Source organism: Perissodus microlepis, chromosome 16 (genome assembly GCF_051167445.1).
Source record: "Perissodus microlepis isolate ML-2025 ecotype Zambia chromosome 16, ASM5116744v1, whole genome shotgun sequence".
Lineage (NCBI taxonomy): Eukaryota > Metazoa > Chordata > Actinopteri > Cichliformes > Cichlidae > Perissodus > Perissodus microlepis.
Genome location: NC_140476.1, coordinates 30,938,279 through 31,082,457, shown reverse-complemented (window position 1 = coordinate 31,082,457; position 144,179 = coordinate 30,938,279). Strand labels below are relative to the sequence as shown.

At 41.1% G+C, this 144,179-nt stretch overlaps 6 protein-coding genes across 18 annotated transcripts; 2 read left to right on the top strand and 4 right to left on the bottom strand.

Moving 5' to 3' along the window:
* Positions 1-26,237: 26,237 nt before the first annotated feature.
* On the bottom strand, positions 26,238-28,786 carry gdf3 (growth differentiation factor 3). The gene is made up of 2 exons (XM_084908406.1): positions 28,272-28,786; positions 26,238-27,425 (listed from the first exon to the last, which is right to left on the bottom strand). The coding sequence occupies exons 1-2, from the start codon at positions 28,546-28,548 to the stop codon at positions 26,572-26,574; spliced, it is 1,131 nt and encodes a 376-aa protein (XP_084764532.1). The 5' UTR covers positions 28,549-28,786; the 3' UTR covers positions 26,238-26,571.
* Positions 28,787-31,228: 2,442 nt separating this feature from the next.
* Positions 31,229-57,356, bottom strand: trappc10 (trafficking protein particle complex subunit 10). The gene is made up of 23 exons (XM_084908000.1): positions 57,172-57,356; positions 52,220-52,301; positions 51,039-51,174; positions 47,346-47,545; positions 46,389-46,584; positions 46,156-46,267; positions 45,768-46,015; positions 45,513-45,659; positions 40,106-40,220; positions 39,720-39,796; positions 39,428-39,519; positions 38,764-38,904; positions 38,243-38,352; positions 37,604-38,136; positions 37,371-37,512; positions 36,876-37,034; positions 36,332-36,561; positions 35,776-35,880; positions 35,523-35,642; positions 35,021-35,185; positions 34,610-34,790; positions 33,964-34,158; positions 31,229-33,212 (listed from the first exon to the last, which is right to left on the bottom strand). Exons 1-23 carry the CDS (start codon positions 57,230-57,232, stop codon positions 32,965-32,967), a joined length of 3,795 nt encoding a protein of 1,264 aa, XP_084764126.1. The 5' UTR covers positions 57,233-57,356; the 3' UTR covers positions 31,229-32,964.
* Positions 57,357-57,722: 366 nt separating this feature from the next.
* cnga4 (cyclic nucleotide gated channel subunit alpha 4) lies at positions 57,723-64,145 on the bottom strand. Its single transcript, XM_084954853.1, has 7 exons — positions 63,106-64,145; positions 62,639-62,740; positions 62,428-62,534; positions 61,573-62,156; positions 61,213-61,458; positions 60,814-60,979; positions 57,723-58,875 (listed from the first exon to the last, which is right to left on the bottom strand). Exons 1-7 carry the CDS (start codon positions 63,255-63,257, stop codon positions 58,052-58,054), a joined length of 2,181 nt encoding a protein of 726 aa, XP_084810979.1. The 5' UTR covers positions 63,258-64,145; the 3' UTR covers positions 57,723-58,051.
* Positions 64,146-64,350: 205 nt separating this feature from the next.
* Positions 64,351-92,880, top strand: fhip1b (FHF complex subunit HOOK interacting protein 1B). Its single transcript, XM_084954851.1, has 12 exons — positions 64,351-64,466; positions 75,333-75,803; positions 77,759-78,163; positions 79,029-79,259; positions 82,443-82,688; positions 82,861-83,028; positions 83,890-83,969; positions 84,409-84,578; positions 84,896-86,284; positions 86,694-86,872; positions 87,458-87,620; positions 88,112-92,880. The coding sequence occupies exons 2-12, from the start codon at positions 75,675-75,677 to the stop codon at positions 88,414-88,416; spliced, it is 3,465 nt and encodes a 1,154-aa protein (XP_084810977.1). The 5' UTR covers positions 64,351-64,466; positions 75,333-75,674; the 3' UTR covers positions 88,417-92,880.
* Positions 92,881-98,801: 5,921 nt separating this feature from the next.
* Positions 98,802-104,516, top strand: LOC146371215 (uncharacterized). Its single transcript, XM_084908846.1, has 2 exons — positions 98,802-100,747; positions 100,846-104,516. The coding sequence occupies exons 1-2, from the start codon at positions 98,822-98,824 to the stop codon at positions 101,587-101,589; spliced, it is 2,670 nt and encodes an 889-aa protein (XP_084764972.1). The 5' UTR covers positions 98,802-98,821; the 3' UTR covers positions 101,590-104,516.
* A 3,041-nt stretch (positions 104,517-107,557) lies between these two features.
* Positions 107,558-138,644, bottom strand: ankrd50l (ankyrin repeat domain 50-like). 13 transcript variants are annotated; one of them, XR_014797178.1, is made up of 7 exons: positions 125,962-126,317; positions 123,322-123,394; positions 121,539-122,346; positions 113,458-113,675; positions 109,001-112,565; positions 108,585-108,742; positions 107,558-108,489 (listed from the first exon to the last, which is right to left on the bottom strand). XR_014797178.1 is itself a non-coding variant. In XM_084908205.1 (7 exons), exons 4-6 carry the CDS (start codon positions 121,985-121,987, stop codon positions 109,012-109,014), a joined length of 4,221 nt encoding a protein of 1,406 aa, XP_084764331.1. In that variant the 5' UTR covers positions 121,988-122,346; positions 123,322-123,394; positions 125,962-126,214; positions 126,324-126,396; the 3' UTR covers positions 107,558-108,489; positions 109,001-109,011. The 13 variants fall into 13 exon arrangements, 11 of the variants coding, with proteins under 11 accessions (XP_084764331.1, XP_084764337.1, XP_084764333.1 ...); XR_014797179.1 differs by having other exon boundaries at positions 109,009-112,565; XM_084908205.1 differs by lacking the exon at positions 108,585-108,742 and adding an exon at positions 126,324-126,396 and having other exon boundaries at positions 125,962-126,214.
* Positions 138,645-144,179: the final 5,535 nt, after the last annotated feature.

Sequence of the window (144,179 nt, the reverse complement as noted above, 5' to 3'; positions counted from 1 at the left end):
TTTTCACTTTTTTTGTTCAACCTGTGTCATTTTTAAATGTGCTTATAAATAAATTGATTGATTGATTAACAGTTTTTAATTTACATCAACACTTAGGTGGTTCAATTGATGGGCCGGATGCATTTTTGAGGTCCTGTGTCAGGTCTTTGCAGGACTTTTCCTATTTCCTAAGATCATACACAGAACACAAGATTTTCTGGCATTTCATTCACTGTAGATAGTTGCAGGGATGTGCCAGGTGTTCGGATAATAACTTGTTTTGTTAGTGCAAAAATACTATTTTATGACTGTGAAACTGTATTATCTTTGGTATTTTTGCAGATTCAGCTGGAGAAATTATGCATGATGACGCATGATGTACTTTTGTTTTCTGTTATGTACACACACAACACTGGTTCTGTCATGTTTCGGCTGTGTACAGGCAGGAGAAGGACCCAAACGCAAAACTCACGACAACGAAATTAAACTCAAAAAGCTGCTTTATTGCAGAATGGCATGGAAAACTAAACTGGGACATGGATGACTAACACACAGGGAAACACAGCCATGAGGGAGACTACGACACTGACAAAGAGAAACACAGGGCTCAAATACACAGAGGGATAACGAGGGAACAAGACACAGAAGGAGAGCACAGCTGGGAGTAATCAGGCTGGACGAGACAAGGGAAGCAAAACTAGAAACACTGACATGAGACACGGACCTTCAAAGTAAAACAGGAAACACACTGACTGAACTCTAGACATGTAAACTTAACAGCAACTGGGGAGACAGAACATAGGAACCTGAAACATGGTAGAAAAACGTCACAGTAGACACAACATGGAACACAGGGAAGCCATATTACAAAGCCAAAGAACTAAACCTATGATAACCATAACTGAGACCTAGGGAAACAAGAAACAGTACAACAAAGGACTCAAAACATAATCCATAATATAAAAACACAAGATCTCTTCAAAATAAAATAGGAAACATAATGAGACGCAGACATGACAACCAGAACTTGACAACGTAAGACACAGACATGAAACACATGAAGAGCAGGGGAGACTTAACATGGGTTGGAAACACAAGGGGGAACTAATAAGCAAATGAACATAGGAGACCTAATGAGCTTAAACATACTATAAACATCAAAATGAACTAAAACTCAAAACACTGGGTCATAAGACCCAGGATCGTGACAGGTTCATCACTTGAGTTTGGTGCCTTTTTAATGCCTATATGATTTGTATGTCAATGCAAGCTGGCAAAACTACATCTCAAAGCCATTCGAGTCTGTTTTGTAGCAGTGTTGTTGTACAAAAACCTTTTGTAATTTTAAAAAAATGGTGTAAAACTGGTATTACTTACGGAGTAATCCAGCATCCACCCAAAATTTAAAATTGTCAAGACAATTAAATTTGTATAAATTTGGATCAAGGTAAATAGCAAACAACAAAAACAATCCCATCTCATATTTGATGGAGCAGAAATGCAAAGAAACCTCTGGAAACGCAACACAGGGAGGGTCCTGTCCTAGCAAACGCAATGCAACAGATGATTTCAAATTTATAATAAAAAAATACTTCTGACTATATCCATGCGATATGGTCATACCTTTGACTGTAAAACCAAATGATAACACACCTATCACCTAATTTTTTCCAACATTTCTTACTTCTGGATCTCTCGTATCCTGAAATAACTTCTACCATCCCAGCCTACGTTGCATAATCTCCAATGCCTTCCTGTTCTCTGTGTCCTCGCTGGCTGTTTTCTGCCCCACGAAACTCCAACACCCTGATCTTTCTTCCAGCCTCTTTGCTTCCTCCATAATTATTATTTTCCCTCTCCATGTCCCAGTTCCTTCTCCATTGCTCTGCTTTCCTTTCCCTCCATCGCTCTCCCTCCCTCTCTCTCTACCCCCCTCTCTGTCGCCTCAGGAAGAATTCAGCACCAACTGACAGTCTGATTTAGTTCCAATACCAACCTCCCATCTCTCTTTCTCTCTCTGTCTCTCCCTCTCTATTTCTCTCTAGAGAGAGGGTGCTGCACATAAATCTCTGCTGTATCCATCTATTACCTTCTACAGTCGAGCCCTGACCTAATTCCTCCCCATCTCCAATGTGTCAGTAGGTCCACAATATAGTGGCCGTACGATAGTCTCTCGCTCTCCCTGCCTAATCCAGGCTAGGTCTCTTCTGTGTTTTATGGTTAATAATTTTACTAACACTATCTCATATTACCTCATACCACTAATGTAATAAGACAAATTGCCCATATATATTTCACTTTATTCCCTAATCACCATTTCTTTCTCTGGTGGTATTCAAAAGCACTGTGTGTGTGTGTGTGTGTGTGTGTGTGTGTGTGTGTGTGTGTGTGTGTGTGTCTGTGTAAGATGATGGCTCTTTCAAGAATCTATCTCTGTCATCCTTACTGAAAATTATTGCATCAGTGCTATAGTCTAGCAGCATGATAAAAGGGACAACTTCAGTCATTTTTAAAAGGCTATTATCATTTCTAGCAAGATCGAGATTTATTAAACTTGCCTGCCGTCCTTCGGGTCTAAAGCCAAATTTACCTCCAGCGTTAGCTGGAGGTAAATTTACAAATCTATTTCCACCACAGAATCACCAGCACAGTCATATATTATTATATCGAGACGGGGCATTGTTGGAACCTTGAGTCCCCCCAAAACAGCTCACTCTCTGCCCCAGCATAGTAAATATTGTCTGCCCTGGAGGTCCAGTGCTGGAGTCAGGCCTTTTACTTGCCTATTTTCCCCTTCTGTATAAAGGTGCTGATGAAGTGCAACTGATGATAGCTGTGCTCTCTTGTGAGGACTTTTATTGTACTTTTGAGACCTGCAGATTCATGTCTAGTTAATTGGACTACTTAGTTAATTAACAAGTAGCCAACAATTAATGAAAGGAGCCTGGTGGCTTGGAAGTTAGCAATGTTTCAATAACAGGATAAACACATGCAGGTCAGGTGAAGATTGTTCAGTTGTCTGCAGGATATCACTGACAAAAGGGCTGAAAGGGGCCATGAGAGGCAACACTTACAAGGCCATGCAACCTTAAAATCACAGCTTCCTATTTTTATGCACAGAAGATCTAACATGTTCACTATTGAGCTTTATTGCTGCTGTTATTTGTGTACAGAGCTGTTTCGTGTCTTGTGTTACAATTCACGCTAAGCTAACTGGCTACTGCGTCTAATGGACAGATATGACATTGGATACAATATGCTCAGCTAGCACAGCAAGACTATGAAGAAATTTGTTTCTCTGAATTTTGACTGTCTTTTCATTTTGATTCCTAGAAAACTGTCTGCATGCTGCATGTCATCAAAAAAAGGAAACGAAAAAGCTACTCCACACTGAGATACAATTTGACAGCTAAAATGTCAGACTTACATTTACACACTTTTGTCTTCAGGCTTTTGTGTGTGCTTCTAGGTGGAGGAAGCAGGCGTGGTGAAAATGGAAGCGGAGGCAAGCTCAGCATCATGCTTTAGCATATGACAGCAATCTCTTATATTTTATAATGTTAATATATAGTCATGGTTATAGATGTTGACTAAGTAAAGACAAATGGAGGAAGAAGATCTAAAGTATCTAACTGTCTTGGTTTGCTGATACAGTCTGTAACATTCAGTCCTTCCAGTGTGTCCATCGTCTGTATATAAAGTTTGGTTAAACCCACGTTTATCCAGCCAGTCTGATCTTCAGAGGTGGGCAGGACTCCATTTATCGTCTCCTTTCAGATGGGTTCATACTTCCAAAGTGCCCCTTAAAAAATACTCAATCAGAAGCAAAAGCCAGAAGGGAATAGAAAGAAATGAAACGATCTGTCTCGAGCTGGAGTCACACTATGGATGTGGCAAATGGCAGATTGGGCTTTCAGTCCGGTCAGTAATAAAAGGTTGCCCACCAGGTGATTTGAAACATGTAGGCCAATAAAGTTGACTGAAGAGATCGCGCCACTGCCGTGAAAGGTTTTTCTTGAATTCCAACGACGCCTGAGAATGAAAGTTTAGAAACGCTCGTCTTGAAATTTAAACACAAACCTTTTCTGGTGCTACTCTAAGGTAGTAAGGGGAGTCTCAGCGGTGAGAGGTGATATTTCAGGGTATTTTTGGACTTTGGAGGAAGGTGTAGAGGTGGCTTCAAGGTTGGCTGGATTAGAGGAGAAGGAAAAAGGTTGATGGGGACAGAAAGACAGCTGGATGGGAAAAGAGGAAGGGCAAAGAAGAAAAATGTAGTTTAGGGTGAGAATCGCAGATGGAACCGTGAGTAGTGGAGGATTTGAGATGAAATGGGGAGGAGAATCAGCTCAGCATGGAGCGTAATGAAGAGAAGGGCAAAAAGCGGATATGTACCTTTTGTCTCCTTATTTTTAAATTCCTGTGTGAGTGCATGCGTGTCTGCATGTGACCACTTCTAGCCCTCAGCTGGAAGAATGGTGATGATGACTTTATAACTTCTTTATAAAAAGCCTCTGATTGCTTTTTGTTTAAAAAAAATCATAAAGTGCTGGGTTTATTATTAATGTGAAGCTTGTTTATCATTCAAACAAACTGTGTAACCTGTCAGTGCACCAGGAGGTGCTGCAGAAAGGCGTTATGGTAATATGGGACTATTTTCAGTTGGAGTTACCTCCAGTGGCCCTTTCTCCACTCCTCTCTTTCCTCTTTGCTTCCCCTCTCCTATTAGTTCTTCCTCCCCCGTTCCCCTTTCTTCTCGCTTTCCTATTTCCACTTGATATTTCCCCGTTTCCTCTCTCCTCTCCTCTCAGCAGGATTATTGATGACCTCGTATTCTCGGTGGCCAGGCGGACACGAAACAGAGACCCCTGCAAAGAGTGAAACAGCATCACAACCCCTCGGGCAGGTGACCAGGTGAGTGACTCGTTGTGTGTGTGCATGTGTGTGTGTGTGTGTGTGCATATGTGTGTGCGTGCATGTTTGTGTGTGAGAGATGGGATTTGTGTTCAGGTTGAAGTTATGGTAGTTGCGCTGACAGAGGCAAAAAGGTAAAGGGGGGGGAAAGAGGAAAAAGAGGAAGAGAATTCGTTTTCTCCAGAGGGATGAGAGGTTTTGTGTGTATGTGCGTGTGCGTGTGTGCGCGTTGTGCAGTAACAGTGGACTCCTGCTACCTCCAGCCCTGCAGGCCTCTCAGAATAAATGGATTTTCTTTTTCTATTCTAGGACACACTGGACCTTATTTCCTTCTCATTCCCTTCTCTCTTTCAATCTCTGTCTCCATCTCTGTTCTCCCCGAGCAACAAGAACATGCTCACAGATGTTTCAGCCCACACTCCCAGCTCTATTATCTCATAGAGTGCCATTAATAGATTATAATTTAATTTAATAGTACTTTATTACAGTAGACTCGAATAAGGCGCTGAACCAGTAAAAAAAAAAATCTAAGCAAATATCACCACTCGTGTGATCTAAAAAAAGAAGAATATGAAGGATAGTCAAAATGATTGTAATGACAGTGATGCACTGTTGCTAGGGTTACCGGGCGTTTGATATCATGTGCACTGATTCTGAAGAGTAGTGAAGAGTAAGTGTTAACTGCATATCCTGTAACTTAAGAGGTGTTAAGACATACATAGGAACTAATGAGAAACAAGTTAGCGCTGTGACCTCACAGCAAGGTGGTCTCGGGTTCAAATCCACCAGCTGGTTGAGGTCTTTCTCTCCACAGAGACTAATGTTCTCCTGGTGCTTGTGTAGGTTCTCTCCAGGTACTCCAGCTTCCCCACATAATTCAAAGACATGTGCGTTAGCTTAACTGGTGTTTCTAAATTGCCCAGAGACGTGAGTGTGAGCTTGGATGCTTGTCTCTCTCTCTCTCTGTAGCCCTGTGGGGCAACCTTTCTAGGGTGCACTCAGCTGGGATAGGCAATAGTCAATAAATATTCTGATCTATAAGCAGAACCAAAACTGGCACTGTTATTAAATCTCATCCATCTATTACCAAATATATAATATTGTGCTGTCGGTGCAGTAAATGCATTCCGATGCTAAGAGCCCAATCCACAGACTGCACTGTCTACTTTTCTTTCTACAACAGTAAACAAACATTTTACATTGGTAACACCACCGGACATGGAAATTATACCAGTTTCCTGTTTGAAGTAAGGTATTCATATCCATAAAGACCCCAAGTGGCCTTCTGCATGATGATGTGTATTTTTGACTATTATCTTTTAACTGCTTTGAATTTACTGTCATTATCACTTAAACACAATTTTAAATAGTTTCAATAATGTTCCTTTACATGGGCGCCCTTACCACCTGACACATTTGGGGTTTTGATACCAAAATATGGAAAAATTTATATAATCTGAACGCACCTAAAAATTAATTAAACTCGTTGCTTTATAGGTTAAATCCCCAGATGTCATGTTTTAAAGACTAACAAAAGGATGCATATCGATGACCAGTCTGCCAGGTACCATGTCCATCCTGTCAGCCATTATTACTCATGTGATCCACGACAGGCTAGCATAGAGACCACATGGTAAAGAGGGGTTAATAGTGTTAAGTACAAACTACACTCGTCTCTGTAACGGGGACTCAAATGGCCCTGAAAACTAGGACTGACACAACTGTCTCATGAATTTGTCTTGATACACTGTAGGTTAGAACAACTGAAACAGGATGATGCTAGCTAGCTACATGTCTGCCACTTTTTTCAGATATCAACTTGATTTTAATGGTAATTGTTTGTTATTTAATGTTGAAAAAAAGTCTTAAATAGTCTGAATTAACCCACTAAATGGCAGGTCCAGTTTGTCCAAAGACATCGCAAAGGGACTGAAAAGATAAATATGCTGTATCTTGCAAATATCTCTGAAGCTCACGATTTCATCATGTATGCATTTGTGGCAGTCAAAGTTCAGGGGAACTCATCACAAAATGTGGGGAACAGTGTAAAGTTCAACATATCTGATGCTTTTGAAATGAAATAAAACACTCGTGTAGTCGCAACACTGGTGTAATATTATAAGGCTAGTGACATTTTTAATCTGTGTAACACAAAGTACCAAACAAAGATGTTAAAAACCAAAAAACCCTGTTTCAGCTGTGTCAACTGTTGCCATGGGTTTGATAATGTTAGCTGTCCTGCAGGTGCATATTTTGTCCTTCTAGAAGCAAGGCTTGCAACTCAGCAGCAATTTTGGCAACACAACACAATGCATCAAAATTCAATGAAATATAGGCAGTGGAGTTAGAGACAGAGCAGCAGGGACCTCTTCAGCCAGCCCCAGATCTCAGCTTAGCTCAACAATTTGTCATCTCATAAAAGTGCCACTGCTGAATATGACAGCTTAGTATCAAGCAATGCTCCTTTTTATTTAAGTCACCAAAGCAGAATAAAAAGCTGCCCTTGATTTTTTGATTTTCTTTTTCAATTCTAGTGTAGGTGTTTAAGACATGTCCTTGTTTTTTATTCTAAGCACCCCTCAAGCTTCGATTGCACTCCACAGTGAGAGCATCTCAGATTCTTGACATTGTCCAGAGAGGGTCAATCTCTAAGCAGTCTCCATGGTGATAACTGCATTATTTTAAATTTTACAACAGCAAATGGAGGAGGCAGGGCGTAGGAAGGCAGAGGGAGAGATTCAAGTTTCATCACAGTCTGCGCATTAAGCGATGCAACTACTCCCACTGGTGAAAAGCTCTAATAAATGTTCCATGCAAATAAAACCATTATAGACACAGTGACAAGTCCATTCTGCAACCTTTAGAGCTGTTTGTGTTTGGCTGGCAGGTGCTGTTAAAGTATCATGCATCTTAAACCGGTTCTGGTCCATAGTTCATTTGAAGTGCTGAATAAGTCAGAGATATTACTCAACAATACCCGATATACATCCATAAAACAGAAGCGCTGCCTACAGTGATACATACATAGATTTGCCAACACTGACTTCTTATTCCCAAAAAAGAAATTTACTTTAACAAAGTAAAGGCAAAAATACCTTTACTTTGTCTCGGGTGATTCTTATCCCCCCATGCCATCAATTATGGTAAAAGTCTATAAGTGCAAAAGACCTAAAGTCATTACATCAGCTCTCTGATGGCCTTTTTCCAGAAGTCTTTAACACAGTGCAGTAGCTCATTGACCAGGATCTGAAAAATCAAGCATTACCTTTAATAATCAGCTCATAGTCCAATACTTATTGTTACCTTTGCTCTCATGGGGGAGGTTCATGATATTATGTTTGTGTATGTTTGTGCACAGTCATTTCCCAAAAAGTGTGGCTCATTATGGATGGTGCTATGTGTAGGTCAAATGCTGAGTGTTGGAAAATTGGGTCTAAACAGCAACAAAAAGTGGCAGGGAAGTTCAGCACCTAGATGGAAAAATGCAAAAAGACATCAAAGACAATATTTTTAAAAAGTATCAGGAAAAAATGGTCTGGTTTTTTGTTTTTTATATACTTTGTTTCACTTCACCTGTTTGGTTGTTGTAACTTGAGTCTTCTCCACAGCTCCAGCAGAAGCAAGGGGAGCCCACAGCCCTGTTGTTCCACATATTTTTGACAGTATCCCCTACTGACAGTAAACAGCTACAACATGTAGACAAAGGTCTGCAAAGCAGCTCTGCATTGCACCAATGCACCGCTATGTTGGTCCCTAGATGGGCTAAATTTAGCCTGAGGGTACAGCGCTGGTGTTTTTGTGACTTTGTTTGCATTAGACTCATTTATAAGGAAACATATGACTGCTCTATCCCTGCAGACAACTTTACTGACTCCTGAAGTTGACTTAATTTTTTCAGCCCTCAAAATTGCCACTTGGATTTTCATTTAACTAAGATTTTTAAAAAATGTAAGGATGTCAGTATATTAGACATTTAAGCACCTAGCCTTGTACTAACCTTTGTATCACATTTAGAAATGATGCAAAAAAGTGTTTAGCGGAATGAATATTTTTTCATTTGTTCCCTGTACTCAGGAAAAAATTTGATATAAACCAAAATTAGAAATCTGATTAAATATCTAATTGTGCAGGGTTGGTTTTAGGGTTGCTGTCATGACCAATGATGACTCAAATCATGTTAAACTTGCCATTTGACCTGTTAAATGTAGCATACCATAAGTCAGCGGTCCCCAACCCCTCGGCCGGTCCGTGAGTCGTTTGGTGCCAGGCCGCGAGAGTTGAGGATCAGGTGTGAAATTTATGGTTTTCAGGGTTTTTATCGTTAACTTGGTTTCCCTGGGTCTTTTCACGTGTTGTAGTTATTATTTATTTATGCGTTACCATAGCGACCAGAGAGCATTAAGGGGCAGAGAGAAGGATGTTACTCTCAATGCTGTTGGCGCATTTCAGGAGGACGCTGCTAATAAAGTTGCATAATTACACAGTGAATTCAGGTTTTTGTTATTATTTTAAAGCCTAATACATATTTTATTATTATATTTACAAAATACCACAGTTTTTGTCTTGGTTGTATCATTTTACTTTGTTGTATTTATCCGCGACACTTTAAAGGCCGGTCCATGAAAATATTGTCTGACATTAAAGCGGTCTGGGGGGCAAAAAAGGTTGGGGACCGTTGCTATAAGTATCATGCTCGTTATATAGAATCCATTGACATGACACTGACTGACACTCGTGACAATTTAGGAGCACAAAAACATCAACGTGATATCTTACAATTTTCTATATATCAAAAATCACTTCAAAAGCATTTTTGTTGACATGTCATCAAAAAAACTTTTCCGTGTGCCATTTTAAGGCTTTACAAATGGTCAGCGTTGTAGTTAAGATGCTCATAACAGGAAAAGCAGAAAAGGGGTAGCATGTAGCTCTCCATGGCTCGTGATTTCCAAGGATTCACAAACAATCAGTGTGTTTATTTTAAGCCAGACAGGTGTATCAGAGGAGCGGGGTTTTTTCATAAAGTGATTGAACTTTCATGTAGTCTCGGAAATTATAAGAAAAGCAGTCTAGAAAATGAGCAACTGAATGAAACACTCCAATGCATGACATCATCCTTTTTTAAGAAACAGACACACGCAGACAATGTCAGAAATGAGACAGACGGAAGCCACATATGCTGGAAGAAAGATCCTGCAGAACACTGACGTTACACTTGCTTTAGGTGATTGATCAGATGTTTTAGTCATGCTTTTGTCAGGGTTAGTGAAAAAGAGCTCGAGTAAGGGCCCATATGTGCACATGACAAGACAAGTAGAAACAGTTGAGGTGGTTAAATTTCAAGACAGAAAATCAGCATCAGCCGTAAATACACGGGGGACACGTGAGGCAGGTGAGGTCGACCTTCTGGTCAATTGACTCAGACCAGAGGGACAGCTGAGTGTATCTGTTGTGTGGATTGGGTGGGGCAGAAGTGAAACAATCGAAGCAAAACAGGGCAGGGATTAGGCCTGCACAATAAATCGAAAATTTATTGTCATCGCGATATCAGCCTGCGCGATGGGCCCATCGCAAAAGACGACGGAAACTGCGATAATTGGGTACCTTAAAATGTTTACACATGTGCTTTAAAGAATTTACCAATCAAAGAAACCCCTTTATACATTTGACCAGTCGAATAGAGCCCTTCACGGCATTAACCAATCAAATGGATTACAGGCCCGCTTCCTACGCATCTTCAATACAACCACAGAGAACTGTTTGAAGAGTTCCAGAAAGACAGGGCTAGCCAAACAAAGGATGCTAATGCTAAGACAAAGAGCACAGCAGTCCGACAGCCGTCTCTGTATCAGAGTTTTTCAAGTGGAACTCCTTATGAGAAAACATCGAAGCGCTACAAAGAAATAACAGAGGCCATTACACATTTTTTGACAAAGACATGATGCCTATAAATACAGTTAGCAGAGAGGGCTTCACCAGTCTGATACATAAAGTGGACCGGAGATACCGCATCCACTCACGAAACTACTTTTCCCACGTCGCCATTCGACAAATGTACGAAACATGTTTGAACTGAGCCAAGCTGAAAACTACGCAAGCACTACAGTAAAGTTTCCTCTCCAGTTTTGACTTACATCATAACTACTTGGTGAGTGGTAAAATGATGAACAGCTGCACTGAGATAATTTGCAGTATAATTTAAGTTATGTATTTAAAACTAATTCTAGAGACCAGGAAGGATGTCTTTCAGAATTCAAGCCTCAGAAATTTTTTTTATGGGGGCAATGTTTCAATGTTAAAGTGCCCTTTGTTGTTACACTGCTAATACAGCAGCTTTCTTTAAATAAAACTGTTGCAGTAAAATGGAAATTATGTATTTGTTTGGGGGTTTTTTTGCTATTTATTTTATCGCAAGTCATATCGTTATCGCAGTATTGATCACAGTTATCGCACATCGTAGGTTTTCCTAATATCGTGCAGCCCTAGCAGGGATCGGTAATGCAACAGTCTCACAATAACGCTGTTTCTGAAATAATGTCATCATTCAGCCACTTACTAACCATGAACCCACTGCAGAGTCGCATTACACTGTGGGACTGAGATCATGAACACTACTTTTCTGTTAGTAGTGTAAGGTCTGTGTGTAGATAATTCCAGGCAGTCAGAATTGAGATACTCAAATACAACGATGAGTAATAAACACAGTGCACTGTGTATATGTATATCTTTGTAGCTCAACCACTTAAAGAGTTCGGAATATATACATTAGCTAAACTACTTATGATCAGATATACAGGCTTATTTGACTCCTCAAACATGCATGCAGCTGTAACGATACATTAAACCAAAATGGTAACTTATTGTCAGCCTTTCTCTCACAGGAGAACTTACTGAATAAATTAAAGAGGACAAAGGACATCAACAGTACTAACAGGCTGGGGAGCTCTTTGTTTTTCTGCTTAATTACGCATCTTTCCACAAATCAGTCAAGTGGAAAGTTTTCTAATTGCTGGCAAAAGGAAAGTCAGGTCATCTCTCAGTGTGAACACTAAACTGTTTTTGTATTTGTGAGTGCAGTTATGTATTTGTTGTGTTTAGGCATCCTAGTATTAGCAGAAGCCCAGCCAGCCTTCTGCATAAATATGCTGCAGGTTCCTTCTGTGTCAGCTTTGTCAATATTTCCTGGGCAAATTACAAAGAAAGAAAACATTTTCTTCCCCGGGGAGTGGAAGGGTGATCATCGCCTGCTGCCATGTTTTAGCAACCAACAAACAAGATGGATCTTATGGTCTTAAACACTTTAATTATTATTGAGTTCACTGTATTTCTCTAAGAAAAAATATCTTCTTACTTTTTCAGCACTTCTTGGCATAAACACCTTCTGTATGCTTGTGTGTAGAAAGTCATCATAATGTATTTGTCTGCATTCTGGATGAGTTGTGCGATAAATGCTAATTAAATTAATGCGCAGCAGTTAACTGTATACTGCTAAGTTGTGCCCATCTGAGAGTGCTTTGTGTTCACTAGCGTGCACACACACAGACACACACACACAGAAATGTCATGTTAACAGAAACATAAGGAACCAAAATATTAACTATAAAAAGTATCGTTAAATTGATTTTGAATGTACAATTGAGTATAAATGATTATAAATATGCACATAAGGACAGTATTATTTAAAATCTAGGAGTGGAGAACTAAGTTCATCAGCTAATGCTAGCTGTCCAGCTAGCCAACCTGCTAATTAGCGCTAAGTAGCATACAAGTAAAATAATTTCACATAATTAAAATTTCTCTAAAATGACATTTTCCTCAAGGAACTTACCTTTGATCAGAGACGACTATTTCCCATCTTGCTTACCCTGTCAAAATGAGACTTTCTCATTCAACTATGAATCTTTAATTCATAGTACAAACTTTACTTTCTATATATTGTGCTGGGGTCAATTTCTCAAAAGTCAGCCTTCCTTGCAGAAAATGTAGCGCTATTTGCCACATAATCAGCTAACGCTAGCAAGGTTTGCTGGTGAGTATTTGCTAACACAGAAAAAAATGCCCATGCATGCGCTTCTTGCATGGTCTGTCAGTGCAATTAACAACTCAACGGCTCATATTATTTCTCAGACAGTACCGTTGACAAAAATTTACAAAAGCAGTTAAAAGATCAACCGAGTAAGCCACAATTGCTAATATGAAGCCTAGCATACAGTTAATGGCTGTAGCTACCTGTGTCAGCATGCCTGCAATTTAAGCTGCCATACTCATAATAATATCCCTGTGCAAATTTCCTCACTGCTTCTCAGTTACCCGCTGTGGTGACCCCTAGTGAATAAGTGAGCAGCCAAAAAGAGTTACATGAAGGGGAAACCAAAATGGTTTCTTCTTTTTTTCTTTGGCTCTAAAGTTAAGCATTTAAAATTGGAGTCTATTGGGACAGGCTTTATTTTGGAGCCCACTTAGACTTACATGAGCTTATGTGACTAATTTGTGTCTATGACAGCTTCTTCTCCCAGAGAAGCAGGAAACATTTGACAATTTTCCCCCCAGACATACATTTAAAATAAAAGTAACAACAACAGGTTTTCTACTTTCTACTAAGGCTTCACCTTACTACAGTAAAAAGTGGATGGCTATAAGAAATGCATATATTACAGTAAGATTAAAGGCAAATGACCTCAGATCATTTCCTTCACTGATTTACAAACCTAATTCATTGGAACCAAGTCGATTCATCCTCTGGCAATTAAGCAAATAGATGACGTGGCGCTGTCTCGATAAAAGCAAAAAATGTTCTTCATTAATACGGGACCTTAACCTGCCAAGGGTCAGTGACCACAAGATGCGAGTGTGTCTGAATATCTGATAGAGTTTAGTTGCTCATTAAAATACCATTTAGGTAAGACTTAATTTTGAATGCGCTGAACTGTATCAGTGTGAGGAGGAGCTCAGCCGTATGGTTTTAATTAAATACCATCACCACCACACATACATACACACCTGGACACACGCATAGCTGTAAGCTGAAGGGTCAAGGGTAATGCTGCCACTGCTGTCTGCTGTGTGTGTGTCAGTGGAACCTGCTGTCACCTCATTACAGGACACCGCCAGCCACAACTCACGCTGACATCCAGGGGCTGAATTCACCAAGTATTTTATTTGACCACCAGGAGTTTTTCTAAATGGCACCAAAAAGTTCTGAGCCAAGACTTTTTACTCTTTAAGAGCCTTTCACAAAGCTGCTGGGAGCAACTTTTACTGAGGAATGGAGAGAACTGTGAGGACAGCGTAATAAAAGAATACCTTTCCTTCTGTAAGTCCTCATCCTGTCAACTCTTGTGCTACCGTACTCTTTCGCACATTCAAGGTGAACTATATGTTTCTCTCTCTCATGGGGTGGCTGTGGCTCAGGGGGTAGAGCACATCATCTGCCAATCAGAAGCTTGGTGGTTTGATCCCTGGCTGCTAAAGTCCGCATGCCACAACAATGGGTTGCTCCTGGTGGGTTACATCAGAGTGTGAATGTGTGTTGGAATATTAGATAGAGAGTTGTTAGATGTGGAAAAGCGTGCTTGGATGAATGTGCAAGGGCTGAAGCAGAGTAGACAAGCGCTACATAAGAACCGGTCCTGTCTTATCCTGACAGCTTTAGTTGCATTACAGTTACTACAAAGGATGTGTAGCGATTACAAAGTAAAGGCAAGCATTTTATGTATAATCCCAATGCACGATTTCTACTTTCTGAATGTTTAACTTCTGAAATAGTATTTGGACTTAAACAGTTTGAGTTAAAAAAAAATTGGATAAGATGTCAACTCAAATCCAGAATTGTGGAGAACTTTTGTATGTGTTTGTGTCATTGTTTGTCTTTTTGGAAATAAGGTATCTGAATTTCAAGACCACGCCTCCAAACACGCTCCTTCCGGTTCCCATCTATATATGTTCCCCCAGTTCTACAAGCTGTTCGTTCTCGTTTACGTGCCCCACCCTCCTTCTCCTTTTTAATTCTTTAACTTCTTCACTTCTGTTTAGTACATGGGGATCTGCCAGGCCCAGGAGCCGCCGCCAGTCCCCTTCAAAGCTTTCCCCAAAACCCTGCTCAATTCATGTCCAAGCCGTTCACTTTTATCTACTAAAACACTGTCAAACCTCACATGAGGACCCCAGCAAGTGAATAAACATACAAAATGGAATGAAACTGTGGCTACGTTCACACTGCAGGTGTTAATGCTCAATTCCGGTTTTTTGATCAAATCCGATTTTTTTGTCTGCTTGTTCACACTACAAATAAAATGCGACAGCAAACGCGCTCTAGTGTGAACGCTCAAAGCGGCCCGCATGCGCAAAAGAAGATGTCACACACAACGCGCTCTGTTTAGACCCAGAGCAAACAATATTGTTTGACTGATGGCCCTTGTGACCCCTACCCCTTGGCAGCAATGGCGCCTGTGTTTGGCTTTGCCGCTGCTGCTACAGCTCATTGGAGGCGACAGTGTAGTTTTTCACTGTCGTCACTTGTCGTTTGCAATATACTTTTTGCTCTTTTGTATTCTGACGTTTCTTCTGCTGCTTTAATTTATGATCGGGATACACTGTTAAACATCAAAGACTCAATGGAGATCTACTGTGACAGCTGGGACAGCTACAGAAAAACTTTTCCTCCTCCTCTGGAGTGTTCCGCACCTGACTGCGTGCTACTGTGCACAACCGGCGGCATTTCCACCCTCAAGAGACGAAAAAGGGGAACGAGGGCCGGCGTCCAGGTGAAACGGAGAAGGTACCGGAGGCTAGCTGCTTGGCTGTGGGGTGACTCTCGGTGCCTGCGACCAGTTCCTCTCCTGTCGTTTGCTGGGGATGTTACGCCGCCGCCTGGGACCCGAGCCCCATGGCTCGAAAGCAGTTTGCTCACTCTGTGTCCGTCATCCATTTTCCGTTTTGCTGGTGACAGCTACGTCTGCTCATCGATCAAGGTTTTTCCCAACTCTGGAGTCGCCGCCCTGCCCGGCAGGTCCACAGGTTTGCACAGGTGTTTAATTCAAGTACCGCTGCAGTCAGCTGTAGTTTCCGCAGATAAACCGTCATCAATTCGGTTCGCCCTGCTTAACGTTCGCTCTATAACGAACAAATCATTTATTCTAAATGATCTTTTTATTAAAGAGTCTCTAGATTTTATGTGTCTGACTGAGACGTGGCAGCAAAATAAGGATTATGTCCACTTGAATGAAATCTGCCCGTCTGGCTGTTCTGTCATTGGAACTCCGCGTCTTTTAGGACGTGGTGGAGGACTTGCTGCTGTTTACCAGGACAGACTCATATGCAAACTGGTGACCTCGGACTTCTTTTCTTCATTTGAGTCACAGATGATGAAGGTCGGTTCTCTGAAAACCTTTTACTGTATTTTAATCTATCGACCTCCTGGACCTGCTGGGGTCTTTCTAACTGAATTTAACGACCTTCTGACATCGATCATTAAACTGGAGAAGGTTGTAATATTGGGAGACTTAAACCTTCATATTGATGACGCTTCCTGTAACACTGCTGCTGAGCTCATCACTATCACTGAGTCTTTTAACTTTAAGCAGCATGTTTCTGGCCCCACACATACAAAGGGCCACACTCTTGATCTTGTTTTCTCCCTGGGTTTAAATATACATGATGTATGTGTGGAAGATGTCCATGTGAGTGACCATAGTTGTATATTCTTTCATTTGTCATTTTACGTGGATCCTTCACCTCCTAAATTGATGATCCAAAGGCGGATTATAAACCAGGATGCTGCTAGAAGGTTTTCTGCCATGTTTGTCCCTCGCATGGCTCAAAATGATATGGATTCACTTATTTTGTCTTTTAACAATCAATGTAAAGGCTTCCAAGCTTGAGGTCCATAGGGTACATCTCAAGGAATCAATTTTCTCACTTAACGACATGATAAAAAATGCCAGAACGGAATATTTTGCTAATCTAATAGCTTCAAAAAAGAAAAATCCCAGAGTATTGTTTGATACAATTAAAAACATTGTCTCTCCTGATATTCCTCATGTACCAGTCTATACTAAATCTGATTGTAATGACTTTTTAAACTATTTTGTTAATAAGGTCGCTGCTGTCAGGTCTAATATTTCTCCATCATCCTCTCAGTATCACACTGACACGTTGCTTACCTCTGATACCTGGTCCTCTTTTACTCCTGTTACCTTACAGGACATCACTGCTCTGCTTGGTCGAATGAAACTGACTTCAAGCCACCTTGATGTACTTCCTCCATCATTTTTCATTAGTGTGTTTGATTCTATTGGCCCCTGTATTCTGGAAATAATTAATACTTCTCTTTATACTGGCTCAGTTCCCAGCTATTTTAAACAAGCTATTGTTGAACCAATATTAAAGAAACCACATTTGGACCCATCTCTTCCAAGCAGTTACAGGCCAATATCAAAATTACCATTGGTGTCAAAGATCTTGGAAAAAACAGTTGCAGAACAACTTAACAACTTTTTGGAAAAGAACAATGTTCTGGACATTTTCCAGTCTGGTTTCCGCAAATTGCACTCCACTGAAACCGCTTTGCTTAAAGTGGCTAGTGACATTCTGATGGCAGCAGACTCTGGAGAGTACACTGTTCTGGTTATGTTGGATCTCAGCTCTGCTTTTGATACTGTTGATCACAGCATCATGATAAATAGGCTGAAGGACTTGTTTGGGATTACTGGTGTTGTTTTAAAATGGTTTATGTCGTATCTATCTGAGAGATCCTTTACTGTCTGTATAAATCATGTGCTGTCGGAAACATCAGTTCTGCCTTCTGGGGTACCTCAAGGATCTGTTTTAGGTCCTATTCTCTTTTTGCTGTATATACTCCCTCTAGGCCACATTATCAGACGTTACAATAATATTTCTTATCATCTCTATGCTGATGACATTCAGTTGTACTGTTCTTTCAAAGCTTCTGAGTTGTATAAATTGTCTTGTTTAAATAATTGTCTGTCAGAAATCAAACAATGGTTAAGTGACAATTTCCTTCAGTTAAATGCAGATAAAACAGAAACTTTGATTATTGCACCTGATCACATGCTCTCAGAAATTAGGCAGCATATCAGTTTTTTAGACCCTTCATTTCAGTTGAGTCTCAGAAACTTAGGTGTTATATTTGACAGTTCAATGTCTCTTGAGAAACACTCTAAACAACTTGTCCGGAACTGTTTTTATCATCTAAGAAACATTTCAAAACTCAGACTACTGGTGTCAAAGGCAGAACTTGAGATGATTATTCATGCTTTTATCTCTTCTCGTTTGGATTATTGTTACGGTCTTTTTACGTGTCTCAACAAATCAGCTCTGGATCGCCTTCAGTCTGTACAGAATGCAGCGGCAAGACTTTTAACTGGTACAAACAAGAGGTCACACATTACTCCAGTTTTGGCTTCTCTTCATTGGTTGCCTGTAAATTTTAGGGTTCATTTTAAAATTTTAGTTGTAACTTTTAGAGCTCTGCACGGTGAAGCTCCCCAGTATATCTCTGACCTGCTGAAACCTCATGCTTCATCCCGAGCACTTAGGTCTTCAAGTCAGAGGCTACTGGTGGTCCCACGTACTAGGTTTAAAACACGTGGGGATCGGGCTTTTCAGGCACTGGCACCTAGGCTGTGGAACTCTCTGCCGTTGTCTTTACGCTGTCTAGACTCTACTGACTCCTTTAAAAAGCAGCTGAAGACATTTTTATACAAACGGGCTTTTAATTAATTTTAACTTGTATGTCTGATCTTATTGTAAAGCACTTTGTGATTTTTATCTGTGAAATGTGCTATATAAATAAATTTTACTTACTTACTTACTTTTTTACTTAATGTAAAGACTTCGGACTTTATGTTTCCCAATTTTTGCTTTAAGTTATTTTGTTATTTACATAATAATGTAAATAACCTAATAATGATCCTTATTGCTGTTTTAGAGGAGCGGTGCTTCAAAGGATAGTTGCAGATTTATGTCAGAATCTGCAGATTATACAGTACAATTAAAATGTTCACGTTTCTCCAACGTTGTCTTCCCAACAGTTTCACTGACATCTACACGGGATGGCCAGGAAGCGTTCGCGATGTCTTCTCGGGCGCTTCTCTGGCGCTGATAATTGGCGTCTGTCTTGTGTCAGTGACGTAAAAGACAGATTTAATGCAACATGACCGTTCAAACAGCAGTTGCTTTCTAAAACATCGGATATGTATCGGATTCAGGACCACATACGAAAGTGACCCAGATCGGATTTGAAAATATCGGATTTGTGCCGTTCACACTGTCACACCATGATCGGATATGGGTCGCATAGGGTCAAAAAAATCGGATTTGATGCGCTTTCGCCTGCAGTGTGAACGTAGCCCATGTTTCTTCCCTTCACACTAAACTCTATTGTAGTCGTTAACCCTTTTCTTTGTTAGACCAAACCTTTTAAGTAATTTCACCAGTGCAGAGCTTGTTGTTTCCCAGAAGTAACAAACTGTTGACTCATAAAGCAACAACAGAGAAGGACATTTCTGCAGATTCCATTTGGAGTGAATTAACCATGATCTGTGGTCCTGCATAGACGGACAGCAGTCCATACCAACATCTATGCCACACCATCTATGAACTTTATACGACAGTCACACTAAAGTGGTTGGAGACCGTGGCACAACTGAAATCGTTGTGGTTCTCTGCAATAACTTGCAATCTTGTTGCTTTTAAACGGTTACTTCAAAAGTAGACACCGTGTCTGCGACCACTGAGTACATCAAGACAGCTAAGGAATGGCAATATAAGGAGTCTGTCTGCTGTCAGGTAGGAATTGAACGGGATCTAACTGACAATGCAATCTGTTTGTGATAATACGTCAATTAACTGAGATAAATCAGCAAAAACTGCAAATCTGTGGGAGTCTACATACGCAGAAATTCAAAATAAGTACTTTCAGTCGGAGTCCAGTCAGAATCTCAGAGATCTGAAAGATAAATTCAGAAACTCCTAAACAAATAGTGACGTAGTTGCTGCAAGACCATCATTTGTGAGGGATTCCTCCCTCGGGGTGACCTGTGGCCTTGAATCAACGGACAACAAACGATTTTTCCTGGTTGCAAGTAGGTTTTCATCTTATTTCACTCTGCTGTGACTGAACCATTCATGGGATCCACGTCATATTATGCAGTCCTCGTCATGTGCATATGTACACCCCACCTGTAGTATGTATATAAGCTGATGCAAGTCTAAAGTTGGGAGAAAGCCATTATCCTATGAATCTGGATGTGGACACTGACTGGTCCAGTAGCTGATGAAAATATCTGTGGCTGCTGAGATGTAACTAGACAAGGAACATGGCATAAAGTCAAAACTATGAAAAAGGCTAAAAAAATATCTCTGCCCTCATCATTGTTATTGACTCCCTCAAATTACAGTCATTTGATGAATTAGTTTTGATTTTTTTTTTTTTTAAAAAAGAAGCTTAATTAGCATAACTTTAAACATTATAATTTATCTCCCAGTCCCCTGGGTTTGTTTGCAGCACAGTGGCTTTGGGTGGCTGATCTGCTCCCTAACATCAGGTTTATTGTTCTGATGACTGCACGTGCACGTTACAACATGCAGACGTGTACGTGTGCGACCCAAGTGTAGGTTAGCATCTTAATGATGCAGAGGCCTGTGTTACTAGGCAGGATACACCGTCATTCCATTATCACTGATTAGGTGACAGAGCGTGTGTGCCAAATGTATGTTAGTATGACACACGCTGTAAAAGGATTAAAAATATTGGAGCCAAGAGTCGTGTGTGTGTGTGTGTGTGTGGCTGCAGAACGTTACTCAGTGTGCTTGTCGCATCAGACTGCACTCACCGTGGGGGTCAGTGGAACGATGAGTCTGTCTGTGGTCGAGACAGAATAAGTGCCTCGTTGTCATCTTTGCAATTCACAGAGGCATTTACTCACATTAAAGAGCGAGCACTAATATGTCTCACTCGAGTAAGATCTACTGACAGCTGGAACGAGTTAAAACAACACTGACATTTCTCTCTTTTCCACATTTCTCTTTTTTGATAGTGCTCATTACTTAAAGTCATTATTTTAAAAAACATGAGTGTATCATGATGATTTGAGCTGTTGCCAACAGCAAATCAGCCCAAAAAGAAAAATGGATATATTCTCTGAGAGCATGCCAGAGTGTATTAGAGTATTTATGAGCCTTTTTCCTCATGTAGTCAGATTCACTCAACAGTGTTTCGCCTAATGCAGAGTAACGTGTGTAATATCAATAGACATAAAAGATGAGTGTAGCCCCTGGGTCTGAGAAGTAAAACCAATTTAGAAGTGCTTATATCTGCACTGTTTCCAAAGAACAACAGGGGGCGACGTGGATTGTACATAAACCTTAAAATAGCTATCACCTGAGTAACTGCTGTTCCAATGAGTTTATCTGTCAGTCATTAGTTTTGTGTCTTCTTCAACATGGTGTGATATTCATTTTGTAAATTATGACCCCAGTTTTACGTAAAATAGACGGCAGTGCTTTCATGTAGTTTATTGAGCTTAGATAGAGTATGGCAGATAAGCACATATACTGGCCGTACAATGGAAAATAGAGCAAGGAAGTGAAAAAACCGAAGGCCGGGATGCTTGGCTGAACAACCAATGACAATCTGGCAAAATGTGGCCTTTGTTGGCCTATTTTTGTTCTCTCTTTCTCCCACATCGTTTCTCTTCTCCTCCCCTTTATCATTGTACAATGACTTCACTAATGTGTCACTTTGATATTTTCTATTATTCAACAAAAACTTGCATTGCATAATTTCATCAGTTATTACAATAAATATGATGATTGAATGTGTTTTTATTGTTTTATTGACCCATTCCACAAAAATTATGAAATCCTAAAATGTCTGTGCGCACACACACCTACCTACAGATATCCAGTGCTCACTGAGATTCACTGCTATGGTCGGCTCAGCACCTACCCACTGCTAACCAGCTACCTCATGCTGAGAGCATTCATACACAGAGAGAGAGAGAGAGAGCTTGCAGCTCTGGATCTTCAGCTGAAGCCACATTGCCCCCTGCAGGTCGGTCGAGGTTTCATATAAAAGAGAAGGGAAATGTTTTTCTTTTGAGATACAGCAATCACTGGAGTGATAAGGCTCAGCATACTATTGTCAAAATGTATCCAGTAGCATTAAATGGTTATAGGATACAGATGGACGGAAGAGTCGGGATGGCTGAATCATATTAGCTCCACAGGCTCCATCTTGACTGGCATTGATTCATTTCTCAGGGACTGTGCATGTGTGGAAGACTGAAACCAAAGAAGGAAGAAAGGAGCCAGAAAGTCTCTTCATAGAGTTTTCTCCTGGCCTAGATGCAGTAACATATTACATGATGACATTAAGCAATGAAAGAGACATTTAACAAAATGTGGTGTTTGTAGCATTTTGTGCCATTTGGTATGAACAGTGAAATTGAACACCCTCGACCAGTCGGGGCAGATGGCTGCGCTTCCTTGAGCCTGGTTCTGCTGGAGATTTCTTCCTATTAAAAGAGAGTTTTTCCTTCCCACTGTCACCAAGTACTGCTCATAAGGGGTTGTGTAATTTGGGGGTTTTCTCTGTATTATTTTAGTGTCTTTACCTTACAATCTAGAACACTTTGAGGTGACTGCTGTAATTAGTTAGTGGTTCATAAATATAATTGAATTGAACTGAAAATTGAAAATGTATTTTAGCAAGCTAAAATACTAATTTCTGTTGGTTGTGAAGGCCTGGTTAACCAATTCCTTGATCAACCAGGTCTTAATTTTGGTAGCTAGGTAAAACTGATTAATAGAGTTAAAGAATGTGCTGAAGTAATGAATTCTGCAGAGTTGCTGTTGGGTTTTGGTTCCTGGGAATGTAGTTTTCTATCCTAAACGATCTGATAGACCAAAATCAAACAATCTGGATGGAGACATTTCCAAAACAACCTCCAAAAACAGGCATTGATAGGTTGGAGATGTGCAACAGATGTCAAAGTATCCCTTAGTTTTGCATTAGCCTTCTTTACATGCAAACATGTGACCAGTAGAGCCTGTAGTTCAGGTGTCCCTTGAGCTTATATTAGCATGCTAATATATTTGGCAGGAACAGCGCTTCACCATTTGCCTTCTATCCAATAGCATGCTAACATTTGCTAATTCAGCTAATGGGCATGCGGATGATTTTACTGGTGTTTGGTTACTGAAAGCAAAACCATGTAAAGAAGCTAGATGTGAAAAAATATCACATCTATAGTTACCATAATTTATCCTGAAGGGAATGTGAGAGATTTCATGGCAATCGTTTCAACACTTGTTGAGATATTCTGCTCAAAACCAAAAAAGATCAACTTCATGATGGCACGAGAGGAAAAGCTGGCGGGGGCTTCATAAAAATCACTAACATGTGATCAGTTAGTCATACCTATCTGTGACAGATCTGATAGCATACAGTTTAACTTTGTCTCTCATTTTCCAACAGTGCTTTCCAACCAAGCTCCAGTAAGAGAATCGCAGATGCAAAGCTTAATAAAGATAATTCTGCTCTGTGGCTCATTTATCACTGAGGGGAGATTTATGGGAAAGGGGAGAGCGCGTGCTTCAGTTTTCGACACAGGAAGCAAAACACTTCTGTGAGTCTGACTGTAGAGTGTGTATTGCTGGTCCCAGAGGGTGAAGTAGAAATGGCTTTGTCTTTGACAGAAAAGAGCTGTTGAAGCGCCCGAGGCTCCTTCCTTTTCCTGTCTCCCTCTGCTGCTCTGCTCTCACTTTCATTCATCTTCTGTCTGTTCAGTGATGTTTCAAGGAAGGAAACAATACTGCTGCAATATGATTATGGAAATTATCATAACAATAAATGCTTTTCCCCCCACTCCTCCTTTTTTAAAAGTTTTAATCACAATGAAAAGCCTATTGTGTGTCTTTAACTGCACAAATGGTAGAGTGAAAACTAAGAACAAAGTACGTTTGTTGTTTAGGGATGTAGTTTTAGTTTTAAGGAGTTTTTCTGTTGAGATATTGCAAACTAAACAATTCAAAGCAATATCAGAAAAATACAACAGTTTCGGTGTGTGTCTGTGTGTGTTTATTCTACTTGTTTGACTTCAGGTCTCTGAAGACAGACTCATGAAAGACGTGGGTTTAAGTGGCTTCTTCTTCTTCCTCTGCTCACAATAACTCTTTCCTTTCATCAAACTCCATTTCCTGTCCTTTCTTGGGCTGTGGGCTTTCTCTATGACAATGGTGGCAGTAGATTAAAGTGGACAGACTGTATTACACTGAAACTGGTTTACTGATGCAAAGTAGTTCGGAAAAGGGAATAAAAACAACAGGTTGTGATTTGGGACACACAGCCAGCCAAGGGACAGAGGAATGGAGTTAGTTCAGGTGGGTTTAATGTGGAGGGATGGTACAGATCTGATCAAGAGAATAATTTGACTATGAATGGTTTGACATACTTGGCAAACAGCAATGGATTTTACTGGGAAGTGTCACTGGTTATGAGGGCTATTTTCCAGCAGGAAGGACCAACTCAACTGGAACAGGTGAGCAAATGTTGAAATGTTGCCTTTCAACTCTGGGAGACAACAGATCCTAAACTTAAGCACAAGGGAGAACACAATAAGCATGAGGATGTTGGGAAGTGGTTGCAGTGGCTGAAGAGCAAGGAAACCAAAGACTCTTGTCTAAAGTGGAGACACGGCCTGCCCAACCCAAGCTGGGCCTAGTCACTGAGTTCAGTAACTATAGGTTAGACACAGTATGCTCTATATAAAGTAGCAACTGTTAGCTCATCGTGAAATTCCAGGCACAGCATAGTCACAAAGTCAAACCACAATGTCACAATGTCAATGCACCTGCACAGATTTTGCAAAAGATTGCAAAAGAACTTAAATGGTAAAGATATTTCATACACTCAAGCATATAACCCTGACCAACAGTACAGGGACATACTACTCAGCCATGTGGACTGAAGCTGAATAACATTTTACATGCTATGTTAGTAAATTTGAAGACAGCAGATCATTTCTACTACTGTCTGCAATCTCATCTTCAGATGTTCAGAGGTGCATTGTGGGGGCACTGCATGCACCTTGTGATTGAAAAACTCAGTTACGTCGCACATAAAGCAACTGCTGAGTGTAATATTTGCAGATGTTTGTGTCATATTTGAGAACAGGTGTGGGCTCCAACATGTTGGAGAAGTTGCCATTAAGAAAGTTTATAGTTTCCTTTCCACACTAGCAAGAAGATGAGGTGGCGTTCTTCTTCTATTACCCTGGAATGCTTATGTGGCATTTTTGGCAATGCTTTTTCATTCATTTGCGTTAGCTTTCGGCTACACAAGCAGTGATTAATGGTATGCAACCTAGACTGACATGGTTGCATGCAGTTTTCTGTAGCCTGTGTGTAAGCCAAGTGCTATCTGGTTGGTCTGAACAGGAAACAGAGTAACAAAAGGTCTCGCCACAGTGCACAAAAAATGTACCGAAGAAAAAAACATTCCAGATAAAACAGGGAAAAGCTGAAGAAGTGGCTGCTGTGGATGCTTTAATGCATAGTTTAGGATGGCATGGGGATTCAGTGGTTTTCACCATCACCTCATAGCAAGAAAGTCCAGAGTTTTAATCCACCTGCAGACTGAGTTTGCATGGTCTCTCTCTGGGTACTGCAACATCCTCCAGTCCAAGATGTCCATGTTAGATTAACTCGCAACTCTAAATTGGCATGAATGTGAGAGTGATTTGTCTTCTCTCTCTCCTACGACAGATATCCAAATTTCTGATGGAGGTAATGTTCACCCACATAAGTACCTCCCTCTCGTTTTTAGATTTGGACATTTAAGTACTTGAGTCATACAGTGAGTACTTACACATAATCAGGTGAATTTTATTGTATTTTTTCCTGTTGTTTTGGAGGGTTTCTCATTTGGTAACATGAAAACTAAATATTTTCTTCTTACAACAGAACTGCATTAGTCACGTATGTGTAGCCTCTTTTATGTCATCCTTTAATGTATTGTTGTTGGTATAATATTCTAGTGCTTTCATTGATTCGTTACACGGGAACACTGGAAGAAGGGGGGGGAGTCTTCAAGCCTTTTAAAGATTAAAGAAAACCTGCTGTATAAAAGAAACATTACCAAAACCCAGTGAGAGCATCAGAAGAACATTCTGAGCCAGGCTTCTTCTTCACACCACAAACTCTCTGTATCTCTCACTAATTACTCCAACCCGTCAGCCTCTCCTGGCGCTGTCGTCATGGCAACCCCAGCGGTTTGGCTCGCCGATTGAGGGAAGGGGGGGGGGGGTGCTGTTATCAGGCAAGAAGGTGAGATAAGAGAGTTTATTTCCATTGAAGCAGATAAAGGAGTGGATGATCTTTGCAAACATTTAAACCACAGGGAAGCTCTAAAGATGTGTAAGGGCTGAGCTGCTCTTTGACAAACAAACAAAAGACAAACAAAAGCTTTCAATAAGAGCAAATAGGTTAAATTCTTTAAAAATTACTGTCTGCAAACATATTCCATTACATATTGAAAAACAATCGTTTTAACAAATTGCAGTAACAACAATTCTAGACTCGCATCACTGGACAAAGCAGCTGAATGAATCAGAGGATAATATCTGGTGACCGGAGGCCAATCAGAAGCGTCCAGCATCTTCAGCGACACCCGCATTCATCCACCACCATGTCCTGGTAATGCTGAAGCACCACATTGTCATTGTTGTCGTAGTAGAGCATGGAGATCGAGGAGAGACGGATGGGGACGCAGCAGGGCTGTGGCGTGTTCTCTGGATCCAAGGAATGCACCAGGGTCTGCAGGATGGCATGGTTGGTGCCGTTCAGGCTCTCACTGAGCGGGAACGGACACTCCCCGTGGCAGTAGTTGGCCATGAAGCCCTGCGGGGCGATGACCCAGTCCTGCCAGCCGACATCTTTAAAACTGATGTAGAGGCGGCGAGCTTTACACACATTGCTGGGTGTCACGGGGATGTGGATGGCACTTCTCCTCTGTCTGGACCGACACCGATTTGGGTTGAGGGACACAGCCACTAGTGAGGCCTGAACCAACGGGAAGGTGAAGTCTTGTTCCAGCGGGAGAGAGTTACCGGGGTAAAACGGAAAGAACTGTTCCGGGTCTGGTCCGAGAGGGAGCAACTCTAAAATTAAGCCGTAGTTAGACCCCGGTTTGCGCCAGCTCTCTGCCACCGCTGTGAGATCCATGGTGATGGAGGTGGACTCGGGCTGCAGCTGGACCGACTGGGACAGCAGGAGTCTGCGGTTCGCCTTAGGATTAGTTCCCTTCAAAGTTGATCGGATCACTTTATAAAGAGAGGCACTAATGGCCTGGGACCCTTGCAGCAGCTGCACGGGACTGAGGGGCTTCCAGTGGAGCTTGATTTCCAGCTGAGCCAGAGATAGCATATCCACAGGCTGCAGGATGGACATGTTGAAGAAAAGATGCTTCTCCAGGCAAGCCTGACAGCTGCTGCTCCAGCCAGACACCATCCTGCCTGCAAAACATCCGCCAAGACAGCAAGATTAACAAGGAACTTACAGTTTTTCCAGGAGTCAAGAGCAGAGTATAAGTCAGAGCAAAGAATGTGCATTTTGTTTATGCAACGGAGCTCAGTCTTCGCATCAATAAATTACAGCTTCTGTCTCTTACCAGCATGAAATGCTTGTAATTATTTCACCTTTTGTATCTGAATCAGCTTTAATGAATAAATATGTGCCTAGCTTTGCAGAGACATGGAATATAGCTTGGCTATTGGCTATTAAAAGGCCAGATATGCTTTTTTTAAGGCTTAAATGGGGGGGGGGGGAGGAGGAGACTAAGTTCTAACATTAGAAAAATCTGCCATTTTCCCCCCTAGACGCCAGAAAGTTCTGAAAGCTATTGGCAAACCTGGAAGGAATGTTAGTAAATTATATCAGAGCTAATCAATATTTCCATCTGTTTTTTCATCATTTTTCTTTTAAAATGTAAATCTAAATAACGAGTTCGTGCCACCACATAACTGTCCCTGATACTCACACAAACACTCACTGTTGTGATCTCAGCCATCAGCAGCACTGCATCCTCCTCTGGCAGCATACTGCACACTAACAGGCTGACAGCCATGGACGATGTTCAATATTAAATCTCTTAATAGGCTTTAAATCAATTACACGTGGCAGTCAACACAAAGGTTTCAGACATTTTCCATAGTGTCAGTGGGCTACATAGTAAACTTAAAGGATAGAAACAAAGTATCGATCAACCAATACCAGCGTTCGCATCGATACTATCGATAGTTCTAGTGCTTTAGCTCCAGCATCCTATGTTTTGACTAACATCAGCTTCTCCAAGTAGCTACCTTGGTCTTGGACGTATCTGACGATGTTGCCGCGGACGCCATACTCGGACACCGTGCAGGGCTGGCTCTCCGGAGCCTGGAGCTTCTCGGCCCTCCGGAACATCCTCCAGAGAGCGGAGGGGACATGGCGCCGGGGCTGGAGGCTCCCTGCAGGCCTCGGCCTCTCGGAGAGCCCCAGGGACCTCAGGAGGAGCTGCTCCTGCCTGTTTGTGTCCCCCACGGGTGAAAGGGCACACGCGCCGAGAAAACATACCGCCAGCAGCAACACAGCAGTCATGCCCGGACTTTCGGTTGATTTTGGACTCGGCAGCTCCAGAGCGTCTTCACCTGTAACTTTTAGTTTAACCTCACAGAGATCCCGGCGCGAAGCTGCGTAATCATGTTAATGAGAAGCGGGCGAAGATAAGCGGGGGAGGAGGGCTGAGCTCAGGACAGGTCCCCTAAAATAACAATGACATTCCTGAATGAAGTCACCAAGCAGTCTGGAAACATCGCACTGTTTACACTGTAAAATCAGCTTTTATTATATCCTCCATCCTGTTTATAGGCTCAGACTCACATGCTCTCTGAGTCAAATTCACCAGGTAATTTGACTTACAGGTGATTGTTTTTTTAAACACCAATACATGTTGAATGTAGAAGCTTCCAGAAACATGATCATCTCAATCCTCAAGTCCCCTCTTCTGTCATTGTTGGTCTCTGTTGGTCTTTTAAAAACCGAGTTTTAAAAGTCCTGATGTGTGTGTCTTGTTTTATATGATCTGTGAGTCGAACCTCACTGTAAACGGAGGTCAATATAAGCTCAACAATTAATTCTGGGCCCCCAGGGGACTCTCTTGGAGGATGACCCGGCCACCCTGTGAAAGGTCTTTTACTGCGCCAGTGCGGTGATGTCAAACAGAGGCTTTATCTCAGTGAAAACACTGGTAACACCTGGATGTGTCTGCCAGATAAGAAGGGACAGCAGTAACAGGCCGGTTTATTCAACAGCGTTTAAGCTGAATTGTGCTCAAAGGGTGAGACTATAGCGCCATCTAGCGCCCGTTGAGGGTATGAACTTCTCATGATCTCTCATAATGCGACTGACTTCTCGAACTGCTTCATATAAAGACTTCTTACAGAACTGAAGTGATAAAATTGTTCATGAGAAGAAAACATTCCAACATATTCTCATTTTAAATATATTATGTTCCCTCTGTGAACCCTCAGAGTGGTTCTTCTTATTAATCTGCTATGAAAATAGGAAACAGATGCAGTGATTTTATTGAAATGTACACATACATGAATGGAAATACAGAAATGGAGTTTGAACATCAATATTTGGTATGATCACCTTTATTCTTAGACTTCCTGAGGTCTCGTACGCCAGTGTTTTTATAAGCATCTTCAGGAATAGTTCTCCAGGCTTCTTGATGTTGGCTGCCTTTTGTCCTGTTCTCTGTCAAGATGATTCCACACTGCTTCAGTAATGTTGCAGCTCAGGGATCAGTGACATGCTGAAAACTGAAGGCAGTCCCAGTCAGATGGTATTGCATGGTGGATCCAAACCTAATGGTACTTTGTATTTCTGCATTTGTAATTTCATAAATTTTGACAAGATTTCAACACCACTGGTGGAAATGCAGCCCCAAACCATGACTGAGCCACCACCATGTTTTACATATGGCTGCAGACACTCACAGTTGCACCTCTCTCCTGAACTCCTCTGTACCTATTGTCACGGATTTTCACCCCAGTTCTTGTGTAATTTGGGATACCCCAGCTTTTTCTCCCGTTTCCTTTGCTGGATTGTTTCCTAATTCCTAAGGATGTGGCTTTCAGGTCCTATTAATCTGCTGTGGATATTTATTTAGGTCTGCCACTCTTTTTGTCCTCCACTTGTCCATGTCCTCATTGACATCAGCTTGTAATAAAAGGAGAAAATCACTTTGGTATTCAAGTGATCAGTGTATTCTCTGTAAACCTTTGGCTCACAATCAGTACTTTTAATATATTTATATTATTAATTGAAACTTTGGCCATGTTTAAAGTATCCAGCTCAGTGTTTGCAGGCCAGTGTTGCCCTTAAATGGTTCTCAAACTGCAGAGCAGGACTCAAAGCAGAGGCACGGCTGGTGGGCCATGGATCATCTTCGTACAGCAACTGCTTTTAGAGGTTACACAGCTGATCACCTGTCACTTTAACCCCAGCAACCTCTTCTGTCACAGAAACCATCTGCATGTCCTCGTTTACCCTCTTCATCAGTGGTCCCCAACCTTTTTTGCACCTCGGACTGGTTTATTTCCAGCAATATTTTCACAGACCGGCCTTTAAGGTGTTGCGGATAAATTCAACAAAATAAAACCAGTACCAAAAAAAAAAAGAAAATTTATTCATAACGTGGGAAAAGACCCAGGGAAACCGAGTTAACAGTAAAAATGATTTAATAAAAACAACGCTAAAAACCGCTAAAAAAAAAAAAAATTCACACCCTAGACTCAACTCTTGCGGCGCGGTACCAAACCGGTCCGTGGCCCGGGGATTGGGGACCGCTGGTCTACATCTCCCTGGTAAATCTACTATCCACCTCGTCTTTAAATTTGTCTTCAATCTGCTCAATCAGAGTCATCCCCTCTCATATACTCATTCTCAGTCTTGCCCATTTTGGTCACAAATGACGACTCAGCCACCTCCATCTTCAGTCGCTCCACCGTCCCCCTCCACCCGGCCAGGACTCTCTTCATTGTCCATTGCTTCCCATAGTTGACCTAGGGTATTTAAACTCATCCACTTTCACTGCCTCTGCTCCTTACAGCTTCACTGTTACACCTCCCTCCATTCCATTCTTACTTTTACTTTACTAAAACTCATTTTGCATCTTTTTGTACTTTCAATAAATTCTTAGTAAGAAACCAAAAAAACTTTTTTCCCCTTCCACAAAAATCACTTGATTAATAACAACAGTCAACATGGAACATTTGGGAAAAGCATATTTTGGACTTGTAAACTGATACATTGTGAATCATTTATTCTTACACCGAGGTCAGCAAGTGAGGATTCCCTGTTCATACCAGGTCATAAGAAACCCTGTTGTGTTTTTCATGCTGCACACATATCAACACAAGTCAATCAGTTGCCTCGTCAATCTTTCAACCCATTTTCTTGCTAACATGATATTATAGAAAACAGACATCCAGGGAGATCCCAATGTTTTTTTTTAATATAGTTGGCAATCAAAGATGATTTTCCTTTGAATCATTATTTACACATAAGTATGTACAGTGGTCAAAGAGGAGCAGGAGGCTGTAGTCGCGCTGTGTGCGCATGCACCACAGAGGAGGACAAAGGTGGAGGAAGGCGGGGGTAGAAGTAGCTAGAGTTCATCCTTTCAAACAAATGTATGAATAAATCTAACAGCGGCTTATTTCACTCATCCATTCGACATCACCGGTATGTGTGCATAGCTCGGACATGGATTTGGCACGCACACACACGCACACACACAATAAATATACACACCCAGTATATAAACAGTGCACTGACAGACAATGTGCACTGGCTGATCCTCGTGTAAAAGTCTCATCTGATCACGTCCATGGACACAGAGCTACAGCGGAACAGAAATGCTACACATACGCACACACATACACACAAACCACTACAATCGGAGCCTTTCGTGTCATTGCCGGGTTTATATTTGAGAGTTTCATTCTTATGTTTTCGGTTGAGTCAGAAAACATAAGGCTTTGTCTTTGCTAAAAATAAATAGAAGTTCTTTAGCACATCTATGTGCATTTTTGGAGACGTGAACATTTTAAAGATCTTTATACCCAAGAGTAGAAATACTAAAGGCTGTACTTAGAATCCTGTGCAGCACATTTAATCTATACTATGGAAAGAAGAGCAACACGTTCAGACATTTGAACAGGTAACCTGGGTTATTTTAGATTCGATTTGTTTTTTACTACTTCTTTGCATCAGCACAGATGGTGCATTGGTCATTTTCAATAATAGCTCTACACTTTCATTTTTGGTGCCTCATGTGTGCTGGACTGACTTTTATCATGCTGAAATCATGTAGTAAACTTGGGAGATTATTATTATTATTTACCTCAGTACTAGGACAAAGGAGTCTGTTGGGATTATAAGATACGTCTCCAAAGACACATCAGAGTTCAATGACTCAAAAACAAGCAAAAATCTCAAATATAAAAAAAAAAAAGATGACTACTGAAGAGGCACACAACAGCTGGACACACTCAGTTGTTACAGTACTTGAGTAGATGGTCAAGGCGTACACACATCTAGGGCTTTGGTGCATCACGGGACAATCAGGAGTGTTTTTTTCCTTCTTCAGTTCGAAATAGTACGACAGGCACCGATCTCACTGATCAGTCCGTATATATATATATTTATTTATTTATATATATATTTATACCTATAAATCCATTCAATGAGCTATGTACAAAGTATGGCAAAGAAAAATCTTTATTTAAACTTAATCAGCAGATGTCATTGGCTCTTCACTGGCTAGTCCGTAACGTCTGCAGTGGGTTTCATGCTTAGGAGTGAGTCCATACCGACAACCTGCAGCCGTCTCAGAAATGGACTCATGGACCCGAGTCGTCCCAGATTTAAAACAATCTCAGTAGAGTCCATCCAGGCCACAGGTTCAGTCCTACATGAAGGTTGTTGGTGACGCTGTCACCAGGGTCATGTGGCATTGACCTCCATGATGTGGTCGTCAGTAGCTGGCAGCACCAGGACCTGACATGCATGGCTGTGGTTGAACACCTGTCCAGGGCTGAAAGGCTCGAGTCGTGGCATGGCCACGCCTTTCTGCTGCTGGTCGCCGCTGCCCACAGAGTGGACGCTACCCCGGCTGCGGATGCTTGCTGTGTCTCCCTGATCATCCAGCGTCTTGTCCAGCAGGGATAGGCTGTCGTTCTCCACGCAACTGTCTGAAAGCACCAAGGAATAAACAAATTACTGATTGTCCAAATGACAAAGAAGAAGAAGAAGAAGAAGAAGAAGAAGAAGAAAAGCATTTTGTACCGGAACGTTATTTCTAAGATCTGGGGATGAACTGCTAACAGGCCAGCAGATCAAATAGAGTGTGAAAAACAAATCTATTCAAAAAAATACAAAAGAAAAAAGAAATAATCTCCTTTTCAGTGTGAATGAAAACACGGTTCCACTGCAATCATTTGCTACATTTTAATGTGATGCTGCTTTTATGTTAAAATGATGAAACTATGCTAATGATACTGGTGCGAGTGGTGACACACCTAACGGTGGTCAAATACAAGGCGGCATGGACTGTCATATTCAAACTTAGGAGCATCTAAAAAACCCCACAGGAATCACCGGAGGGCGTCACCAATCCACACAATGTGCTGTATTGTGGTGTCACACAACACAAAGGTAATTTTAAGGTAAATAAAGCACAACCTGAGCAACTGCATGGAACAAACAAAGCAACTCATAACTAGTGAGGCTGAGTAACTAATAAGCTTTGCTGCTGCACACTCTGCAACAAAAACTCTGAGTGAACCAAATGACTCATTAATTCACTTCTGGTTTATATTTTAGGAAACACAATGTGTTATGTATGTTGAGACATTTTTGAACAGCTGATTGCTTCAGCAATCTCTCTATCGCTTCCCTTATGAATAAACATCTACAAAGGCTTGAAGGTTTAGCAGGTCTCACCGGGGTCTGGCTGAATGGCCACTGCTGCAGTGTGAGGCAGGTACTTCAGCACTTTGATCTTGGGGAAGGGAAGGTGTCCAGCAAACAGAGGCATCACCTCGATCTGGACTTTGTGGGTGGCGTTGGCCGTCATTGGCATGAGCACCATCCCTGAACTCTTCCCACACACCGCCCAGTTACTGCTGCTGTCAGCCACTGTGGACATGCATGCAAACACAACTATTAAAATTGTTTCACATTATCAAAATCAAACAGACTATTTGTTGCCTTAAATTATTTTGCCTTGTTTGTGTCTGGCCATATGCAAAAAGGAGTCTGAAGAATAGTTTGAAGAGATGGTTTTGCTTGGAGTGCCTGGCTCTTATACATATGCACATCTGAACAAAAACAAGTCGATCTATAAAGTGATAAATCCACCGCATCTTGGTATTTGTGAAAAGTGATATTAACTCTTACAGAACTACAGTTTTTGGCAAGCAGCTGATTTTAGGCACCAGCATTTCTACGTTGAGTGTTGTGTGAAATTAATGCCATTTTTATATCGGTTCTTCAGCCAAATATTCCTCTCAAATAACTGACCGGTCTACTAAAAATCTGATTTAATTAAAAGAAAAAAAAAAAGACAGAAAGGGAGCTGATAGCATACCTTCATACATGAGCTTGGTGGTTTTGGGGCCATCGGTCTCAGTCTTGCTGTCCTCTGCAATCTCTCCCTCTGCTGGTTCAGTCAGTCGTGTTATACACACCTCAAGTCCACAGAGGACGCCAGAGCGGCAGCGCTGCTCACCGGCAGGAGGGAAGATTTCTGCTTTCACGCTGTACAATGTCTGATGACATGAATTAGAGGTTATCGGTGGGTGGGAGAGTTAATGATAATGGCTAACTTAACTGCAACTAAACTCCTACAATGAGCTATCCATAAAAAGTAGCCACTTGCAAACAGAATTTGCTCAGATGTTTTAAAAGTCTTGATATTTAACGTTCTGACAACACAATCACTGCTTCACTTACGCATTTAGATGAAAAGGACCTAAATCTGGAGTTTAAGTGGACTTACAGTGACTCTCTCAAGCTGGAACTGGTAGTGGAAAGGTTTGTAGGCAGAAATGTCTTGGCTGAGCGGAGAAAAGTTGGCAGAGAAAACACACTGGAGACAGGAGGGCAGGTCGTCCTTCCACCTCACCTCCCACAAGCAGAACACACTGTGCTTACAGCACAGAAGCTAGACACACAAAATACACACCAGACATCAGTGCGAGTCCATGGATGATGTAGCTCTGATGTTTCAAATCGACATCTAAGATGGAAAATGTATTATGACATTGTCTATCCTGATGTAAAGGAATCTGAAAACACTCTGGGACTCAGTCCACAATGACAAGAGGTTTCCAGACAAATTAACACCAAAATGCAAAATCAAGAATAAAATAAGCAAAACAGCCTATAAAGCCATCTTTAACCCAAAATATTACAGAAGGCATTCACCATATTTTAAAACTGGTGTCATTATTTAAAATAAAGGAAGATGTTTGTTAGGCTTTTTACCCCTTTCTGCTCACCTGTTGTGTTTTAGTGTTAAGAGCCTGGAGCTCCAGCGATGCGTGCTGCTTCTCTGTCAGCTTCACTTCTGCCAGCGTAAAATTAACATCTGACACATTCTGCACACACACCTGGATGTACTTCCTGTGGGATCACGTCCAACAGGTCACAGGTCAGACAGGTGTGGAAAGGTAGTGGTAAAGACTGTTAATAAGTTAAATCTAAACTTTCATCTTTCCCAACAATAAAAACGAATTAAAAAGAAGAAGAGACTTGCCTGTTACCAGCAGAAAGCAAAGAGTGTTTGGTCTTGAAAGGGATGTAGAAGGTAAGGGCAAGCAGTGTGGAGTAGATCGACCACGGACAGTCGATAGACATCTGTGTACACACACAAGTTTACGTTTCTCAGACTATCAGCTATCTGGCAAATATGTATTTGTTTGATGACTAACAATCATATTCTTTACAATTTATGTCAGCTAACTATTTGAAATAGTCAATTGTTTATCTTATGAAAGAAAGAAAAAACAAAACTACAATATCTTTGGGCCCAAAGTGAGGTCATCAAATATCAAGTATAAAACCTTCACCACACAAAAAAAATCAATTCTTCTATAATGTGAAAGCATTAAAGTAGCAAACCCTCAAGATAACTTAAAACATTTATTAGAATATTAGTGATTAATCATCTTATGAACAACTGATCGATCAATCACTAGAAAACGTAATCCACACTATACACAGGTACCACCCACAGCTAGACTACCAGTGATATGTAGCATGCTTCATCACTCACATCTCCCCCACAGAAACATGTCTTGTGTCTCACCCTCTGGTCGATGGCGGTCATCGGTGTGTCGGGATGACTGTAGCTCCGTGGTCGATGGCGGACCTCCCCATTAGTCAGCCTCTCATTGGCGGGCCGGTCAGCCCCGGATGGGATTATGCACAAAACCTCCAGCTGAAACTCCAGAGTGTGGTAGGGAGGGGCCGGAGGAAGGCTGATGCTCGTCACCTTTTCAGACGACTGAATGGACAAAGTGCTTTCACCCACCAACTCTGAACACAAGAGGGGGACAGAAAAGATGGCCGCGTGAAGTTTAGAGCTCCGTATCTATGAGTTTGTTTATGGGCACAACTCAGTTCTGAACCGATACATGAACACCAAGATTCTGTGCAAACCCCACCCACCCACACAGCAGCACAGTGGAGATCCATATAGTTCAGACAACATTACTCAAATAACAGGTGAGATAATCTAAGCAGTTTGGCATGGAAAGAATGACAGCAGTAAAGTGGACTGTCAGGAAAGATCACTACTCCAAATGACTATCTTAAAAGAATCATTTCTTATATTCAGTGTAATTACTGACCAGAAGTAGGGCTACTGATTTGGGCGGTGCAGCTGGTGGAGGGCAGGATGGGCATTGTTTCTGTGTTGCTGAGCTGCAGGGCATCTCCTTTCTTCACAGTGTAGTGACCCGTCAGCAGAGTAAACTTTACCTTCTGAGGCAGACCAGCTAACAGTGGCTCTGAAAACACAGACACAACTACAGTGACGCACACATGCTGCACTGGCTTATGGGTAAGTGGAATATTTATAGTCTGATCAGCTCAAACGAGCTGGTAAAACTTATTTAACTTTTTTTAAGCTATTGAGCTGTTAAAATTAAAAGTTAAAGTATTTTTATGAACTAATCATTTATTAGAATTTATCAACCTCAAACTCTTTATGCTTATATGGTCATAATTACAGAAAACTATTAGAGAATTTAAGCTAATAAAGCTGCAAATAAACTCCAAGTGTAACAAACACAACAGCCCCAGATATGAAGAATCTGATTTTAATCAAATAAAAATATTCAGACCTGAGAGAGGCTCCACGGTGAGCTGGGGCTCCTGAGAATATACTTCATATTGGGCCGACGGGTAGATATGAGGCAGGATAAACTGCACCTCACCGACTGTGGCACACAGCTGACGAAGTGTGTAAGTACCTGGCTGTCCACTCTACAATGTAAACCAGAGGCACAAATGAGAGTGTGAGGGGGGGGGGAAAGTTAAAGGGACATTTTATGACCGAAGGAAGGTCGCATCTTACTGGTGCCGTGAACGTGATGCTGTTGTTCCCAGGCTCTAATGTTACATCCTGCACCTTCAGCATTTGGGCTCCTTCCTTAATTCCAACAGTAGGGGGGCTGATACAGTTAGGCGTGTCTGGGGGTGAGTTGCTGTCATGACGACGCATGAGCAGGTGAGTGTTTTTACATATCACTCCTGTAGAGTTGAGAGAATTGTCCGAAGGACTCCTGTCCTGAATCTCATCCAGCTCTAATGAAGGCCCGGCGCCTGCGGAGGATGGAGGACCCGCTGATGAGTTACTCTGTCTAAACACTACTGTCCCTGGGTGCGTTTGTCTCTGAGCTCCCTTTGACCTCCCATGAGTCCCTCCATGATCCACCTCAAAGTGAATGCTGGCGACTAGTTGCTGGATGCGCACCGACACGGGCATCAAGCACCGCAGAGTGAGCTCCACCTGCAGGACAGCTCCAGAGTGCACCGAGGCTGTTGCTGGATGGAACTTTAACTGCGTGAGCTGTGCAAACACGCCCATGCTGAGGGTAACTTTGTGAGCTGAGAGCAAGAAGTAGAAAAAAACATGTTAATGATGTGCACATTTTTGTAAATTATAAATACAAAGTGGATTCCAACTGATTGGGAGTTAAACAGAAGTGCTTACACTGGTCTCCAGACTTGCCAGTAAAGCTCAGAATTTCCTGACAAAAGTGTTTCCTCTCGTCTGTCGTCAGATTTACATCACCAGCCAACAAAGCACTGGTTTGTAAGTAGCTGTGGTGGGTTGTAAAGGAAACCAAATAATTCATTTCACTACTTCAAAAACAACTTTTGGAAGAACAAAACAGGAACCCCTACTTTACCTTCAAGGCCAAACCGAACCAGACAAGGTTTCACATCATCAGCGGCTCAGCCTATTTTAACCCTGACTGATGATAATACTAGACTAACTTATAGAAGGTCATGTAAATATTTTGATGCCATAACAACCGACTTTATATTATAAAGAAACTAAAGGACATATTTTTAAAATACTAACTTTGAGCAGTGCAATCATTTTTATTAATAGTAAAGTAGGAAAGTAATAAATGTGCTTCAGTGTTTAGTACTGTGAAGTAATGTTAAATCTTGGCATCACTGTGATGTTTTAATATTTGCCCATAGTCTCATGGCTCTGAAGGATACTCTTCAGTTTTGCTCAGCAGCTTCTGACACTCAGCAACCTGTCTCCTGGTGTGAGTCACAGGGAGGCTCCACCCCTCTGACACGTATGACTTCAGAGCTTCCTGCAAGAAGGTTTCCGCCCGCTCAGGATCTCCCTTCCTCCTGTGTTACATTAAAAAGACATATATAAACAAATCATCTTGTTCCTCTTCATTATAGAAAATGATAGAGATCATCATTATTATTATTATTAGCATTATTATTACTATTATTGTCATCATCATAGATTTTTATATATTTGTGAAGAAATTCTTTTCTTTTTTCCCCCTTTGTACACTGATAAAGAAAGTTATTTTGCAGGTTATAATGTATGAAATTGCATGCAAATACTGCCCACTCACTTATTCTCTATTGGCTGGCATAACATCAAATATGAGCCAGTAGCAGATGGACAGCCTATTTCTTGCATCATAAGTATTTGGTTTTTGACTATTAAGTTAGACCTCATATAGTTATGCTCAATATAATTAATGTCACTTAATTCCTCTCAATTATCTTCAGTCCTGTGTGGGTATTTATAGGCTCTAACTGGGAAACCGTTCTATAGTAGAAGCCTAATCAACCTGAAAAACTCAAATAGACCTGCCTATACCCTAATTAAACCAACAGCTTAACTCTTCCTTACATGTAGAACTCAGCCAGACTTTTTCCCACCAGTCTGGCAGACCGAAGCCGGCCGATGGCCTGGTACATTTCCATAGCAGCATGAGAAAGTTCCTGATGCAAGAAGGAGCCAACAAGGTGGTAGAAGAGAAAGATCATCAAATGAGCTGTTGCTGCTGAAGCTTTCAGGACATTACATCATTTAAAAAAATGATTAAAAAAAATTGGATAACAGTTGAAAGAATGTGTCTTAACTTCCTTCTTAGTAAACCAATGAAATAAAATATCAAACTGTGGCAATATGTGTGGCTTACAAGATAGTGCCTTTCAAAAGCTTCGACAGACGACAAAGCTTCTTTCAGCTTTTTGTACGGGCTCTGCAAACTGTTGACTGTGGAGGAAGACAAAGGAGATTTTAAAAACACATGCGGTTATTTATTCCCTTTTCTAATAAGAGAGGCAGTGAAGAGTAAAGTTTAACCCTGAGGGTTCAGGCACACCATGGTGACTTAAGAGAGCTGCCATAGATCAAAGAGGCACTGTGCCTGTGTGTGTGCACTGCAGAGACTACAACTAATAGCCATGTTTTTGGGAACAGCCTGTACTTTTAATCTAAAAAAAGTGACAAACTGAAAAAATAAATAAATAAATAAATTAGGTGGTCATTACTGCCCAGCAAAGGTAGAATGTGAAAACTTACCAGTCTCAGGCCTCTCGTCCCCGAGCCCAGCCAGCAGATCTACAGTCCTGTTCAGGTCCTCAGAATTGGGTCCATTTTTTGACACTAAGCCACAGAGTTCCCCCAGAGACTTCAGCTGCAGAACGCAGAGAGAACACTCATTGAAAAAAGGCCATTTTATGTTCATAATACCTACTTCCTGGTGTTTAAATTATTACATAAAAGGATAAGCACATTTCTTCATTCTACAGAAATGGACTGCAAAGCATTGGCAAAGATGTTTTGGAAAAATACAGACAAGTAACCTTTTTAGTGCTCTTGTATGTAGAAACTTATTAAAGTATTGGCAGGGGGCGATGGCCTCCTACTAGGGCTGCCACGATTAGTCGACTAGTCATGATTACGTCGACTATTAAAATCGTCGATGACTAATTTAATATTCGACGTGTCGTTTGAGGCTTTGTAAGATCCCAAAAGACGCAGGAATAAGTGTCAATTTATATGGCTATAATACCAAACCTGAAAATGATAATTTAATTGACTCTTTAGATACAAGGATTCGTTTTTGGCTCTCTAAATATCCCAGTTCAAACTTAATAATTGGAGGAGATTTTAATGTTTCACTGAATGACACTATAGATAGATGGCCCCCAGCACACCATTTTGAGATTGGAAACATTTATGGATAAATTTAATGTAACTGATATTTGGAGAGACAAATTTCCTGATGATATATCATTTACCTGGAGTAACCGTTCTGGTTCAAGGAAATCGCGTATTGATTTCTGGTTAGTATCAAGTAGTCTATCAAAGGACAGTGTCACGGTCAATATCCTTACAACTCCACTTACAGACCATAGAGCAATATATATTAACCTGCAACTCTTTCCTACTATTGCGATTAATAGATCCTCATATTGGAAATTAAATAGCTCGCTTTTGAGCCATACAATTGTAAAATCTGAAATCACACGACTGTTGAAACACTTTATACACAAGGCTAATATTGAGAATTCCTATGGCACAAACTGGGAAATTTTTAAATTTGAGACGAGTAAAATGTTGAGACAGTATGGGGCAAAAATAGCTAAGTCAAGGGCAGCAGAAGAAGAAAATCTAGTTGTTCAAATTTCCGCAATATATCAACTCCCACCAGATGAGGTCTCGGAGGAGGATAGATTACATCTTAGGTCCTTTCAATCTAAACTGGATGAGATTTACCGCCAGAAAGCTGAAGGAGCTTTCGTTCGTTCAAGAAAAAGATGGATAGACGAGGCAGAGCAGAATTCTGCTTATTTTTTCCGCTTAGAAAAACATAGATCCAAAGCCAATACTATTCATAAATTGAATATAAATGGTACGGTCAGTGATGATGCAAAAATTATCTCTCAATTTTGTTGTAATTTCTACTCAAAGTTGTATGAATCCAATTATAACGCAAAGGTCGCTACCCAATTTATTGACTCTGTAAACAATGTTGAAATGATTAAAAGTGCTGATAGGCTATATTTGTGACAGTCCAATTACTGAAAAAGAGATATTGACATCTATTGAATTTCGTAAAAACAACAAATCTCCAGGCACAGATGGGCTGGTGGCTGAATTCTATAAATCATTCTCTTCTCAGCTTGCACCCTTTTTGTTGCAGGTTTATAATGAAAGTATTGAAAGGGGCACTCTTCCTCCCAGCCTTACTCAAGGACTTATTACTTTAATTCCCAAACCTAAGAAGGACCTACTTTTTATAGACAACTGGAGACCAATAAGCCTCCAAAATAATGATTATAAAATATTAGCTCTATTGCTAGCTAGAAGAATTAAATATATTTTGGACGATATTGTAGACGAGACACAGTCTGGTTTTATGACAAACAGGCACATCTCCAATAATATTAGATCCGTCTTGGATATTCTGGACTACTCAGCATTAATATCTGATGACTCATTTATCCTTCTCCTGGACTTCTATAAAGCCTTTGACTCAATTGAGCATGAATTTATATTTCTTACACTTCAGAAATTTGGTTTGGGTGATATCTTCTGCAGAGCTATCAAAACTCTGTATTCCAATGCTAATAGTTCTATTAGAATGAGAAATGGCACCACTTCTCGTTTTAGTCTTAATCAAGGGGTACGCCAGGGTTGCCCAATTAGCCCTTATCTTTTTTTACTTTGCACCCAAATTCTTGCCTCTCATATTTCGAATAGCACAGTGAAAGGTATAAACATAGCAGACAGAGAGATTGTCATCAGTCAATTGGCAGATGATACCACAATTTTTCTTAAAAATACCAGCCAAGTGCCAATTGCTTTACATGTAATAGAGGATTTCTCAAAAGGGTCTGGATTGGTCCTAAACTTAAATAAATGTCAATTATTACCTGTCAAAGAGTGTAATGTTCAGAGTATTTGTAATATAACAGTTAAAAATGAAGCAACATATTTAGGTCTGATTATCTGCAAAGATCCAAAAGACAGAATTTTACTAAATTTTCCCCCAATTATTAAAAAATCTCAAACCAAATTAAATCAGTGGTTGCAGAGAGATTTGAGTTTAAGAGGAAGGGTATTGCTCTCAAAAGCAGAAGGTCTGTCTCGACTGACTTATGCAGCAATTTCTCTGCATGTGGACGGCAAAACTTGTAAGGATATTGACCGAATGCTCTTCAACTTCCTCTGGAAAAACGGGACATATTACATCAGAAAAAGTGTATTGATGAATGACTATGAACACGGTGGTCTCAATGTTTTGGATTTTACTACTCTAAACAATACATTTAAGATTAATTGGGCTAAACATTTTCTTAAAAATCCAGTATCCATTTGGAATTTTATTCCTCACTACATTTTCTCTAAGTTTGGTGGTCTAAGTTTTATCTTAGGTTGTGATTATAATATAGATAAGCTTCCAGAAAACCTTTCGATGTTTCACAAACAAGTTCTATTAGCTTGGTCCCTTATATATAAACACAACTATACACCCCATACGTATTCAATTTTGAATAATAGGAACATAGTGTATAAAAATAAATCATTATTTTTTTCTAGGTGGGTTGAGAAACGGATTGTTTTAGTGAATCAGCTGTTTAATCCTAATGGGCAGCTTATGTCCTATTCAGAATTCTTAAACACCTATAAATTTCCAGCCACACCCAAAGAATATGCCATATTATTTGATGCAATACCTACGGGTATTATAATGCTTTTTAAAGGTATTCAACCTTGCATATCATCTGTTTCTCTCCCCAACCCTTTAGATTCACACATAGGAAGAATCTGTCTAACAAACCATAGTAAAAGTAATAAGAATATTCGTGCTTTGTTCCAGACAGAATCTCTAACTATTCCACATGTGGTCTCTTATTGGAATTTCTTTGTCAGTGACATTAACTGGAAAAGAGTATGGACAATTCCTAACAAGTATCTGGTAACGAATAAAGTGAAGTAGGTCTCATTTAAAATACTGCATAAATTTTATCCTGCTAATATGCATCGATTTCTCTTGTGCCCTGCACATCGACAAAGTAAAACAATCCCGTGAAACTTTATTTTTCTGCTGTATAGTTTTGTTTCTTTTTAATTTTGTTCTGGTTGTATACATATGACAAAGTTCAAAAGGGACATAAATGTGAACTGTAGATTTTGTGGAAGCCATCCTGAGACTGTGCAACACCTCTTCTGGATCTGTTCATACGCTAGAACATTTTGGAAAGACTTCAGTAGATTCATTGCTGGACATCTCTATAAAGACTTTACTGTGAAATGGGAAAATGTTGTATTTTGTTTCTTTCGAAGGCAAAAAAAAGAAGATGTTTACTTTATAATAAACTTGTTAGTTATCTTAGCTAAATTTTATTTTCACAAATGCAAATACAGTAACAAAAAGCCTAATTTAAAACATTACTATAATGATGTTTTATGTTACATAAAATTGATTAGTGGATCACTTAACAAAAAGGCTATGAAAACTATTACTATTTGTAGTAATTACCAATTATTTGAATGTTTGTAATTCCCCTGGCATATGTTAATTTTGTTCTGGTTGTATACATGTTCTGTATACTATTTCTTAATAAAGTTTAATATTAATAAAAAAATAAATAAAAAAAAAGATGCAGGAATAAGTAGTAGGATTTAAGAGTGTAATAACGGACTGAAACAGAAGATGGCAGCACTGCATGTACAAGGATGCCAGCTGCCGTTAAACCCCGAAGAAGAAGAAGCTGTGTCCCAGAATCCATAGCGCCCTGTTCAGTTGTCAACAATGGCAGCAGCTAGTTAGTTTTAATATTACTCTTATTACTCTTTCTGGGTCACAAAATAAACGTTTAACATATTTTCAGGCGAGAATGTAGCTGTGTAAACCTCAAATACCTGCTCAGTTTATCAAGACACCACATATTTTCAAAAGCGCTCCGACGTTTTCGGAGACGTCTGTTACCCACTAGCTCGATAGCGAGCCGGGGGCAAGGCTCACTAGAGCCCGTGAGAACACCGGACTCTCGGCAAATCGTTTTCAAACCCACCGCCGTCTTTCGCTACTCAGGTTAAACATGATATATAAGTCACTTAGATAACTTAAAAATGATATTGTTTGGCTTTTTTTTAGTGTTTTATTTGTTCCTGAGTAAATCAGTTTGGCTGAGATTAAAGTTATAGTTTTTACACAGCTGAATAAACGTCAAGCAGACAGCTGATTATCAGAAGTGTGAGATGCTCAAGAATATACTCCGGTGTCCTGTTATATTTTAGATAGCAAGGAGCTTATTAAACTTCACCGAAACAATCTGCAAATTTCATTAAAATTTAATAAACTGTCATCTTCTCTTTATTTTTAGTTAGCACATACCTTAAACACTTAAAGCTGTAAGCTAATGATAGTTATATAAGAGCAGATGCATGCTGGTGCAATAAGCTGTACTTCCAATAGATGCATGATCTGATTAGTCAACTAATCGCAAAAATAATCGGTGACTAGTCGACTATCAAAATAATTGTTTGTGGCAGCCCTACCCCAGCCTCCTAGCAGATACACCTATGGTATCCATTTGAAGCATTTGTGAGTTACTGCATTTAAAAACCTGCTGCCCCATAGGCTGGCGACCTTACCCCTTCAGCCTTTTTTAGGGCTGAGGGGTAAAAACCGGGAAAGACACGTGTCTTTAGGTTGGTGCTGAACAGTGGAAAATTGCATGTGCGTGATACAATATTAATAGTTCTTACAAGTTTGATAACAGGCGAAGAACCAAACAACAGTAAAAAGCTACAGTGTTAGTATCAGTGTCAATGTTTATGGAGCTTTTCAACTTAAGAGCCTAAACAGATCTGTTGGAAGCTTAAAGGTGCTGCTAATGGGTTTCTTAAGTTATTAAAGCCCAAGCTTAAAAAAAAAGCAAGACTTTTGTTTTTTTTATTTTGTGTGTGGTACCTTGTCTGTAGCATACGCCCAGAGACCAACAGTATGGGAGCAGTTTGCAGCTAACTGGGCTGGATCACAGCAGCCCTCGATCCTGTGCAGAACCTCCAAGCAGCTGAGAAACACCCAACAGTCCAGGGCTCCCTCAAGGACCTGCACCTGAGTAACATAAGAAAGCATTTTAAGATTAGTAATGAAGTACATTTTGTAGAAAGAGGATGAAAGTCCACTCATACCATTAGAAATGGTACGATCTGCGTTTATTACCTCCAGCAGGCGGAGCTCCTGTACACAGTTGTGGAGCAGCTCCAGCGCTCTCTGCGTGACCTCCCAGGGTCTCTGGAGGAAGATTAGTAAAGTGCACTGACGAGAGAACAGGTAGCTTCTCAGGTCTAAGAGACTGGCCTCTCCACGCTGGATGCTGTCCCTCTTCTCCATGTCAATGGGTCGCCGAAGCAACAAGCCGCTCCAGTTACGCACCGGGGCGCAGAAGGAGCCGAGCCAGTTAGCAGTATCTGTGAAAGAAGCGGATTAGCATGACCAAAAACAAAACTAGCGCGTACCTTCGAAAATGGAAACAAAAAACGCAAACAGTGTTTCTTTTAATTAACAGAGACAAACTGAAACAAAGCATAATAATGAGGTGATTACGTACCTCCCGCTCCGAAGTTAAGGACATACTGGGTAAAAAGAGCATCCAGCTCATCATACTGGACCAAGGCGTCCTCAAACTGCTGCAGCATTTCAAAAACAAAGGCCAGCTCCTCCTGCACGACACACACATAAGACAAAACTGGAAATCAACACTTGGTTCCTGTAACCTTCTAGGACAGAGTTCAAGGACAGGATAACACACAGGCCTACATTCTGGCGCTTCTTTCCATGTACCTGGACCATGAAGTATTCACAGAAGCTCCAGCCCGGCTGGGTGCGCTTCTCTCGTAGTGTGCGCATTTCATCTTCGAAGCGGCCCAGGTTCTTGGTGAAGGACATGAGGAGGAGAGTTCGCAGCTTTAGCAGCAAGGAATTCCAGGATTCCTGAGATCGAGATGAGTCCTTCAGAGGATCAGACAGAACTACACACCTGGATGAAAAGACAAAAGTCTTTCATAAGGAAGATTCAATCCACAAGGCAGCTTAGATTTAGCAAGCACTGATTACAGAAACTGCTTTGAGACAACATGTGAAAGAAAGCAATGAATTACTATTATTTCACATTTTTAAATAAAAGTGAAAATGTTTTTAAATTAAGTGAATAAAATAATTAAAATATAAAGGAGTCTGTGGGTTTCTAATTGTGAAATTCATCCTAATAGTTCAGCTAAAATTGGCATTTGTAAATGTTAAATTTCAACTCAGACTCTTCATGTCATCCATTTGGACATCAGTAAACTGCAGCATCTAGAGAACCTCTACGATAGACTTTCAGAGAATGTCTCTAAATTCTAACATCGAGCACATTTACATCTGTTTTCTACATTGTAAGTGTAGAAATAACTTATAGTACACTTTCTCTCCCTAGACTGCATCACGCTCTGCATTCATCACTACCCACCGCTAGAGATTCACAAACTGTGTGTTTGTGTGTTTTGGGATAAAAAGAAAGGCTCTCATGACGTTTTTCAGAAACATAACATCAAACAATCGTTACAAAAATCAAATAATCATTTCAGACACATCACATTTCAAATTACTCTGTAGAACAATTACCTTTGACAGTTACTCCAGAAAAAGAAGAAACTTGGGACTAATAAAGCATTGTAAAGGGAGTCAGTGTGTTACACATCGTCACGTCTTTCTAATTTCATCCAAATGAGTTTGTTTAAACAGGAGGAGCCTGCTAACCTGTCACTCTGCTTGTTGCAGAAGTCACTGCGGATCTTGTCCACAATGGATGAGCGAGGCAGGATGTTTGTCTTGTTCTTCTTCTTGGTATCATTGGTCTCCACCACAATGATGACCCAGTCTGATGAGCCGTGGGTCCTCAGGCTGTTCTGCCAGCGCATCATGTCCTCCTTCACGGAGCTCTTATACATTTCTGTATCCTACAATAAAGCACATCATTTTGCTTAGTCAGGCATTTTATGAAGACTTAGTACTGGCTGTCAAAGAAAACTGGTGCTGGTTTAAAAACAATTAGTCATCAACCCAGACATTGATGTGATTTAGTTCAAGTTATTTCATTTTTACCATGCAATTAATTACCTTTTTGCATAGTGGTATATATGCACATGCGCCTGTTCAACTGCTCGTTAATGGAAATAACTACTCAGCCAATCACATGGCAGCAACTCAATACATTTAGACACGGTCAAGACAACCTGCTGAAGCATCACAATAGGGAAGAAAGGTGACTTCAGTGATGTTGAATGAGGCATGGTAGTGAACCTAGTGAAAGTGGGCTCTCTGGTTGATGCTAGAGGGCAGAATAGAATAGCCACAGAGTAACTCAAATAACCACTTATTAAAATCATGGTATGGAAAGCAGTTTGCTTAGAGACTAGAAAATAGAAGACTGGAAAAATTGTTGTCTCGATTGTTGTTAAGACTCAGATACTAGTCGGTGGCAACAACACAAAAACACAGATCCGTCCTGCTTTGTTTAGGCTGGTAATGGTATAACGGTGTGGGGGATGTCTTCTGAAACACTTTGGGCCCCTAATCATTGTTTAAGTACCACAGGCTGCCTGAGTATTGTTGCCAACCATCTCTATCCCTATGTAAGCACACTGTACAGTCTTCTGATGCTTCCAAAAGGATAGCACACCAGGTCACAAAACTTAAACTGGTTTTGGAACTTTACAATTTGTTCACTGGCCTCCACAGTCACCAGATCTCAAACCAATAGAGCACCTTTGGGATGTGGATGGAACGGGAGATTCACATCACGGCAGCCAACAAATCTGCAGCAACTGTGTGACGCTATCATGCCAATATTCCAGAGTATTAGCAAGGTGTACCTGGAAAATATACAACATCCACACAACTGCAAATAGCTCATTTCTTTGCACATGTTTTGGCTTGAGTATCATCACAGTGCACTATATACACCTGTGGTTTATTCCATCCTAGATGTTGGCCAATTTTTTGCCAACACCACACCACAGCAGTACAAACATATTAATTTTATTACAGCTGTACTTTACATAATCAGGATCAATAAAATTTTAACTCATCAGATTGTAACTAAAGAGCAAATGAAGAAAAACATGCTTCCTCTTTAAGAGCATTTTGTACCCAGTGAGAATATTTCAACATCAAAGCATATCAGGAAACTGAAACTACAGAAAGAATTCTGGCCAGCGAGTTTATATTGACAATAACTAAACCTCTGTATCTGTGGGGTACTGATGTGGATGTTGTGACTGGGATTTGCCGAGTGGCTTGCTCTAAATGAATCCTGCTCGAGGGTGGTGTTTGTTTTAAATTGGCTGGAAATGAGAAGAGGTGGGCTATAATATGATTAGTCAGTTATTATATAACAGTCACCCGCCAGAAAGAAAAAACTGAAGTCCTGGTATTACACAATGTTTTGGAAGTTAACTTTTAGTCAGTCAGGACCTATTTGTCCTAAAGTGACACAAGTTGACAGAAAATAACTCCATTTAGCCTTTATGATGTTTTATTCATTTATAAATAAAAAAAGGTTTTCTTTCTTTTAAAATGTAGCTATGGGATTCCCATATATTCCCTTTTCAATTATAGTGGCAGATTACTTCTGCCTGACAGTCCTGTGACTGAAGAGGCTGACCTCACTAGACAAGAATGGCACTGCCTCCAACAGTCGGCTAATTGCTTGGCAGTTTTGTCATCCCACAAGCTGAGTGTGAACAATTTTATTTAAGCCGCAATGTAAAGCCTGCATTTTACATTACTCGCTTACAAAATGCAGATGTCTAATGTGCAGGAGGACACGCAGTACTTAGCCAGCATCCTCATTACCTCCATATTCAGCTTTGTTTCACTTGTTAGAACTTAGTTCTTCTTTCAAAAAAAACAAACAAACAAGCAAACAAAATAAGCTTTTGAAAGTGTACTGCTTCTGTGTTTGGTTTCTGTACTAATAGTGACAAATGACTGCTCATGGAAACTGCAAAAGCACCTTGGGGTTTAAAAAGCCTTTGTTTCTTTACTTAAACAAATTAAGCAATTCCATTCATGTGGTGTGTGTGTGTGCTTGGACAGCAGCAAGTTGAATATCACATACATTATTCAACTTTTCATTAAGAGCTGAGCACCTTTGCAAGCATGACGCTTTGAGGAAAACCACTACAGTTCTGGAACACGAAATTAAGAAATGCTCTCAAATCAAAAGACCTTGCTCTTGAATAAAGATGGGACTAAACTCACACACACTTTGCAAAGCTGTTTGTCAAGGAGGCATTGGTTTGCTTGCTTTTACAAATAAGAAAGCATTCAGGTTTTACAAAGGCAGTCTTTAACGCAGGTATACTACACCCACAGTCCTTAGGAAATGTCATGAGTCATGAGCTGATGACTGCACTTCCTTAAACTAACCAACTGCTCAGTCAGCACCAGCAGCAGGTTCCTGCTTCTCTTGTTTTTCTCCCATCTGCTTTTGCTTCGCCGTTTATGTCAAGTTCAGTTTAGCCTGGCTGCGGATGAGCGAAAGCCATCCGTGTAATAACAGATAATTGCTGAGAAAGGCTCTGCAAACGAGATACACTTGATGATGGGTTGTTCAAAGCTTTGTGTTTATATGGAAAACAACATACATGTGCCTGTCAGCCTTGATGGACGTCACGTTTCCATATCTTGCACTCAGCCACCTTTCACCTCTTTTAAAAGACCCACCTTTGAAAGGTTTCTTCACAAACTGCTGGTAACGTGATCACATAGCCACTTCTATTTTAACTTGCAGTTAAGACCCAGAGCTGCAATATTCACCTGAACGACAGGTGTGCAATACCACCACATCAGCACTGACATACGAAGACAATAAGTGAAAACCAGAAGCAAAGACATAAGACCAAGTGTCATGTCGGTATAACTTCTGTACTGATACACAATTGTATGCGCACGTCTTCAACACAACTCAAGTGCAGTAGCACAGTACGCTATGTTATAAAAATAGTGATGTGCGTGACCGGCAGAAGCAACACAAAAGCGGCAGCTTATGCCAGCAGATGCAACATCAGTTTCCTTGCATAGCATCATGCGAAAGGGGATGAACAGCATAAAAGTGCCATCACCCAAAAGTATAAACACAACACTCATCCAGGCAGTCACATCCATCTTTAAACTCGCATGGATTAAACAAACTCTGCTTTATTACGACTCAACTACTCTCACTTCCTGTACAAAATATGCCAACACCTTTCCAAATTTCGCTTGAACAGCAGCAACCCACAACATAAGTCTTTATCTCTCTGTCAGACAGCTACTTGATAAAGGCGAGTTTACGGAGCTTTGAATCAACCTTAGGACCCCCAAAGACAGGCTAGAGAATACATGCTCAACCTGATCTGACAAGCAGAGCGTAATAAGATTGTGTATCTGTGTGTGCTTTGTACTCACACAGCAGTCAGTCCAGTAGATGTGGAGGAAGGGGAAGGTGAGAAGAGCCTTGTTGCCCTCCTTTGGGAGCAACTCCTCTTTAAACTGGACAAAATTAGCTTCAAGGAGAATCATTTTTGGTGCACGGCCATAAGTCCTGCACAAAAATGAAAGCAGAGCATCAGTATACAAACACAAGTTTATAATGACTACAGTTTATAGCACAAAATGTCATCTTTCTATCCAATGGATTCTTTTGCCATAAACCCAACCTAATAAACTCTAAAATATCCATGAAGACAGAGCATCATATCTTTAACTGTATCACCAGTAGAATCTGTCTTACTGATGTAATATGTAACTCACACTGTCTTTTCAAATATATCAGGAGGAAACAGAAGCAGTATCTTAGAAATGGTATTACTACACGCAAGTTTCCATTTTGTCCTCAGAATTGTCGATGTGTCCGTATGTTTTCTGTTGGATGAAGATAAATGCTGCTTTGTTAACTTCCTGTTATAACAAAATGGGAAAATTAGATCAAGGATGTAAAAAGCCGCCCATCTTCACTCAGTGTGGTTACCGTCACCACAAACAGATGGATAAACTGATTCTGGCCGAAGTCATAACGATAACAAAACCCTGAAGTGTTATATCCACGCAGTGCAGATAACAGCTCAGAAAAGACCATCAGAAGCTCTGCTTGCTATGCCAGCTCATAATATTTTTAATACACAACAATATTCACACTTTGCTTTCAAATGAAACATCATGTCTCAGAGAGAATTACTTTATCACAGTTTGGTATTCCAGTCATTAAGGCAACTCTGGCGATTAATAATAAACCATCCAATATTACTAAGTACACCTCTGAGATCAGGTTAATGATGTCTAACCTTATCGTGTTTTTCTGTTGCTACACTTCAGGCTCAGCCAAATCAACCAGTTTTTGTCTCTACTGCAGTTTAGCTGCACCTGTAAATGTCATTTATGGTTTATGATGAACGGACCTCCTACTTCCTCTTTTAATTCTTTACACCTTTGCTTCCTCTAGAATGTCTCTCATTGTGCTCTGCTCCTGAGGTTTTTCTGTGTGATCAATAAATGTAATACAAATGTATTGTGTTGACTGTAATGTGCTGCTGGTGAAACACTAACCTGTGAAATTTGAAAGGAAAGAAGAAGAAGAAAAACAAACTCACCTCCTCCACTCCATTGGCTCTCTGGGAAGCTGTTGAGCCAATGAGGTATAAAGAGAAGTAAACAAGGCCTGATCTCCAGCACCTGAGACAAAAACAGGAAGACAAGGTGGGTTAAAAATTAGGTCATCGCAAAAAAAATGCAATAGTTCAAGGGGTGGTAATGGAATATTGTTGTTAAAAAAAAATTTCTCATGTCTTCTTTACAATAACAGTTTCCCCGACCAGCATAAAAGGATGTCACACCTGAGTTAAAACAGAGCGAGCAGAGGCCTTATCCAGGTAACTTCAGGGTTAACCTTTCATTTTCTATTCTACGAAGATGATTCACTTCTTATTAGGGTAAATGGCCAAGGTAACCTATGATGTGACCCAACCTGCTCTGGAGCAGGTTGGGTTCCAGATTAGAGATCAACACGTATGAAATCAACCAACCTTCTCCGCAGAAAATAGCATCACTATTCCTGGATGCTCCCTGGGTGGGAACAGTACGAGGGTGTAATATCTTTATGTTTCCCTGATTAGAATCAATAATCAATAATATAGATGTTTAGATGCTTTATTCTTTGATTCTTGTTTTCTTTTGGCAGCAAACAATTTTACAATAATCAGTGTACAACAAGCATTAATATCTGATCCTAAAACAGGACACCTACACTGTGCTTGCCGCTCGTATCAAATGTGCTTGTATAAAGTCTGAATTCTGTCTCTGTGTTTAACCTTTACTCTCAAACCCTTAAACAGCACAGACTCTGCATCTGAGAATAAAAACTAAATGCAGCTACTAGAACACGGAACACACATCGAGAACACCTGCTCAATAAATCAACTTAATTTCACTTTGATCTCCGACAAACTGAAGTGATTTCCACGTCTCCTTTATCAGCCTGTAATCTTTAATGTTTAAACTGGTCCAGTTTAAAGTTTCAGCGCTCTAATATGCAGCCACCAACAGCAGCGCTGAGAGCGCACTTAAGGATAAACTTATTAACTGGAACTAAAATCTGTATTTCATCTTTTCTTCCTTTTTTACAACAGTCTTGCAGTTTACTGTTATATTTCTGTTCTGAACAACTTGATAACATTTCTGTTGTACCTGTCATAGGGATCGTTTTGGGTGGAAGAAAAGTCACGTGATTCATCAAACACCTCCTTGTCAGATGCTGCCAACACCACTTTGATGTGAACACACAACACTGGGTTAACTTAGCCAATTGATAACCAACTTCATATGACCATTTATCCTGCTTGCCAGTGTCAGACAAGTGAAGCCAGATAAGGGGAAGACACTCAGGGTATTTTAACTGACTTTATAGCATAGAGAACAGCAGTAACACCAATAATAAAAATAATGACTGACCGAAAAAAATAAGAATTGGGAACAAAATGCAAAGTGAATTCTTTTTTGTATGAAAATATCAGAAATGGAGTAAACAATCACTGCACAATGTGACAAATGGTTTTTAACTTTAAACACCTTCAGAATCTGCAATAAAACCTCACCAGATGCAAAGACAGTCAAGCTGTGATGACACTTTAATTTAAGGAAAATGTTGTCAAAGTTTTCGTCGGGCTAGTCTGGCAGCATCAACCTCCTGCACTGCACTCTTCTTCTATATCTGCTGCCACCTGTTTAACAGCCCTCTGGGTCTAAATTATGTCAAGGTTTCCAGAATAAAGCCTCCTCTGCTTCCACAACATTATTCTTGGGATTTCTACTTCTTTTTTTTATGTTTAAAACTGTCCAGGAGGCAACTGTACACAGCTCCAGACTAGACTATTAAACTACACAATATTAGGAGCGCAAATAGATTTTTTTAAACCCCTACTTCTCTCTTTTCTGCACAGCAAACGCCTGCTTCCAAAAAGCAATAGAAATACCCTTGTATTGTAACGGATTGCTATGTCCTAGCACAAGTGCTACTGTTGTGACAGAGATTTCTAGCCATCTACAGCTTATCATTAAACAAAAAGTAAAAGAAAAAAAGAATTCATTACAAAGCACATTCACTTTTATTCTAAAGACAAAGCTACTCAAGCTAAGATATTTACACAACCAAAGTTTAACACTGTCAATCCTTGCTTTCATCACGGTGTCATCTGTAAATACAGTCTGGACTAGCCTTCACAGTCGCAGTCATTTTAACCCACACATGGCTCAACATCCGTAAAAGATTCAACTGACAGAAAGCAGAAAACACTACAGATCAATCATTGGTCATAAAGAAAGCGAATACCTAAAGCCAGGGATTTGAGTTAAACAGTCTATTTTTCTATGCAGTGCCAGTTGCTATAATAGAGCACATGATCAGCAATGCAAAAATAAAAGTGCAAAAACACGCATTCATCAGCACCTGTTATCACAGTGCACTGCCCTACACAGAGCTAGAATCAGCCATTGCTATTGGAAAAACAAACATCTGATCTTTTTTGCTACATGACTTGTTGTTCACACCCCACCTGCGATTACAAAAAAAAAAAAAAGAATCCCTCTCACTCCTGCTGATACTGCTTTGATACAGACCAGGGTAGAAAACTACAAAAAGAGTTGTGACTGTGACTATGACATAATGGTTCAGACATGCAGCTTTTAATTTAAGGCTCCTCTTTTAGTCTTCTCTTCCATATGCCTCCTACACTCCGTGAATTCACTTTTACCAGCGCTGACTGGTAGAGTCACCACTCCTGCAGAACAATGGTGTCCAATTTTAGAAATTATCAAGCTGTCATTCAAGGTAGATGTGTGGGTTTTGATGAACAGTGACTAAAGCACTTGTTTAAAGCTACACTGCAAACAGGCCACAGCCAGTGAACCAGTGTGAAACCATGTTTTCTTTGAATACACTTGAAAAGTAAAAGGAAACCACATGGTTTATGAAACAAAATGTAACCAAATATCCTACAAGGTCAGCACTTCAACCTCAACGTCAGGTCAATTTGACTCTTTTGTGGCAGTCCTCGATGTCGCCAGCAGTTGTCCATCAGACTAGAGATGGGGATAATAGTTACTGCTTTTTCTGCGGGGTGTGAACAGGAGGACCAGTCTAACCACCACTGGCAGCAGGTGGAGAACTGGTTCATGTACCACCATACCCTCCACATTCTGACCACACCAGAACATATGCATGTGGATCTTGTTCACCCCAACAGTAACACAAATATCGTCCAATTCTGCCGTTTCCTTTGCATCAGTGCCTAATACACTGAGTGAGGTACATTTGCAAAAGCACTCCTTAAATCGCTTTTAAACACACTATTAAAACTTCACTTTTCCACATCCAGCGTTAATATTTTTTTCTTTTTTCTTTTAGATCTTTGCCTAAGCTTTATCAAACAGTTTCAGTCATTAAAACGAACCAAAAAGCTTTTGTTGCCTCTGCCCAAATAAAACCAAACTTCAAAGCACTGAGGACACAAAGAGGTTAACCTAACTATTGTATCAAATACTAAAATCTGTACGACTTCAATAATGTGCCTGTACCTTCATCACAGTGACAAAATGTGAACTGGTCATTCTAACAGTTCATGTCTTCCTGTATACTCTGTAATTTGGTCAATTTAGCACAAACAAGTCAGATTTGTTGTTCTAATCTGAAACCGTCATATTTAACTGTTGAAGTTCAGCATTTTATCACCCACACTGGGATACTGCAGTTGTTTGTGTTAGCTCAACAGTTCTTGATATACCCAGTGCAATGCAAACAATAATGAACTTTGGATGTTCACAAAAGCTGCTATTGAAGCTGCAAAGCAAACACCGGTCTGATGATCCTTGCATTGAGTTAGCTGCTCTCACACACTTGGCACATTGCTACTCATCTACTACATAGACATACTCTGATGTATCCCTCCTCATCGCTAAATGTTGCTGAGCGAATCAGTGTTTCATCATATGTTAATTCTGCTATCATCAAGAACACAACCACACACTATTTGAGTGGCATAAGCTCTGTGTAAATCAATGATCACAGGGCCAGAGTAAACCAGAGTGTAACCCGAGGTCTCCACTTATGCACAATTACAATCACACACACATGACACTCAAACTGCGTTTTCAGTATCCAACTTAAGACAGTAAGTAATTTACACAGAAACCCTGACAATAAATCCTGCAACAGTAAGGTGTCATTTTCATTTCATATTACATTTACTGTTAAGAGCATTACAATCTCTAAGGCCTTAACTTCATATTTTATATCTGTAAAAGGACCTATTACTACAGAATGCAACCGTCTAGTGTAAGACACACGATAACCCCTATGGAACGATAAGGGATCCCTATATCCACACGCTGAGATCTACCTGCGATTTAGTTTGTGAACCCCAATGTCTGAACGTCAAAGTGTGCCACCAATGATTTTCATTCATAGTCCCATTTCCTAGAGCCTCTATCTACTCTTATACTGGGCCCCGACACTAAAAATGGAGTGGCCTGCGAAATCAGATGAAGCTGGCACCCACCACCATTGTCGCTCCCTAAAATAATAACCCCACCAATGAAGCTTCTACCACACTCCATGGGATTTATGAATGGCAAACTGAGCCCAGCTCTCACACTTCACTGTGGCAGCTACTTTTCGAGCTCCCGACAGGGAAAACTGTGGCTGTATAGCAAGGAACAATATGATACCCCACTAAAACTGCAGCACCTGTCCGTGACGTTCTATCGTTAGCTGGGCCTGTTAATCAGTGCAGCTAGCTAAGAGACATACCGTCTTTCCTGAGAACATTTAACACGAACACGGCGCAGTATGCACGTCTAAAAATATTACAGCCTAACAGTTTGGAAATAAGCCATCCCCAATTGCTATACACATAAGCAGCGACTACAAATTGGTTATTGTAAGGGTGACAGCTAGCTTAGCCAAAATAAGCTAATGAATGCAGCTAGCAGGGCTAGCTGTCAAGACCATAAAAAATAAAAGAGTGAACGTCTCCGTTTAACAAACACTCACATGTTACAATCGGCTTGTTTTCCATGGTATAGATGATTGGCTTTTCCTCTTGACCCGCCATATGTGTTAGCGATAGCACTCCATGAAAATGACATACAAACAGTGCTTTATTATTAGTAAGTGCTTATGTATGCAGTTGTGTTGAATCGATGGGGCCTGTGTCCCCACTGCGCTTCCGGGAAGTACGTAAGCCGTGCGTAATTAAAGGGCCAGCAGGCGCTTTTCGCATGGGGGATATAAATGACAGGTTTGTCAGGAAGCCAGCATTTTTCTGTGGTGTGCTGTGCACCAATTTAAAGATGTACGTGTGTTCTAAAATTATGAGGATGAGGATTGGAAAACTCCGTTGCGGTTTCTGGTCCTCTTCTTTGTTTTTCATTCGGGCGTAGTTTAGAGCAAGGATCTCACCACGCTACACTACAGCTGCACTTTGATAGATGGTGTTAACAGACGCAATTTAGTCATAGGGACAATACATTAAAGGGATGCAAGAAGACGTCTGTAATTGCTGGTTAAATGTTTTATTTAAAATATTGGAATCTGCTGCCAGTAACCAATACATATTAAAAGAATCAAAGTGAACACACCTTTTACAACATGTCATGTATATTGCAAATTAATGAATTAAAAAGAAACAAACAAAGAAACCAAACTAATGAGACTATTTTATTGAAAACTGTATAAATATACTAAAGGGAGAGGGGAGGGGTTAATACATTGATTTTCTTGACGATGACTTAGAAGGGAGGAATGCAATGCTGCCATCTAGGGGAACAAATATCCACTGCAGCGTTTCCTGATAATTTATGCTTTTAAAAAATATTTGTTAGTATAAAAAAAAGTCAAACGCATATGGGAAAAACACAGTTCACATTTCTTTTCATTTTTTCTTAGTTTTTCGTTCATTTCTTCTACCTTTCAGCTTTCTTTCCCTTATCCTTTTCCTCCTTTTCCCTTCCTCAGATTCTCTCTTTCCACTTTTCGCTTCTTTCCCATTTTCAGGTTCAATCTCAGCTCCATCTCCTTTCCCAGGTCTGTCATCTCCTTGGATCTTCTCTCCATCATCTTCACTTTCATCTCCTTGATTATCTGAGTTTTTTGGCCTACATTTATCTCCCTCTACCACCCTTTCAGCATCTTCCTTTGTACTTTTAGTGCTCTCACCATCTCCCTCTTTGGTGACATCATTACTATCATCTCCATGTCCCTGTTTTTCCCCCTTCATATATGAGCCTTTTTCTTCCTCCTCCTCCTCTCCCTCTGCCTCCTCTCGCTCCCATTCAGCCTCCCTACCCACACCTTGCCCTCTTCCCGATGTCCTGTCTGTCTCTCCATCATCTTCTGGCAGCTGAGTCTCCAATTCTGAAACTTCCAGCTCCAGCTGCGCCACCCTGGCCTGCATTTTGTGGTTGCTCGATTCCAATTCCATCATTAGTCGAGCTAATTTAGTTTGCAGAACCTCCAAGTTGCTCTCTAGTCTTTTTATCTTGGTTTCCACTTTCTCTCCCTCCCCTTCCTCTTTCTCCCCACTCTCCTCCAACATGCCCATTTTAGTGAGGATCTGTCGGCCTTTCTCCATCAGGTGACGTTTGGCTGCAGGGAACTCCGATAATACATCTGTCAGGTCTTCTTTGGACAAACTGAAGAGATCAGAGTACCCATTGCTTCGGATGTTGGCAGTCCTGCGGTTGCCTGACTTGTTACCTATAATAAAAGAGAATAGTATTTCTGTAAAAACCTGACAAACCTAAAAATTTTAAGGATGTTACCAACATTTGTTGGTTTATTCAAGACTTTTAAAACCAGCCAATCATTCTTGTTTTGGTCTTAGGAAATAAAGTTAATTGAATAAACACTATACACTATATACACTATATTGCAATCCATGCAAATCATTGAATTCAGATGTATAATATCAAACACCTAGGCATGCAGAATGCTTCTACAAACATTTGTGAAAGAATTTGTTGCTCTCAGCAGCTCAGTGAATTCCAGCATGGGCCCGTGATAGGATACCACCGGTGCAACAAGTCCAGTTGTGAAATTTCCTCAATGCAATGTAGATGTAGATGCAATGTGGAATGGGATTCTATGGCCGAGCTGCTGCATCCAAACCATACATCACCAAGCACAGTATAAAGTCTTGGATGCAGTGGTGTAAAACATGAACCACTAGATCCTAGAGCAGTGAAGATGTGTTCTATAAAGTGGCGTATTATGCTTTTCCATCTGTTTTCGGGAATGTTGCCAGGGGAACAGTACTTGTCTGAGTGCACTGTTCCAAGTGTAAAGTTTAGTGGAGTGGGGATTGTGGTGTTGAGTTGTTTTTCAGGAGTTGGACTCAGCCCCTTAGCTCGCGTGAAAGAAACTCTTAATGCTTCAGCATACAAAAAATATTTTGCAAGAATTTCATGCTCCCAACTCTGTGGGAATATTTTGGGGATGGGTCCTTCCTGTTCATACGTGACTGGACACCAGCCCTCAAAGCAAATTCCAATTGATTGCAGTTAAAAAACAGCCACCTGATATACAGGTGGTTGTTTTTTAACAGCCATCAGTGTGTAGTAGTATATCAAGGAAACAAATAAAGAAAAATAGTAAAAGAAAGTGGTAATAATCATCCAAGTCCATAATATTTTGAATGTGAAAAAAAGAAAAATCCAACTGACAGCTTCAACTAAACCAATCATAGAGTAGGAATTATAGAGGCTCCCAAAAATATCTTTGCACTTACCAAAAAAGTTTCAACTGTAAATAAAAAAACAGAATATAATAATTTGTAAATCTTATAAACCAATATTCTATTAACAATAGCATTTCAAAATAATGTTGGCATAAAATTGTGGACCCTTTGAAAATCTTATCATCTATATCTGGTCTCCTCAGTTCCTAGATGTTTATAGACTGTTGTTAACAGAAGAGGGATGTTACAGAGTGTCAAACACGGCCCTGTCCCAACTTTATAGATGTATTGCTGCTATCACATTCAAAATGAGCTAAAGTCTTTCTTAAAATGTTGCATTTTCTCAGGTTAAACAGGATACATTCTCTATATTCTATTCAATATGCAATATGGGGTTGTGAGATTTACATTAAATTTTACACCATGTCCCAACTTTTTTGGAGCTGTGGTTGTATGTATGTTATGGTGTTGTGGACATTTCTAGAGATTTTTTGCAAATTTGTAAAAACTGTAATTCAGCACAACCACTTGAAATTAAACTTGTTTGCTTTCTTCATACACCAACATTCCCGATTCCAATTATACACTTTTAGATGCCTTCAGAAGCAATTTTCTTTCATCTGAGTCATCTTCTTGTGAAAACTCTGAACAGAATTATAGGTTCCACCTTGAATTTCAGCTGTACTACACTTAAAAAACTCTTAGTATAATTGGTATTTTAGTCGTAATTCTTCACTTTAAATGTGCAGAAATCACGTTCCCTCCTTTTATAGAGAATACTTGTCTATTTCAAGCATCTCTAATAGTCTGAAAGAATACTTTTACCATTGTTGAGACTAAGTCTCGGTTTTATTTTTTAGACAACTGAAGAAAAAGAGCTGGCCTGCTTCTTGTCCGTGTGTCTCTTCACCAGCGCAACAAATTCACTTGTAAGAGCATGCCCAAATCACTTAACATACCTTTGATGTTAAGGATACTAATTTCCCCAAAGAAATTCCCATCACTCAGCACAGCAAATTCTGTAACCCCATCATCTGCCACAACTGCCAATTTTCCTTCTTTGATGATGTACATTTCATGGCCCACATCTCCTTTCCTGCAGACGTACTCTCCTGGACTGAACACCTACAAGATGAAAAGATAAAGAGCAGGTGAGACTTCATCAGCCTCAAAGGATTGTTTTATTCCAACAGCACTGTCAAGGTAAACCAACAACAGTGTTAAATTCGGATCTGCAAGATAACAATAAGCTACTGAACCACATTCCACAGAGAGCAGGTGCCATTCAGTTTAGTTGTGTGTTCTATAAACAAATTAGTGACTATAAGTTACAAACACAGCTTTGCCAGCTTTCTGACCTGGGGTGTTAGTTTGAGAACCAGCTCCTCCAGCAGACTTCTGTCGCAGTTCTGGAAGATGGTGACTTTGGAGAGTGTGCGAAGATGAACGCTGACCGCGATCTCTGTCCTCATATGCAGAGGCAGCTGCTGCAGGATTTCATTTTCTCGCATGATCTTCTTGTTGATATAAAGATGCTGGTACCAGTTGTTGATACGCTCTCGAAGCTCCTTGCTAATGTGATGACTACGCAGGTATGCCTTTACCTGAAAGAAGGAAAGAAAAACTTGATTTTCTATAAATGTTAGCTAAAGAAAGCTATCACACAATCTTCATTATTAAAATTCTTTTCAATAAGCTTGGCTCTTCCATCAGCTTACCAGCTCATGGTTAGGGAAGAAGACATTATCGCGATCTCTTAGGCTTGTGATAACATTGCCGACATTGCCAACAATTGACGCAAACACCAACACAGCAATGAGCAAGTCTGCGATCATAAACAAGAACTCCTCTTCCCTTTCTGGCTGGGGGATGTCTCCCACTGTGGTTAAAATCTGTGCGGAAAACCAGAAGCAGTAAAAGTACTGACGTCGCATGGAGCCAAACTCTGTGTCGGTGATATTAGGGTAAACCCAAGGATCACTTCCAAAGCCGAGGCTGCTGGACAGCGCAAAGTACAGACAGGTATTCCAGTGGATAAGCACAAAGATGTAGATCATGAGCTTGGCAATGCGGAAGGTGTTGGGGTAGGAGGTTCTTGTCTCCATGCGGTCCAAGGCCTCGTTGAGTCGTGGGATACGCAAAAGGCGGTTGATTCTGACCAGAGGAGTTTGGATGCCGAATGCAAAATACAGGAAGTCGAAAGGAAGAATGGAAGCCAGGTCCCAGAGGAAATGTTTAGAGTTCAGGTAGCGCTTCCTCAACTGAATCAGGTCTTTGACCAGGATGCCCTGATCCAAGTAACCTGAAGAGGCAAAAACAGTGTTTAATGAAGCCCAGAATACTCATCATACAGTGATATAATTTATCAATACACAGCTTGGCTCTAACTGTTAGAAAGCATCCAAATGACTTTTCCTCATTATAGCTATAGCCATAGCTACAGCTGCCACATGAATAGAAAGCAGCTAGGGAAAAAAGACTGTCATACTTATTATGATAAAGGGTTATGTAAAACTTGCATGTGACAAAAGTAAGTTGGAATTTGAACTCCCACTGTAAACCAACAGAATTACCAGTGTGAAGAGTGATGATCATATCAATCATATACATGAGGTCTGACACATAGTCCAGAGTAAGCCACACAGGGAGGTAGCTCAGTGCTATCATAGTGAAACAAGTCCTGAAAAACACAAGCATTGCTTCAGAAAATGTCCTATCATGCACTGTTGTTATATGCTTAGGAATGATTACCATTTGCAAACATACCACACTGCACTACTTTACCTCAAAATGATGATTACCCAGTTGTAAACGATGGGTAGTGTCATGACCTGAATCCAGACATAATAAAACTGCTCAGCTGGATCAACAATGAACTCGTTCCAGCTGAGAAATGTTGAAGAAGTCAAAGAAGAGAAGAACAGAGTCACATAAATATTATGATTCGAGACTTGTCATAGTCATATTATTAACCAAAGCATTGCTTGTGACAGGAAAATGTATTAGGATTTTTCACTGTGAAATATTTGCCAAAACAGGAGCCCAAACAAAACGATGAAAGTCATGAATGATATTATATCTGATCTAATTTGTGTTAATTATCTCAAACAGGTCAAATGTTTTAAATCTTAATAATTCGAAACATGTTGTCATTCTACAAGCTGCCTAATTGAATAACAGCCTTGTTGTTGTTGTATCACAGCTGCACTTTTCTTTTTCCAAAAAGATTCAGCTTAATCAATAATACTTACTTAAATTTCAAAATTATGTCCAGGAAAGTGTTATGTTTTCCCTTATCCTTGACACCATCTTGTCCTTCCCCACTGGCTTTCTGCCCCTGTTGCCGCCTAAACAGCCTCTGCCATCGGTTCCCTCTGATACTAACATCACCTGTTATATCCATTTTCCAAACATCGGCCTTAAATGAACGTATTTTTTAGGCAAGTACTGCTCATGATGAAGAGGAACACACAGGCACCACTGTAGAGTCCACCTAACAACAACCCAGGTCTACCTGATCACTGCCTGGTGATGCTGGTCTCTATGAAGGGAAACCATAACAGATGTCATGTGTCTTCTGGGAATTCTTAACTCTCTCGGAAAACCAGAGCAGGCTATCTCTTTAAAATTCAGACACAGCAAACACTGACAAGATCATAGAGCCCAAACTACAGAGAGGATGTCACTGTCTGTCTATAAATGAATAGGGTATGGATTTTTTTTTAATATACCTTAAATTTGACTTGATTATTGAGATTGTTTCATTTTTGGCATCTTCTTGTAATATTGTAAAGTCTTTAGCCTACAATATAATTGGTGTGAAATTAATTTTGAAATACTCAACTTAAAATGTTGACATAATAATACAAAATTAACACTTATAAATGGCTTTTCTTTTTCCCCAGTGGTAAAAACTTCCATACATTTCTGGATTTGCTATGTGGATTTCCTTTGCATGTTTCCATGTTTAAGCTGCGCTGTTTTATTTGACTGCTGCGGGTCTTTACGTTTAGATAAGCTCTCCTTATTTGCCTGTGCTTAGTTTATTTGCATGGCTTTTCTGAAGGTGCAGTAACTGGAGCTTTCAGGTCCACTGATAAAAACAGTTATCCGACTAAGAGGTGAGGACTGCAAACTAACTCCAAAGTCAAACATGGTGCCAAGCAATTTTTCACAAGTTTCAGCTTTGTGCATTGTGTTTAGCACGCAGTGTATATAATCTGGGCACTTTAAAGCCCTCATACAGCTGTGCGAGGCAGCGTCGCTGTGAGTCAGAGAAGACGTGTGGGCGGAGTTAAAGTAAGATGGCTGCGGGAAAGCGAAGAGTGTTTGAGAAACCATCAAATGGGATGTTTATCTGTTGCTAACAGGATGCACAGCAGCCTCAGTGAAGGAGTGGTTGGTTTCTTAGCGTCCCTGACTCACTGTGGTCTGTCTTGCCGGTTGTCTTTTGGTCGCCTCCTATCTTGAAATCGCTTACTGCTCTGACATTGTGGAATTCATCAGCAGCTAGTCGCTAGCAGCATACCAGCGCTAACTTACTAGCAACCAGCTAGCAGGTAGCTGCCCAAGGAAAACACCACCTCGCAACAACTGTTGAGACTCACACAAGGTAGGCAGATTCTCGATGACCTCATAGTGAAGTTCAACAGCACGACAACTAGATAAATTAACTATATGCGTTGCTGGCATTTCTAAGGTAGCTGATTATATTTGCAGTGTCAATTAGCTTGGTCCTCCGTCTTGCATTTGAAATACATTGTTGTTTTCTGTCGAACCACAGCGTAAGGAGCCTCGCTTGGCTGAAGTGAGATGTAGTGCAGAAAAGCTCAAGTGCTGCTAAGTCATGACAAACCAACCGGTTTAGGGGAAAGGGCATAGTATTTGGTGTGTGCACTGTATGTGCTCTAGCAGTCTGTCAGATTGAACGGGACACATGACCCCCAAATACTGCAGTGATTGATGATTTATGTTGTGATCTTACCTGTGAACTTTGAATTAGATCTGTGGACTGTGTTGGACTTTGGAATTATAACTACACAACTCTAATAATCTGTCACTTCTGTGCCCAGAATAACTAGTAGATCACCGATCTCGAATAAGACACATATATGCATATCACATCAACAGATTAAATCATGGTTGAATAGAAAAGCCTTGTTCATTAATCGCTTAAATGTGTATGTTTGAGAACGTACACTCTTGCTTATCTTTATTCACTGGGTTTAGATAATAATTTCACCATCTTAACAGAAAGTTAACGTGTAACTATTTTCAGACACATCTTTCAGCCTTCCAAGAGTAAGAATAAAATTGCGGTTTTCAGATAAAGAGAAGAGCATCTGTAACGACTTCAGTTTTTAGCATTTTGGGTCATTTTCAAGCAAAATGTACCAGATTCTGCTGGATTCAGCTTCCCAGATGTGAACATTTACTGGTACTATAGCTTCAGTGTTGGATGATTATTTAAATTTGATCTAGAGAGGAGTCAATATAAGTGTGCCACATTGGGGCAGGAAATATGTGATTAACAAAACAGATGAATCGGTATTAGAAAATAAGCATACGTTCCTCCAGGTGTCTTATTAGTTCACGTCTGCACTGTTAGAATAGCTTTGGATTATGCAAAGGAAAATCACATTCATATATTATTTTCTTATACAGAAAAAATGATGGTGGTTGCAGACTGAAAGTATTCTTTTGTTTCTACAGCCTGATTCATGTATTGATTTAATAATATTTGCCTGTCACAGTTAAAGATATAGGATATATGTTTTTCTGATATGCATTGATGCTTTTTGCAGAAAAAGCAGTAGGCAGTGGCAGAGGCACGAGTGTGCATCATAGCTGAGCCGCTGATGAGGAAGAGTCAAGCAGTGGTTTAATTGTAAGCTGTTAACTAGTTAGTACACTGCAGGGAAAGTTGATAAACAATGACTAATCATTTTCTTTTTTGTTCAATAAAACCCTGTTCCAGCTGTCATGTCACTCAAGTTTATTACAACCTTATGCAAGTCGATCATCACAGCTACTACAACATAACCTCAGTGTTTGTTTTAAAGATTCAAGATGAGTGTTTCTGCCATTGCCACCTTGGTTGCAAAAAGACAAAAAACCCAAAAAACCCAGATGATGAGGAAAGGCTGGTCTGACTGTGAAATTGTGTGGCTAACAACTTGTCAGTCACAAGTCATTAGCTAGTGAGTGTGCAGTTTTGTGGCTTGGACAGGCCTCCATCTTTGAAATACGGTATGACCAAGACTTTATTTTACCCTAAATGTGTAACTGACCCCATAAACTCATCAGCAAAGTGTTTACAGAGGTTGAGACAGAAAGCCGTTTTCGTGTAGTCTTTTACGGGACTGGAAGTCTTTTTTTCAACCACAGCTATCGCCATCTGGTGGCCTTCAGATAGAATGCATTTTTAAGGCCTCCCATATTGGCTTAATTTTGGCTACATGGAAGCTACATCCATCTTTTATATTGTTTATGACTCTTTGACATCCTTCCTCTTCTTCTTCAACATGTAAGGATAGAGAAAAACACTTGTAGGTGTATGCCGCCTTTTTCAGTTCCAGATTAATTGCTGTCTTGGCACATACTCCACCTACAGAACCACTGGTACTTAAGCCAACAAAAAGCACTGTTGTGTTGCCGTTGACATCCTTAAGTCATCATGTCTTGTCTATGATTGCTCACTGCTTGTGTCACAGATGTTATCAGTAACTATCATCAGTCCTCGTGGATATGAGCGGACGTGGAGAATTTCTGGTTAAGGCAGGGGTGGCTCTAAGTTTTTCACATAAATACTTTTAGTTAGTATAAAATAGGTCTTGACCTTTAGACTTTGCATTATGAGACTGTAGCAGTCAAGACTGCTTTGGTGTTCTTCATGACTAAGCTTTGACAAATACTTCTCTTTATGAAGGCAGCCTCCCTCCAGTGGAATGTCTAGTTGAACTTTGAAACATTTTATGATTCAGTGTGACCTGAAATAAAACTAAAGCTGAATGGCCATATACTGTATTTTCTACTTCCTGCACATCGGGGTCAGAAAGTTTTGAAATGCTGGTGCACAGTAGCTGCATCAGCAGTTACCTTAAACTTCATTTAGGGTAAGATAATCATCTTATTTTTATCCTCATTATGAATTTATGCATTTGAAGCAGTTTTCAAGCAGTGTCATTAAGTTTGAATCAGATGTTAAGGAACAGTGAGTCATTAAAAGGTGTGGACTATAGTAACCCATCTTTTCCATTGTTCTTTGTGTGTAAATACTCTGTATCAGGGGAGCGAAGGAAAAAAAAGAGAAGCATTTGAGCCTTATTGATTTAAGGAAGTTGAGCATGACGTTGGTAGACCTCTTACTTGCGTGTGATCCAAGTCCAGTTCATGTGATGTTGGTCCACATCATGTGGCCACAATAACAAATGTTTGAAATCTACTTTAACATTTATATATCTCCGTTAAAGTGAACTTACTAACTTATCAAGCCTAAGGGATGTTATCCATAGGAAATACATACAATACTGTGCAAACGTCTTGAGCCAGGATTCATTTCTTTACATTTTGATTCCAAGGAGTCAGACTTTCTTAAGATCTTTTGAAGTTTTTTTTGGACTTTGGCTGCTTTTTCACCTTTTTTCAGTCCAGACCATTCAAGGATTAAACAAAGCACTTAACTCAAAGAATAAACTAGTGTTACACACCGAAAACAATTGGGGGGGGAATAAAATTGTGTCTTTAGTAGAGATGGACATGTCAAACCCTGCCATTAGTATCCCGGTGGCCCTTGGTATTATCAAAGATTTTGGGAGGGTGTCGGGCTATAAAATTAATTTAGACAAAAGTGTTCTTTTCCCCATTAATAAACAGGCGAGGAAACTTTCTTTCCGGGCCTATCCCTTTGCAATACATAAGGATAGATTCACATATTTAGGTGTTAATGCAACTAGTAAGTATAAAGATTTACTGGACTATAACTTTAAAGTTGCACTGGACAAAGCAAAATTAGATATGGAAAGGTGGGCATCGCTCCCCTTATCATTAGCAGGGAAGGTAAATTCTGTTAAAATGAATATAATGCCACGGCTCCTCTATTTATTTCAGACGATACCGATTTTCATTCCTAAATCATTTTTTAAGGAATTGAACAAATGTACGTCTGCCTTTATTTGGAAAAAAACAGTCCCCAGGATAAGAAGGGAGTTTCTTGAGAGACAGAAAGAAGAGGGAGGCCTGGCTCTGCCGAACTATATGTACTATTATTTTGCTGCTAATATACATAAGTTGTTATTTTGGGTCAAAGAGTTAGATGAGGATGAAACCCCAATATGGGTTCATATGGAAAGGTATGTCTCTAGCCCAGTGTCCCTGCGCTCCCTGGTCTGCGCTCCTCTACCCTTGAGCAAACATTTTTACACAAACAACCCGGTGGTATCTAATTCTTTGAAAATTTGGACTCAATTCAGATCACATTTTAAAAACAGAAACGCCCTCCTATCTGCTCCCATCTATGGAAATCACTTGTTTCCCCCAGCCCTCGGGGGAACAGCCTTTAGGGAATGGCATAGAGCTGGGGTGGAATGTGTCAAACATCTTTTTAAAAATGGTACTTTTATGTCTGCTGCTCAACTGGAAAAGGACTATGGAATCTCCTCCAAGACTAATTACTTTAGATATTTCCAGGTTCGGGACTTTGTGAAAAAGTCATTCAGCCCCTCCCTCGAGCTTCCACAAAGCGGATGGATAGACGAGCTGATGGACACAGATCCGACTGCTAAGGGGACAATCTCCACGCTATATGCAAATATTCAGAATGTGGCTTCCCCCTCCCTGGACAATGTAAGAAGGAAATGGGAGGAAGAATTGGGGCTGGACATTTCAGAGGTTGACTGGGGAGGGGCTGTAGATCTAGTACACTCTGCTTCTGTATGTGTAAGACACGGATTGATACAGTTCAAGGTGTTACACAGACTCCACTTGTCAAGGGAGAAACTGGCAAGAATGTACCAGGGGGCCGATCCGACCTGCCCCAGATGTAAACAGGTGCCAGCCAACTTATGCCACATGTTCTGGTCTTGTTCCAGGCTGAAAGACTTTTGGGCTAACATCTTTAGAACATTCTCATTCATTTATAATAAAGATATGGAACCAATGCCTCTGACAGCCATCTTTGGTGTGGCACCGAGGGAAACTCAACTAACAGCCTCTCAGAGGAAGGCAATAGCATTCACCTCATTGTTGGCTAGGAGATTGATTCTATTCAACTGGATAAAGGCAACACCGCCATCCCATAAACGCTGGGTGGAGGAGGTGATGGCACACCTCAAATTAGAACATCTCAGATTTACTATACAGGGCAACACCAAGAAATTCTTTAAGGTCTGGCAGCCTTTCATTTCCTATTTTGAAGATGAGTTTCCGTCTACTCCATAACTGGCAACTCCCCCCCCCCCCCCCCCTTTTTTTTTTTTTCTCTGTCTGGGTATAGTTTTTCTGTATGAATGATATGCTTTCTGAAAACTCAATAAAAACACTTTGATTATTTAGTAGAGATGGACAGATCCGATATTACGTATCGGTATCGGTCCGATACTGACTTAAATTACTGGATCGGATATCAGAGAGAAATAAAAAATGTAATCCGATCCGAAGTATCACACAATCACCTCACAAAACGCGCTACTTGGCGTAACCCAGCTCGGGGCATCGGAGCAGTATGTGTCACGTGATAGAGCGGCTGTTGTCTGCGAGACCTGTCGGCGGTCTGTTGGAGCATTTGGAGCCTCGCTTCATGCTTCCTTACCGCAGCATTTCATCTTGGCAAAAACTATCCCAGAGAAGTAAAGCAAGTGTGTAAGTTCATCCCTGAATGTTTGCATAGTATTTCCACGTTGAGCTTAACAACTGATATATTGAGCCACAGCTGGACTGGCCATCAGAGTTCCATATTGAGGTGAAAAGGAAGCGATTTGTCCCGTACTCCAGCTAGAATTAAAAAATAGACACAAAGCTGGAGTTATTCTGTCTTTGCTGCGCAGTTGCATCTACTTCTCTCATTCACTCCCCCTTCCTCTCCTGTTATTACTTCAAACATGAAACTGATCAATGATCAGCTGATCGGCTTTTCTGCCACAAGTCCCGTCTTTCTTGTTTGTTTATCGCCCACTTTGCGCTAGAAGGAGGAGACAGTGGATAAACAACAGCAGCACGTTTAAGCGTGATAAGCTGTTGTTAAAATTTATTTAATATTAATTTCTAGTATCAGCTGAGGTTTGCTGGAGCCACGGCTATAAAAGCTGCTGGTCATTATGTTGGTTTGGATATGTGGTGAGAGGGAAACATGAAGATGAAACCAGGAGATGTCCTTACTGAATCATCAGAGCTGAACAGGTGATGGAGAAACAGGTTTACCTTTTAGGTGACATGAATGAGTTGAAGTTATGAACTGTTTCTGAGAGACAAATAACCCCAGGATCCTTTTCTAAGTAGCTGACAGCTGGTAACTGTGCAGGGGCAGGTCTAGCAAAGTTTTGTCGGGGGCCAGGTTGGGCATTAACAGGGAAAGGGGGGCACAAAGAAATATTTTTCTTTGTTATGTCATTTAAAAACTTTGAATAAATAATTATCTGAATCTTACAACAAAAGTGGTCATCCAATTAAATGTATAGAAATCCATTATTGTATATAGTAACTAATAAGTCTAATATACACCCTAATAAGCTATAGTACTTTTTCCTTTGGGAAGGTACCATCTGTGCAGTCTGCAATTCTGTTGAAGAAAGATGTTGAATCTATTTAATTATTGTAGAATAATAATTGATTTCTGTGCATTTGTTTTACACTTGCATTAAATTAAAGTTGATTACATCGATTAAGGGCGATGACACCACGGTGATTGGCCTCATACCTCATAGCGGCTCAGCTATGAGGTATGTGGTTCCACCACAAGGGAACCACCCCCCCACCCTAATATTTTTGCTGGGAGTTGGCAACCCTATTAGTTAGGTTGCTTAATATTTCTACTAAGTACTCTTTAAAATACCAGAATAGGGAGGATGGAGTAGGTTTAAATTTATTAGACCGATCAGTGTTGCTGAACTATAAAATGTTTTGGGTGGAGTGTATTTTTTGCATACAGGTATAACAGAATAGCTTCGGTCGCTTGTTTTTTAAAACTTAAGTATGAACTTATACAAAATGCAGCAAGATATTTAAAAAAAACAAAACAAAAACGTTTTATTGATTACAAAATACGCTTTATCGGATTCATATCGGTATCGGCAGATATCCAAATTTCTGATATCGGAATCGGTATCGGACATTAAAAAGTGGTATCGTGCCATCTCTAGTCTTTAGGCACTTTATTACTAGCAGCTTGTCACATAAAAACATAACCATATCACTAAGGTATATCAATTACACAAGAACTGGACTGAAAACACATGGCAACAGATCTGATGGAGCGATGAATCCAAATTTGGAGGTTTTGGTCAAATTGTTGTTAGGGGTGCTCAATGTAGTCTCAATATTATATAACAATTTTTCAAGGAAATTTGCAACAGCGATATTTTTGCTCACATATATAATAAAAACAAAACAAAACCCAGAACATTTTTTAATGGTGATTGCAGTTGATAGTATGCTGACATTTGGGAGTCCTTATATTGATACTATCATAAGCATAAGTATTAGCATGAATCCGTAGTAATGGTCTACAGACATCTGTAAAACACTGTGGAGGCTCTGGCATGGTTTGGGACTGTGTGTGATTGGCAATGACTTGTTTTTCAGCATGACAGTGATCCCGAACACAATGCTAATGCAGTAAAAGCATACCTGGATAGAAAAACGCACAATGGAAAACTATCAGTCATGGACTGACCCCTCCAGAATCTACCTCAACATCTGTCAAGCAATGCGGGATCATCTTGACAGAGATCTAATTAAAAGGCACTCAAAGAAAAGCTTGAATGTACTTCTAGAAGCCTGGAAGACTATTGCTGAAGATAACTTGAAGAAATCATGCAAGAGTTGCCCAGGAGGGTTCAGGCTATGTTGACGAATAAAGGTTGTAATGCCAAACACTGTCTTTCAAGCTTCTTACAATTCTGTAAACTCTTTTTGCTTTATATACTGTATATCCATGTATGTTTAGATGTTTCAATAAATCATTTTCTAAGCAAAATGGAAAGAAATGAGGGGTGGGTCAAGTCATTTGCACAGCGCTGTATATGCAAGAGTCAATAGTGTTGATATTTACACTTTAAGTCTGAGAGCCAAAAGTTCTGCACTGTAGGTTTGCACAACAGTAAAAGAACAAACATCCCCCTCCCCCCTCCCTTCCAGCAGCAAAATCCATCATTAACCATCTGTTCAGTTATTTCTCACTAATCCTTACAATAACTCACTAAGTGCACTACTTCCTGGCAGATATTTTTGGAGCTATTAAATTCTGATGGCGCTGAAGGAAAATATCAAATATCCCACTTACTGGCGGAGTGCATTTTATACCATTCAACCTCTTGTTCTTAACCAGTTGAGGAAACCGAATACAGCACAACCTGATTACTTGCATGCACGTAAAAGCACAGAAAGGGTTTCTGTCTTGGATGACTTAAGACAGCAGAATGACATTTAGATTAAGGCTATTGATAAGGGATTTAACAAATTAAGCAGAATTGCTACCACAGAGAAAAGAAAATGGCGTGACGAATCATGCTTCTCCATCTGGCAGTCTAGTGGATGAGTGAATTTGGTGGTTGCCAGGAAAACGGTACCGTATTTTTCAGACCATAAGGTGCACCACATTATAAGGAGGCACCATCGATGAACGGGTCGCTTTTCATACATAAGGCGCACCGGATTATAAGGTGCATTAAGCGAAACAAAACAGTCAGATAAGTCAAACTTTACTCAACTCATTCGTCTTCCTTCCTCCACTTCCGTACTATTGATTCATTAGTGTTGAATTCTCTTGCAGCTGCTCTATTCCCATGTTGTTGCAGTATATGAATGACTAACCTCGTATTGTGAATTATCTCAGTTGTTCTCCTGACTGAGGTTTGGTCCGTTTACAGCATCCTGTCATGCGATTGCATTTGTCCCTAACCATCAGAAACCCTCACGTTAACTTTTATCGAGTGGAAAAAAAGTTGGCGTTCATCCTCCAGCTTCACTGTGCTAATGTTATGCTAACATAGCTGTGTCGCTAGCGATCACATAACACATCATTATATACCAGCTAGCCCAACTTCAGTAGCTCTACAAAAGTCAGTGCTGTTTAGTTTCCTGTCTTCATTTATGTTGGAAGTGATAGCAGAGCTGTACATTTTCATTTTTTCAGAAATCTCTCAGTCAGAACATGCTATATCATGCTTAGGTGGAAACTAGCGAGCTAACTTCCTGCTAACTTCTAACTCCATTAAATTTAATAAATTCTGTTTTCATGGATGCCTGGATGTTAAACTTAATGTGAGCACATAAAATCGGTTCAAGGCTAGTAAGCACAACCAGAATTAATACATAAGGCGCACTGTGGGTTAAGTGCGCCTTATAGCCCAAAAAATACGGTACTTGTCTGACTGCATTGTGTTAAATGTATAGTTTGGCAGATGGGGGCATTATGGCGTGGGGATGTTTTTCACCCCCTTTACTTCCAGTAAAAGGAACTCTTGATGTTTTGCATACCAAGACATTTTGGACAATTTCATGCTCCCAACTTTGGAACATTTGGGGATGGGTCCTTCCTGTTCCTACATGACTGCATCGCAGTACACAAAGCAAGGTCGATAAAGAATTGAGTGGTGTGGAAGAACTTGACTGATCTGCGCAAAAACCTGAACTCAACCCAAAAGAACACCTTTGGGATGAATTAGAGCAGAGACTGTGAGCCAGGCCCTATTGTCCAACATCAGTGTCTGACCTCACAACTTTTATTCTGGAAGAACGGTTAAATAAGCACACTGTAGCATATGTATGGCAGACCCGACCACATATTCGCATTTTTCAGCGGACTTTATTACAGTTGTCGTTTTCATACTCGCTTCTAATAGAGACGCTGGCTTCTGGTAAAAACGAGGCGGGTCCAGACCACATGCTGAGCAGCTCTCTCCCTGGCGCCAACCTCCGGCTCTGGGTGAGCACGCTGTCTCCCGCATGCTGTCCACGGCTCAGGCCGAGAAGATGCATGAGCAGGTGGTGTAAGTGGAGGTTGCTCATCCGCCCTCCTCTGTGGAACAGGAACAGGTGCAGGCGCTCCCACCCAAGAAGTGGGTACGGGTGCAGAGGTAGGCACGAACTCGGACACCATTTGGGTCAGCACCTCCCCTGGCTGGCCCAGTCGCGGTTCCACCATGCCCCAATCCTGGGTTTTGGCACCACTGTAACATATCAACAGCTTCAACAAGAGTTGAAGCTGTCATAGCTATAAATGGTGGGCAGATGACATATTAACACCTGTTGATTAAGAATGGGTTTTCACTCAAGTTCATATGGGTGTGAAGACAGATGACAAAATACTTTTGGGAATATAGTATATGTATATAATCGCATTAGATGTTCTTGAGTGCAGTGTTCAGCCAGTGATATAAATACTGACGACAAATGGACACAGCAGCTACTGATACTGCACAGTCCTTTCATAACATGGACATTTTTTAAAGCATTTTGATGTAATAGAAAATGAAGGAAAGCAAAAACATTTCTTTTCCCTTCCTTCATGAGCTCAGTCCATGCAGGTGTTATGAGGATTAGACTTGTGATAAAACATCAACGTTTCCAGTATGATACTGCAGAAATGGTGTGTAGTTAAAACTTGTTTTCTGAAACTGTTAATTCATTTACCGTGGCTCTTTCTACTTTTCTTTTCTTCCATTGCGATAATTTTCTAAACTTATCCACAAAATGTTACACGCTTCACATGCAACAGCTTGGCACCAACCATGAGCTACTCACCTGTTCAACCTCAGTGTAACTGGGCAAAATCATTAATGACATTTCAGATAATTGCTGTGCTTTTATTTATTCTTATTTAAGAGTAATATGTGTGGTCTGAACACTCAATGACATCGTGGCTGATATGATCCCTTTGAAAGGTGATTTGTAGTTTTTGCCATATGCATAATGTCGTTTATAAATCTGTATTTTATCAACAATGTCCACCTGAAGTCATTCCTCTGAATGTATATTAGCTTTCTTGAAAGATCTGTGGGGTCCTGGGGTAGCTTACTGCCATGGACCCTGCCTCCCGAGCCACAGCGAGTGAGGCATAGAATCTTGTATCCATGTTGCCTTACATACATACTTCCCACTCTAATCTAGTGGTTATTCTGTCATGTTTCAAGTCCACATTAAGAGAAATGCAATGAGATCTTTTAGTAATAGCAAGTTTGTGAATTAAGCTGTTATTATTCCAGGTTTATATGATGTTAATGTTGTTTTGTTTTTGGGTTTGTTTGTTTTTTTGTTCACACAGAGAGACTGCCAGTCCTGACCGGCTATGGAGTGGTGTTGGCTTCAGACTGGATGACAGGGTCTACGAGGAGGACAGGGTCACAAAGTTTCTGTAGCAGCAGCAGCAGGCTTTTCCTAGATGTACACTGAGCGGGATTGACAGCCTGCACAGCCGACCTCTTTCTCCTCTTCTCTGTTGTGATACACTTTCCCTTCCCTTTCTGCCCTTCTTTTTGCACTTCTCTTTTCCTCTCTCCCACTTCTTGTTTTCCTTTTGTTTTCCCATATAATTTCCTTTGCCTTCTGTTAGACTCAACGTCTTTGAGTTTTAGTGACCTTTGGTCTGCTTTAAGCTGGTTTCACCATGAGCTGGCTGAGCAGGTTAAACCCACGGGCTTCTGGGAGTCGGTCGAGCCGGAGTGCCGCCCCTTCCAGCCCCTGCACTGCAGACCCAGAGACCTGTCTCATGGTGTTTGAAAACCACTGGAGACAGGTGAGCTTAAGACACACACACACAGTTTTTTTTCTGTTTCTTTTCTTTCCAAAGCTCTTGTTTCTTGTCTTTCCTTTATACTGGTATGTTTTTACCCCTCCCTAAAAGCTTGGACCCATCTCTTGATCAACAATCCATCTTAAAAAAGTAAAAGGCACATGTAACCCATGAGGACCTGCATTGCAGGTCCCCAAATGACCCTGGGGCTGTTTTTGCCCGTCTGCCTCTGGAGAGATACCAAAGTGGAGGCAATGCACCAGTTGCTCTTGCAAGATGGGCTTTGCAGTCAAAAATACCTCTGCTTAACGCTTTACCAGATGACCCTGTGTTACTCACCAAATTGTGTTTATTATCAATTGTATTTAAATTCCAAATAAATATAATTTAAAAGGACATTTTTTAAGTTAGTTAATAACCATGTTAAGTAATTGAGACGAAACTATATTGGGGATTGAGATGATGATTTTTGCCATATTTGAGCAGCCTTACTTAGTGCAGCTGTGTGTGCTCGTCACAGGAGATGGTGTGATCGACTTTTTGTGGCTTCAAAATAATAAATAATAAAAATTGCTCGATGTTTCTGCCCTGCCCACAGTGGTCTATATTGGTACTGATTTTTTTTTTAAATTAAAAATGTTCTTGATGTTACAGCATCAATGTTTGAACCAACACATAAAAGTAAATTTTGCACAAAGATTGTCCCATTTTCACAATTTGAGGCAAATTATTTTTCCTACCCAGAGTGAAAACTCAAGAAAAGCTGAACTCAAAATTAAACAATAATTTTGTCAGTCACAAAACAGAATCAAAGTTAAAAACTGCTTTTTTAAATTTTCTTCAGCGCCTAAGTAACGTTCTCTCTCTCACAGGTGAGTTAATTATAATAAATCCAATTTATTGTGATAGTTCAAATTTTCTACTTTTAATCTTTTTTCTTTTTGGTGTGATTTGAAGGCTTTGTCTTTGTTCTAGTGAATGATTATGTCTTCACACAATGTGTGAAAGTTCACACCTTCACTATGTCAGTGTCAGTGAGAGAAGTAAACTAGCTGGCTGATGTCCAGTTACCTACTGAACGTTTATAGGTTACAGAGGTCTGTCACTGCCTGACGGTTGAAACTATTTTCTGTTTTTCCCAGGGATTGCAGGGCGTGTGCACTTTGCAAACCCACTCCTTCTTTGGCGAGACTTACTAAAGCTATATACAGGTCCGATCCTGTCAGTGAGTTTTTCTTTGAAAGGATCGGTTGTCATAATGGAGAAATGCATTTATAATCCACTGTAGAAGAAGCAGACACCAGCCATAAGTGGATATGTTGCAAATGCATTGCAACAGAGCCACAGAAGTGCACCTAAATGGAGTTCGTGACTTGTTATCCAGTATCTAACATGCAGCTCTTATCTGTTCAACATGGGCCCAGATCTGCAAATTCATTCTTGCTGTAGTCATGCTGACAAATTAAACTTCTGCTTATCATTTTGCTCTCACACACTTTTGACCACATATTCTCACCGTAAAGCGCTATACAAATACAGGCCGTTTTATATCTTACAAAATAATTGAGTTGTGGTGCACTGTTGTATTTTAACCTGTTTTTAGTATTATCTGCCTGTATGCCTCTTTGTCAGTAATAGCCATGGCTGGAGATATTAAGTTTAAGGGTTGCCTGTCTGTTTGTGCTAATGGACTCGATATCTTGGGAGAGCCTTAAGGGAATTTCTTCCTCTTGAACTAAAGGATGAACCAGTTACATTGAAGCAGAATTGCATGACTTGAGGAAACATTGTAATGTGGAATAACATTCAGTTCTATGTATTGTGTTACATAAACAAATACCCACACGTGCCATTACAGTTCTAGTGTTTGTCCTGGTCCGTTAGCATGGACCTCAAACACTTCATCACTTAAGCCCACTGGATAAAGCAACAACACACTCCTTACTTCCTTTTCTCAGATATCTTGGGTGTTGGAGCAGCATGAGACTTCATCCTCCAGCGATGACCTTACGGCAGTGAGAAACAACACCGACCAGATGTTATGTTTGTTAGCAGAGGAGCGTCCTGCTGAGAGCTCAGAGAGTGGCACCAGCGTGCCACCTATGGGGCCCATACTGGAGCTTGTGGTCACAGAGAATATCCTGGAGAGGCTTGTTCAGTGGCACCTTCGCCGTGGCTTGGACCCAGACAGCCAGGGTGCACTGCTCAAACTGTTTGAGATGCTTATCGGTCAGTCCCAGCAGCCCCTGCTCCAGCACACAGCCATTCTCCACCCCCTTCTTAGGCTCCTGGGAGCTTGTGCTGACCCAGAACTCGGCTGTCCTTCAGCTCTGGAGAACAGCCTGGTATTGTTGCTTAACCAGGTACATACAAACCTACAGTCTTTTCCAGTGTGTGTATGCAGTCACTATAAACAAAATATATTTCACAGATAGTAGACATCCCACAAATGACAAACAAGTTTTGTTTTATTTTTTTGTGTTAAAATTGAATGGATGTGAGATGACTGAGAATTGAAGGCTGGAAAAATTGGCTGTTGTATTAAAAACCTTAGCTGAGCTGTGGCTCTTCATGAAATCTGACAATTTGAATTATAGTAATTTTTCATTTGCTGTTGGCTTCCTGGAGGGGACTCAGTCAGCATCGTCTGTGACCTCTGCCTCTCCTCAGGTGTTGGCGACAGGCCTCAGCGCTCTTTATTCCTCTCTGCCGAGGAAGATAGAAGTTATAGTAATTTTTCATTTGCTGTTGCTTCTGCTGCATTTACTGTTTGCATGCTGTTTGCTAGATTTTTTTTTTTATCTTAAAATGTAATTTGATTGATATCTTTTTCATGAGAATGCCCGGCAGCAATTGATTGAGAAACCAACAAATGAGAGCATCACATGCTGTGGCGTTTTTCTCCCCCCAAACAATAAAGTTAGCTGAATATAGTCCAGCTCAGGTTACTGATTGGTCAGGAGACGTACCATTTAATTACAGGGGTTCCACTTCAAAAGCCAGGTGAATTTGGTGCATAAATAAATAGTAATATAATTGATGGTGTTCCCTGAAATGTTTTTAACTCCCCAGAAAGGGGCACTGACCTGCTGTTTTCATATAAAAGGAAACCTTTGTAGTGATTCATTTCTGTGCTAAAGTTGGAATAATAACTAACCTCCAAAGTAGATTTTTCAACAGCGTTTCATGACTCTTGTTCTTTAATGGGATTCTTTTTTCCTCTACCAGATCTGTGTGTCAATGGCCCGACAGCCGGTGGTTCTAGAGATGTTGTTCCGGGCTGCACCAGCCCAGCAGGGCTCAACCAACCTGCTGATCTTTTCCCTGCTTGTGCCATTCATCCACCGAGATGGAGCCATTGGACAGCAGGCGCGAGATGCACTACTGCTGGTTATGGCGGCGTCAGCCAGTCACGAGGCTGTTGCACGATACATCGCTGAGAACTCCTACTTTTGTCCGGTGAGTGAGGAGCTTTTGAGTCACTCTTCAGTCTCTCTTTTTTCAGACAGTTTTACCATAATAATGCTAATTTGGCTTGTGATTGATAGAAGTATGGTCAAAGCCAGTCTCAAATTAAAACCTCTGAGTCTAAAAACCGTATAGTATATGGTGAATATGACCTATTCTTTATTGATGTGATGGTTAAGGACAGATTATAAGAGTTGGATCTTGACTTAGTTTCCCTCACTGCTTCTAAGAAAGAGAGAAGGGTGTGTGTGTGTGTGTGTGTGCGCGCTGGTTGTCTAATTCTGATGCATTAGTGATGGTGTGCGATAATGGAAGGAGAAGGAGATGACTATGCACTCTGACAGACCATTCATCCTTATCTACATCCTATCAACTGTGTCTCAACTCGAGGCTTCCTATTTAAAAAAACAACAAAAAAAAACAGAAACTCACCCAACATCACATGTTTGCAGTTTTTAGGAGAAACTTTATTGTTTAGTGATAAAGAAGACAGCTTAAGAAAACTTGTGTGAAATGCGGTTTCCTTACTGATGCAGTTCTCCCCCAGTGAGTTTAGAAGCGCCCTTTAGTAATAACTGTTTGTTCTTTAAGCAGGAGACCTAAAAGAAAGATGAAAACAAAGGAAGGATATTTTATCATTTTTGAACTGTGATTTCTTTTTTCCTTTTTTTCTGTTTGGAAACACAATCATAACTTGAAGGTGGAAAGTTTATTCCGCTTTGAAGTAAAACCTGTCTGCCTTGTTTTTGTCATTTCTTTTAGCTGCCACTAGATGTAATTAAAGAGCCATGTTATACTTAATGCAGTCTGAGGTGCATATTTAAAGCTATTAGTTTAATTTGCTTAACAGTTCTGTAATGGGAACATGTGTCTGCATACATTTGAATGTATGAACAAGAATTGGTCAGGATCTGGCTTTAACTGAATCTGGTCCCAGAGCAATGTTTAAGCTTTCATACTGCATTATAAGAGCGAGTGTTGCGTGATGTCTGTATACAGCACTGTGGTCAGTAGTCTACCCCTGCCCCCCTCCCTCTCAGGTCTCTATACTCTGGTGCTAACTCAGCTATTTTCTGCTCATCTTCCTTCCAGCAGCTTCAGTCTGACCTAGTTACAGCTGAAAGATCCAGTGGAGGTGGCGTTAATGACCAATTGCTCCTCTCTGCCCGAGTCTCGCTATTTCCTGTCTGTGCATACTCACACATATCATAATCAGCTTTGCTTTGACAGTTTTGGATCTAGTTCAACATTCTTAGACAACAGGAACAATTGTAGTCTTTCTCACTTTGTAAGCAGAGTACAGAGAACATCCCGTCTTTGCTCCCTCTCCCTTGGTGTCCGTGCACAGCTCTTTTTGAGGAAGTTTGCTTAACAAACTGTCTGCATCTGTTTTGTCAGCCTAACGGGTTCAGGTTTCTCCATCCTATATGTGCACGGCAGCAGCAATAAATATTGGCTTTTCATAAAAGTCATCAGCTGTTATTACAGGGAGTGCAGAATTATTAGGCAAGTTGTATTTTTGAGGAATAATTTTATTATTGAACAACAACCATGTTCTCAATGAACCCAAAAAACTCATTAATATCAAAGCTGAATGTTTTTGGAAGTAGTTTTTAGTTTGTTTTTAGTTTGAGCTATTTTAGGGGGATATCTGTGTGTGCAGGTGACTATTACTGTGCATAATTATTAGGCAACTTAACAAAAAACAAATATATACCCATTTCAATGATTTATTTTTACCTATGAAACAAATATAACATCTCCACATTCACAAATATACATTTCTGACATTCAAAAACAAAACAAAAACAAATCAGCGACCAATATAGCCACCTTTCTTTGCAAGGACACTCAGAAGCCTGCCATCCATGGATTCTGTCAGTGTTTTGATCTGTTCACCATCAACATTGCGTGCAGCAGCAACCACAGCCTCCCAGACACTGTTCAGAGAGGTGTACTGTTTTCCCTCCTTGTAAATCTCACATTTGATGATGGACCACAGGTTCTCAATGGGGTTCAGATCAGGTGAACAAGGAGGCCATGTCATTAGTTTTTCTTCTTTTATACCCTTTCTTGCCAGCCACGCTGTGGAGTACTTGGACGCGTGTGATTGAGCATTGTCCTGCATGAAAATCATGTTTTTCTTGAAGGATGCAGACTTCTTCCTGTACCACTGCTTGAAGAAGGTGTCTTCCAGAAACTGGCAGTAGGACTGGGAGTTGAGCTTGACTCCATCCTCAACCCGAAAAGGCCCCACAAGCTCATCTTTGATGATACCAGCCCAAACCAGTACTCCACCTGCACCTTGCTGGCGTCTGAGTCGGACTGGAGCTCTCTGCCTGGTCTGTCTGTGGTTTTTCCACACGCTTCTTGCGACCCTGTTGACTATTTTGAATGAAACGCTTGATTGTTCGATGATCACGCTTCAGAAGCTTTGCAATTTTGAGACTGCTGCATCCCTCTGCAAGATATCTCACTATTTTTGACTTTTCTGAGCCTGTCAAGTCCTTCTTTTGACCCATTTTGCCAAAGGAAAGGAAGTTGCCTAATAATTATGCACACCTGATATACGGTGTTGATGTCATTAGACCACACCCCTTCTCATTACAGGGATGCACATCACCTAATATGCTTAATTGGTAGTAGGCTTTCGAGCCTATACAGCTTGGAGTAAGACAACATGCATGAAGAGGATGGTGTGGACAAAATACTCATTTGCCTAATAATTCTGCACTCCCTGTAAAAGGCTAAGATACATGAGGGGCTTTGAGCTAGACTGTGAATCCACTGTGTCTGCATGTGCTGGGAAGGCACTCGTTTAAACCTTTTTCTGGTAACAGTAGGAGTCAGAGTACGGACCAACATGCTGCAATTATTTGAATTATGATGAAAATATTTAAAAACTGTTCAGTTGAGATTTGCAGCAGACAGTAATAATAGCCGTTAGTCAGCACAGTCTTAATGGAAGGGGTTGGATGGGCTGTGACTTGGTGATATTTGTATGAAAATGCTGCTTATTTTCTCGATCATTAATTTGGTGTAGTTTGTAGCTCTTGTTTGTTACTTCCAAAAGTCAGAACTTTAAAAATAGACTCCTATTTGAGAGGTGCCACCTGCTGACTTCCTAGAGGTGACTCAGTCAGCAACGTCTGTGACCTCTCTGCCTCTCCTCAGGTGTTGGCGACAGGCCTCAGCGCTCTTTATTCCTCTCTGCCGAGGAAGATAGAAGTTCGAGGAGATGACTGGCATGCCCTTCGGCGGGAGGACTGGATGGGCGTGTCGTCGCTCGTGCTCTTCATGAACTCGCTCGAGTTCTGCAACGCCGTGGTGCAGGTCGCCCATCCCCTGGTCCGCTCACAGCTTTTGGATTACCTTCACAACGGCTTCCTTGTACCTGTCATCGGCCCCGCCCTGCATAAGGTAGCAAAGGGGACTGTTTTTGTTAGAAAGGCTGCAGTTTCTTTAACAGCCGAGTCGGGGAGGGGGGGTGAACAAATTCCCTTAATGTTGCTTTTAACTGTGCACACATAACTATTATCATATTGCATATTTTTAGCAGTTTTGAGACACCTTTAATTGTGTGTGTTTGCAGTCATCGGTGGATGAGATGATCGCCAGCACAGCCTACCTTGATCTTTTTCTGCGCAGTATAACGGAAACTTCCCTCCTCAAAACTTTCCTGCGCTTCATCCTGCTGCATCGCCATGACAATGACACCATCCTGGACACGCTGCTCACGCGCATTAGCAGCAATTCAAGGGTCCGTATATAAGTGTGTGTGTGTGTGTGTGCGCGTGCATATTTGTGAAAGAGCCCTGAGGCCCTCATTTGAACTTGACTGAGTGGGTGGTGAGTGGGTTGAAAGCAGAAACTGAGTAGGATACAGAATAAACATGGAAACTGAATCTCTTCATGTCTGCTGCAACAATTGAGGATTGTGTTACCAGTTATTTATAAGTGGTTAAATAAGCCTCAGCAAAATGTTTCAACATTATCTTAAATTCCCTCCAAATGCATAAATATCAGTCTTTTTGGAACAGCAGTGGTGTTAGGAAAAAAAATCTATTAATTCACCTGAAGTATGACGGAAACCATTCGGTTGAAAAAAGGGAAACGATGGTTACCCCAAATAGTAGTTAAAAAGGAATAGTGTTAAAACATCAGCACCGCTGACTAAAATTACTGGTGTTCACTGCTAAGAAAATAGTAAATTTTGCTGTTATAGAATTTTATTGGAGTCTAACCAATATTAGCTACCAACATATGGTATCAAAATGTACATTTCAACCACGTTATGAGTGTTGATGTTGCGTAGTTTGTTTACCAAAGGGACACAAATACCAACTTTTCCAAGTGGAGCAAAAAAGCGTAGAAAGGTAATACAAAAAAACAGAAAACAAACACTATCAACCAATATATCACATTTTTAAATTGCCAAAAATTGGCATTGAGCTTAAAAATCCTATATCGTTTGGGTTCTGAAATTTATTCTGAGGCTTTTTTTGGAGGGGGGGAATTCAAAAAAATATTTTTTATGAATCATCACAGTGTCCTACGTTTGTGTATGTCCTCCTCAGAAAATGGTTGCTTTCAAACCAGTTTCTCTCTGCTTGTTTTGCAGCTCTGCATGGTATCGTTAAGCCTCTTCAGGACTCTCCTGTCCTTGAATTGTGAAGATGTCATGCTACAGCTTGTACTCAGGTTTGTGTGCGCTTCGGAGCATTTTGCCACATCTAGTCTTCACACATCTAGTCATTTAGATTAAGTAAAGGTTATGACGCAAAGTCACCATCTGTCAGCAGTTACCACGAGACGATACAGACAAGGTTATTTTTGCCCATTTTTACAAAAATTTTATGAACTACCAATGGCTGTTTCTCCCATTTCCCATACTACTGTCAGAAGTTGCCAGTGACCCCCCCCCCCCTTAACACATTACCTGCAGGCTGTGATTAGGGCATACTGTCTGTGTTTTAAGGTGGTTTGTCACAGCAAGATAAATATGGCAAATATGGAAATGTAGAATTAAAAATGACAACACAGTTTGTTAAGCTTCCTAAATAGTAACCTATATCCTGTGCATGTGGATTAACTTATCTAAAATTACTGAAGTTGCTTCTGTGTGTTCTCTCGCTCTCAGGTATCTCCTGCCATGTACTCACGTAATGCTGAGTCAGCGTCGTGCTATCAGGGAGACTGACTTATACGGAAAGTCAGCGGACAAGTTCCTGTCATTAATCCCAGAGTGCTGCCGGTTCAACGCAGCTGCCTCCTCTGAGAGAGATGAGGAAAATCCATTTTGGGGCAAAGGTGAGCTACACACTTGTGGAAAGTGAGCAGTTGACACTAATAGTTGTGGATGTAAATGATATGAACTGCACTTGAAATATAATCTTTTACTGAGTGGAATATACTGTACACAATAGTTGTGCAGCTACTCTAGTCACTTACTTTACTTAAGACCTTTAGTTGTAGAGCCGGAGTAAATTTGCATGGAAAACTCTTGGTGTTAGGAATGTTATTGTATGTAAGTTGATTGTTTGCATACAGTGTCTGTATTAATTGGGATAGCAGATCCTGGCTCTACTCACGGTTTTCCTGTTTGCCCGTATATTGTCATCCTGCAGTACTGAATAGTCCCAGCACAGAGTCTCCCGCCCCACCCAGACCCAGCACTCCATCCCGCCTGTCCTTCTTCATGAGACAGCAGAGCAGTGGAGGTGGATCAGGAGGTGGAGGTGCTCCTACCTCCTCTAGCATGGATCCACTGCAGTCCAGTTCTTCGAGCTCCCACCAGATGTCTCCTGACAGCCCGATGCACCATCAGCAGACCCACACAGATTGTCTGGACTGGGATTCAGGTTATCTGGAGTATCTTAAGGACGCTCGGAGGAGCATTGAGTTTTGCTCTTGGGCTTGTCGTGACTGGTCGGCACCATATGATGGCGAAAACCCATCCCCAAACACAGCCCCGCCACCCCCACTTCCCCCTACCTCCAATGTCCCAATGACTATGTTCCCTGAGCACTTCTCTTTCCAGCAGGGAGGAAGTCATAACTCTTCTCCCGGTCAGCAAAGGGCGGCCATTGTGGCAGCAGCGCGGTCTGAATGGAGTAGCTCTGAGCGGGACAGCGGAGAGTGGGATGTTACGATTGGCAAAAACAGCTGCATCAGCCTAACGCCTCGCTCCAAGAAACGCAGCCTTCAGAGAGAGGAGCTGCCTCCCAAGCCTGTACCTCCTCTCGTACCTTCTTCGTCTTCAGCAACCGCTTTATCCACTTCTCATCCCATCTCCTCCCCAGCTCCTCACATCCCCTCATCTGCCATCACTGTTAGCTACCAGGCTATGTACAATGGAACAATGGTGCAGGGAGACGGGTGCTCAGACAGTCGTGATAGAGGACTGGAGGTGAAGAAAGTGAAGAGGGACTTGGATGATCAGCAGTATTTGGATGAAAACGCCAACCAAAATGGTTCCCTTGTTAACTGCCCCTCGCAAAGCTGCACTGCTCTCCCAAAGTCTATTTTTAGCAACAGTGACATCAGTGATGCACAATCTCTTTGTCCTAGCAAGATTTTTACTCAGACCTCCATTAACCAGTCAGCATCTGATACCAAACTGCTGTCAAGTGAAACCTTAAACCCACATGATGCATCCTCAGATCTTCCAGAAGCCAGTCAGCAGTCTGTAGAGAGTCTTATTGAGGAGCTGCTGGAGCAGGCGCCGGGAGACCCACAGCTGCCTGGCGATGCCAACGGTCAGGGCATTAGCATTGAGGCGTTCACACAGGAGCTGAGAGAACTGGAGGACCGGGTGAAAGAGCGCTGCAAAGCAGCCTGTCAGCTGGAGGAAATCGCCAGAGAGAGTCTGTCCACTGAGTGCCAGGAAGAAGAACAGCAGCTGTCATCAGCACTGGAGGGGAAGCTGACAGGTGACGTGAAGGCAGACGGGTCTGCAGTGGGCATCTGTAGTCCTGCCAGACCACTGAACCAACCTGTCTCCCAGCCATACACAGGTGAGACTCACGGATTTCTTTCATTGTTGCATCAGTTTGTGGATACGTCTATTGCTGTCATCATATTTTCATGCTCACAGTGCTGTATCAAATAAGTGGTTGGATGTGTAACAGGAATTGTATCACTGAGCTCTTGCTTTTGATAATTGCTAACAGCACAGCTGTTGAAGTTATGTGGTTGATGGTGTAATTACCACCTTTTTAATCAGCAACATTTCTATCTGCTGTATCAATTCCTCAAACTTAGGAACTCTTCTTGACTATATTTAAAGGATGGTGAAAGGATTTGTAACCATATAATCACAAGCAGTTAAAACCCACTTCTGAGAAGCAGTTACTCTTTCCCTGCTGACAAGAGTTGAGCATTCTATCTTTCTATTCAATGATCCACCGCTCTTCCTCCGTGCAGGTCCATTCATGACAGTTCTGTTTGCCAAGCTGGAGAACATGCTCCAAAACTCGTTATACGTCAACATCCTGCTCACTGGCATTGTGGCCCAGCTGGCCTGCTATCCTCAGCCCCTCCTACGCTCCTTCCTGCTCAACACCAACATGGTCTTCCAGCCCAGTGTCAAGTCACTAATCCAGGTACGCTGCACTATGCAGAAGTTGTTTATAATGGTTTTTGGTGCCCTCTTTCCCCTTGTTCTGAAAATAGTAGAGAAAGTGAATAGTTTCTTTGTCTTTGAAAGGATTGCAGTTTTTGGGTGTCTGCCTTTAGGCATAGTTGTCCACTTCCAGCCCACCTTACTTCTGTGCACGCTCTGGTTCCAAAAGCATCAGGCCCACAGTGATATTTGCATCCAGTTTCTTTCCACATTCATTTTCTTTATTTTCAGATACTTGAATTCACTGCTGCAGTGGACATAAAAAAATACAATAAATGAATAAATATAACTGCAGTTTCAGTCGAGTGATCCATCCACACCCAGCGAGCACATTCACAGAAAGTTCAACAGTTTCAGTTTTAGTGACTTCGTGGATTTTTCTCAAACTTCACACTCAGTGTCGCTTTTATTGAAGGCAATAGACTCTGTTCCTTTTATAAAACTGAAATTGTTAAGTTCATGTGAATTTTAGTCTTGAGGGGATGACAAGCCTGAGAGAGGGGTTAACAACATCAAGCAAAGGTGATCAAAAAGTTTAAAAGTTTGTTTCCACAACTCTCCTCAGGTTTTAGGTTCTGTGAAGAACCGCATCGAGGCATTTGCCGCATCTCACGAGGACTTTCCTGCCATGCTGAGGAAAGCCCAGCAGTACTTGGTGGCCCGAAGCAAAGTGGACTGGAGCGACTCGCCGGCAGCAGTTCCTACTTTGCGCCGCTCTGATTCCCTTGGTGAGTATAGAAATAGGAAGAGCTACATTTACACATACAGGCGTGGCTTTGATGACTTTGGTCATAAATTTAGTGAGAAGTGTTGATCACAGATAATTTACCAAAAACCAATTAACAAAGACACTACGAAATTCCAATAAAAGTACATTTGAATTGGAAAAATTTAGGATAAATTTAAAAAAAAGACAAAACTGTTAGAAAGCAGAAGAAGCAATTTATTGGTGCCGTAACATCTTACCCTTAGTACTTTGTAAAAAAACAAACATACCTAACAGATTTGCTTCAGGTTTAGAGGTTTTTGAGGGTTTTTGGTTTTTTGTTGTGCAGTGATTTGTTACCAAACTCCACATTAAAGGAGATAATCAGAACTATAGGCCCACTTGGTGACTTCTTTTCTATCTTTGAAAACGCCGGGAAATCACAGAGATTTCAGAGTAGTCTCGCGTCACAGTTTTATTTCCCTGTTGTGAAACCGTGCCCTTCCCTTCCAGTGAAGAGTCGAAAGCCATCTCTCGGAGACCTGATTCTTCGTCACACAAACAGTCCAACACGGGCTCGGCACGCCGCTCAGCTCGCCCTCGCACACGTACGGGATGGCGGCCAATCACTGCACAGCGCTCTGTTCCGGGGCAGCGGAGGTACGTCTGGCCTTGAGAAGCAAGCTGAAGCGCTGCGAGTAAAGAACGCCGTCTACTGCGCCGTTATCTTCTGCGAGTTCCTCAAGGAGCTGGCTGCCCTCACGCAGGAGCACGCCGTCTCTTTGCCCTTCCCTCACAGCCAGGAAGCAGAGGAGTAGAAGGTAAACTCAGACTCCTCAAACTTAGCTTCACGTCTGTTGATTTAGGCTGTACACAAAGAAGAAATTGATATAGGATTCTCCCATCAGGACACACGTGAGACTTTTCTGTCACTGAAATGGATCGTCTGCAACAAAGCAGACAAAAGAGGAAAACTGGGATTTTTTATTACTAAAATTATTATAGGATACCTATAGGACTGGAATCATTTTCCTCATCTGTACACTTATGATATTGTGCATATCGTGTATTATATTCACATCCTGTACACAGAAAATCTCGGTAAATACTTGAGATTCGGGAGCTTGTATATACACATACCATTTCATGGTATAATACGACACAGTAAAGCCACAGATTAAAGAAGTAGGTGCACATATTGGTGCTAGTCAATACTTGTTATCTTTTGTTTTGAAAGGGTGCTTTCAGGCTGGCACAAAGGTTTCCTCTTCAACAACAACAGAAAAAAACACCAAAAATAGTTTGGCAGGAAAAGATTGAAAGCATGTGTGAGTCAGCCACTTACAAAGTAATCCCATCAGTTTGGTCATCTCCGTGCAGCTGGCTCATGTTTGCTTTCATCAGAGCTTTTGTCAAGGACGGACTAAGAGAAAAAGTTCACTTTAAAAAACAGAAGCGTTCCCAAAAAACATGGGAGCTTTTTTAGGTTTATTTTAAAAAGGCTGCACTAAATGCTAGTCATCACTGAATGAGATGAAAACTGGAAAAACCTCCGTGTGGGAGAGCGCCACTTTGTCTCCTGTGAATCAGCACGACTACCATAATTGTACTGAGAAACTTGGGTAATTATTGCCTTTTTCTTTTAACGTTTTAAACATTTGTCTTCTGAATTTGCACCATTTTATAGACATATCAGCAACATGTGGGAGCAGATGTGTCTGCCATTGTGTATGAGAGTTTATTTGAATGAATCACTCCTTTCCAAAAAGGTGACGCCAACTGTTCAGGCCATTAGCTAACCATTCACTGTTCGCCATTTTAAAAAAATAAAAATAAAAAAATTAAGCGGAGGAATCACGAAGATGGCACTCTTGTATACGGAAGAGGATCAGGGCCACTGGGGAAAAAAGTGGGCACTTTTTTTTTTTTTTCCTTCTTATTTTCCAGAATTTTCAGACTTTTTCATTAGAATTACTTTTTTCCCATAATTCTGACTTTAATCTCAGAATTCTGAGAAAAAAGTCAGAATCCCGAGATTAAAGTCAAATAAATTTTTTTTCTCAGAATTCTGGAAAAGAAGAAAAAAAAAGACGTGCCCACTTTTTTTTACCCCAGTGACCCTAATCCTCTTCCTTGTACGTGTCGGGTCCTTTGTGTGTCATTTAGTGCTTTTGAAAGACCCGAAATTCTGCGAGATTTTTACATTTTTTTTTAGTTCCACCTGTGCGTTGGCATTATTTCCCTTATTTTGAATTTGATGAACCAGAATCTCATGAGGCGTTCATGACTTTTCTTGAAAAAGATTTTGTTTTCTTGGTGAGACAGGCCAAACCGAACACACAGGACATCTGGGAAAATAATATGCTGCTACTTTTTTTTTTTTAAACACTAACACCCATTTTAATGGTGAAATAGCTACTCTATCTTTTTATTTCATTGGGTACCAAGTATAAATGTGCACGTGGAGGTGCTGATGCAAGTTGTGATCAGCTTTTCTTTAATTTATTGTGTTTTGAGGTTGAATGAAGTTGCAGCCACACAGTGTTAAAAGCTTTTGCCAAGACTTGATATTCACTGTTTTCCTTTGTAATGTGTTGCTAATTTGTTTTTGGGGTTTTTTTTGTTTTGTTTTGTTTTTTTATAAAATGGTAAGTAGTCATTTTACAGCTCTGTAATATCTGTAGCAGTTTTCTGTAATGTTGCCAGAAACTGTAAAAACTGTAAAAATGTGCATTATTCTTAGGAGTGCTTTGTTAAATCATCTACCTGTGACCCAGCTTTCCAAGTAACATATTTGCACATACTAGCCATTCTCTCTCAACTCTTAGCAGTAGAGAAACTGCCTGCCACCCTGCAAAACGTCTAACATTTCTTTCCAATTACACCACTTTCACCTTCTGCAACAAGCTGAGACGTCCTCAGCTCGTCGAAGCCATAGCCGTGTTCGTCGTGCTCGTACGTGTGGGATTTCGTCCCGGCTGTGAGTCACTTTTCTACAGAATTTCTTAGATGCATTTCGTAATGACCCATAGTTTGTTTCTGGTTTTTTATTAATAGGTAAATAGTTTCTGCATGTCAGATAAGGCGAGGTTTTATGATAAACTAACAGTTAAGTAGTGTTTGGTTTGTGCAATAGTACTGAGCTTAAATTAGCTTCCATGCAGTAGGGTTTAGTGGTTAGTGAGTCGTGCACCTGCAGAGCTCGGCAATGACAGCGAGGTTTCACGCTGAATGTTTGCTCTGGGTAGAGAAATCTCTCTTGTACTTTACACACTGCCATCCGTCCATCCGCGTATCACCCAGTCTGCTGTACATGTGTGATCTGAAGAGCGAGGGAGAGGAAACAAAAAACCGAGAACAGAGGGCCTCATTCCTCATCAGGTTCCATGTCTTTTACACTCAAGATTGTGTTTTCTAACAAAACTATTTTTTACAAACAGCTCTGATAAAGATTGATGGTACTTGCTCTGTTTCTTAATGTCACTTCCAGTCACAGTTAGTCATTTGTGTTCATGGTACACCAAAGACAATCGCTGATACCTGAAACTCACAATGTCTGTTTAAGCAATCGTAGACAGTTTGATGGTGCACGGTCTGAACACTGTAATGAACCTTATCCACGAATCGCGCTTCTTTAGTCAACGTTTCAAGCCCACAAAACGGTGCCAGTTAGAGTTTTTGTTTTTTAATGATTTTAAATTTTTAAGGCTCAGCCTAATTAACGAAAAGGGAGCTTCTCAGTAAGAACATTAATAAATTTGTCTAATTAGGGATTGCAGTCTGTACTCAAGGTTAATCTTTTAATTTTATTTGATCTTTTTTAGTTCATTTGTAAGTATACAAAAACCAATGTGATGAAGTTTGTAATGTGGCGTTTTTATAAGGGGATTATTTCCTACCAGGGCCTTTGACGTCTTCCTTGAAAGACTGTAAGCAGAAGTTAATTTAGAACAGTGATTATATGAAAAAACACACGTTGCACACAGATAAATGAAAGGGAGTCTGGCAAATATAATCAAGGCTTCATGGTGACTGTGATGGATTTAGCTTTATGGAAGTTGCTTTTCATACTCTGCTGGTTTTTAAAGAAAAAAAAATATATATATACATGAGCACTCCAATCGTTCACATAACAGGGGTCATGGATGGGGGCACAGGCCTTTTTTTTTTTCTCTTATTCTTTTTGATTTTGGGAAATTGATTTTGACGCTTTCTGCTTTCAGCAGCTACCACGGCTGGATGCACAACATGTTTTTGTTCCTCTAGTGGCCACGGAGTAATCATGCTGTAACAAATCTGAAAAAAAAAGTTCCTGCTTAATTTGTTTAGCACAATGAACGATGGCCTTCCAAAACGTGTGAGCTCTTTATGAACGAGCATCTCAGCCAGTGTGAGCTGCAGCGTCTCAGCTCTGCTCAGACTCCAAACCTGCTTCCTTGGCCTGCTATTGTTGTTTTCAGACTCTGTTAACTGACAAATAAAAAAAGGAGTTGTTGTAAACCCAAAGCTAAGCTCCGTAAGATTATGTTTGGCAGTTTTTGTTTGTTTTTACTTTCTTTTTTTCTGCTGTGTTTTAAACATTTTCTTGAACACTAAAATTGATCTGACAATTAAGTAAAAAATAACTTTTAAAATAAATTTCACTAAAATTGTTCTTTGAAAATTTTCCTGTGTTTTTGCTTAATTTTGAGCGTGTAATGTCTTTTGGGGTTTTTTTTTTTTTTTGTGAACACAAACAGCAATCCAAAATGTTGAACTGCCACTCCTGTTTTTACATTGCGAGCTGCAGCGCCACCTGGAGAAAGTGGAGGGGTGGGACAGTAAACATCTCAAGGACTCATTTGCCGCTTCAAAATGTCCAATCTGTGCCATGTTTGATATTGATATCTTTTGTTATGATCTTGTTTCTTTCAAAGGCTTTGACCTTTCACCTCTGACATTTTCCACTCTGTGATCTATGCAAAACATGCTCTGGTGTCTCTGGGTTGAAGCTGAGAGATGGTATGGATTGATTTTGATGTGTAAATACTGTTTATATATATATATATAAACAAAAAAACAACGATAAGCAAGTGGGAGACGTATGTGAAATGATTAACGCAACAGGATGAAAATCATCTGAAAATCATGTCATGATGAATGTTGTCAGAAATATTTTTCTATATTTTGAAATCATTAGAGAAAAAGAAGACACAACTTGCAAAGTGGGAAAAGCTGTCAGAAGAACACTACAAAGGGAATGTTTTTATTAATTTATAAATTTTTTTTGCCTAGCAATACAACACTTGTCCTGGTGTCTTTTCTTTGGGTTTCTTTGAACGTCTTGGAAAAGGGACTCCACCACAGGAGATTTTCAGTTTAAAAATATCCTCGTTTTCTCATACTCCTGTTGAATCATATAAGATGTTGGCTCGTGCTCCAGAAGAGGCAGCACCCAGTACTTGTGAGCACCAGCTCATCTTTCTGCTTGAGTAAGGAGTTCAAAAACTATAAACATACAAAGTAACATCACTTCCTGTCCTTTTAAAATCCATCCGTACTTGTGGAAACATGCAGATGAATTCATGGGCATACTGTGCCTGAGACAGACAACCCCTTAAAATAAAAATTGTGTGAGATGAGACATTCATGTCATAAAAGTAGAATGAAATATCAGATGCCTTGGTATGGCACTCTACTCTGCAAAAGTCTCAAGCCACCCCTCTTTTCTTTATCTTTTGTAAGGGAAATGGGGGCAACGATTTATTGAAACGTACATATAGTAGATGAGGAAAAACCCATTTGTACAATTCTTTTTCTTTCTTTTTTCTTAGATATGTTTTTCTGCACTGGCAGTGTGTTTGGGATCAAGCTGAAAATGATGCTATTTGGAAAGCTGTTAACATTGGATCAAAATCAGTACTGTTCTGTGTTTATAATTCATCTATTCTGACAAGATCTCCAACACCACTGGCTCAGATGGAGCCCCAAACCAATGACCGAGCCTCCAGTGTGTTTTAGACAGCTGTAGAAACTCACTGTCTGCCGACCTCCTGACCTCCTCTGTACATATTGATGACGATTTAAACGAAAGATTTGACATTGAGATTCATCGCTCCACCAAACCCGATGAATGCTTAGTAAGTGGATCAACTGAAGGGCCAGATGTAGCTCTTAGGTCCTATGTTAGGTTTTTACCTTTTTTTTTTTTTTTTTTTTTTAATGTGCCCCCCCCCCCCCCCCAAATTTACTGTTCATCTGCAGATAGTTTCCAGGCTTGACACTTCTTCTTTTGACCCCCACATGCTCTGTTTTCTTACATTTTTTTTTTAAGGACACACTGCACACTATGGCAAGATTTCCCAATTTTTTATCTAGTAGGTCTTTGGAAAGGACCATGTTGATTCAAAATACTAATTAATGGCTGTCAAACTGTGTTTCTGGCATTTTTATTTTTTTTATTTTTTGTAAAAATGGGAACAAATGATGTTTTGTGACAAGCTGCCAGGAAAAAATTGCCTAAAGATACAATTTAAAATTGGTTCATTGTCTGTTATGAGAAGACACAGCAGTGGTTCATCCCTTGAGTTAAGCGTGAATTAATCATAGGTCAGTGACTTTATAATAAAAAAAAAAAAAACAAACACAAAGAAAAAAAATGCGCTCCTCTAAAAATTGTCAGGTACGATAATGGTGTGAACATAAAAACTGCAACAAACGCTGACTTCTTTGGAAGCACAATATAAAGAACTGAAGGGTGACTCAAGACTTTTGCACAGTATTGTAATTTGGTGAAAGGAGGAGGCAGCTACCAGAAGCCCCCTGCAGCTTAACAAAAAATGTGATGGAAACTTTTGTTTTTCAGGCTGACTCAGACTAATTATTTGCCTAAAATGGCCATTTTACTCACTGCATTTCCTGTTCATCTGTGTGAATGTTTTTAGAACATTGGTTCTAATTGTCCTTTTTTTGCTCATCCAATGTTCCTGTGGTGTTTCAACCAGTAACACCAACAGTCATTTTTTCATGAGGAAAAACTACACAAGTTAAAAATTAGCTAAAGTAAGTAACTATTTGGCATTTCCTTAAAATTCTGTCGGGATACATTGAGACCGAGCCACCTAATGACTAGCAGGCATTTTCACACTGCACAAATACTGTTTATTTTTTAACTATATGTTTTAAGATTGGATATCTCTGTGTCAAAGTCATACCTGCACTGCTGGTAGTGTTTAGAGCTCTGTTAGTTGAGTTATTATAAATGATTTGCGATAGACTTCTAACAAGTTCTAACAATAATGTTTTTATTACACAATTATAAAATATGGGATAGAAATGAAGAAAAGCATTCTGTGTTCCTGCTTTAATCTAAGGATTTTTGCTTTCTCTCTTTGTAAAATTTAGATATATTGGATTTGCCCTTCTGGTCAGACAAAATGAGCATTCTGCAGTCGTCACTATATAAATGTACCACGCAGCCCTAACTTTGAAGAATTTATATCTGAATTTCTTGAATAACTAAAGTAAAAATGTGAATTTCAGGAATGTGAGTTGAATTTGAATTAACTTGAATGACTGTATATAACACTGTTATCTCACAGTAAGGTGGTTCCTGGTTTGAACCTCCTGGTCATGTTCTTCCTGTGCCCATGTGGACAACTCTGGGTAATCGGGCTTCCTCCCACAGTCCAAAGACATGACTGTCGGGTTAACTGGTGTGTATGTAGAGATGTGTTTCACTGTGTTGTCCCTGTGCTAGGTTAGCCTTCTTCCACTGGTCAGAAAAGACATTTGGAGACATTACAGCACAGTGTTTGAACTTGATTGATCAACTAATAATAATATTTGTCCCCAATCACCACAGAGAATATAAATGGCTCATGTTTCGGGGGGTGGGGACTCACTGACCCTAGAAATCAATGTTTCATGTAGATAGTTAAGTAAATCTCTAGCATTAATGATAGCTTTAAAACTTCCATGGGTTTTCATCATAAAAGCTACATGACATAAATATGTGGTGGTCCCTGAAGCAACGTACTGTATGGTTTGAGTTAATAGATTTACTCTGACTCGCTGCATTTTCTAAAACACACATCTTCGGTTCAAGTAAAGTATAAAGTACACAGTTTGAACACCAAGACGAATGTCAAATGTGGATCCACACAATTTGAAGTCTGCACAAAGAGGGAACTGGAGTTGGCTTGGCTGTGTCCTAGCAACAGCAAACAAGAGGGAAAATGGCACAGAGGGAGGGCTGGAGGCTGATTGTATGAGGAGTACAGGGATGTAGTAGAGAAGAGTGGAGCAGTGGAGCAGAGCCGGTACCTGACTACAGGTAAGACGTGGTTGCAGGGTTTGATGTTTTGTTTTTTCTTCCCCTACAAATGTATTTCATGTACCTATTTTCTAGTACAATTGCAATGTTTTGTTAGTTTATTTTATTTGAAAGTGTGGGTGTTAATTTTCATTATTTATTTACTTTTTTGACATATCATGAATCCTTTGATTACATGTAAAGTTCAGTTTTTAATTTTGTTTTTATGTTTTTGTTATTTTAATAATACTACAAGGTTTCCTATTGACTTTTCCTTACATGGCCTGACATTCAAAACATGAGCAACTGGACTCCCTCATCTATAATTTACTTTGGTAATGTGAGCACAACCTTTGGCGACTTGTGCCAGTCCTACCAGAGATGGGACTACCACAGTTCCTCCTGTCACTTATCCCCAACATAGATAATGTTACTGGCAATGATGGTGGAAACATTCATTGCTTGTTTTTGAAGGACTATGTCCAGGTAAAAGTTTGGGTTCAGTGATTCGTTTTGCTGCTAACAATGTTTTGAAGTATTAAAGTAACAAATTGTAAGTGCTGTGGATTTCATTATTTTTAATTGTTAATATTAAAAAATGTAAACTGCAGACAGCAGACTTGTTACTTAAATACTTAATTCGTACAGCTGATACAAATGCCACAGGCTAATACAAAAAGTAAAATAAATGCAGTCAGCAATAAATATATTTCTCTCGACTGTTTTTTGTGGATCTGTGTTGGTTGAATACCCCAAATCCTTTTCTCTACATACCCAAACAAAAGCAGAACCATAGAGCTTGCTTTACTTATGATTTGTGTACAACTTTTGGGAGCTCGGCTTCAGTTTAGGTAAAAGGAAGTTATAGGACGTTAGATTGCCCATAACTAGTAAAGACGAGCTTCATTCACTTCTATGACCTTTGCTATGGTAATTAATTTTTCCCACCAATGTTAAACTACTACCTGTCCCCAAATGAAGCATTTGGTTACTAGAGTAACTGTAGTTCTCTGGAAATATTACCCGGTACTCAATCGCTCTCACCAAGAGGCACTTCCCATAGTGAGATATGGAGTGAGGTTTGAAATAAAACTGCACGTAACTCACATTAAGTAGGGTATTACGGTGCTCGTATCAAGCTAAAGCTAGTTTCCTAGCTGTAGCTAAAAATACTTTGTATTTATTTTGTACTGAATAGAATTTAGGTGACTTCTGAAGTATTATCATAATTGAACATTTGACATATTGTGGGTAATGCAATAAACTACTTTAAATTATTGTCCTTATTTTCAATAATATACATGATCTCACTGAACAGAACATGCAGTATAGCACAGTAATTTACTTTTACTGTAACATTAAATAGGCCTAAAAACAACAGTCACTGTCTATTTTATGCTTCATAAGCTTAAAGTCAAAAGTACACTTCAAAATATTTTGAGGAGAAAGTTTGAAGTAGAATATCTTGTTGAAGCTACTTGTTGAATTGTGACTGTTGTTAAGTATCTCAAGTTGTTTCCACATCTGATAGAAAGGTGGGATATAAATTTCTTTATGTTTACCCTGCATAAGTGCTTCTGTTGATTTTGTGATGGCTCCCCGTGGTTATCACAATACAGCACACAGAGGATCGACATCTTTCACTGCTGCTTCTCTACATCGCTTTGTACAGCTCATGAATAAAATATCAAAGCAGGATCATTTCGCAGGGACTGGGGAGTTGAGAAGTACTGTTGTGTTGACACACTGGCTGTCTCCTTACCTCCCACTCTCGCCCTCACTCTGGATGCTTCTGGCTGTCTGCTGCTATTTGAAATGCTAATAGATTTCTCGACACTGAACTCAAAACTTTTCTTCCTTGCCTTAGCTAGTTCTTTCTACCCACAGCCTCAGCTCTCTTATGGCCTCTCTTCATATCTGTATCACCTTTCCATAAGCAGCTGTTTACTCAGAAGCACTTCACAAGCAAGCATGCACGGAGCGAAAGTCACCTCTGCCAGACTAAATTGGTGTGTGACTGATTCATGATTTCTGTCTGTCATACACTTACGCATTACGGAAATCATGCCTAATGACAGATAATTTCATGGGAGTGAGGTGTTTTGTAACTGGATGCCATTATCCCAATTTTAGTGCAGATGGATGACTGAATATGCTGCATGTTGCTGCTCCAATACAACAAAACTCGTTAAAACACAAGAGTTTCAAATCTCATTTGAAATTATACTTAGTATGTACAAAAACTTATGACTCACTCCTAAAGTCATGCTGAAGTAAATCGGTTGGTTTTGATAAATGCTTCGGAAATGTATGCACCAGAACTTTACAGTGGTGTTGTGCCCCGAGTGAAGTTTAGATTTAGATATATTCATAATCTTCAGGATCCTGAATCAATAAGCTTGAATTCAAAAATTGTCTAAGAAGGAATAAATGGTTCTGCTCTTTCTTGTGAAGTAACAATTAAATTTCAGTTACAGAATTATTTTAGTGACAGTATCTAAGATTCATTTTGATTTAGTATTTCCAAAAAATTGTTACTTTAATAATCCTAAACAGCAGGAATAAAAATTCTGTAAATACCCCTACTGGTCACAGCAGATGGTTTCCCCTCCCTGAGCCTGGTTCTGCCGGATGTTTCCTGGTAAAAGGGAGTTTTTCCTTTCCACTGTTGCCAATTGGTTGTCTGACTGCTGGTGTTTTCTCTTATTATTGTTGGGTCTTTACCTTACAATATAAAGTGCCTTGAGGTGATTGTTGTTGTGATTTAATGCTATGTAAATAAATTGAATACATTGAAATATCACTGCTCCTTATTATCTAAATAGAATTTCTCAGTTTTTCATGCTGATCTTTTTTTTTTTTTCTGTATTTATCTCTCCGTCATTCTGAAGGAACTAAATACTGGAGAAGTACAAATCCATCAATCCATAATGTTGGGAACATCTTTGGGCAGCACTCCCACCTCTCCTATCCCAGGCCACTGTCCAAGCCCTGATTGCCAGTCAGATGGTCCTTCCTCTGTTGTTCTCCTGCATCAGTACCCTCCATGCTGGGTAACCCAGGCACAGTGTGACCTTGCCCAGGCAGAGGCAGAGCTGCGCAGGCTGCAGGAGCATCATGAAACTGAGACTGAATCTGTAAAGCGTGGTGTAGAGCGAGCTATCCTGGGAGCACGCAGAGAAGAGCAGCGCCTACTGGAGAGGGTGGAGCAGGACCATCGGGACACTCAGCAGCGTCTAGACCAGATCCAGCGGGAGAACGTGGCAGCAGCCCGGGTCAGCCAGTCCCTGTTGGACCAGCGGCTTTGTAAACTGGCAGAACTGAAAAAGCAGATTCAGGAATTGGGTCAATCAGTTGTAAAGGACAGTGGGCCAAGCCAGAACCCACTGCTGAAGGAGATTTCAGAGTTCCTACAACCTTGGGAAATCTCAGTTTCTCTAAAGAAAGTGAACTTCAAACCCAGCTCACAACCGAATGCTGTCAACTTTGGAGATATTCGTGTTCAAGAACAAAGCCTTTGCCTGCATGCTGGAGGTTGTGGGCCACAAGGACAGCCATGTGCTCTTCATTCACAAGAGATGCTCTGTGAAGACACAAACTATCAAGGTTCTGGAAAAGAGAAGAGCACCCAAGGACAGGGATTTATTTCACCAACCGGCAGGGTTGTTAGAAAGATCAGCCTTTCTAACCGGGGTGACCTAGAATCAGAGGAGGAAAAAAAGCACTCTTCTGCAAAGATATGTCACTGCGAACAGGCTGACTGGGAATCATCTCAGGAAGATGAGGTAGAATCAGTTTCCTTCCAGCCACAAGGTGAGGACGTATTTTTGGCTGTACCTACAGTTCTTAAAAAATTGGACATGGAAGACGAGGACAAGATGTACCAGATAAACAAGAATGGGAAACCTTACTCACCAAGAAATAAGAGGAAATGGCTAACTGTGGCCTCCAGCAAGAAGCCAAACCTTTTACCTGAACAAAAACAGCAGCATATAAAGCTTAGTCAGTGCTTAAGTTTAGACGGTCAAAATGGAGATAAGGGAAGAGTAGGTCAAGATTCCAATTATAGACTTTTAAGATACTGCAACACTTCCCTAACATCTCAAAGAGAACCTTCAGCCAGCCAAAGCTGCCTAGACCTCACATCCAGGGGTCGACCCCCCTCTTGCCTCAGCCAGTCTTCTGATGAACACTCTCTAGGGACGCTCGGTGACTCTGGCCGAGCACCATCCCCAACAGACAGCCTTGATTCTAGCTATACTTTCATTGTTAGCCCATCTCATGACTACAGTATGAACAGAGGCTCTTTGAATTACAGTTGCCGCTTATCAAAGTCTGCAGTGGACTTGACTCACAAGACGCGCCCATTGATTACTAGTGGGCCAATTGAGCAAGGAGTGTGGGGGATTAGGGGCAGCAACTTCAAGACGAGCTTCACCTCAACCTCGCCGACTCTCAGAAGGAAATTGAAAGCCTCTGACATGGGGCATACTTTCTTGTCGCCTTCCTATAGAGGTCAAAATATTTTATACCAGCCACAGAAACAGGCCACAGCTGCTGGATCAAAACAACCTCCTGTGGCTAGGTCTTTATCCCTGTCTGTTATAGATGGTTCCTGTACAACAGAACTTGAGGCAAAAAAGTGGGGCAGAGGACAAAGAAGGCAGCAAGCACTGGTGGAGTTAGAGGAGGAGTGTGACTTGTCTTCCACAGAATTTAAACCCAAAGGTGTCCATCTCATTGGACAATTTGGAAAGCAAGGTTCAGGTCGAGCTGATCTTACCCTGCCAAGTGGTATCCATGCCACACCACAGGGTCAGCTCTTTATAGTGGACTGTGGAAATGCACGAATTCAGGTAGGTGTTATACAACTCAAACATGTACAGAAAATTGTTTTCAGTGTGGGAAATGAAACTGTCAATGAGGTTATAATTGAATTTCAACTTTGAAACAGGTGACTGACGCTCGTGGAAATGTCCTCCAACAAGTGACCTCTCCAACTGCTGGTGGCTCTGACAGACGGTGTAGGAACTACTTTGACATTGCGGTCAATGCTAAGGGTCTGATTGCAGTAAGCTGTGCAGCAGAAAGAGCTCTTCTTGTGTTCAGCAGGCACGGCCGACTGCTCCAGACCTTTGGAGGGTCTGGGTTCGGCTCTACAAAAGATGAACTGGAAGCTCCCAGGGGTGTGACTGTAACCAGGCTCGATGAATTCCTGGTAGCTGATATCCGAAAAGGTACCCTCATTGCCCTAAAGCTTGACCCTAAGACAGGCTCCCGTCTTGAACGCACAGTGGTAACTGGATTCCACCGACCCTACTTAGTGGCAGCTTGCTTAAGCTCAGGCATGGTGGCTGTATCCGAGAGGGGCAATGAAACTGGTCGTGTACCTTGCGTCAAAGTTCTGGAGCCAGGCTGGAACACAGTTAGAGTTTTGGGTGTATGTGCAGGAATGGGACCTGTCCTGACCTGTCCCTGGGGTATCTCTATAGATATAGATGGTAATGTTTTGGTAGCAGATTGGGGGGAGCAGCACAGAATCCTTTTATACCCAGCACAGGGAGTAGGTTGGCCCATAATAAACCAGGGTTTGAGTAGTCCACGTGGCCTATCCTTGCTACCTGATGGCCAACTTGCAGTGTCAGATAGCATGCATCATTGCATCAAGATATACCAGTACAAAGCATCCCAGGACTAGGAAAAGTGTGCTGATATTAAGAAAAAAAAAACCCTAAAGTACAGCACTGTAAGCTTCTGATAAATGATGCATTAGTATTCTGCCCAGCTGCACCTATAAGAGTCACATGTCTGCCTGGATTTGTAGGCCAAAGGCTACATCCATGATAAAAGCAAGGACTATGAAGCTAAGCTACAAAGAGAAAGGAAAGAAAAGCTGGTGTTGCACTAGGCAGTGAGTGTTCCTCATGTCATTTTTAGCTTGTTGCTGTTTAGCTGCTTTGAAGTGTTCAGGGTCAAGTAGAATTGCTGTTTGTTTGTTTGCTGTCTGTTGTTTGTAGATTAGAGTTTAGTCACAGTCTGCACAATGTCTGTGTTGATCTGTGTGCTGCTCAGTTTTCTACCAAAGCTGCTAACCCGCAGGCATGAGCACAGGCTAGTATTTACTCATGCATAAATTTAATAAAGCTATCCAATCCTGCACAAATACGAATGGACTCGCATTCATTAACATAATATTATTGCAATTTTTAAAAAGTAGAGAATTTGTACTTTCTCCAATGTGGCATTTTTATTTTCAAGTGATACAAAGAGCAGGGTGTCTGTGTTTCAAATACATCTCGTCACAATTGGATTCGGTGATTCCTGCAAATTCTACAATTTTTCATGCTGTCACTGATTTTTACTGACAACGAGTTAAGCTCTGTGGCTCTTTTTCAGTCCACCCACTCCCTTCTTGCACAGCAGCATCTGTCAGCAGTGGAACCCGACTGTCAGCCAAGTTTTCTTTTGTGAGATGTGGCTGTTTGTAGCAGATGTTTCATTCGGCAGACGATTGTCCGTTTGGGATAGGGTGAAAGCGTGAAATTATTAAGAACATTTGCATTTGCTTTTTAGAGCTGAGAGATTTTCTTTTGCAGCACCCTGTGGACATATGTATGACATATAAAGGTTAGGCATAACATTATGACTTCGGACTTGTTTGTCCAGCACATCACACAGATGGGAAGTTTGGATTGAGATCTGGGGAATTTAGAGGCCAAGTCAACACCTTAAACCAACTGTTGTGCTTCTTAAACAGTTCCTGAAACATTTTGGGGGGTTACATAGTCTGCAACATTGACACATACCACCCACCTAAGCAAAGTAACATCCACATGGATGGGAGCACCCAAGGTTTCCCAGCAGAACATTGCCCAAAGCATCACACTGCTTCTGTCAGCTCACCTTCTTCCCATAGCACCTGCTGGTGCCAGGAGTTCCCCTGATAAGTGACACACAGGCATCCGGTCATCCACGTGATGTAAAAGAAAACATGATTCATCAGATCAGGCCACCATCTTCCATTGCTCTGTGTTCAAATTCTGCTCACATGCCCATTGTGTTATTTTCAGTAGTGGACATGGATCAGCGTGGCCATCCTGACTGGTCTGCGGCTATGCACTCCCACACACAACAAATTGCAATGCTCTGTGAATTCTGACACCTTTCTATCAGAACCAGAATTCACGTTTTCGGCAATTTGAGCTACAGTAACTTGTCTTTGGGTTCAGACCACATGGGCCAGCGTTCCCTCCTCACACGTGACCCTTTCACTGATTCACCATTTCCTTTCCTGGACCATTTTTGACATATACTTACCACTGCAGACCAGGAACACCCCAAAGATCTGCAGTTTTGGAGATGCTCTGACTCAGTTGTCTAGCCATCACAGTTTGGCCCTGGTCAATCGAAGACCCATATCGATTGGAACTGATAGCTTTAACCTAAATATTGTCCAAAGGCTGAGCTTGCTGTATAGATGTATCTGCAAAGGAGGCAATCTTCTGCCATTTAGAACCTTACAAGTTAAAGGAAAGAAAAATGGGTGGAGAAATAGTGTGAATCATTGCACCAAAACTTAAAAATTCTAAACTAAGTTCTGTAAAAATTGTGTCTCAAACAGCATTTATTTAAAAATGTCAAACAAAAGCCGCTTAGCTTTAAGATTTAAGTTTGATTTTTTTTCTACCCCCTGATGGCAGCAATATGACATTCTGCTGGTTTTAACACGACTGGGATGTATATACATCCTTAATTCAACACTAAGGCTAATACCATTTTCACCATCACTGTTCTTATTTCAGTGCATGTTTACATCATTTTTACATTTGTTCTTAATAATTGTTAATAAATCAACACTCATTTTATTGTTGAGTTGCTGCTTTTACTGAAGTTACCTGGAATTTTTTTCTTCCTCTTGAACATGTCTAAAATGTTCCAAGCCTTTCTGTCATGATACAGTCACTAGGGAACAGAGAGGTTGGAGAACATGGCATGACCAAATTACTGCAACTCTGTGCACTAGACCTGCAATCTGCCTTTGAAGTGGTTTCTTTGAAGACGGGGACCAGAGTTGCCATCTTCACAATGACTTTGTTGTGCTGATAAAATGGCAATAAGCCTGAGTCAGCCTGCTCAGTCCTATTGCCTCAGAGTTTGTGATTGAATGGGCCTATGAACTAAATAAGTAAAAGTGCTGTTTGTTGCTGTCTACATGCATAACTAGTTCGATTCAGACTCCAGCTAGAGGCTCCACAAATACTGATGTACTTGCTGCCTTATGGCAAAATAACATAGATGCTCAGGAACCTTGAGAGCATCTTGAGACACGTGCAGACGAGTTGCATGGATCAGCACAGACGGCCTGAGATTGATGGTAATATGTTGTCTGCTTTAATCAACTAGACTGCTATATTTGGAAAACTTGGTCAACTTGTATGCTCTTTGCAAGTCAGACCGGTGCAGTCACCATGTGATTGAAAGCAGTTGCCCAGAGGTTGAGAGTTTTGAACACTAAACCTCTGAGCAACCAGAACTTGGAGGAAGCAATGGACAGAAAATAATTTCACTGCAATCACTGATTTTCTTTCTTTCTTTTTTTTTTCCTTTCCTCTCTAGTTTTGATGATTTTCCATGTTAATGATAATAAAATGTAAGAAGGAAAAGTTGTGTGATCTTCATTGGGCTTCAGTCGTCTATTGAGTCCTGCTAATATCTTGTATTACCTTAAGGTTGTCTACAATATTAAAAGTTGACATAAACACAGTGTTTGGTTCACAACAGCGTAAACTAGATCTTCCACACCATGAATAAATATGGGGTTTGTGTCTTTTTGTGAATGTAAAAACCAATATAGACTGTGGATTTTTACACGAAGAGCTCAGTAAAATTCAGCTGTAAACCCACTACAATTATGATTTTATTTGTGGTGAAAATTAATAGAATGAACTTGCACACAGAAAGAAGTGAAGGAGGACCCTCTCGCGTCTAACGCCCACTTATTTGTATCCGTTGCCAAGTGAAGAATAACATGAGGGCTCTGTTTGCATTTTAAGTCAATTTCCTGCACATCTGAGATGCTCATGCCAACCTCTCCACAGATCAAACTCCCCCTCACTCCTCCCCAGCTGTTTATCAGTACTCGTCTCTCAATGCGGGCTTCACATCTCGAAAATGTCGTGATTGCTTTGCAGAGAATGACACATGCTCTCTGCACACATTCTGGACATTTCATACGGAGTGAAAATCACTTTCAGGGTCTGTTAGACAGCCAGCGGTGCAGTGTGGTCATCGTGTCATACAAGGGGAAAAAATGGCACAATGATGTCAAGCATTTGTTGAAAGGTTGATTCCACAGTAATTGCTCATACACAGTAAATGTAGGGTGTGTAGTTCTTTCAGAAGCTCAGTGTCAAATGAAGTTTGTATTTGTGTGACACCATCCTCCAGCACCGGTTTTTATGTCCTGTTAGACTGCTTCTTTCTTACAGCCACTAAGTAACCTCTTTTTTTCTTTGGTAGTGTTTCCTGAATTTTGGTCCTTTACCCACCTCATCAAAGAAAAGAGCATTTCGGTTTCTAAATGGTAAATACAACACTTTTGTAAAGCTCCACAAATTAAAGCTGACACTTCAACTCCACTGTGATAGCGTAGAGACGCAAAATTACTCTACATCTCTCAAAGATAGCAGCCAAATCCAACATTCAAATTAAATACACATTTGCATGGAAGTCAGTGGCCTTTACCTGCCACTAGATGTTACTAAAGGGACTTGGTTGATTAATGGGGTAACTTTAAAGACATGCCATGGATTTTATCTGCAGACATACCATTTCCTCTCCTCTCTGTTAACTGCAACTCGAGCTCTTCAGAACGAATCTTCCTGTTTCCGTCTCTGTAGCTCCACCTGTTTCCCACGGCTGTTTCCTAGCCAATCAACTATCCTGTTCATCCATTGTTCTTCACTCAGCGAGCTTCCTTGTTTCCTAGCCAGCTGGCTATCCTGTCATCCAGCTTTCCTGTTCCTCATTTGATGCACCCCATTTCCCAGTTCACTTGCCCCAGAATTTTGTCAGTTACATTTTTTTTACAATGCGTTAATGAAACTCCATGACCTGCCAAACCTGCAACACCCTTAGTGAGCATGTTAAATTATAAAATCAAGGAAGTAAATAAACTTTAAACCTGTAAGTTCGAACAGTGTTTTAAATGCACATCAATTCATTTATATGAGAGTATGGTAACCTTGTGCTCGCTGTATAGTCTGCAAGGATGTTGTTATGCAGCTTTGGAGGAATTATGGAAATGAGCCAGTTCCTACACACAAAATAGCATAAAACAATAGAAGATTAACAGATTAGTGAGAGCATTTGTAAAATATAAAAAGCTCACAGTGTCTCTTTCTTATAGTCTTGGAGAAATTCTCAGTATTAGTGTGTTATTCAAGCTTCTGTTCATAATTTACATTTTGCCCTCAAGTAGCTTTAAGGTTCTGGAAATCATTATTCCGTGTGCCTCACAGTTTCATTAAAATACTTCACATGCGGAGTTTTTAGTGACCCACAATGCTTTTAATCCTGTATATGCATTTGATCCTTTTCCTAAATGTTACACCCTGGGAAAAAAAAATCACATTAAGTTTGCTTTTGTGCTGACTTTATATGAAAGTGTGTACAGTGATTTTTATTTGCCTTTGTTGGAAAAGCAGCGTGCTAACTGTTCCAGCTTCTCTGTAAAGCAGCAGGAGTAGTACGGCTTCTCTATGGAAACGTGCAATGTTTTCAAGCTGTTCCATTTTCTTCGTCAGCCAGCTTGTAGATAGTGTCAACTCTTGCATTAAAATAAACGTTTTGCTCGTAGCGCTTTTTAAGGCTGACACTTCACACCAAGAAATAACTTTTCAAAATCCTCTTAAGAGCGGAAACAAATGCAGATGAGGGAAAAATAATTAGCCCTGCAAAGACTGCTCTCACAGTGTATCGGTTGTTTTCGACATAGTTAAGAATTCAGACAGTGTGACATTTTGTTCTTGGCTTTAGAAAGACAGGAATAAGTTTTGTTCCAAACAACATGTAGCTCTTCCCTCCAATCTTCATAAAACAATCAGATGGGAACATTAAATAGGCGTCTAATAAAAGTGGTGAACACAAGCTTCTTATTATAAAGGAGCTAACATGAGGCGATTGTTAGGACTCACGCCTGAATTGTGCTTCTGTATTGAATCTATGTAGAGCCTCCAATGTAGTACACAGCCAGCAGAATTTATACTTCTAAAGAGGTGCATGTCAGGTTACAAAGGGGTTAATACACAGAAATACAAATCAACTGTGATGATGAATGTTAATTAGAGCCTGCTGGGAAAACTTGGCTCCCGGCATTTAAGTAGATCTTACATTTTCATGTACCACCTACCTAAACACTGTAGCTAACCAAGCACACTGATACATAGCAGCAGCTTGACGCACCCTACCACACATCAATAAGTGCTCAGGGAACCAACCAAAGAGCCCAAGGCATCGACTTGGCCTCCAAACTCCAAAACATTTGATATTGCAGTTGCTACAGATTTCAGATGCTACGCCTCAAAAAACATAGTCGAGAATCGCCATGAGCTGCGTCTGGTCCCTTCTACAGTTTCAAGTGTGTCCAAAATCATTTGGTTTCATAATCCCAGGTGGCCAGCATCAGCCTGCAGCCAGACTTTCATCTCTGCACGATGCAACCACATCAGAAGCCATCCATGACATTTAGCTGCAAAAGTGCTTGAAATGCAGCTACAGTAAAAGTATAAAACACACGAAGAACCACACAGAACATTTTATAGCACCACTTGCCATTTTAATTTATGTAATTAAATATTGATGAAAAAAAATGAATAAAAACAAAACATTTTAGGCCACATACACGTTTGGAATTCACAGCCCTCCCACATCCACCCTCAGTTTTTATTGTCCAGTTTTCATTTTCCTTCCTGCCTGCTCACAGACACACTGTCAGTGAGCCAAGTCGCATTCTGCAAACTTGGCGGCGTTTTAGGGTTAGCACTGTATCATAAACCAGCAGTAGGTCAGGCTCTGGTAGGCTTGTTTTTCTGAAAATTATTTTTGGTTGACAGCTATGGAACAACTATGGGGGATGTAGGCCAGTTTATAGCAAATACCAAAGGCTTCCCTAAAAGGTCAAGGCCACAAGCTTAAAGCTCTTGAACATGACTGTTTAAAAACAAAACAAACAAACAAAAAAACCTCAACCATTACTCTAGAATGGCTCTAGGGGATAAAATAAATAAAAATAAAATAGTAAAAAGGTATTTTTGTCATACCAGTGCTGATCAAAAGTATGCTATCATAGAAAAATAACATCCAAGTCATGCTTTACACTAAATATATCAGCATGATTTTGTCTGTAAGGATGTGCTCTGCTCCTCCCACACAACAGGTAAAACAAAAAAGAAACAAAGGCTTTAATGTCATTCAGTCTCTTCTTCCTCTGGTTTTCTGAAAGGATGCTGAAAAAAGGAATGATTTCCTCTCATTTGAACCCAGTGAATCACTGCCAAAAAAACTGCCATCTCCTTGAACATAAAATGTCCCACTCCACCTAAAAGAAAGATAAAATCATTAGCATTTGAATAAAAAAGAAAGGGGAAATAAGTGCTGTGCAGTGTAAGTGTGTGGTTCTCTCCACTTAATTACTTTTGATATAAAGTAATTTTTAAACTTTTGAATCTGGGTATGAATGGCGGTCTGTCTCTGGCTGTCTGTTAGCTCAGTGATCAACTGTTAAACTGTCCAGGGTGTGCTCGACCTCCCGCCCAGTAACAGCTGGGATAGGCTCCAGGACCCCTACAATCCTGAATTAAATAAGAAAACAGATTGATAAATGGACTTCAAAATAACAGTCTCACCATCTAATTTATCTAATTAACCAAGTCACCTATCAAAGACTTGATCCTGTCAATTTTATTCTCACTGGACACCCTTGAACTAAAATGGATTTGGTTTGACAAAGTTACTATGTTTGCATTTTTGCAATTATTTACATCACTGAGCCACAGTACAGTAAAAAGGTTGTGAAGAAAATCTAGTCAGTGCTAACTTAGGCAACTTACTTGCGTACCAGTCACAGAGGCGTCTCTCTCTTGTGTAAGGCTACACTGGTGGGACCCTCAAACTGCAGTTTGATGGCCCGTTTGAGATTAAGCTGTGGGTCTGTGGTTGTCATAGTGACCATTACATCATCTGGCAAGGCACTACAGGGTGGGACGGGGGAAAAGCTGTAGCAAACCGGTGACAAAATGTTCTTCTGGGGTTTAGAATCCCAAGTTTCCTCTTGAAGTGGGTTCTGAAGCCTGTACGGGTATCCGAGAGGAGCGTTCTCTCGGTTTTTAGCACTTAGCGGTTGGTCCTGTCCTGGCATTATCCCAAGTGAAGCCATTACAGAGTTCCATTTACCACCTGTGTAATTAGTCCTCTCTGTTTTTATTAAATTTGAGCTTTGTTTGTTTATTTTGTCATGATATTCAAGTCCAGATGATAGGCCTTTCTGAGGCAATTCGTAATTATGCACCATGGCAGTGACTGTGCACACAGTAGGGGGAGGGCTGCCTTTGGGTTGCCTCTTACTGCTTCCGTGGAGACTGCCTATGCCCGAGCCCCCTGGTGGAGGGAGGGTGGAATTACGGCTACGACTGCGGGGCAGTGAGTGCTGTTGGATCTGCTGTATAAAGCTGAGGCTGTCAGCTGGCACCGTCTGCACCGTGGCCAGTGAGTGGCAGGTCGATGAGGTTTGGGAGCTCTGCATGGAGTGGAATCGTTCTGCAGTGGATCCTGGAGAAGAAACCGAGGACGATGAGGTTGCAGCAGTTACTTCACCTCCACTACTTTCTGAGATTCCTAAAGATGAGATCATGTTGGATTTTGAAGGGGATACAGTACTAGAGTTAGGCAACACACCTAGATATGGCTTGGCTCCATAGCTCTCCAACATCCTGACAATGTTATAGTGTCCATGTTTCCCAGCCACTTTGACCGGACTGCGGCCATATTTATCCATGTGATTGGGATTTGAGCCTCTTTCTAGAAGCATTGCAACGATGTTAGCATGTCCCTCCTGGGCAGCGATGCTCAGAGCTGTTGCCCCCTGATGGCAAGCAAGGTTTATATTGATGCCACTGGCTTCTAGGAGGCGATGTCCTACTTTAGCGCGTCCTGTCCAAGCCACTGAATGTATTGGTGGTCTCCCCTCTGCATCTTGTGCATTGGGATTCGCCCCGTGTCTTAAAAGTAGGTCTACAATCTCTACAAATCCTTGCCAGGAAGCCACATGAAGCGCTGTACGGCCCTCAGAGTCTCTGGACTCCAGAGGAACACCCCCTTTCTCAATTAGGAGAGTAGCCATATCAAGGCGACCCTCCAATACTAGGAGGTAGAGCAAAGGACGCCCTTCGGCATCCCGGACATCAGTATCAGCCCCTCGTTTCATAAGCAGCTCTGCAACATCAGTATTGCCCTCCAGGAGGGCAGCACTCAAGGCAGAATGCCCATCATAGGCCCTGTGGTCAATGGGAGACCGTCTGTCTAATAGAAGTTTGGCAGTGCTCCAATGGCCTTCTTGGGCAGCTAGTATAAGGGGAGTGCGTCCCTCGATGTCCATCTCTCCAACTCGTGCCATGCTGCCTTCTTCTGTCAAAATGGCACAAACTGCACGATGTCCTTCACACGCAGCAGCGTGCAATGGAGTCCAGCCAAGATCATCTTTATGGTTCTCATCCAGGCCTCGGTCCAGCAATGCACGGACAACCTCTACGCTCCCTCTGGCTGCTGCTAGACATAGTGCCGTCCTGCCTTCACAATCAATGGCATCCACAGCCGCTCCCCAAAAAAGCAGCCGTGACACGGTCTTCATGTGTCCCATTGCTGCTGCTGCCAGGAGGGGAGTAACAGCAGCAGCAGCAGGCACACTGCCGTCAGGTCCAGCAGTTTCATCTACGTCAGCACCAGCTTCTAACAAAAGCTCGACTATATCTTCATGGCCCTCATAGGATGCAAGAAGAAGCGGTGTCATCCCATCATGGTCTCTGTGCCCTGGATCTGCTCCACGCTCCAGTAACAGACTTGCTACCTCTCCAAAACCTTTGACCCCTGCTGCTGTAGGGACACAGACAGCTGCAACTGACAGAGCAGTGCGTCCATCTCCATCAGCCAAATCAACTCGTGCATTGTGGTCCAACAATATTGCCACTGCTTCATGATGTCCCATATAGGCAGCTGCGATAAGTGGCGTGCGGTCCTTGCTATCAGCTTTGTCAACTTGAGCCCCATAGTCCAGTAGTGTGAGAACAATTTCATCATGACCGCCCCATGCAGCAGCTCTGAGAGCAGTTCGGCCCTCGGTGTCACATCCATCTACATCTGCTCCTGCATCCAGCAGTAGATGGACAGCCTCAGCGTGTCCACCCCAAGCTGCAGAGCGCAACGCTGTCCATCCTTCATTGTCAACATGCTCCATCATCTGTACTGCAGTTTTTTGGTCCTGGCTCTTGGCCCATTCCAGGAGTTCAGACAACACTTTGACGTGACCCTGCCTGGAGGCTAAAGTCAGTGGTGTTTGACCCTGATGATCACTGATCAGTGGATCAGAGCCATGTGAAAGGAGAAGTTTAGCTAAATTTGCAGAACCCTCGTGGGCTGCACTAGCAAGCAGAGTCTGTCCATCTGTAGAACCAGGCTGGTTTACAGACATGCCACTGGCAAGCAGGTTCTTTATAGACGTCTCCCTTTCAAGTGTCTGTTGCACACTAATTCCTTCTTTACCTACACTATGCATTGCATCACTTGAGTCTGCTCCAGAAAAAAAGGTTTGAGAGACTAGTCCACTTCTCATCAGCAATTGAGCAACATCCTGACTCACTGAAACAGGAAGCTGAGCTAAGGATGTGGCAAGTGCTTTACTGCAGGTGGGGTTGAGAGCACGTACACCTGCCCACAGCATCCACAGTGCCAAAAATGCAGGTTTATCTTTATGGTGCCCTGAGCAAATTAAGTGTGTGGCTAGCTGGCAAGTTTCCTCAACGTCAAGGTTAGGTCCCTGTAGAGTCAGAGATGATGCAAGCATGCTATGACCTTCTGTTCTGCTACACAGATATTTCTGTGTGCAGTACTTAACATCTGTCAGCCACTCTGTAAAGCTTGCATGAAAAATTAGTTTGGTGCCTCCGGTTCCATCGATTAGGAGCGCAGAGAGGGTTTGGAGTTTGTTCTCAAAGTCCTGAAGACTTAATAAGGTGTCCTGAGTCCAGACTGCCATGAATAGCTGCTGGGGTGTTAGGGGCCTCGGGGCAGCCAAGAGGGCATTGAGGAGAGGCCTTACGTAGATGAAGCGCCCTCGGGGGAACAATCTCTGGCACAGCCAAAGGTAGAGTCCGTTGAGAGTCCCGGGGATGTCCCGGATCTCTCGCAGACCCACCAGCGAAGCTGCCACACCGTCCAGAACACGCTGAAGAAAAAGAAAGCAGCCGCCACTTTTGATGTGCAGAAGATTCAGCATATCAGCGGTATCAGGGGTGAGCTGTCGACGAAGCGCTGCTTCTTCATCCAGACGACAGAGGATGTACTGCTGTACGTCACGGACTGCTGGAGGCTTCCGCAGATCATCCAGACAGAGTTTACGAAAACCTACAAACAGATAGGACAGTTGTTTGGTTTTTTTAAATCTTCAATAAAGTTTTTTATATTCCTCATGGATTCTATCTACAGTTTTTTTTAGGTTTTGCATTTTTTCAGTCTTATGTGATGCTTTGTTTTTTTTGCTTCTTATTTTGAAAACTATGCCAGGTTGTTCTAGTGTAATGGTAGACCTCCAGCTAACAATTTATCTAAGTCCTGGATGATTTGGTATAAAGTTCCACTTTTAATGTGGCAAAATGGAGAATGTGCTTAGCAGGTGTAGAAATAAAACCACGTTAGGGTGTTGCCTGAGGTGCTAAGCTAAGTAGCACCTGGTCTAAGGAGCTTGGAAAGAAAAGCGTCTGGACTTCTTTAAGTTGCTGAAGACGTTTCACGTTTCACCTGATTGTGACCGACACCTGTCTTCACACCTTGGCTCGTGTGATTAGGTAGAGGAGCATTAGGGGGACCATTGTCTCTCTTGGGGGGGGACACTCCCACAGGACTTAAATCTGGGACTATCCACCGTTTGACCCTAGAACTGAAGAAGCTTCTCGGATGAGAGGTGAAACATCTTCAAGCAACTTAAAAGAGTCCAGAGGCTTTTCTTTCCGAGCTTCTACGATGAGCTGGATGACTGAGAACCTTCACAGACCTAAGTAGCACCTCGATAGAAATTTTGAAAATTCTTGTTTGTTTACTGTATTGCAGTGAACAGCCAATTAAACTACTTGATCAGTGTTTGTCAGTGCATTTTTAGATGACAAAAATAGTGATTTCACTGCACAATCATGGCCACACCCTAACCAACCCATATGTCATCTTGTGTTCACATGTAACTGATCGCATTTATTTATTTTGTAATATATTGCATAATCTTATAAGAGAAGTATGTACATACTTGAGAACATCTTGCACAGGGCCTTGTTTTGGCGGCGGACCGAACAGACGAGCAGCAACCAGCTGGGCAGCAGGTGTTGACTGCAGGCTAAAAGCTCTGCAATGGAGCCACTCTTCCTAACTCCTTCCCTTGGTCCATATTCTACGTCCAGAGAGTCTATAACCATCATCAGAGTCTGGGCAGGAGGAGGAAGGTCCGACAGGGGTTCCAACACTGCTCTAAGGACATGCGAGGAAGAGGCAGACACACAGTGCAAGACATTACACTTAAGACAATGTAATAACAGCAGGATTCGTGGGTTGATAATAGAGTTGAAAAAGAAAAGTAACATTGCAAACACTCGTTTGTGCCAACAAAGCAGATTAGATCTTTCACACATTGTCAGTGTGAGTCACTGGGAGTGACAGTCAGACTTTGCTGCGACTTCAGGCATCTTTATTTAAAGTGTGGAGTTTAGTTTTTTACTGCATTTTATGGAAGTTTTTTCATTGTTTTGCATATGTTGAATCTTCAGTAATACTGGAATCATAATCAGTTTTATTCAGCCTTTGAAAAAGAACTCAATAAAAAAAAGTAAGCAAATGTCAGGCAAACTAAGCAATTACATTTACACTTTCACAGTAATTTAGGTCAAATCCAAACTACAAGTGGGTAAACAAGAGTCAACCAGGACCACTGCTATCAGGTGCTTCTGCAGTAAAATTAAAGCCGACTCTCATGTTAACCTGTTAACACAGATATCAAACTGTAATCAAGAGAACTAAACAGCAATTTAGCCCCACACCCCACACTTTCATTAAACACCGGAACAAGCTGCAAAACCATAAAACAATTACAAACTTGGCTAAAGCTAAAACAGCGGCGTCACTGCCTTTTAATCACTGCGGTCAGCACCCACACCCTGCTGTGATCTGATGGTGACTCAGGTTAATGGAACATGTGAATTTCCAGCTCCACCCTGGTCTCTCTCTCACACGCTCTCTATCAAACTGGCAATTCTTTTCACATTATTATTATTATTATTATTATTATTATTATTATTATTATTATTATGGATGCACGGCAAAGACACCACTGAACTTCTTGACCCTGATGTCCAATCACAGTGGTGCAGGAGAAAAAAGAAAAAGAAAAAAACATTTGGAGAAGCTGCACTTCCGTGTCATGGGTGCAGGTCAGCAGCAGTATTATAGCAAAGCTTCTCACCTGGGAAAAAAGTGACACCCCTAGAGGGATCATTCAAATTTTCAAATATCGATAGTATAATACCAATATCAAATCAATGCCAGTACTGGTATTGGTATCAGATTGATACTAGCACAAGAGGATCAATACTTTGTTTCCATCCAAGTTCAGCATGTGGTCCGGTGATTTAGTTGTTATAAAATGTGTTCAGAATTTGCAAATATATGATTATTCAATTCAGTTTTATTTTTATAGCACCAAATCACAACAACAGTCGCCTAAAGGTGCTTAAAATTCACCTCATAGGTCATGACACACTGCTCTTCCCTACATAAGCTCATAAGCTGGCTTTATAAATTTAAAGCATCAGCGCTATTATCAGCAACACTACTTGGAATTACTTGGTATCCGATCGATGCCACGATGTGCAGTATTGCACAGCGCTAGTTTTCAGAAGAGCTTTACAGCTGGTAAAAATGCCTTATCCTGCAACAAACACAGGGTGTGGGTTTGTATGTGAGCTGTCATTAGTGTTAATGTCTGTGTTTAAAAATGACCCCAAGGTCCAGGTACCATTAGAGGCCAAACAGGTTTTCATCTAATGGATTTAACAGTTGTTGTCTTTTTTTTGTTTGTTTGTTTTAGAAGGAAAAAGTCAAGAGGAGAAAAACTTTAATCTCAAAATAATGTCACATATTCAACATTATATTAAAAAACAAAAAAACAAAAAACAAAACACTACCTCAAAAGAGTTTCACTCAGACTTAAACAATCTAAAGTAAGCTGGGTCACTAACTGCTTACACTCAGGGGTCAAGAATTAATAAGCTCTGGATTCATATGTACATAATAAGGAGTGGGAGGAGAAGTTTCACCACTTTAAATATATATATAAAAAAATTAGTCATCTCTATAACGATTAGACTTTGGCAAGCGATAGGCCTAATAGTTATCTCATGCATGGATGAGACTAAAACAAACAGGATTATATGCATGTTCTGAAACTAAAAAAATAAAATAAAATAAAAATAAACACTGTTGTGACAGTGATGTTCACTGTTTTGATGGTATATATGCATCAATCTATCAATCGTTTGTTGTAAGATTCAGATAATTATTTTTTAAAAGCTAGTCATTTTAAATGAGAATAAGAAAGAAAAGTATTTCTTTGTGCCCACCTCTCCCTGTTAATGCCCTACCTGGCCCCCCTGGCAAAACTTTGCTAGATCCGCACCTGCACAGTTACCAGCTGTCAGCTACATAGAAAAGGATCCTGGGGTTATTTGTCTCTCAGAAACAGTTCATAACTTCCCTTCAACTCATTTATGTCACCTAAAAGGTAAACCTGTTTCTCCATCACCTGTTCAGCTCTGATGATTCAGTAAGGACATCTCCTGGTTTCATCTTCATGTTTCCCTCTCACCAGATAACCAAACCGATATCATGACCAGCAGCTTTTTTGCAGCTGTGGCTCCAGCAAACATCAGCTGATACTAGAAATGAATATTAAATAAATTCTAACAACAGCTGATCAAGCTTAAACGTCCTGCTGTTGTTTAGCGCGACATCCGCTGGTTTCCTCTTTCGGCGCAAAGTGGGCGATAAACAAACAAGAGAGCCGATCAGCTGATCATTGATCAGTTTTCATGATTGAAGTAGAAACGGGAGAGGGAGGGGGAGAGAATGAGAGGAGAAGAGGCAGCTGTGCAGCAAAGACACAGAATAACTCCAGCTTTGTGCCTTTTTCATTGTAGCTGAATTACGGGACAAACTGTTCCTTTTCACCTCAATAAGAAACGCGTAATATTTTCTCTGAATACCAGACGGGACGGTTGGCAACTCTAATAACTTATGAACAAAATAAAGTTCAACATCATTAACTTCATAGCACCCACCCAGCTGTATAGAAACTAGTGATGTTCGATTCGTGAACGAATCGTTCAATACTCGAGAATCACTTTACTGACTCGTGAATCATGATTCACAAGCCCAACTGACTCACTGACTCATCCCTATTGCTGTTAGCAAACTAATTCCATTAGTAGAAATATATCTAGCTTATAATTAAAATTGTGGGGGAAAAAAAACAACAGCCAGTTTCGTAACAAAAGCATTTCTGCTCTGAACTGGAAGAAAAAACCCTGAGTAGAAGCTCACATCAAGAAAATAGCTCCTCGGTTCAGAGTAGCATTGCGCTGCTAACATGCTAACAACACATTTGAGCTACTCACCCCCTCCCTTCCTGTGCTGAATCGTAAGCATAAGCGAATCACTCAGGACTCGCTCCTCCCTCCTGTGCTGAATCATAGAGTGAACGAATCACTCACTCACTCACTAACCCCCTCCCTCCTGTGCTGAATCAAAGAGCGAACGAATCACTCAGGACTCACTAACCCCCTCCCTCCTGTGCTGAATCAAAGAGCGAACGAATCACTCAGGACTCACTAACCCCCTCCCTCCTGTGCTGAATCATAGAGCGAGTGAACGAATCACTCACTCACCCCCTCCCTCCTGACTCACAGCTTCTTCTTCTTCTTGGTTGGCAACCAATGTTAAGGCGCATTACCGCCCCCTGGCTCACAGCGCAGTGGACATTTAGATGAGAAAATATATATTTGACACACTTAAGGAATATATTATTAAAATACAAATAAACAAAATAAATGTTTATTAAGCAATTTTGATAGGAAATTGCTTAATTTTAGAAATGTTTTTGCTCTTTTTTCTCTATAAAATAGTTGTTGTTGTTGTTTTTTTTTTGAATCATTCATCTTAGCAGTGGGATTTACATGAAAAGGGAAACAAATTAAGTTTGAGTGAAAATGTAAAATTTTTGCACTCTCTGGTCAACTGACTCAGTGAATCAAATGACTCAAAAAACCCGATTCACTTTGGTGAGTGACTCATTAACACTCGATTCAGTAAAAAGAATCAAATTTACCATCACTAATAGAAACTCCGTCATGCTAGCTAGTACGCAGTACGGAAAAAGTCAGAATTGACTATGTGCACGTTAGCATATGCTACTTCCGGTGCGGAAACGCCTGTGGGGAGCTTTGTTTCCGGTGTCCTATTCGCGCCTGGTTTACAGTCCAAAACAAGTTAAGCAAATGAATGAATCAAGCGGCGATTTACATTTCTATAGATGTCTTGGGCATTTACCCAATATATCTGTAAATGATGTTCATCGACTTGTCGATATTTTTCCCCCGCGCCTCAGAGCAAAAGAGAAAAGGGATTCAAATGTTATATTTCTCAGCTGTCCCTCTATCGCGGGTGTTATGTTCTAAAAATAACCAGCGATAGGTGAAATCAAGTAGCCAATTTTATTTTTTGACGGTGCAAAACGTTTCGTGGACATCGTCGACATACAGTACTGCACTTCAGAGTCACACTGCTAGGATCGATGCAGCGATTCTGTACTGTACAGGAGAGACGTCACGGAGGAGATTGTCTGCAGCGATCAGGACGCAGGCCACAATGTGACGTAAAAAAAGCATGCAAACTTGCACTAAAAAATCCGCGAAACAGCGAGGTGAAAGGTGAACCGCGTTATAGCGAGGGACCGCTGTAATTTTGAAGGCAAGTCACAACATACCCTTCGTAAATACTAATGTATAGAAACCCTTACCAGCAATCATTCATTTTTGTGTGGCTTTTTTCACGGTTTGTTAACATGCTGTGTAGGTGTGTACTTGACTAGAGGATATCGACATAACGGGGAAACATCTGGTTTGACTATTCTTCACCTGTACTTTGAATGATGAACATTTGCCTGTTTAAATCATAAGACCAGTCACTATACAGAGATGTGCTTCTGAATGTGGACGATGTGTCTTCTGCTGCAGTAATGCAGTTCTGCTTGTGTTGAGTGATGTAAACAACTGATCGATCTAAACGCTTTAAACGTCAAAATTGATCATTAGATTTTTATGACACAACAGCGGTGAGTGTTCCCACCTTCTGCTCTTTGTAACTTAACGCGATCTTTCCGTTTTCGAGTTTTGGACATGATTTTGGAGTATATCTTCGCAGTAGCGATTGACTGCAATGTAAAGCTACCGGAAATGCACAACCCCACATCCGGTCTCAAACCAGGAAGTTAGCATTGTCTCGTGCACATAGTCAATAACGAAAATAAACTCCCCCTAAACTTGGTTTATATCTGACCCAGATAGACTGCAGGTCATAACTTCTTACCTGAAGTTCAGTTCACACTTGGACCAGCGGCCGCCTCGGGTCTCTTTTCCTTCTGCGTCCCCTTTCCCTCCTCCACCTGCTGGCCTCCACCACTTGCTAATGTTACTGAATCTGTGGAAGCTCCGCGATAGCCACCACACGAAGTAACGAGTAACGACCCTATCTAAATCCCAGTAACGACTAACGCGTTCCTGATTTTGGCATAATAACTAGTTACCGTGCTCGTTACCACAATAATAACGTAGTTACTGTAACGCGTTACTTAATAACGCGTTAGTCCCAACACTGGTTATGACAAGCTTATCATAGCACGGCGCGCTTTTAGTTATCTGATTAAAACAACACTCCCTCAGCGGGCCAACACTCTGATGTGAGGAGGAGGAAGGGTAATTCTTTCATTCAGGTGATACAGTCATTTAACATGGGTGATCTAGTTGAATAAATCCTGTAGAGACAACTGTATTTGTATTGTATACTTTTAATATATTTTCTTACACACACACAGGACATTGCAGCCAATGCTATGTGCACTTTAAAGTATGGTGGCTTTACTCGAACTGATATGAAAGATGTTCAACACAATTCACTACCTATTACTGAGCTTACTTAAAAAGAGCTTCACTACAAGCCGCCCATTTGTCCAGCTGTGACCTGTCATTACGCTGTCATGGGAAGTCCAGCGGCAGTTTGTAGCACTTTGTCATCAGATTATGTGTCTCCCAAGAAGCTAGCATAGCCACAAGTGTCCAGTGACTGAGTGAACCGTCGGCTCGTATGTCTGAAATGATACATTTTCCCATCTTGGCACTTAGGTTAGCGCGAACACCAAAAAGGGCACGACCCAGTATTGAACAGTTGTTTCTATGGCTCGGATTAAAATCAATATAAGAGACCAGTTTAGCGAACAGACCCAGACAGAGGGAGCACTGCACTACACACAGGCTTATTTTCCTTCTCTTTCACTGCCAATTCAAATCCACGTTTCTTCAATTTGTCCATGAGTGTCCTGACACAGTGGAGCTTCACTCGCAGCCACCTTCTCTCAAAAGAGCCCCCCCAACACAAACAGCTGCTGGCTGCGAGCCAGTCTGAGGGGAATGTGGAATTCAGCTCAGCACTTCACACCAGAGGAGAGCAAACAGAGGAGGAGTGCAGAAGCGCTCCGACTCACCGCAAAGCAAACACACCGGCAAAGTGTCAAAGTCTCAGAGAGGAGAGTGACCTCGCTGACCGGTGCCGAGACGGTCACCGGGGAGCCGGAGGCATTTTTTCACCTCTTTGTCCCCCTCAATTCCCTCCCTCCCCCCTCCGTCTCTGAAAGGATGTTATGTTGCAAATGACACTGCAGCGTTCATTCACTGGAGGCCCCATTGTGTGTTGTGAATGGGCGGCATTATGAGGGGGAGACATAAATATAAGACGAGGAAGAATGGCTGCTGCACACTTTTCCTGCGACTGTCCCGGCTTCTGTTTGCCGCTCACTGCAGCTTTTACATGTACAGACTCTGAGGCAGTTAACTGCCTGCTGAGAGTCTAAACACCTGCAGAAAGCCACCTTTATTTAGACAAAAATAAAGATAACCTTTAAGCTCTGCTGGAGCATTTTCCCACAACATGAACAGCTGCTCGTGCTTTACTCTGTTTTTGTTTTGAGAGTGAGGCAGCTTCACTCTTTACATGCACATTACTTTATGACAGCAGCCTTTATTCAGCTCATTTTATCTACTGGATCATGGTATTTAGGGTGGTCCTCTCTCAGAAGACAGACCAGACAGGCACTTCTGTTTTTGAGCTCAGTGATCTTAAGTGGAGATGTGGGAAAAACTTCAGCTTCACCGAACTGCAAACAATGAAAAGGGAGCTTTGCAAAATGTGTTAACACTGGAAACCCGTGAATTCAAACCCAAGCCGAGTCCATCCAAGTAAAAGGTCGAAGGTAAGGTGGCTTTGTGAGATGTCCACAACTAACTCTGCTAGTACTTCCCCCAATTACAGGAGCTCATACCAACTCTGGCAACTCAACAAGTGTTGGAAATGATGTTTAGCCTACTACTTTAATCTTTCATGCAATAAAATGAATAAAATTTCAGACTTTCTGCCACAAAACAAACAAAAAAGTTATATAGATTTCAATGCATGGAACTGGATTCAAACAATAACAGCCCTAATCCTAGATGCTGTCAGATAACCGGATGGTCACGGATTGAATTTCATAGCTTCCGTGTTGCATAAAGTTAAGATCATCATGTTAACAAAACACAAAATGGGTCATCAGCAGGTTGACAGTAAACAGATAACATCATTGTAAATACACGATCTGTTAACAGCTACATTTAAAACTAAATACTCAAACAGGCCACTTATACAACAGCACCGAGCTGCAGTGCCAGGACCCCGTCGGCCTGTTTTCATTGATTTTGGAATCTGATAAACCGCTCCGGCTTTCATCATCAGCATCATGATTTACAGACCCCCACATAAATTCTGCTGTGATGAGCTGGGCATGAGCCATACCCTTGAACGTGCACATACACGCTGAGCACCTGGATTTGTTTCAGGCAACTTTCTTTTCCCTTTCATTTAGAAGAAGTGGGAAATTTTCCACTGATGTGTTTCAACAAAACTGATCTCAAAAGATGGAAGCGCTGACTTTTTGTAGGACACCAAAACAAAGAAAAAAAGAAACATGGTACAAACCTCTTGAAGGTCTCATTAGGGTCTCTTTGACACGTGAGAGGCTCCAGGGCAGAGGATACAGATGGGCTGTTAAGGAGCTCTTCGTACCCTGGAGAGAGGAGAGGAGAGGCCCTCAGCTGTTCCACCAAGCCCAGGACGAACCTCCACAGCACTGTACTCGTCTGGTCCTCCCTCTGGCAGAAGTGGGCCGCAAGGCAACGCTGTGTCAACCCAACTGCCAGCCCTGCCTTTGAGGTGGGGGACACCACCTCGGTGCACAGAGCTGTCTTCCCGGCACCAGGTCCCCCCGTTACCAGGATCCCCGGAGCTTGCCCGGGCCCCGAGCGGGCGTCCAGGCAGCGACGCAGCTTGTCCAGGGCCCATTCCCGGCAATAAAAACGCCGGCCCTGAAGCAAGCTGGAGCTGCTGACAAATCCACTGCTGCTCATTTGTTCCTGGGGTCCTGACATCCAGGGGACAACTTAGCACTGTGAATGTCACATCCCATACTCGGTGACTAACTCCACTCCTTTTTGTGGTACAGCTGCAGCCGGTGTGTGTGTGACAGCTCTAGGCAATAACTGGATATTTCTTTAGCCTGTCAGTTTCTGAAAGTGTTGCATCAGGCGATTATTATCGCTACTTGTCTTTCTCCCGTAGGTCCCAAGGTGTAAGGCTGGCAACAAAAAAAAAAAAAAAAAAGAGTCAGAAAAAGGTTAAGTCAGGAAAGGTGCACCTCTTCATTCTCTCTCAACGTCTTGATCTTTGTGTCGCCGAGTCTGAAATGCTACAGTTCACCATGCTTCTCGTGGGGGATCATGGAGCTGCTCTGTCAGATATCAAGAAAGAGGAAGAAGGAAATGAGGAATGAGTCAATGACAGCATGTTTCTCGCTGACTTAATGGCATGTATCTCACCCCCTCCCCTGTCTGAGTCGCCCTCCGTGTGCTCCAATTACAGCCACAGTTTCCCCTCTTCTCTCACTTTCTGTCCTGCTTCTTTTTTGAGAATCGACCCAAAACTGCAGCTTTAGCATGACATTTTTTTTCCCTTTCCCACACCCACGGATCTTTGCCTTCCCTCAACCCCCCCATCTCTCTCTCGCTCTCTCTCATGCCTTCCGGTTTTTCTTGTTTTGTATTTTTTTTGTCTCCACCCTCTCTCAGTGTTTCACAGCATGTCCAGGCATGCACGGGTGAGCACCAAAGTAGAGGAGTGGTGAGGGGGAGGACTCATGTGATCATAAGCCACTCTACAGCTGACAGGTGGGAGGAGTTACCTGGGGTCAAGGTTCAATCTCAGGACACTCCGTCAGCTGTAGGAAAGGTATCTGCCAGACTACAGCACTAAAGTTTTGTGTCAAGAAGGTAAGTTGTGTTGCTGGCATCAAAACACGAGCCTCGAATTTCACTTTCTTTTGTTCTGACTCACTTTGAGTTAATTAATTAGTCATAAATCATTTACTAGGCAAGAGTGCCAAACATTTTATCCTCCTTATATCATTATAAAGCGAATGTGTTTGATATTTTGACTGCTGATCTAGAGCAAAACAGCTCACTCACTGAGAAAATATAATGACATATCCTTTGTTTTCTGTTATTTATGGGAAGCGTTCCAGCAGTAACACCAATCACAACACTGCTAATTTGACTATTCTCTTTCTGACTTCCACTTTGCTGATTAAAATCTGGTTTTTAATTAAAGTGTGATGAGGGCACATGCAAACTGGAAAACATAAACAAATCAAACAGAGTCCTCTGAACCTTTCTGAATTATTACACGTTTAGGAGCTCACTTCTCCTACCTGTACTTTCATTAAAGAGGGGCGGCATCTTCTTCGGTCAAACACTCTGCATTTCCTGGACCGGCATTACACCCTACATTTAAAACAAACAAAAAAAGAGGATCAGCAAATCAAGTTTTTAGTTTCTATTTTGTGGTAGCCAATCATGATGGAGAAACCGGGAGAAAAAAAAATATGCTGGAGGAACACTAACCTCTTTATTTTCTGTGCAATTAAAGCAATTAAAAGCACCTTTTGAGAGCTCCTGTATGTATGATTATGTTATCTGCTGTTTTTAAAAGCCGTCCCACAACATTCCACATTTTTTCCTGCTGTGAGGCAAACACTGAAAAGCTGAATGGTTGGATATTTGAGCCTATATGATACCAAGCACATATCACACATATCCATTTTTCACATATGAGACAATGAAGAGAAGAAAAAAAAGCTTCTACATGCAAACTGCCAATACATACTTTAAGTTCTTCTGATTGGACAAAAAAGTGTAAAGTATCACGAAAAAGCAGTAAAAAGATGAGTCTGGTTCTCATGAAGATCTTTGAAGAATTCGGACAAAGAATGCAACGGGCCTCTGAGATAAACTCGGCGTGGTGATGATGATGATGAGCGTGCACGCTGTTCTTCATTTCAAGTTGGTGACTAATCAAGCATCAGCTACAGGAAGCTGACGGATCAGACTGTGATTTAACACTTGAAAGACCCTGCTGCTGTGCATATCATCGACAGCACGCCAGCCTGCTGACAGCGTAATTCAAAGAGCAAAGGAAGCTAGGAGCCACCAGCCGACATTCCTAACCTGTGCAACTTTTAGTCTGTATGCTTTCTCAGGCAAGGAATACCCTCCTATAGGTGGATGACACATATGCTGCACCGTCGGCTGACAAGTGCCAAATACTGAAAATCAACTAGAGAAAGAGATGTGCTGTTTTAGCAGCACACTGATGACAGTAATGAGCAAACTTGGCACCAAGCAGAGAAGTTGTCTACATTCTTGTCATTACTTGTGGTTACTAACAAAGCCCTTTGGACCTGCTGTGCAGCCTGAGCAGATACTGGTGCAGAACCCAAAGCTGAAGCCTTCAACAGCAAGCTGTCTAAGTAGAAGTCAAATAAAGCCAGATTCCCTACCACGCCTAATTTATTCATTTGTGTATTCAGTTAGAAAAAGTTAAACATTCACGGAATCAAAAGCTATTCAGACTGTAAGAGGTTGGAATTATTTAGGAATACAATCATCTGTCACTACTGAAGATGACTTTTCAGGCACCAGAAGCAGACACCCAGAAAATAACGTACCTCTAACTCCATGCTCCAATTAACCCAGTTTCTCATGCAGTGTGAACTTAAAGTGCATGTGAATGCACTGAATGAAGTTGCTAGGCAACCAGCAAAGAGGTTGCACACCATTCCATTAAGATTTTTTTTTCCCTTTTCTTACACCCTCTGACTCCCACAAGAAAACTGAAAAAAAAATGTGTGCGTACAACTTACAGCATTTGTTTGGAAGTCTGAGCAATGTGATTATTTGCTCCGGAGCTGAAGGTTTGATGAAAACACCAAAAACATTGACACGTTCAGTACAGAATTGAAGCAAGCTGCTGTGCTTTGTATTATGACTAAAACAGGGCAAAGAAAAGACAGCCCAACTCTACCTGCTGTACCAGAAATTAAAAAGTGGAGCCAGACCGATCGATACTGGATTTTTTGGGTTGAGACAAACACTCATTTTATAACATTTTAACTGTACATTAAAGGAAAACCCTTAAACCAACAGTGAGGCAAACCAGTAGCTCTGTTGTGCCATTATGAGCACTTTTGAGTGTTCTCTTCCATGATGACAGGACCTCCATTCACAGGACACTGCGTACACAAATGGCTGATTGAGTAAGATGTGATTCTAATGTTGCTGTTTACTGTTAAGCGGTGCACATACAGGATGAGACTAGAGGTTATGCAGAAAAGACAGAGCATGAAAGTGACTTAAAGAGATCACAGGTGAAATAACTGGACTCTTAACTTGGTGGGGACCAAGTTAAGAGCAGAAGACGGAGTGGGAAATATGCAAGATGATCATCTGTGCAGAAGTGCCTACAACGTCCACCACAGCAACCAGTGTCCCCTTCAAAAAAAATCCACACACAGCAAGCAATTCCCTTGATATGTGGACAAAGCTTCAGACGAAGCAGCATCAAAACATCAGCTGAGGCAATCATTTTTCTCCAGAATGATTTTTCGCCCCTCCAGTAGAGTTCCAGTGGAACATTAGACTATACTGGTGCATATCGGTGCTACTATAGGGTTCACAAAAAGAGAGATGGATAAATGACATCCATTTCCCGGCAGCTGAAGGCTGTTTCCTGAAGCGGTTCTTTCGCTCCTTCCACATTTCTTAACAAAAGACGCAAGAAGCAGAGTTGTAATGCACATGCATTTACACAGCGCCTTTTTTCTGGTCGTACAAGCCACATTTTCACAAAAACTATAAATTCATGCAGTGTTTTATTCTATACACTTCAAGCACTTCGCGTGTGCATAGCCAATTTACAGTCACCAATTAATAGAACAAAAAATTTAATTTTTTCTTGAAAATGATTATTAGATCATGTTAATCAACGTCACAAGGTCATTATCTGCAAATACCTTCAGACGATTCTTTATCACCGGATCACAAATTCCCACAATTACCCAGCGTGCACGGCACACAGCAGATCAGCTGCAAGCACTCTGGACGCGTTTGTCTCGCTGCTGGAATCCACAGGTTGTCAGCGTGCCTGCTCCCACACCAAATGCAGGACGATTCTCCCGCAGGTGTGACCAAAAATATCCCGTGATAATGTGTCAAACTGCTTCATCAGTCGGAATAGTCGTCGCCATTCAAAATATGAGCACAAATCTGTTCGCGGAAAGGCTGTTTTTAGTCAAAGCTCACAGAGAAAAAAATTCTCCCTCCTGTGCAGCAGGACACCGCATCTGACTTGTAAATGCACACAGCGTGATCTTACCTGCCACGAACGCTGCTCTTCTCCGTCTGCCGCTCAGAGGCTCACACTCCCACAGCCCCACAGCACTTCACCGGATTTTAATCACGTGTCTCCAACAATTCTTCATACCATCACCTTAAAGGTGAACTTAATCCTACTGGGCGTTACATTGAGACTGGACAGTCATTCCTTCCTTACTCCTTAAACAGTGTGTTTTGAGGGCACAAATTTAGACTGGACAACAGATTTTACTACTTATGCTAAATATAGTTAAGAGAAATAAAAAAAAAATCTAAAGATAAAGCAAAGAAAGCGTAAACCGTCGAATTTGATTGCTTATTTTATTTTATTTTATTTTGCTGAAACTGCACATTCACTGACAATAATAGAAACTGGGCCTTTCATTTTAAAAAACATCTTTCTTGCAATAAGAGGAGCTGGTTTTTAAAGTGACCTGTGAGTGACGTGTTTGCTCCAAAGCACACAGACTCTGCTTTAAGCCACGAGATCCGGTAAACGGTCCCATAATCACAGCTGAACTCACAGTGAGATGAGAAGTGACCTTTTCACCTTGTTAGCCGATTGTTCACATTCTAACATATATGTATAATAATTAAATACCAAAAATTAAATACCAAAAATCATTTTCATAAAAAGATTTAGCAAGTTTGCAAAATGAAATATAATGCACATAATTATGTTTAAACATAGAGTCTACACACATATAGATAAGTATAAAATATGTGAAAGAGCTATGAAAAAGACACCAAAGACATATTCAGTAAAAATGCATCATCATCATCATTGTTGTTGTTGTATGTGACCTCCTAATTTGAATTCACTTCAGGACTGTAAAGAAGAAATATTTTTATCCCTTTTATTCCTGTTGCGCAGAAGTCAGTCACTGAGTTCTACAGACCCCTGGTGGCTATTTGTTGTAATTACATGATGACAACACAGCGTCACCATGACACCGTTTGTTATCTCTTCTCTATCTTATTTCACGATATTGATCAGCAGATTTTAGACTTTGCTCAGCTTTTAGAACTTCAGAATTCCTTTATCGTCATCGACTAATAAAATGAAATTAAATTGTGTCCACTACCTCGAAAGGAACACACTTACTCACTCACTCACAGAAACAGGTTCGCACACAGTTCCAATCAGGTAAGCTTAAATGACGTTAAAATGGGATGTAACAACGCTATGTGTGAGTGTTAGTACTCTTACAAAATATTACATTTGTCTGAGAAAGTTTTACAATAGAATAATAAATGAAAAATGTGTGTTGCAGATTGTGTGCAGACCAAACAGTCTTGTGGGACACCTGTGCTGACTGAGAGACTTGAGCAGTGGAGGCCCATCTTGCCTGACTTAAAGTCCTGTATCCATAGACATAGATATGATTTCTTGTAGGAAATCCTGCTTTGGATGACTGTGTTGAATGCTGAGCTGTAATCCACACAAAAAACAGATACGCGTTTGTTCCTTGCTGTCTGGGTGGTGCTAAAGAGCATGGAGGGTGATGCAAATGATATCATCAGTTTTGTATAACTACTGATGTGAGTCCACAGTAGGTTGGAGAGAATCCATAAAGTCTCTGAGGACCAGTCCCTCCAGACATTTCATGATTTTTGCTGTTTGAGCAACTGGCATGTTGTCGCCAAACATGTTATCACAGACTGTTTGAGAACAACACTAGTGGATGTCTTACAGGAGGTGTGGACAGTGCATTCATTCATTATGAATTCCTCAGTTAATTCCCCATCCTGGAACAGCACCTGGACCACCTGCTTTCCCTACATTCATATTACAGAGTGTGCTGACATCCGCAATCTGTATGAGGCAGCTGGCCAACATGCGGTAAATAAGCCAAGCCATGGTTAGTAACAACACTTGGGTTTGCTTTCTTAAAAGTATCATCACATTGGTTAGCAGAGTCACATGACCAAAAGGGGCTGCTGAATGAGTGAATGACTTGGCAAAATTAAAAGTGCTTATTTGGTTAACTGGTGATTCTAAAGTGTGTGTGAATGTTGTCTTTTTCTCCGTATTAGCCCTGTGATGGCCTGGTAATGTCTTTACTGTGTACTGATATTTTCCCTGTTAGAGCTGGGATAGACTAGGTAGCCTCTGTGACGCCAAGTTGGATAAACAGTTAATAAAATGGACGGGTAGAATTCAAAATTGTTTCACAAGTTTTAAAAATATAAAACTAACATAAGAGGTGAAAAAAGCTAAAATAATTTCATATATGACAATATTTGCCTATCCTTTTACATTTTATTCTGCAGTGGTCTGACTTCTTATGTGATGTAGGAAATTGACAGCTGCCCCTCATGCCCCTTATGGTGCGATTTCTCACACCTTCGTAAGCAACATCAAGACGTTTCTGATGCTCTTGGACCCAAGTGTGCACCGGGCCTTGTGTGGGTTCCTCCACTCTGCCTAACAGGAAGTCAATTGGGAGCTTCGATTAAAACGCTCACACTGGCCATTACCTTGTGGGTGGTAAGGAGTGGTGCGAGTCTTTTCCACACCATATAACTGGCACAGCTGCTGAACTACTGCTCCTTCAAAACTCCTCCCCTGATCAGAGTGGATCCTAGAGGGGACACCAAAGTGATAAAACCACTCAAACCAAAACACTGGCCACAGTAGTTGCCTTTTGATCCTTAGTAGAAATGGCCTGAGTGAACTTTGAAAACACATCAGTAAGAATCAATGCATTTTCACAGCCATCAACAGAGGGTTTAAGGCATGAGAAATCAATTGCCAGAATCTGATTGGGCCTTGCAGCCATGAGGTGACCCATGGTTGTTTTAGGTTTGGGGTAAACTGCTTTAGCCTGTGCACAACGTTCACATTGCTGACAGTAATCCTGAACCTCTTTCAACATACCTGGCCAATAACACCTCTTGGGTATCAAGTCTGCAGTCCTGTCTATTCCCTGGTGACCATGGTCATTATGCAAGCCATGTAAAACCTCATTCTTGAGACTATGAGGGACCACTAATTGGCACACGGGTTCCCCCCATCTGGCTGAAAAATCTGCCAATAAAGCACACCCTCCTTCTCTACCAGTTTCCTCCACTGGCGCAACATTTCCAGCACTGCTGCTGGCAAATCTCTCCTCTCCTGGCGAGTAGGGCCAGTTCCTCTGCGCCAAAACTTCAAAAAGCCACTAATCGTGGGGTCATCCCTCTGCAAAATAGCAAGGTCTGGAAGTGAATGAGAGGGTAAAACCGAAATCATAGATTGGATTACTTGCTGGGGTGGTAAAACTGTTTGGACTAAAGAGCATGGAAGGGAAGTACCATGAAGCAGTGTTTCTAAAGACAGTTTGATCTGATGGCTGACACTGTCAGGACAAAGCATCTGCATTGCCATTTGTACGACCTGGACGATACTTAATTGAAAAATCAAAAGAAGAGAGCTGAGCAGCCCAGCGCTGTTCCAAAGGTCCGAGCTTTGCTGTAGTCAGATGGCTCAAGGGGTTGTTGTCGGTATAGACAACACACTTGTTACCCAGCAGATAATCTCTAAATTTTTCAGTCATAGCCCATTTCAAGGCTAGGAATTCAAGTTTCATGGAGCTGTAGTTGGACATGTTACGCTCTGTGGGCTTTAGTCCTCGACTAGCATAGGCTATAGGATGCACCTTGCCATCTGCTTGCTGTTGTGAAAGCACTGCCCCCAAACCCCAGTGACTGGCATCAACCTCCAAAATAAAAGGTTGTGGAAAATTAGCATAAGCCAATACGGGCAAATTCACCAGCCAAACCTTCAACTCTTGGAAGCTGTTTTCACACTGCTCGGTCCAAACTTCCTGCAATGCACGCGTGGAGGGGCGTTTGTGCTTAGTCCCAGCCAGCTCGGCCACCAGCTGGTGGAGCGGAGCAGCTAGGGATGCAAAACCTGGAACAAAGCGGCGATAGTAACTAGCAAACCCTAAGAATGACGTCAATTCAGCAACAGAGCTAGGAGTTTGCCAATTAGACACCGCAGATATTTTGTCTGGGTCCGTGGCTACCCTGTCCTTGGAGATCACATGCCCAAGGTACTTTACCTCTGTCTGCAAAATACAACATTTTTCCAGCTTGGCCTTCAAATTTTGTACCCGCAAGGTCTCCAGTACTGCTCCTAGGAGCTGAATATGCTCATCTACTGTGGTAGAGAAAACAATCACATCATCCAGATACAACAACAAGGATTGGTGATTCTGGGAACCAAACATTCGCTCCATCAATCTCTGAAAGGTGATGCGGTTGAACTCGAATAACCCGAAAGGAGTGCAGAAAGCAGTTTTCTTCTTGTCTGGCTCAGCAACAGGGACTTGATTGTAGCCACTAGCCAAGTCCAAGGTGGAGAACCAGAGTGCACAAAACAGATTGGTAGTCACGCAAAAGGGTTCTCACCTTGTCCTGATCCTGTACAGTGAGAACTGACAGACCAATTGCATCAATTGCAGTTTTCAGAGGGTTGGGTTCCACACTCTGAGTTGCCATGATAACACATTTTTCCTCTCCCAAATCTTCCAACAGACTGGTTGAGCCATCTGATTGGCTGACAATTTCAATTTGGCACAAGGTGCCAAGCTGACTGCGAGGTGGCAAAATGGCCTCAGTTAATCCCACATTGGTAACTGGGATAAATGCAGTGCCACTGACCACTTGGACCAAAGCTGGAGAAGAAAGGAGACCATGAGGCAAACCGGCATCTAATGGTTCAAAAAGCGCTGTTCCAGTGTGTGCTGAAGGGGCTTTTCGACACGTGGTAGGTACAAATTTCATTGTGCTTGCGGGGATGCAAATTTTTCTTCTACCCTGAACTCTCACTGGGCCACTAACCTGTGCTTCAGGCTGTAGTTGGGCCGTATGACAACGCTGCAAAGCCTGCTGCCAAGGATCTTCCTGCACTAAAGGAAGGTCAAAAAGAGCAGAGCCATGTTCCAAAAACAGCTCCCTATAACACTCTCGGATCACATTCATGCCAAGTACTCCACATATTTCTGAGTTGGGGCTGGGCTCCAAAGGATCTCTAACAACTAACACACCACGCTTCGGTATTTGCCTCTCTAACACCTGGCAATCAAGCTCCAGGTAGCCAACATAGGGAATATCTAGCCCATTAGCTGCCCGTAACCACAGCCAATGGCATGCTTTCAGTTTCTCTGGACCCCAGTTCCTAAAATGTTTGGCAAAAAAACTCTCCGTGATGGTAGTGACCATGGACCCAGTGTCTAATAAACAGGAGACGTCTACCCCTCCCATATTAATGGTAACCTTGGTAACCAACTTGGGTGGGGGACCAGACTTTTGAGCATTACAACTGTTGGAGCCAGTTATGCCCCCATCTGATATGTGGCTCAGCATAACAGAGGGTGCTAGTTTTCCGTCTGCATGGAAAACGTGCCCTGACCAGATGAGCTCCTGCTAGGGGCTGTAGACTCAAAGGCTACTTCCCTCTCATTATCACAGTCCTTAGCAAAATGGCCAGGTTTCTGACACCGTCTGCAAATAACCTGCCTTCCTCTCTGCGTGAACTTAGGCTTACTTGATGTATGGGCAACTCTCAACTCATGTGTAAGCTGATCAATCTGGGCCTGCTGCTGTTTTAACATTTCCTTAACCTCTGCCAATTCTTTTTTTTTTTTTTTTTTTTTTTTTTTTGTGTCCCGTTTGGATCTTTAGCCATCAGAATTGTTGTCTTAAGGCCAAGAAAGATGCCAAGCGGATTTATTTTACCAAGTGGATCATCATGGCCTTGCCATATTGGTCCATTTGATTGACCTTTATTATAATTATGTATTTATTTTATTTTCGGTTGCTACAAACGGGACAGACGTGACTGGGGGATAGGACAGGGAGAAAGAATGAAAGAAAGAGAGGGAGAGAAAGAAAACCAAAGGGGAGAAGAGACGGTGAGAAGGGGGGGAAGAAAGGAAAAAACAAACAAACAAACAAACAAAACGCCTGGATCACCTGTATGGAGAAAAAAAACAGAAGAGAAAGCAAACAACAAAGAGCAACATAATAAAAACAGCACCATCACAATAAACTAGCTAGCAGTAGATAACAGTAGATACTAAATAATAAACGATATTGTGCAGCACGCAAGATAGACAGCGCACAATGTGCTTTGAGGCAGCAGCCAAGAAAGGTGTAGTCCGCGTCTGTGAACACCCGTGTGTACACCTGTGTGCATACCTGTGTGGATCAGCATGCTTGTATTCCAAAGGTTTCTCCATGTAACGATCTGCTAGGGAGTGTGGGGAGCCATAGCCCCGTCCATAGACCCCAGTCTGACGGCCAGCACCTCCTCCCAGCCCCCCAGCCCTGACGGCTAACAGAACCGGGGTGAGTGAAGACCTCAAACCTCCCTACGCCCGCTCATATGTAATGTTGTTGTGTGCTGTTCTAAAGTGCATTTAAAACTCAGGAGAGCATGGTACTAGCTTCCTCTCAGAGAGCAGCACGGCTCCTCCCGAAAACCCTCAGTGTCTAAATGCATTTAAAATTGAGGGTAGGGCACCAGCGCCAGAGGTGGGTTGGAGTACAACGACCATCCTCTGGATGCTGTAAAACGTGCCCACCCCCAAGGCCCTATATGTATGTGTTATGTGAGAGTGTGAGTAATGTGGATGTCTAGGTTGCAGAATAAAATTGAGGCACAGGCGGCCAGAAGGGGACAGAGGGGGAGTGCCTCCCCTGCACCCTGGTGACATACCTGCACCCCAAGCCCTGCGTGTGTGGGTGGGTGTGGTAGAGCGGGAATAGGGAGGCAGCTGAGGATGGGGAGGGAAGAAAGGGAGGGGCAAGCGGCCCCTCCCTGGGGCCAGCTCCCCCGCTGACCCCAGTAGGCACCCCCACGCTCTGGAACCCACCAGGGCAAGGAGGCCCAGGCCCATCCGGACCGGGGCCCGCAGCAGCAGCACTGCCCAGCCCCACAGAGTCCGGGGCAGCCCACCCGACTCCACCCCAGAGAAAACTGCACCCACCCCATCATCCAATCATCTCCCAAACTACACAAGACAATAGACACCCAGGTTGAGTTCATTCTCCCCCTCTCCTATATCTCTCCCCCCACCTGCAGAGTGAGCTCCTGTAGTGAGGAGACCACCTGCAAAGATGTAACAACCTCCCCACCAGTTAGAGAGCCCCCTAGTTGGGCCGATGCACCAGAGGTCCCCTGCACTGGGGCTGAGCCCCCCTGCACCCACCCGCCCACTGCTCCGGCGACACAACAGCCAGGACCCAAGCCCCCAAGGCCCGGCCAGCACCCCAGACCGGGGGTCGGAGCACCCCCAGACCCCCAAGCCTCCACGCCCGTCCCGGACCCTCCCAGGGGCAGCCAGGCTACCAGGCCAGTAACCAACGTCCGCCAGCACAGACCCTCCCCCATCTCCGCTGTACGCAGCCACAAGGAAAACACCATCCAAGAGCCCCAGAGCTTCTAACCAGGTCATGGCCACAGCCCCCAGGTTAGGCCCTCCAGGGAAACGTCCCTAGGGACTCCCCAGACGCCCTAAGGCCGTCCCTACCCCCACATCAACCACAATAGCGAAGGCAGGACCAAACCATGACCCCCCACCCCCACTAGGTGATGAAGCCGATCAAAGGAGCCCAAAGGGATTGATCAAATGTGATGGCAGAGGTTGTATCAAGACTAATGTGATCTATTAGATGGTTTTTATATTGGTTAGAATTAAGATTATTTTTATTTTTCCAGTTAATGAGGACCATTTTCTTGGCAATGCATAGGGCCGTAAAAACAACGTGGGCTGTGTTTATTTCTGCAGTGACCTCATCCAAGTTGCCCAGCAAGCATACTAAAGGGGAGGCTGGAATGTTACATTTCAGACACTTTGATAAGTCTTCACATATCTCACGCCAAAATTTCTGAACTGGTGGACAGAACCAAAGAGCGTGGATGTAATTGTCCGGTGTATTTGCTGTGCAGTGTGAGCAGTTGTTGGAAGGCGTATAGCCCATCTTGAACATCCTATGACCAGTATAGTGCACTCTGTGTAATATTTTGTATTGTATTAATTGCAAACTGGGATTTCTGATCCATTGAAAGGTTTTTAAGCATATCTGAGACCAAAGGTTTGGGTCTAAGTTGATTGATAAATCTGCTTCCCATTTTGCAATAGGAAGGGATATTGATTCATCTATTTTAGAAAGTGTTCTGTATATTTTAGACAATAATTTGGGGGGTTTTAGACTAAGAAATTGTACCACACTTGGTGGTGTTTGTAATTCAGCTTCACTGGGATTAAATTTCTTTTTTACTATGGATTTAATTTGTTGATATTCCAAAAATCGTTTCTTGTTGATCCCATATTGTATAACTAGTCTGTCAAACGAAATAAAGTCTGTTCCTTCCAATATATGTTCCAAGTATTTAATTCCTTTGCAACTCCAATCTGAAAAGTTTATCATATTATTGTTTTGTAATATGTCCGGGTTGTTCCAGATAGGTGTACGTTTGCATGGGATTAATGAAGACTCTGTCATTTTTAGAAACTCCCACCATGCTGTCAGAGAAGAGCTAATATTGATGCTTTTAAAGCATTCATGTCGTTTGATGTTTGAGCTGATAAATGGTAGGTCTGAAATTTCTAGGTTATTACATAGTGCCTGTTCTACATCTATCCAAGGTTCATCTAAGAAGGTGTGTTTAAACCATCTAGAGATGAACTGAAGCCTGTTGGCTAAAAAATAGTGATTAAAGTTAGGCAGATCTAATCCTCCTTTATCCTTGGTCCTTTGTAGTGTTTTTAAGCTGATACGTGGGGGTTTATCTTTCCAAAGGAATTTAGAAATGTACGAGTCTAGAGATCTGAACCAATCTTGTGATGGCTTATTTGGGATCATTGAAAATAAATAGTTTATTTTTGGCAAGATCATCATTTTTATAGCGGTGACCCTTCCCATGAGTGATATGGGTAAAGATTTCCATCTAGCCAGGTCGCCTTCTACTGTCTTTAAAAGTGGGATGTGGTTTAATTTAGTTAATTCTGAAAGTTTAGGAGAGACATTGATACCTAAATATTTTATATTTCCACATTGCAGTGGGGAAGGAGAAGAATTATGGAAGGAGCAATTAATCGGAAGAACTGTTGATTTCGACCAGTTAATTGAATAATCTGAGACACTTGAGAAGGAATTTATCAATGCAATTACCCCAGAGATATTGGTTTGTGAGTTTTGGAGAAAAAGTAACACATCATCTGCATAAAGGCTGATTTTATGTTCTATATTCTTACATTTTATGCCCTTAATTGTTGTAGCCTGTCTAATTGCTGCTGCTAATGGCTCAATAAAAATTGCAAACAGTGAAGGGGAGAGTGGGCATCCCTGTCTGGTGCCCCTCAGAAGAGAGAAGCGGGAGGATGTTTGGTCATTTGTTCTGACACAAGCTGTTGGGGAGTTATATAATATTTTTAACCAGTTTATGAAACAGGATCCAAAACCAAATTTATGTAAAGTTGCAAATAGAAATTTCCAGTTAACTCTGTCAAATGCTTTTTCTGCATCTAAAGAAAATATTATGGTTTCAGTGTTTTTACTGCATGAGTAGTCTATTAAATTAAGTAATCTACGTGTATTTGTTGATGAGTGCCTACCTTTTATAAAACCAGTTTGGTCAGGATGAATTAAAAGGGGGGTTATTTTCTCTAATCTCTTTGAGAGAGCTTTGCAGATTATTTTAAGGTCTACATTAATAAGGGATATTGGACGATAGCTTGAGGGATATACAGGGTCTTTGCCTGGTTTTTGTAAGAGACTGATATTTGCAGAGTTCATATTTGGTGGTAGTCTACCATTTTCTTTGATTTCCTGCAACATCCTGTGAAAAACTGGTGCCAGAATTGTCCAGAATTCTTTGTAAAAATCTGTTGGAAAACCATCTGGACCTGGAGCCTTATTATTGGGCATACTTATCAGAGCTTCCTGGAGTTCACCTGGCGTCAGTGGCGAATCCAGTGCCATTGCTTGGGTGTCTAATAATTTTGGAAGAGTTATGTTGTCGAGAAATTGATCAATTTCGTTTTTAGATGGGTTTATTTGTGGTGTATATAAAGTTTCATAGAAATTCCTAAAAATGTTATTTATTTTTTTAGGATCATATATTGTATTCCCAGATAAATCTTTAACAGCACATGTAGTTGTTTTTTCTTTATTGATTTTTAACTGGTTAGCAAGAAATTGTCCGGATTTGTTACCGTGTTCATAATTTTGCAGGCGAAGTCTTTGTACTAAGAATTTAGTCTTTTTATTAATAATTTCATTTAATTCTAGTTTTGTCTTGCGTATTTTGTTTAATATTTCTTGATCTTGGTGTGACACATAGGCTTTTTCTAAGGATTTGATGTTTTTCTCTAGTTCCTGAATTTTTTTGTTTTCTTCTTTCTTCTTATGTGATGAGAAAGAGATTATTTTACCTCTCATCACGGCTTTCCCTGCTTCCCAGAGGACAGATGCTGATGTTCCAGGAATGTCATTAAAGCCTAAATATAGAGTCCATTCTTTTTTAAAGTATTTGATAAACTCTTCGTCTTTGAGCAGTGATGTATTAAATCTCCAGTTTTTTCTTGGTGTAGTATTATTCATCTGTATTAGTGTTAAAGATACAGGAGCATGATCGCTGACAGCTATAGGATGAATCTCAGTGTCTGTAATGTTACTCAGCAGTGAGCTGCTGACCAGAAAATAATCCAGACGAGAGTAGGAGTGATGGACATGTGAGAAGAAAGTATATTCCTTACTATTGGGGTGAAGGGAGCGCCATGCATTGCAAAGACCAAAGTCGCTCATATACTGTTTGATTATATTTGTGGACTGCCAGTTACGCTGAGTTCCTGCTGTATTGAGCCTATCCATTTCTTCATTTAGTCCCAGGTTGAGGTCTCCCCCCAGAACAATTGTGCAGTCTAGGTGTTCGGAGAGTGTACTAAAAAAACCATGGAAGAATGAGGGGTCATCAACATTTGGACCATATATACTTACAATACCTAGCTTTTGGTTAAGTATAGATAGTTTGACGATTAGGAATCTGCCCTCTGGATCTATAACTGTATCGAGTACTGTGAAATTAATATTTTTATGTATTAGAATTGCTACTCCTCTTTGTCTAGAATTATAACAGGCTGAGAACACATTAGGAAACTCAGGTGTTTTAAGTTTATTCAAACCTGTGACAGGCATGTGGGTTTCTTGTAATAAAACAACGTCTGCCTGTAATTTTTTAAGTTGGTTAAGTATTTTTAACCTTTTTTCCCTAGAGCCAGCTCCATGCACATTCCATGTGACAAATCTTAGCATGCCCATAGTTGTGTGTTTGTGGCTAATGATGTACGCTGTGTGTCTCGCTTAGACGGGTGAGGAAAATGGAAACACATCTTTTTTCTTTTTTTTTTTTTTTTTTTTGGTAAGTAAAGAGAAGAAAATGCGCGGCAAGAAGCTCCATAGGTCTGACTATGTGTGTGCATAATAACTAATATGAGCAAATGTGTGCATGTGTCCTATATCTGTGTGCGCTGTGTGGCTGTTGTAAATGTGTTGCCTTTAAACGCATGTGTGTGCGTGATCGTGCAGAGTAAGCATGTAGAAATAGACAGTGTCGTTTGTGAATGGATAGGGAAACAGGTGATCGACATAGTGATAGAAAAGAGAAGCAAATAAACTCTGCCAATTCTGACGCAATTGTATCCCTTGGCACCCTTGTTTGTCCTGTATGCTGTAGACTGCTGGGACAGAATAAGTTCTGAACCGGCCTGGTTCTACTACTCTGCCTTCCCGCTCCCACCTGAGGGCTTCATCTCTTAAAGTATGGAGGTCATAATCTGGATGTTCGCGAACAATCCTTTTAAGCTCATGGCTCAAATTTCCATCCCTGACACCCTCTACAAACTGATCAGAAAGCAGTCTAGCAGCCTCAGGAATTCGCCTCTCTGGACAACTTTGAATAATTTTGTCCATGAGAGAAAACAATGCATGGGAGAATTCCCTCAGTGACTATCCTTCTTGCTGCCTTCTTGCATAAAAAGCTTCCTTAACAGCAATAAAGGACATGGGGCAACCATACTGGCTAAGGAGAATATCAAAAATGCGGCCTGGATCTTCTCTTACTTGCTGGGACCTATATTTTATTTCCTCACGAGCATCACCAGTCAAATGATCATAGATATAATGGGCTCCATCAATAGGGGCAAGTCTACGAGTGCGCATCATAGATTTTATTTCCTCCACCCAACTTTGGACACTGTCACACTAAATATATGTGAAATGAGAACTTGTAAAGGTACTCACCTGTCCTGGTTGCTTCTTGCAGGATGTGGAGCAAAAGAGTGAAAGTGGCTCAATCACCTGCTTAAGAGCTCCTGGAGCAGTTTAGTGTGCCAGGTTAGGGAGTATGGTTAAAGAGGGTTTTAATTTAGATAGTAATGGGTGAAGCTTATGTTATTGGTTTGTTTATAGTACGTGTTGGAAATATGTATATGTTTGTGATGTGCTTTAATGTTATTGTATGTTTGTTTTTGTGGAGGGTTATGTTTTCATGTTGGTTAGTTAACCCCCATACTTGGGCTATTCCGGATGCTCACCTGAAAAGGTAGAGTATAAAAGGAAGTCATTTTGTTTAGTTAGTGGGTTTTTTTTTTTTTTTGTGCTGTTAACATGTGCCTTCTTTAATAAAGTGCCAATCCATGGATGTATTTTCCTCCAGTCTCGCGTCATGTTATTAGACAGAACCTATGACCGCCGGCCAAAACTGACAACAACGAAAAACACTAAAACCTGAAAAACAAAACAAACCATTCCTCGGGATTCCCATATGCTTGTTTGCCATTCACCTAGGGACCATTTTTGATCCGAGGACACCACAAGGGTTACATACAGCAGAACCCAAAAAGTCTAAATGCATAAACAATGGGTCACAGACCCACGACCATGAAACCTTGTTTAAATTCAAATGTACAAAACAGTTTACACACTACGTAATGGATTGCTCAACACTGACGCTGCAGACGGAAAACACACTCAGGGCCAGTATTTGTCAACTTCACTACAACAACAATCTTTGTGCCAAAGATAGACTAGTGATGCAACGGGGCTGCTGTATGTGGAAAGAATTTTCTCCAAACAGAACAACAACAATATGTCCTCATGAGCAAATACGCAGCACTGTGCCACTGCTTTGTAACAGATGAGTCAGAGGTCTTCATTTAGAAGCGAATGCAATATTTAGCTAGTGTCAGTGTCAGTGGCAACATAAAGGTTTTACCCATTTAACACACTGTAAAAGTCCAATAACTTAAATTATTACATTTAAACATGAAACCTTGGTTTATTGTTTAAGAGTATTTCCAATGGAAATCATAAGTCAGTATAATAGTAATGAACATGTATAATGATTCACTTACTACATAAAGACCAACCTGCCTGTTCTATGCTTGGTTTTTGCTGTTGAATTGTGTCGTGCATTTTAGACTTCACTGAACCAGTGCGGCCTTTTGAGTCAGAAATACATTTTTTAAAACCAAGTGTAACATAATAATGTAGCAATTTACCCCCACACAGAAACAAAGACAAGGAGGGTATGAGTCCATCTTATTCCTCACCTAACAACATATTTAACATATAGTACATGGGGTACTAACTTGAGCCAAGAATAATTTTACTGTGACAAGTAATCATAGTAATCATAATATATATATAGCACTCCCAAATGACCAAGCTCCTTACTCTGTCTCTAAAGGAGAAGCCAAACATGCTTCAAAGGAAGCACATCTCTCCTTGTATCACAATCTCATTTCTCCTTACACCACCCAGAGAGCATGAGGGGCAGAACGTAGATCAACCTATACATTGACAGCTTCAGGGTCAGCTCTCTCGTCACCCCATTACTGCAGATGCCACACTGATCTCCCAGTTTCCTGCTCCACTCTCCCGTCACTCATGAACAAGACCCTGAGATATTTAAAGTCCTCCACTAGTGTTGTGCGATAGCAAATTTTGGTATCGATCTAATACCAAAAAAAAAGTGCCAGTATTGCTGACACTAGTGCTGATACTTGTTTCCCTGTCTCGCTTAGCTGCTGGCAGTATGAACCACTCTCACTATGGTTGTGCAGGGACCAGAAACAACTAAAACCAACTAACGCTAAACACACTACTGGGTGCACATATTGCGCCCAGTTTGCCTCGTGCAATGTTCAGGGCACGCTGGCATGTGACAGGGGGAGCATACAGTTTCCACCCCCCTCTCTGTGATCCAGGAGCAAAGGTAACACCTTTGTCAAGTAGATCTCCCTGCTGAGCACTGGACCGTCAGCAGGTGGAGTTTTACTCACTCCTGGGAGGTGCAGCTCAGAATAAGACTTGTTAGTAGCAGTTTTAGGTCTCCTTTTCATGTGTTGCATGAGCAAGGCGCAATCCACTCCAGCAATGTCTCCAACATCAAGTCTGAGAAGATCCCCATCAGCATGATGAAGGCAGTAATAGTAAAATAATGCAATGTCTCAATCTTTACAATCTTTACATCTAATATGCTTTTTATGGTCTGTTGTGAATAAAATATCGGCTTATTTGCATTTTACACAGCAAGTCAGCTTTTTTAGAGTTGGGTTTGTGGCTATTCTGCAAATATAAACAGACAAACAAACACTCTGAATGGAAACCACTTGATTTAGATTAACTTTTATTTTGTATTGTTTCTGTGAAATGCCTTAGACTGGGAAGTTCTTTTGATATTAAAACTGTATTTTGTATTTGTATATTGGCCAGTCTGTGGCAGCAGTTGTGCAGAAATTTAAATAGCTCGCTTAACTTTCTCTCTATCTCTCCACACTATTCCACTTCTGCTCCCACTGATTTCCTTAATTCCCTCCCTAATACTAATCATTCCCCTCCTCCGCCTCTATGACAGCCACTCATCTCTTTGCCGTTAGCAAATTGAATCTTTCCACTCTCTTTACAGATTTATATGTCAGTGTTTTCCTGTTATTTTCCCTCAAAGACTTAAAACACGGGCATCCTTGCATTGCATTTAAATTGAGATCTGTTATTGTTTCCCATGTTGGCATGGTATCCATTAGTGTGAGAAGAAGATGTGTTTATAATACAGAAATACACAGAAAAAAATCAGTGTAATATATATGTGTAGAAAAGAGCTGCAAAAACCTTTTACCTTCCCAGAAAATGAAAGTTGTTTTTTTTGTTTTTGTTTTTTTTTACCTCTAGCTGTTATTAATGGATATGGCTGTGATAGTGACAAAGAACCTCACAAACAGAATGAGTTCCTAATTGCGAAGTACTTTAAACAAATGATTGACAAGGCCTTAACCTTGACTGAGGCATACAATGCTCCAAGTCTGTCACGTTGTGCACGTAGTACAAAGCAAATGTTTGCAAGTTGATTTTCAATAAAAATCAGCGCTGTCTTCCTCTGTATTGCTGACATGATGGAAGTTCACTGTAGAATACGTGTTGCACGGCATGTTTGAGGTTTGTGTTCTTTCGCCCTCAGATTAAAGAGATAAACAGGGTCATTGAAAACAAGAACTGAAAATGATCATTCATTTGATGTTTAGGCACACAGCTTCAAACCAATCTGTGCTGCAAAATCAGTAGCAGTGTGCCCCCGTGCGTCAGCACTTTCAATCGCAAAACAGTGGATGGATTCATTTGAGTTTTTTAATGAATTATTTGAGTATTTTACATTGTAAAAACACTTAGAAGAAAGTTCAACACAGAATCCTTCAAATTATAAGGCTTCAAAATTTAATTGACATTCAAATGATTGATTGAAGTAATTGAGAGTTTCTATTTGCGGGATAAGTGATCGACTAAAGATCATAACAAGGAAACAAAATGAACTCTGTCAGCAAGTGATTAAAGGTAGTTGGTCTTAAATTCAAATTTTGAAAAGTTAAACGGGCAAAACCTTTGTTAGACTTAGAGTTTACAAATCCTGCAAATGTGCAGAAAGTTATTTACATGGAAAATAACAAGAAAAAAAAGCAAGTTAGGAATAAAGATGAAGGCAAACAGCTTTCCTTTTCAGTGATCAACAGAATATTTCAGCATATTCAAACCCCTGGTATCTCATAAATAATTTTTTAAAACGACAATAATATTAATATTTATGATATTGTTTGGGTTTTACATATGTACCGGATGTCTCCCTAGACTGATATAAATATTGTTCTGGCTGAGCCAGAATTCTAATGAAAGAGGATCAGATTAAAGGAGATTCTCCAATCAGAATCTAAGAGGATGTTTTTTGTTTGTTTTTTACTCCTTAAGTGTAAGGATTGTGTATCTGGTGTATTTCTGTTGATGACTAAACTCGACTGCGCTCGGATCATCGGCCTTTATTCCTATTGACATTCCTAAACAAATAAAAGATGTGGGATGACAAGGCTTATCTTAGCGTGTGAGGGCCACACATAGGCCCACAAGTTCAGGTTTCTGAGGTAATGTGTGCATCTATGTTACGGTACTTTTTAATTCTCATCATACTGATTGGAATCCATGCAAACCCAAGCAATATATCGCACAAGTGATTTTTTTTTTTCTATCATTCAAATTTTTTTAATAACAGGCAAGAGGTCTGTATTGTCTGTATGTCTATTTGAGAAGCATGTTAGACAGGCAGAGTTTCTCAGAAGCAAAGGTGGGCAGAGGTTCACAGAGTTGCAAAGCACTGCATTTCAAACCTGTTGCACAATTTCAGAAAAAATATCTTTCACCTTAAAATTGCAAAGACTTTGAATGTGTCTTCATCTGCAATACATAATATCAAAGATTGAGAGAGTCTAGAGATCTCTCTGCATGAGGGACAAGGCCAAATTTTGGAGCATCATGAAATGAAAAACATGACAAAGAAGGATCTGAAAATGTTAAGCAGCTAGAGTCCTGTAAGGACAAAAAAGGGGACAATCATCTCCCAAAAGTCCAGCAGCTGGTATCCTTAGTTCCCAGATGTTCCCTGGAGTGCTGACAACAGAAGAGGTTATGCTACTTTGTGGTACATTCGAGTTCTTCAGATTCTGTCATATTCATTTTAAAGATTGAAGGTATTTTCTATAAATAAAATATGGCTTTATGAGATTTGTAAACCATTGCATTCTGTTTTTCTGTTTACATTTGACACATCCTTGCAGTTTTTGGGTTTGTGTTTGGCAGTTTAGCTCTTTTCTTGGGCACTACTTTCCTCCCATTTGCATACATGATAAGAGAAAGCAGCAACAAGAAACCAACGCAAACAGAGCATGGATGCATGACGACAGATGTGCCACTGAAGAACAGCAGGAAAGGAGGAGCGAAAGCATAAGTGGGTTGCAAAGTGGCTGGCAGTTCTCAGAAATGTGCCAGTTGGATGTACAGAAGGACATCAGCAGAGCAGTCAGTTGATGAGGGCTGCCCCTGAGATAAGCTGATCTGCCACGGCTTGACTTGTAGATGCAATGAAACAATGTTCACAGACAAATTTGTCAGTCATCGTTGGAATTTAACTGCGCAGAGTGAGTTTCACACACCTGTCTCCTGTCACCTTTTCAGCACTGAATAACACAGACTCAGAACAGCAGTCTGATAAAACTGTGTAAAACTCTTTAGCTAAAAATACGTTAAAGAACACCAAAGCGTTCACGGTCATGGTTTATGGAAACTTTGCATCCTCTTCTCTCTTCTCACTTCAAACCTGAAAATTTTCCATCACATGAAAAACAAACAAACAGCACTCCTGCAGTAGAAAAAAAATCAGCATTACTAACATTTCATAAACTTAAATTAGGTTTTGTTTATACATCATTTAAACACCATAATGCACATTTGAAAAAGTATAACATCATATACAATGAGAATG

Bases quoted from the DNA above. Each gene is read 5' to 3' on its own strand.
- gdf3 (XM_084908406.1), bottom strand. From the start codon at position 28,548: ATGACTGCTGTGTTGCTGCTGGCGGTATGTTTTCTCGGCGCGTGTGCC. The intron at 27,426-28,271 runs GTAGCTACTTGG...GATGTTTTGCAG, and splicing joins CAGATACGTCCAAGACCAAG to GCAGGATGGTGTCTGGCTGG.
- trappc10 (XM_084908000.1), bottom strand. From the start codon at position 57,232: ATGGCGGGTCAAGAGGAAAAGCCAATCATCTATACCATGGAAAACAAG. The intron at 38,353-38,763 runs GTATCCTTCAGA...AACCCACCACAG, and splicing joins CTGCTGAGCAAAACTGAAGA to CTACTTACAAACCAGTGCTT. The intron at 35,643-35,775 runs GTCTCTTCTTCT...TCCCACAGGAAG, and splicing joins TTTCTGCTGGTAACAGGCAA to TACATCCAGGTGTGTGTGCA.
- cnga4 (XM_084954853.1), bottom strand. From the start codon at position 63,257: ATGGATATAACAGGTGATGTTAGTATCAGAGGGAACCGATGGCAGAGG. The intron at 62,741-63,105 runs GTAAGTATTATT...AACATTTCTCAG, and splicing joins GACATAATTTTGAAATTTAA to CTGGAACGAGTTCATTGTTG. The intron at 61,459-61,572 runs GTAAGCTGATGG...TCCTTCTTTCAG, and splicing joins TCTTCCCTAACCATGAGCTG to GTAAAGGCATACCTGCGTAG.
- fhip1b (XM_084954851.1), top strand. From the start codon at position 75,675: ATGAGCTGGCTGAGCAGGTTAAACCCACGGGCTTCTGGGAGTCGGTCG. The intron at 83,029-83,889 runs GTCCGTATATAA...CTTGTTTTGCAG, and splicing joins GCATTAGCAGCAATTCAAGG to CTCTGCATGGTATCGTTAAG. The intron at 87,621-88,111 runs GTGAGTATAGAA...CTTCCCTTCCAG, and splicing joins GCGCCGCTCTGATTCCCTTG to TGAAGAGTCGAAAGCCATCT.
- LOC146371215 (XM_084908846.1), top strand. From the start codon at position 98,822: ATGTTGGGAACATCTTTGGGCAGCACTCCCACCTCTCCTATCCCAGGC. The intron at 100,748-100,845 runs GTAGGTGTTATA...ACTTTGAAACAG, and splicing joins GTGGAAATGCACGAATTCAG to GTGACTGACGCTCGTGGAAA.
- ankrd50l (XM_084908211.1), bottom strand. From the start codon at position 121,987: ATGTCAGGACCCCAGGAACAAATGAGCAGCAGTGGATTTGTCAGCAGC. The intron at 113,676-121,538 runs GTTTGTACCATG...GCATGTCCTTAG, and splicing joins CCTAATGAGACCTTCAAGAG to AGCAGTGTTGGAACCCCTGT. The intron at 112,566-113,457 runs GTATGTACATAC...ATCTGTTTGTAG, and splicing joins CCTGTGCAAGATGTTCTCAA to GTTTTCGTAAACTCTGTCTG.